We start from the raw sequence: 123,404 nt of genomic DNA on the forward strand, positions 1-123,404 counted from the left end.
AAAAAAAAAAAAGTACAATATTAATTCCATTTTAGTAAAACAGAAAGCAGGAAAAGATTGTACTGTGTGTATGTTTGCTAAGTCTAGGAGAAAGTATCAAGACAGGTGCCTGAACTCTTTTTTTTAAAGATTTTTTTTTTATCTAGCAGAGAGAGAGAGAGCACTCACACGCGCACAAGCAGGGGGAGCAGCAGAGGGAGAGGGAGAAGCAAACTCCCCGCTGAGCAGGGAGCCTGATCCCCAGACTCTGGGATCATGACCTGAGCGGATGGCAGACGTTAACTGACTGAGCCTCCCAGGCGCCCAAGAGCTGCCTGAACTCAGTGCTGATTCCCTGAGGTCGGGGTTTGTAGGGGGAGGAGGACATAATCATCTTATTTCTCTCCTCACCTCTAATGCTGATTAGTTGTGAACATTGGAAATGCCCTAACAAGGAATTTTAAAAATTCTTCTTTAGTAAGAATGGAACAGTCTCATCCAGCCCTTGACAGCGCGGGCAAGGGAAATGGAGTGAGAACCAGGGTTCAAATTTTGGGGAGGTGAGCCCATTCCTGGAGGGCCCCCCACACCAGCACATCAGCCAGTCCTGCCCCGTGCACGAGGGGGCGGGGGTGGAGGGTACACACACAGGAACAACCAGGCCCCTGCATGTCCCTGCAGATGCTCAGTTACCTCGCCCCTGCCTCCCAGTCCCAGCACACCCACCTCCTCTGCCCAGACTGGTGTCGCTCCACACCTGCCCCGGCCGGAGCAGGTGCGCCCGTGTACCTGCCAGGTCGTCCCGCACCAGCGACAGCCCTCCTACAGGATGTCCTGGGCACCTGGAGAAGGTACGGGCTGAGCCTGCTTACCTCTGTGCTCCAGTGTCCAATCACTACCCTTCCTCATCCTCAGGCCCCCCTGGCATTCAGGCTCTTTCAGAAAGATCTACAGCCCCCTCCTCATCACAGCATGTTTTTCATTCAACAAACATTTATGGAAGCTTGCTCTAGGCCAGGCGCCCAAGACACCCAGGGGCTTCGAGGCTTGTGGGGAAGACAGGCACAGGTGTGGGGGCCATAGGGCACAGAGGTGAGCACCAAGGCCATCTGGAGGTGTGGGGGGGTCATCCTAGAGGAGGCAGTATCAGACCCAAGTGAGGGCAGGGCAGCAAGTGTCCAGTGGGGGTGACATGTGGCCATAGGGAGGATGTGGTAAGAAGGGCCTCTGGGAGTGCAAGCCAGGGAGACAAGAGGAGTGTGGGGGATGAGAGGGCGTGTGCAGGGCCCCCAGGAAGGGAGGCCTCTCCGGGGAGGAGCTGAGAGGGGGGACCTACTACCACCTCACCCCTGTCTCCGGCCCCTCTGCCCAGTGAAGCAGGAATGGGGGGTGGGCACTGATGGTAATCCCCCTCCTCCCAGTTCATCGTCTCCCTTTCAGCGAGCCCTGGGGTATTGTTCTGCCTTTGTAAAGACGGAGATCGAGTGACAAAGCCGGGTGGGTGGGCAGGCGGCCCAAGAGGCCTCCTCTCCAGGCAGCATCTGCATGGGGGAGGGGCCCTTCCACACCCCCCACCTCTGGCTTCCCAGGAGCAGCCGTTGCCATGGTGACAGGCCTGGCATCCCCCAGCTCCTGGGGCACCCTCCCCACCACCACTGACAGAGGAAGGGCCCCCAGACTCCTCTCCGCCCTGCTGGGGGGCAGGGGCACAAAAACCCTGGCTCCCGGGCCCAGTGGGGGTAGTGGGAAGCCTCCATTGCCTTCAGCCTCCGCACTGGCTGCCAGCAGCAGGGGCTCCTCTGGAGGCCCCACCTCCTACGGACACCATGACGTGTGGCCCCCGCTATGGTTCATGCACCTATGTGTCCACGGGGCCAGACGCACAGAGAAATAAACCGGCCCCATGGTCCATGAAAAGGCGGGCTGGGGTGCGTGGTGCGGAGACTGTCTGCGGTCCTTCCCAGGAGCCTGAGTTTCACCCTCGGCAATGGGAAGCTGACGCTGCCATTCTGGGAACTGTTATCCCTGACCAGGTGGTCAAGGGCGGGTCCTTTTTTGCAAGACACCCAACTGCCTGGGGAAGATCAGGATCTTGCAGCCATACCCCTCGCAGCTCAGGTGGGCCGAGTGTGGACAAGTGCCCGATCTTGCAGGGCCTCTCGGAGAGCGTGAGGCTGGGTGCCTGCCCACGGCAGAGCATGCCACTTTCCTTCTCCCTTCCCTGCCTGGGGACGGAGGGTGGGGGGGGGAGTGGGGGGAGAGCTGAGCGCACCATCCTGAGTCCCCACCACGGGGCAGGTGCCCTTCCTCTGGTGGTGACGGGCAGCCTCATGCTGGGAAAGAGCCTAGAGTCCCACCCTGCCCCTGTCGAGCTGTGTAATCTGAGCAAATATCTTGAGTTTTCTGTGCCTCAGTCTCTCTTCTGGAAAATAATTACAGAATTCTTTTTGCAGAACTGTTATGAGGGTTGGAAAGGTCACGGAGGGAAGTGCCTGGCCCAGGGCCCCGTGGCTCATGGGAGGTTCTCGGTCCATCTCCTAAATCCCCTGCAGGGCTGGCCTCTCTCTCTCTCTCAGCCCCTCATGCTCTAAGCACCCTGAGCAGCTGCTAGGGCGTCTGGACCTGTGGAGTCTGGGTCTTCCAGGTGCCCCTTCCAGGGGTGAGGGCAGATGTGAGGAGGGTATGAGGTGGACTCCTAAAGTATCCGTGGGATGTCGCTGTGCACAGTGCCTGGGCTCTGCAGGCACAGGAAGGAGAACAGGGCTCTCCAGGGGCTGTTGGGGTGGTGGCTGCAGGCTCCCTGGCCAGAGAGGACTCCCCAGGGAAAGCCCTGCGCCCAGGGAGCTCAGGAGAGAGGAGGGGAGGGGCAGAGAGAGGGGGACACTGGGGTGTCAAAATGAAATCCTCCAAATATTGTATGATTTCACTTATATGTGGAATCTGAACACAAAACAAAACTCACAGATACAGAGGACAGATTGGGAGGGGCGGGCAAAATGGGTGAAGAGGGCCAAGAGATACAAACTTCCAGTGATAAGATAAATAAGTCCAGGGGACTCCGTGTACAATTGCTGGCTACAGTCAGTAATGCCGTATTGCACGCTTGAAAGTTGCTGAAAGAGTGAAACTTGAAAGTTCTCATCACAAATGAAAACAAATGTGTAGGGTGATAGACCGTGATGAGACTTACCTGGTGATTATTTCCCGGCGTAAACAAACACCGAATCACGCTGTACACCTGAAACTAATGTTAGATGTCAATGATACTTGTATTTAAAAAGCCGAGTCCTGGGGCACCTGGCTGGATCAATTGGTGGGGCCCGCAACTCTTGATCTGGGCGGTGGGAGTTCGAGACCCACCTTGAGATCACGTAAAAATAAAAAATATAAAAATCTTTAAAAATAAAGATAGATAGATAGATAGATAGATAGATAGATAGATAGATAGATAGATAGATGATAGATAAAATGGCGGTTCTACAGGAAAGGAAACCGAGGTTGAGGGAGCATACAAAATCGCATACAACTGGTGAAGTCGCAGGCTGCACTTGAACTGGCACTGAGTAGGGGGCCGAGGCTTCTCAACGCCTCAGAAATGGAGGCCTCAGAAATGGTCTGCCGCCTGGGGTGAAGAGAGGCGACCCGGGATGAAGGGCAGGAGAAACTTCCGTCTCTCTTGTCGCGGGGAGAGTGGGGCAGCAGGGGAAGGGGAAGCACCGAGCGCGCGGGCCCCGGGCGCACCTGCACCCGGCACCGCCGGATCGTACCCACGCGGGTGCCGCGGTGCAACGGTGAGACGCGGCGCCTTTAAAGCCCGGCGGGAGGGCGTGCCCGGCGCGCGGAGGGCCCGCCCCTGGGCGTATCCTCCCGGCGCCCCGCCCCGAGGTTTGTAGCGGCGGCCCCGGGAGGCGGCGCCCGCTCTGGCTCCGCGGCCGCTCGAGTGGCAGCGGTATTGGCGGCTCGGCTGGCTCGGCGTCTCCTCTCCCTCGGGCGGCTTCCCAACGCGCTGCCGGGGCGCCCGGACGCACGCGGGCGGCTCGGCGATGGCCCGCGCCCCGCGACGTGGCGGGCGGGCACGGGGGCGCCGGACGGCGCGGCCCCAGTGAGCCGGGGCCGCCCTCCCGCCCTCGGCCGGGGCCGCCCGGGATGGCCGTGCCGCCGCTCCGCCGCGCGCTGCTGCTGTGGCAGCTGCTGGCGGCGGGCGGCGCGGCGCTAGAGATCGGCCGTTTCGACCCGGAGCGAGGGCGCGGGCCGGCGCCCTGCCAGGCGGTGGAGATCCCCATGTGCCGCGGCATCGGCTACAACCTGACCCGCATGCCCAACCTGCTGGGCCACACGTCGCAGGGCGAGGCGGCCGCGGAGCTGGCCGAGTTCGCGCCGCTCGTGCAGTACGGCTGCCACAGCCACCTGCGCTTCTTCCTGTGCTCGCTGTACGCGCCCATGTGCACCGACCAGGTCTCGACGCCCATCCCTGCCTGCCGGCCCATGTGCGAACAGGCGCGCCTCCGCTGCGCGCCCATAATGGAGCAGTTCAACTTCGGCTGGCCGGACTCGCTGGACTGCGCCCGGCTGCCCACGCGCAACGACCCGCACGCGCTCTGCATGGAGGCGCCCGAGAACGCCACGGCCGGCCCCGCCGAGCCCCACAAGGGCCTGGGCATGCTGCCCGTGGCGCCCCGGCCCGCGCGGCCCCCCAGCGACCCCGCCTCGGGCCCGGGCGGCGTCGGCGGCACCTGCGAGAACCCGGAGAAGTTCCAGTACGTGGAGAAGAGCCGCTCGTGCGCGCCGCGCTGCGGGCCCGGCGTCGAGGTGTTCTGGTCGCGGCGCGACAAGGACTTCGCGCTTGTCTGGATGGCCGTGTGGTCGGCGCTGTGCTTCTTCTCCACGGCCTTCACCGTGCTCACCTTCCTGCTGGAGCCCCACCGCTTCCAGTACCCCGAGCGCCCCATCATCTTCCTGTCCATGTGCTACAACGTCTACTCACTGGCCTTCCTCATCCGCGCCGTGGCGGGCGCCCAGAGCGTGGCCTGCGACCAGGAGGCGGGCGCGCTCTACGTGATCCAGGAGGGGCTGGAGAACACGGGCTGCACCCTCGTCTTCCTGCTGCTCTACTACTTCGGCATGGCCAGCTCGCTGTGGTGGGTGGTGCTGACCCTCACCTGGTTCCTGGCAGCCGGCAAGAAGTGGGGCCACGAGGCCATCGAGGCCCATGGCAGCTACTTTCACATGGCGGCCTGGGGCCTACCCGCCCTCAAGACCATCGTCATCCTGACTTTGCGCAAGGTGGCCGGGGACGAGCTCACCGGGCTCTGCTACGTGGCCAGCATGGATGCGGCTGCGCTGACGGGCTTCGTGCTGGTGCCCCTCTCCTGCTACCTGGTGCTGGGCACCAGCTTCCTCCTGACCGGCTTCGTGGCCCTCTTCCACATCCGCAAGATCATGAAGACGGGCGGCACCAACACAGAGAAGCTGGAGAAGCTCATGGTCAAGATTGGGGTCTTCTCCATCCTCTACACGGTGCCTGCCACCTGCGTCATCGTGTGCTACGTCTATGAACGCCTCAACATGGACTTCTGGCGCCTTCGGGCAACAGAGCAGCCCTGCTCGGCAGCCACCATGCCCGGGGGCCGGAGGGACTGCTCGCTACCAGGGGGCTCGGTGCCCACCGTGGCTGTCTTTATGCTCAAAATCTTCATGTCGCTGGTGGTCGGCATCACCAGCGGAGTCTGGGTGTGGAGCTCCAAGACTTTCCAGACCTGGCAGAGCCTGTGCCACCGCAAGATGGCAGCTGGTCGGGCCCGGGCAAAGGCCTGCCGGGCTCCCGGGGGCTACGGCCGTGGCACGCACTGCCACTACAAGGCCCCCACCGTGGTCTTGCACATGACTAAGACGGACCCTTCTCTGGAGAACCCCACGCACCTCTAGGGACACAGGCCTGCGCGGGGCGGCTGTTGCCCCCTCCTGGCCCCCCCTCCGGAGGAGACAGCTGACTAGCAGCTGCCCAGCTGTCAAGGTCAGGCAAGTGAGTGCGAGGGGCCGAGGACCAGGGCGGGGAGACTCTCCTGCCACCCTAGATTGCCGGGACCCAGTGAGGCTCACTCCCCTGTGGCCTAGTGCAGGGGGTGGGCCTGGCCAGGTCCCCACGGGGACCTGGGGGAGCATGTGGCGAGGAGGAGGGGCAGAAGGGGGCGTGGTCCAGCAGGGAGTTTATTTAATGGTGTAATTTATTGTTGAGTTTCTCTGGAAGCTGTGACTGGAATAAACCCCCCGTGTGGCACCACTGAGTCCTCTGTGGGCCGGGAAGGGGAAGGTAGGAGGGTGAGGGCCCTGCGGGAGTCTCCGTGGTGGGCAGAGCTGGGTGGGTGCTGGCCTCACGCGCCAGGCCCCGTTCTGTGGCTCCCCAACCGGTCAGGAGGGCGTCCCTGTGGAGCACCTGTTTCTGCAGAAGTCCCCACGCACACGCGTGCGTGTGTGTGTGTGTGTGTGTGTGTGTTTTTCCCCTCTCGCCTGTCTTTGCTCCTTTGCCTGAATCCTGAGTTCCTGCTTCGCAAAGTGTGCCTGGGATGCCTGCCGGGCCACTCTGGGAATCCCCTGGGAGGACACCTGTGGCCTTGGGGACTCTAGCCTGCCGGGGGGGGGGGTGTTGTGGATAGGGCTGCTTTCTTCACTCTTGTGGGAAATTAGGGCATCCACCTGTCTCCAAGTTCCCCTCGGAGGCTCAGAACCTGGTCTCAGGTAGGCGTGTCCCACTGTCCCTTCCCCGGGGCCTGAGGGCTGAGGCTGCAGTGACTGTCCTCGTTGCCTGCCAGGATTGCTGGTGTGCACCTCACTCCCTGGGGTCCTAGTCAGGGCACCCCAGCCCCTCCCCTCATCTCTCTGGGTGGAGTGGAGATGGGGCCGGACTGGTATGTGGGCATCTTGGCAGTGCAGACGGGAGATGGGGAGCCCTGGAGTCTAGTGGGCACTGGGCCCCCAGCTCCGAAGGCTGCGGAAAGATTTGAGGTGCAGAGAGCTGCTGTGAGAAATGGGGCAGGTGCAGGGGAGCGCGCATGGCTGCTCCAGGGCACATTGCACACTCGTGTGTCAGGGGACAGGAAAAGGTATGTGTCTATCTGTGTGCCGGGGAAGCCCAAGGCCGCAGGACCCTGCGCCATCTCGGCCCACTGTAAGGAGTGCGTGGCCATCCCACGGGGACCCCCATCAGCTTGGGGTGGAGGGGGGTCAGACCCCAGAGTCCCATCTTGGCGTCTGCTTTGGCCGCTGTGACTTCAGCCAGGTGAGGGTCTTCGTCACTGTCCCTGGGCGCATGAGACAGAGCCAGCACTCAGTGTCACTGCCAGGAGGCCCCAAGGGTCCAGGCTCACCTGCAAGGACGACTGCTTCCTGTCAGGAGTAGGGCTGAGTTCCCAAAGCCAGGGCTCTCAGGCTGGAGCTCTTCACCCTGCACCAACCACCAGTCTCAGCGGGGCAAGACAGACACCAACTGAAGATCAAACAGGCGGTGTCAAATTCCCATCGGGAGTTGAGGAGAGTTAAGGGCTGTCCCTCCCTGCAAGGACTGGCCCTGACCCCCAGGGGAACCCTGCAGCCTCGGCACCTGTGCTTATGCATTTCCTGCACAGCCCTTCCCCCACCACCCCATACCTGAAGGCTTCCCCCTCACGGAGCACACAGGAAGGCCTCCGGCCTTTTTTAATCAGTGAAGCCAAGTGACCCTGACACCTCGGTGAGGGTCCTTGCCTGAGAGACAGATTACGCTCATTGAAGGTGACAGGGGCCCAGGTTGGAAGAGGGAGGGTGGTAATAGTGGCTGCATTGAGCTGGGCTTGCTGGCCGGGTCTGCGGGGAGCCAAGCTGAAGCTGCTGAGGACCTGCACCAGGGCAGGGGCGGCGGGAGCAAAAGGAGAGGATTCTGGAGACCAGGGAAGAGAAAGGCAGGTGACATGTGTATGGGCAGAGGGCGGAGGAGACGCTGAGCATCAGGACTGGCACCAGTCCACCGCTGTCCCTTGTCAGTCAGTGGCCAGGAGGGGCGGCACTCAGCTAGGTCCAGCCCAGCAGAAACAAGATTTGGGCTTCCAGAACAACAGGGAGGAGGGAAGGGACAGGTGGGCAGTGAGGGGCTCTGCCAGCCGCTTCTCAGCACTGGGGGACAGCAGAAAAAGTCCCAGACCCTGAAGGAGAAGGAAGAAGGACACATCTATTAGAGAACTTTTATAGCGGCTTCCGTTTGATTCTTCTCCCCATTTTACAGACAGGGGAAGTGCGGAGAGCTTGGCTGGCTGGATATCACGCGGCCAGGCAGGCCGTCTGCGGCCTCCGGAGCCTCTGTGACTCCCACCACACCACGGATTCCATCCCAATGGCAGGTGTTTAGAACCTAGGGCGGTTTTGTCCAGAGAAACCCCTCCCACAGTGGGGCCTCCCCCGCCCTCAGCCCCCAAAAGGAAATTCCAGAACCCAGGGGAAGTGCCTCAGAAACCAACACCTGCTGGCCTGTGCACGGGGTGCCCCGGGCCCCTCCCGGCCACAGCCCTGGCAGCACATCTGTGTGCACACGTCCTCAGGGCTATGCCCATCCAGCCGGCTGAGCTTGTGTGGCACGTCCTAGGTAAGGGGACTTAGCCCTGAGCTCGGTATTCGTTCCAAGGAAAACAGTTCAAAGTTCACAGGAGTCAGCAGCGGTGATCTTGAATGGGGTCAGACTGAGGAGGTCCCGGGGGGGGGGGGTCAGTAGCTGCTCTCCCCACCTCTCAGCCGCACCCCAGTGTTAGGGGTCTGGCACGGGGAGCCATGGAATGCGTACACTCTCTTCCTGCCCGGCTTGAGTTTCTCAGTGTCCTGCTTGAGGATGCCCTGGCTCCCTGGCAATCCAGACCCCACCTCACTGCCACCCCTGACAAATTTCCACAGCCTCCCCAGAGACATGGTCTAAGAAGGCAGCACAGGCAGGATGAGGGGGAGAGGTCCGTTGAATCCCAGGAGAAGAGCCTCAGACCCCTGTCCTCAGGAAAAAGTTTTTTGGTTTGTTTGGTTTTTTTTAAGGATTATTTATTTATTTGACAGAGAGACAGCCAACAAGAGAGGGAACAGAAGCAGGGGGAGTGGGAGAGAAAGAAGCAGGCTCTCAGCAGAGGAGCCTGATGCGGGGCTCGATCCCAGAACGCCGGGATCACGCCCTGAGCTGAAGGCAGACTCTTAACGACTGAGCCACCCAGGCGCCCCAGGAGTCAGCCAAAGTCAGGTAGCTCCCCGAAGGTCACGCCCTTGGCAGGGAGCAATGGGCTGATGGTTTAACAGGACCAGGATGCATGCCCTAGATGAGAAGACATGGCCCCACGGGCACCATCCTCAGGTACCCTGAGACCCACTGGGGAACGACTTCACAGAGGTGGCTGGGCCTGTGTCTGGCTGTGACTGCGTAGGAAATGCTCGAAGGTCACACAGCTCCCTTTCCCAGAGCCAGAGTGCTGGCCACCCTGGAGCTGACCTTGGGGCAGGCAGCCTCCCCCGCGCCCCAGGACTGAAACTCCCCCAGTGCTCGGGCCAGGCCTGGCTCCAGGCCCACACTCAGCAACGCCATAGAGCAGCTGGGGCAGAACCTGCACCCAGAGCTCCGGGTTCTCCTGATTTCTTCCCACTTTACTCACCGCCATCCTGGGTTCGGGTGGTCCAGGAGCTGGAGTTCCACCTCTCGGTAGATGGGACCACACAGTGGGCTCTGCAACACCTCTGAACTCGGTAAGCAGGCTGCCACCGGGCAGTGACCTACTCAGATCAACCACTCTGACTTTAAAAACTCTCAGCATAAACACCAATGACGACGTAAGTAAGATTGGCTATGTGGTAGAATTGAAGCACAGGACATGGGAATTCATTGTTTTCACTCTTTGTGTTTAGGTTTGAAATTTTCCTTGAGGTGTTGTAAAAGTCAGGAGTTGCCCCAAAATTAACTCCTCAAGCACTATACAAATTCCCACAGTGAAGCCTTTGAGAGTTATTTTCCCTGAATTCCTAGAATTCTAATGAAAGTTGCGGGGGGCTAGGGACAAGGCCAGAAGAAGCTTTGAAGGTCACGCTTCAGGGGTCCTCTCGCTCCCGCAGAACTGCCTCCAAAAGTCAGCAGGACTAGCACTCGGGACTCTGCACGATCCACCCCCATCCCCAAGAGCACAAAGAAAGATTCACCAGAACTGTTTCTTCTTTATAAACACAAGTACATAATGTTTATTTGAAATTCCAATTTATTACAAGTTTACCCTTTAATGGGGCCCTTCCTCCTTAAAGACAATTAAAAAACAACAACAACAACAACAAACAGTTCAGGTGTCACTGAAGTGGGAACACAAGATTCTCACTGTGAACAAGAACAGACTGGCTCTAGGGTAAGAGGCAGGGCACGGTGTTGGTGGCTGGGATTATGGAACTGGAGCGTCAGTGCGAAGCCCGAACCTGGGGGAGAAGGGACAGTAAACCTATCCAGCAGCCACTGGAGCAAATCCCCCCAGTCTCTGGGCCGGGCAGGCGGGGTGAGACACGGACCACACCTTGAAGTTTCGTATTAAGAGGCTTTATTCTCAAGTTCTAGGAGCTGTAATCCCCTCGGTGGACATGTTCTCCCTTAACTTAAATAGGTACAGAAGAGCTGAGGTGCTCACATTTTCTAAATTCAAAGCTGATAGAAAAGAAAATTAAACCCTGTTTTGCATTTTTATCAAAATCTGCCATAAAAGGGAAAGAAGACTACGAAGTTCTGCCTAACTAGAACTACTATTGCCAGACTCCTTGCAGAAGGGGCCGTCCGAGCCCCTCCTCCGCCCCCCGCCACCGCCCCTCACGCAACCCTACAAGACTCAGCTTCTCGGGGAGCTCCAAGGAGGGAGGAGGAGGAGGGGGCTGGAGATGGACGAGGCAGAAACGGCCACCAGGGCAGGCAGAGGGACATCCCCATCCCCGCCAGGTCCCACCGCTTGCCCTGCTGAGCCTCCAACCCCGCTTCTCTGAAGGCGAGAGGATGGGCTGGGGGAGGAGACGGGGCAAAGTAGAGCAAACACGTTATCATATAAACTGTACTGTACATGTGCCAAAGCAAGATGACAGAAATATTTTACAAGATGTTCTTTATACAATAGCACTGCTGAAACAAGCAACTTTTAATAACTAGAAAAGTCAATTTAAAAAAAATTAAACATTTAAATTCTTCCTGCTTTTCTTCTGCTCCCCTAAGAGCTTGTGTCTGGTATGTGGGTGGGCTGGGCTCCAACACCCCTCTGGCCAGATCCATCCAAGTAAAGGTTATATGCATGATTATAAGCAGGACTCCAGTCTCTAGTGAAGTGCCTTATGTTCTTTGTGGGTTTTTTAGATTTTTTTTTTTTTCAGTTTTTTTGTTTTTTATTTTGAAGGGGTGAGGTGGGACAGAAGGGGAGAGAGCTGTCACAAAGAAGGGGAGGGGTATTCAGGAATGGCTCCAGGACAAGTCCCTTTACTCTGCCAAGAGCAACTCAAAAGAGCACAAGTGTCTCATGATGCTGGTGAATACAGAATGCGGTATGGCACTCACTGCTACTGTCACCTGAGGGAGGGAGGGAGAGACAGAGGATGGGCTTCAAGAAACAAGACTGTGTGTAAATGGAGATTAAAAAATCAACACCGCCTCCCCAAATTGGCCTGATTACCCCTGATCCTTCCATGTAATACAGTAATCCCTCCCCTGGAGACCAGAGGCTTGGCACTGTCGTGGTGGCCAACACAGGAGGGGCCATAAGGAAAGAAGAAAGTTAAAGGATATGGGCCCACGAGAAAGCTGTACCCTTGGCCTCTCCCTGGAAACTCTCAGCAGGGCTAAGGCCGCCTACCGCCCACGGCATCTCTGGGCAGAGACCACCAGCCCAAGAGTAGGCTCTCCAAAGAGCTCTGCCTGCTTAGGGCCCTCTGGAGAGTTGGGCAAGGCAGCACAAGCTTGGGATGACGGGCATTTCTGGACTCCCTGTGATCTCCTCCCTTCCACATTCTTCTCCATCTCCCTCTCCTGCTCCCTCCCACCCTCCCCGGCTCTCTCCGTTCCCCCCACCTCGGCTCCCTTACCAGGGCCCTGCCTATTTCTTCTGCCTTCGTCCCCTGGACTGTCCAACGGGCTCTGACTCACTGTCCCCTTCATCTTCAGCAAGCCGATCGGAAAACTTCTTGCGTTTCCTGCGGACATATGGGTGGCCAGGAAGGTGTTTATGCAACAGAGCCACCAGACACTGTTCTGTCTTCACCATGCAGTTCAGCACATGGCTGCCTCGGCAGTTGTAAAGCTCCGCATTGGTAAACACTTGCTTCATGTCGGTAAGAAACTCCTGCACAGAGCGGTAGCTCCCACAGGAACATTTGTTCTCCATTGTCTGGAAGTCCATGGGGTGCATGATGACATCATAATAATCCTCAGCCTCATCTCTGGTCACGGGCTCCCTGTGGAGAAGACCAAATGGAAATCTTGAGCACGGCCTCGAGGAGGAGACAGAAACCTTGTTCTCGGACCACCATTCCCAGAACGCCCACCCCTGCCGACATCAGCCAGCTGACAGGCAGAGAAGAGGTGTGTTCACCTTGGACTAAGTGCTGTCTCTACTGGTCTGGGAAGGAAGTCCCCCCACCCTCAGACGTGTCCTAAAGGAAGGATCAGGGTCGTCCTAACCTCTGCTCGGCGCACCCCCCGCCAGCTGTCTGCAAGCTCTGAGCACCCACAAGGCCAGTCCTGCTCCCCTGTGCCTGAGAACACAGCCCACCTGAAGGGCCAGCTAAAGCGGTACTTCACAATCTTGTGGAGGATCTCTTCACACTTCTGCAACTCTAGGCTTTGCCTCCGGGAGCTCCGCTTGGTCTGAAGTACCTGGCACCAAAGAAAGAGACATGTTATTACAGGTCCAAGAGAAGAGTGGACAGAACAAGAAAAGGGGGGGAAAAAAAAAAGAATTCCACCATTTTCTTGGAGTAGAGACAGTCAAAGTCATCTGACATTCAAGTCAGGGAGCGTGCTCAGCCAGGGGGCAGGCATCTTCCCATCAGCCCACTGGCCTCCTCCCTGGTGGACGCTGATCAAAGCAGCAGAGGGCAGGCAGCAGTTGCCCTGTTACAGCGGTCCTGCTACAGGTCGGCGAGAGAGGCCACTGTCACCAGCACACTGGTGAGAGCCGATGGACCTGGGATTACGTGCACACCGTGGAGGGATATAAACAAGCAACCGTGTAGACCCAGACGGGTTACGGGGACCACCGGCAGCCAATTCTGTGGGGTTGGGAGCTCTGAGGTAAGAAAAGCAAGAGGTACAATTCCTCTCCCAGGCCCTCCTGCTGCAAGCATGTGGGAGCTAAGTGGCTGAAGAGGAAAGGGTGGGCGTCCCCTCCAGGGAGCCATCGCTGCTGTGACTCACAGTGGCCAGAGCCCCAGACTTGAAGGGTTAGTTACGGCTGGGCCAGCAGAAGGATCTCGCAAATGCCCTCGAGCTCCCTAATGGCTTGCTTTATGCGCCCCCAACCCCAATTTGCTCTGCCAGAATCAGTACGTTTTCAAGAGCCTCTTATTGTTCTTTTAAAGCGCAAGTGAAATCTAAAGTAAAACCACTAAAATTACATTGGTTGAGGAGCAGAGGGGAGGGTAACGCCCCTCCCACAGCAACTGTGGGCAAAAGACCCAAGAGTGACTGAGGCGCCAACATTGCTGACATTCCCACAATGGAGACCCAGCCCCTCTGAGCCACTGGGGACACATGGATACTATTTTAAAATCCTTAACAAGTAACGGGCTGCCTATTAATTTGAGGAGACGAAGTTTGCAGGCTACAGCAGGGGAATGCCGGACATAGCTGCTCCTGGGGGGCCTGCGGCCTCTGTCTGCCCACAGGCCCACCCATCTGCTCCATCAGCCTCCGAAAGGAGGGGGGAGGGGCCCCCACCTGTTGCCTGATGGATTCCTAACGCTGGAGTGGGGGCTGAGAAACGACCGGTACAGGGAGGAGGGGAAATCACTCACCAGCTCTTCAACCTCCGCATCGTCCACAGGTGGCGCCTTCGGCCGAGACTTCCTGGCGGGATGCGGCTTCTTACCTGGCCGGCGTCCGGGCCTCGCTGCAGGGGGGATGACACCCTGCTTGCCCCGGACAGTCTTTCGAGGTCTCACTGAAATAGAAAATATGGATTCAGAGCTGAACAATGGAGGATGAAGGGAGCATGCCTATGGGATGGGGAGAGCATCTGGTCGAGCAGAACAACAGCTCCCTTTGGTCATTAAGGCGCTCTTGCTCTTTCTCTCCTGCCCTACCTGACAAGACACTTTAAAGGTAGAGAAGCAGATGAATGGATACCTTTCATCAACTGCCAAAGACCTTCTAAGAATCTCTTTGGAAAGCCAGTTCCTTCAGAACGGCTACTCTCTGTCCCCACTCTGTTCACAGCTACTCCCAGGAACGAGGCCTCTGAAGGAGTCAATGGCAAGCTGACTCACTCAGGAGGAGAGGCCGTTTGCTAACAGGTCTGCCTGGAATTCTCAAACCCCAAGCTTGGCCTCTGAGTGTGTGTCCTTACATGTGAGGTGGAATATGACTGTAGGACAGTTCTCGCCTCCTGGTTCCCTGAGTAATCCTACGCTCGCCACCACAGTCTTCTGAAAGAAAAGCTGATACCCACTTGAAGTCTTCCTCAGTGAATCCACTTTAAGGCTTGCCCCAGTCCTGCTTTCTTGCATTTCTGAAAACCACAAGCAATGGCCCAGGACACTTCCATAAGAGCCCTGCCCGGGACCCCCAAAGGGAAAATAACGAATACAAAGTCCCCAAGGTGACCTGTGTCTCTGACAACAGGTGCTCGATGTCAGACAAACCAACGTTTCTCAATACGTCCTCAGGGAGCAATGCTCCGTTAGAATTAGCTCAAAGCTTCTCCACTGAAAACATTTTCCCTTCAAAGTAGAGAGGTGACACATGGACAGAGACGGGTATACACAACCAGGGACACAAAGAATCAATACACAATGTTTCATATTCTACTTCTAGACCCTGATAACCCTTCACTGGCTATTTTAAGGTCTCTAAGCTCAAGACCAGGCTTGGAAGAGAGAAGAAACTGACACTAAGGATGAAACTCAAAATGCTACAGACAGCCACCAACCCAGGGCCTTGAGTTGGGAACTAGGGAACACATCTTCGGTGGCCTAAAAGGTGGAACAAAGGGGCTCTGAGGTACCAGTACTTCCCAGACCCCTTTGGCAGATAAGACCCTAGAAACCTGGAGAGAACAAGTTTTTGGAAAGAAAACAGTAACTCACAAGTGGAAAGCATCTCCCACTCTGAAAATACACAAAATGAGTATACTGTCACATTCAGAATCTATTCCCTGACAACCCTGCGTCCCAATCACACTCTCCAGCTACCTGACGAAGTCTCTTCAGAATCTGGGGTTAAGGGACTACTTGTCTCCTGACCCTGGACAACTGGATAATCATGTTAGTGAACAAACAAAAGGAGCCCTGTAGGAATGAGAGAAATTAAGGTGTCCCAAATAAGAGCCCTTTAAGATTGGGCAGACGGGGACAGGGATGCACACCCAAACCCCTCAGGTTTTAGTGGCACCATTGCTGTGGGACTGGTCATGCCAAGCATCTTCTCAGACTCCTTATACCGAAGTCCAAACTCTCAGAGTGCTATGATCTTGGGAACTGTACCATCTCTTCAAAAGCTCATCAAAATCTGGATCTGTGGTCTCATTTCTAACCTATAAGGAAGGGTATATTTTGCAAAGGAGGAGGCTATAAAAGGCTAGACTTCAGGGCTTTAGGTTTAACCATGAAAATGACTCACGATGAACGGCCGTTAGAGAGTGAGAATCAATGAGGTTAAATGCAAAGGAAGAGCCCTCCCCCACCCCCCCACTGGCATCTAGTGAGAAACAGACCTGAACCTTCCCAACAACCACCCTAAGCCATGAAAAAAACTAGTCTTCTCTTTTAAAATTGGCAAAGCTAGATCCCTGCACACTATGACGAAGAGAAAATCACCATGACTGGAGGACAAATCATTTCTCTGAAAGCAGCACTGCAGCAGAGGCCAAAACCACTGTTAGGAGAGGACAGCGGGCCTAGGCCTTCCTCACCCGTGGTCCCCACGTCCCCACAGACTAAAGAGGCTTGAGCCAGCAGACTCTTCATAACATACTTGGGGCCCTGAATTCCACTAATTCTCAGACCAAATATTCTTAAGACCAAGCCATCCAACCTCCCACTAGGAAGGTGGTTACATGGCACCTTGAAAATCCCTTTAAAACCACGGCAGTGGAGTCACCCCACAGCCACAACATGTGCAAGAAAAAAGATGGCCTGATGGCAAGGCTGGGTGGGTGGCTCCTGCCCACCCAGTCTTCCCAAGTCACGTTGGAAAGCTGTGAGGTCAACTATGAAGGCAAACTGAATACTTACGTCGCAGACCAGCCACCTCATAATCCTCCTCTTCCTCTTCCTCTTCCTCTTCTTCCTCCTCTTCATCACTTTCATCATCTTCACTGTCCTCAGAGGCAGACTCTTCGGTATAATTCCTGTGGGGAGGGAAACATGTAGGGAACGCGGTTCTAGGCCAAAGTGGTCGTAAGAAAGGATGAAGTCCCACGGGGATCCTCTTCACAGACCGGGCAGATTTGATGAGAGGGGAGAGAACCTGAATCGAGGCCGAGACACGGGCAACAGCATGGAAGCCTAAGCTTCAGCAGCAGGCCGCCTCCACAAGGCCCCAAATGCTATGGATAAGATACCAACTGCAACAGAGATCGAGACCAAAATACAACCCATCTCTCCTCACATAAAACAATACAAAACCTATTCCTTTTGTCTCACAAAATCACCCACAGAATGTAACATTTCAGATATCGTTCCCAACTCTGGGGTGGACTGAAAGGACAAACAACCCAGACAGGTGTCACTGCACCTTGATAGCCCCGCTCCAGGAGTGAAACAGCTTGCAGATGACCGTAATAGCAAAGCAATGGTAATCCCAGCTCTGAACAGCTGGTGCAAAGCTCCGCCATTTCAGGGTAGCGTGCCTTACTTGGCTCCAAGTGCCGCTGGAGCAGAGTGAGAAATAACAACTGAGAAATGCTGTTAGATGGGGTCAGGGTCAAATAGCTCTGCCCTCTCAGAGACCAAGACAGAGCGCCTACAAGCTGCCCTCTCACAACCTCAAACTGCAATGTGGAAAACAATGGCATTAACTTGGCAGACATTGGGCATCTCCTCTTTGCAAGGCCGTATTGGGATCAGGGTGAACAAAGTACCACCCCCGCCGCCAGGGCACTAACAGTCTCACGGGAAGACGGTCACATGTAAGACTAACCATGGAGGCAAGACACACCGAAAGACTGAGACTGGACGCTCGACTGGAACAGAGAGAGGAAGAATTAATCCTAAGAATATAAAAACATTTCAAAAAACCAGTGAAATTTTACGTAGGCCGTAAGCAGTTCCCTCAGTTCTGGAGAGAGGGAATATTCCCGGCGAGGACAAAAGCCCAGCAGGCAAGGATATCCAGTGAACAGCCTGCACTGAGCACACGACATGGGAATAAAGGCTCATAAAAACATAGACTGGTATTGTAGAAGAGTCTCAAAAACCAGGCCAGGTAGTTTGGATTTTATTCTATAGGCAATAGAAAGATGGAAGTTTCAGGATAGTGACACAAGCTTGTCTTTACGCCTTACATAAACCGTTCTGGTAGCCCCACCAAAGCTGGACAAATAGGAGGGGAAAGACATGAGGTAAGGAGTTGAGAAGCCACTGAAAGAGCCCGGAAGAGAGACAGAGGAGGGCCAACTGACAGCAGGGACCATGGACAGTGGGTAGCAGGAGACTGACTTGTGAGATGTCCGGACACAGAACTGACGTAAATGAACAGAGCATGGAAGCTGAGGGAGAGGAGGATGTCCAAGGTGACCCCAGAGTTCTAATCGTGATAAAGAAGGAAAACAACAGGTATGGGTAAGGAAGGCCATGAGTTTCAGAACTTTGAGCAGGGGACAGCTGAGGAAGTAATTAAGAAGGGGGAAAGTGGAAGCACAGGGAGATAAACTGTTATCTGAGAAGAAGCTATGATCCAGAAGATACAGAACATGTCTGGTAGTGAAAACCAGGAATGTCAACATCAAGCTAAAATGAAATCAAAGCCCTGTGAGCTCCTACTGTAATAACGCCAATGATCAGGATCCATACGCAACAGATGAACTTAAAACTCCTTAGAATCCTTTCTTTTGAATAACTAAAGCTTAATTACAACAGCCATTTCATTTATTTGTTTTTGAGAGAAGAAAATTCTCACCTGCCACGGGAGTTGCGCCTGGCAGTCGCAGGCTGGCAAGCAGGGCACTGCCACTCGCCGTCTGGGACCTCGTAGAGGGCTGGCCTCAGACAGAACAGGTGGAAGGCTTTATTACATTCATCACACAAGATCAGTTTGTCATCCTCACCTGCAAGGAGATAAACTTGTTTAGCATTGTTGGGAGCACGGCAACGGTCAGCGAGCTGTAGCAAACAAGCCACTCACCCTCGATTAACACCATTGGGGAGCAAACAGTCTAGCATAGTGTTATCACGTTTTTAAAAAAATGTCATTTCTGAAAAGGAATGTAGCATAAACTAGGCTACTGTTAATATAAGAATCAGGTCTTCTGACCTATATCCCCAAATTCAGCTCAGCCTAGGACAGGACAGTTAGAACATTTACAAAGTAGCAGCAAAAACCAAGTCATAGCAGGAAAGGTCTCTGTTCATCTCCTGCTAAGAAATGAATCCCCCATGAAGTATTACATTTCCTGCCCATCCTCTTCCTCGACCCCCAACGCTTCCCAACTCCTATCTGATATGGTTCTCTTAAACCAGTGTCAAAAATGCACGGAACCGACCTGACATGGTCACTTCCCTCTCCAACCTTCATTCTGAAACAGTGTTTAGAGCAACTGATAAGATTTTTCAGAGGTCTTTCTAACCTTGGGAATTAAATCCTAATCCACTTCACAAAGTAACCTTAGCCACTGAGAAGTCAATCGCTCGAGGGCTATTAGTCAGGAAGTTCCTTTTACACGGGCTCTGAAAGCTGTGACCATTAAAAAGTCCCAAATGCCTTGCTCTGTAGGACTCAGTGGCAGTGGGCCCAACTGGAGTATTCTTCCCAGTGTGCAAATACTGCCCTCTGCTGGTAGACGTCTTATTTCACGTATGACTAAAAACTCTGAGATGATAAAAGAGATTTAAAATTTTACGTTAATTTGTTCCCTGTAGAAAATTTAGAATTGGAGATAAACTGCTCTTATACTCAAACCTGAGGAACAAAGGGCTTTCTCTGATTTACTGTCATGTTATTTCAAAGAGTAGCATTTTACAGACCTCCAGAAGAAGGTAAAATCTCTCCCACTATACTTCAAAGTCGTGTGCACAGAATTCTTCAGGGAGGAAACTATCTTTGGAATGGAAGTCCTAGTCCCTATTACATTCAGATAGGCAACACTGATCTAAATATACCTTTCTTTCGACAAACTTTGCATCGAGCATTTTCTGCTGACATATCCCACTTGATACAGGCATCGAGCATCCCAAGTAGAACATGCATTCTGGAAAAAGTCTGAGCTTCACGGATTGCTGTCTTCCATTTTTCCAGAGCAGATGCAACCTAAACAGAGACCAAACCAGGTCAGCATTGCTACGATGACCTTAAGGGCATGACATGCAGATTTTTCACATAATACTGACAGTGTGCACTGAGAGCACTAGGAACAGGAGAAGAGGCAAGAGAATGCTGAGTACATTCACCTCCTAGAGCTTCTCCACCCTCACCCATTTATTTTACAGCAGAAATCAAGGCTCTGAAGAGTGAAAAAACTTGCCAAAGGTTACACAAAGAATTGAGGCAGGGGTGGGGGGTGATCAGAGACCCGTCTCTTCCAGTGAAATCCACTTAAAGATTCAGTATCATTTAAAGGCGGGTACACCTGTGGAAATGCTAGTGTGCGAACATGTCCTGAGCTAACACCACCTTGGTTAACATGATGACGGGTCTCTGCATCATGTGCCACAAACCCAGATTACAGGGCCTGGAAATTACAGTAAACACTATCTATAAAGCATTCGACAACACTTAAAAATATTAAGTACTGATACGAAGCATTCCTCTTGATTTTATCACCAAGTTTTAACTAAGTGAAAATTTCAGAGGGCCAGGGCTTAGGCTGACTTCTTTCTGGGCAGTTACTCTCAGCATAATAGACACTGCCTCCTCCCATCAACAGAAAAAGCAAGTTAATTCAGAATCACCCAGGGAAAACACAGTTAGGATGGGGGAAAATATAATCAGGAATTTCAATGATAAAGCACAACCCTCACTCCTATAAAATAGACATTCTAAGGAAAAACAGAAATGCCACTTTAGGATAATTCATTTATTTGTATTACTGGTTCATTAGTCAAAAGGTGTTTTTTAGGGGCGCCTGGGTGGCGCAGTCGTTGGGTGTCTGCCTTCGGCTCAGGGCGTGATCCCAGCGTTCTGGGATCGAGCCCCACATCAGGCTCCTCCGCTGGGAGCCTGCTTCTTCCTCTCCCACTCCCCCTGCCTGTGTTCCCTCTCTCGCTGGCTATCTCTCTCTGTCAAATAAATAAATAAAATCTTTAAAAAAAAAAAAAAAAGGTGTTTTTTTTAGGTCTTCGAAGTATTTCTTGCCTAAATGATTAGGTAAGCATCTGCACAGACAGATGCCTCCACGGGGGTTATCACTCTCATGCAGGCAGAAAACACCACAGAAGGGGCGCCTGGGTGGCTCAGTAGGTTAGGCGTCTGCCTTCAGCTCGGGTCATGATCCCGGGGTCCTGGGATTGAGTCCTATGTCGGGCTCCTTGCTCAGTGGGGAGCCTGCTTCTCCCTCTGCCTGCCGCTTCCCCTGTTTGTGCTCTGTCTCTCTCTCTCCCTCTCTGACGAATGAATAAATAAAATCCTTTAAAAAAAAAAAAAAAGAAAACAAACCACCACAGAGATGAGCAAGGTAAAGCTCAGGCCCTCCTTACAGCAGAAGCTGCGAGCTGAGAGATGAGGTCATCCCACCATCATCTACCCTGTGGGGGCCAGATGCCTTAACCCCGTCGTGTGTGCGCTGAAGTCCAGGCAGCCGCGCGCTGCTCTTACAAGCTGGCTGGCTCCAGCTAGCTGACAGTATGGCTGCTGCATTGCCCCGCCCCGCCCCAGGCAAAGGCGTCTATTTGAGGTGATCGTCTTCCTCCCAAAGGAAGGGCTAGTTATTCTGGAAGGCCACAGGCTGCAAAACAGAGCTGCCAAGGAACAACGACAGTTGAGCTACTTCTGAAGCTGTGGCGTGAGGGTTGAGAGAGGGGAACAAAGGCTGCCCTTTCTCTTTCTTATGGAAACAGAGAACACAGAGAGCCCTGTATGCGTAAATTCATAAATAACAAGACCACGTAATATAAACACAACAAAAATGAGAGGCTGCTAAAGCCCTAGTGGAATCTGGCCCATTTCTTACTCCAACCTCCACCGCAGCTATTTCGACATCTGCCCTCGAGATGCTGCACAGCCGCCTCCCTCCGCGCGCAGAGCAACTCCGTCCACTGTGAGGGGCACAACCACGGCTTGCCTCGCTGGCCTCTCCCGCGGGGCCGTGGAGAGCTGACACCTAGAACCACACAGGTCCTCTTACTGCGCTAACAACCCACATCCCGTCAATGGAATATAAATTCAAGAATTTTAGGTTCAGTCCCTAAAGAGTGCCTACTGTGAACAGGCAGACAACGGCTAAAATGGGCTTTGCTGTCCTCTAGTGGACACTCGGACGCACACAGTAGTCAGGAAAAAGTCCGATCAGCAGACAGTACTGCCTTTTCCTCACTTCCTGTAAACTGTAAGATCTGAGCACTCAACAGGGCGTAGAGCCTCATTAAAAAACAAAAACCAAAAACAAACACCAACGTGGGGCGCCTGGCGGCTCAGTAGGTTAAGCATCCAACTCTTGGTTTCAGCTCAGGTCATGACCTCAGGGTCATGATACCGAGCTCAAGTCAGGCTCAAAGAGTCTGCTTGAGATTCTCTCCCCCCGCCCCTCCCTTTACACTCACACACTCTCTCCCTCTCACAAATAAATAAATCTTTAAAAATCCCTGAAAGATTTTAGAAATAAGCTTTCTTAACCTCATTTTAATACAGATTTATTGATATAATTTATATGTTAACAAGTTCACCTTGTAAAGAAAACGATGGTTTTACATATATTTGCAGAGCTGCACAACTCTCAACGTAATCTTAATCAGAACATTTTCATCACTCCAAAAAGAAACCTTGCACCCTAGCAGTCACTCCCCATTCCCCACCCTAACCTACCTACCACTTCCCCAGCCCTAGGCAACCACTAATCTACTCTTGGTCAAGAGATTTTCTTCTTCTGGACATTTCATGTAACGTGCGACTTTTTGTGACTGCCTTCTTGGAGCTTAATTTTTCCAGGGCCATCCACATCGTAGCATGTAATAGTACTTTATTCCATTTTAATTGCTATTTTTTCATTGTATGAATCACATTTTGTTTATCCATCGGTTGATGGACATCTGGGTTGTTTCCATTTTTTGGCTATCATAAATAAGACTGCTATATGAACATTTGTGCACATTTGTATACCCTTCATTTATTATTTTTGCCCAAAGTCTCAGAACAATTTGGGACCAGGTCTCCTTCACACCTCCAGATCCCCAATACCAATGCTCTTAACATTAGAGAAACTGGACAATCACTAGCATCCTGTTAAATCCACTGAGTTATCCACCTAGACCAGCCTAGATTCCAGCCTCTAATCTGAGGGCAAAACATCAGGCACTCAAGATTTGAAAGACCATCCTGGTTTCCTACCACTGGAAAAAAATTCCAAACAGTCCAGCACATTAAAACAAAAACCCCACACCATATTCAAAGACACTGGGTTTGATTTTTAAAGACACAGTTTTTAGGAAAAGATGAACAGTGGTAACTAAGTTTTGACATTCAACACTGGTGGTATCCGGTAAAATCCTGTGTCTTAAAATGCTACTGGGAGGATAAACACATTATTCTAATGAAAAATTCAAATTCTCTACATGGTTAGATAAAGGCGGTCCATAGGCAGAAGTAGATGTAACAGAATCAAAGGGAAGCCAGCTTATATGCAAAGTTGCCACGAACATCTTTACTAACAGTAAAAAACCAATATTCTATCTTGCAAGGATAGGACAAGGCTTCCGACCATATTCTTCCACAAAAGAACATTTAAAATGGAAAAACAGATAATCAGGTTGTCAGGACACATGCATCCAAAGTAAACAGAGAGCCTAAACAGAACCCAGGATTTTGCCAAATTATACAAGGTCTTTCCCACTTAATGCAAAAAAAATGAAATAAACATTAAATATTTGAAATCATCTGGACTATTACAAAAGGGGATTCAAGAAACAATCTACTTTTATAAGTAAGGAAACCGAAACCCATATTAAAGACTGATATTAGGTAACTCACACAACCACCTGGTGCCAGCTGAAAAACGCTGGCCTGGGCTAAGTGGAAACCTTCAAAGCAAAGGACAGTGGAAAATTTCAGAGCTGTGGCAAAGTTGACCTTTGGTCGGGAACTGCAGGCAGGGCATAATGCCATTTTAATGGAGAACATTGCTGAACTACTTAGTAGGCAACCTAATTGATTTTCCAAGAAACTCTTCCATGCTTTCCATTTGTGTACTATGTGTCTGGGCCCCAAGGTTAAATCTGCACAGTGCTCAGATTTTCCTCCCCAATCAAACTAAGAATGAAGTCTCATAGGACAAGCTAAAAAGAGGTTACTTTGCTATGGGGAGGAGTACTAAAAAAGAACTTAACGAGAATTCTACAGCCACTACTTCCCAACAAGACGAAAATGTTACTGGTAAAGAAATGTCAAGGAAAGATCACATCAAGAACGAGACTCTCTGGACAGAGTTAAAAACAAAACCCATGCAGTATTTGGCAAGGCTAAAAAACTGATGCCTAATGAGAAGAGACTTAGTAGAGAAGACTATAAACTAATGTCTTAGACTTTATCTGGAAGGTGACGTGCATGCTATGCAGCCATTACAAGGAGCACACAGGAAGTGAGAACCCAATCGCACGAAGATACATACTGACATGTGTCCAGTCTCTGGATCTTCGGCATGAACTAACAGGCCTTGATCTAACCGAATCTCAATTCTCCGCTCCACTTAACCTCCCACCCAGAAGGATTCTCCTTTCATCATGCATCACACTGGCCTCGGGAAGAAACAGGGGGAACATGACAATGCTGTACAAATACCTGAGGAGCTTTAGAGGGTAAACTCATACCGTGTAAACGCAGAGGACAAAACAAGGAGCAGCTGTCCATGAGGAGAAAGCTAATTTCAGTTCCGTCCGACCAGGCCTCTGCCCCCTTCCATGACTGCATTAACTTCTACTTACTCTTCAAACCCCTGCTGACACATCTGCTCCTCTGGGGAGTTTTCCCTACTTTGCCCTAGGTGTCCCTCACAGGTAGGCTGAGTCCTATGCTTTCTCGTCAGGACCTGGCACTCCACCACAACCCACCGTCCCACTCCCAAAGGGACTCCTGGAGGGCAAGGACTTCCGGCTTCTACTCATCACTACAACTTCCAGACTCACCACAGGACTGCCCAAGACAAGTCTTTACCAGCTGGCTGTGAAAGAAAGTAAGGAAGGGAGAGAGAGAAATCAAACACAAAGGGAAGTATTCTATGGGATAATGCCTGCGACCTCTCCCTTAATGTAGTGGTTTCAAATTCTTTTTTAAGTAATCTTAAGCAGAAAGCTAATAGACAAACAGAAAAAAAATGGAGCTAATTATTCTAATAAAGACAAACCAGAGATGACATAACATTCATCAGTAAGGAATTAAGGCGCTGAGAAAACACGGTATCATGGAGATCTGTATAGACTAAAAGCGGGGAGACAAGACAGAATATGTTGACGGATAAGAGACTGCAGAACAGGACGCAGATGATTCCGTTCTGTAAAATTTCAATAAAACTATCTTTGTGTGCATACAGAAAACACCAAACTACTGAAGAGTGATGTTCCTGGGGAGCAAAATTAGGATGAGAGTTGTTTCGTATTTTACTTACCTCTCACACTGGATTTACTTACAATAAGCATGTTACTTTTGAAACTTAAAAACCAGAAAACTGGACATCCACATGCAAAAAACTGAACTTAGACCTTTAGTCTACAAATATTAATTCAAAATGGATCAAAGATTTAAATGTAAAAGCTAAAATTCTAAGACCTGTGGAAGAAAACAGAGGGGAAGGACACTGGATTTATGCCGCTAAATTTGGCAATGATCTCCTGGATGTGACACCGAAAGCAGAAGCAACAGAAGAAAAAACAGGTAAGGTGAACTCCATCGAAGTGGAAAACTGTGCATCGAAGGATAGCATCAACAGAATGAAAAGGCAGCTCACAAGATGGGAGAATATATTTGCAAATCATACATCTGATGAAGGATTAATACCCAGAACATACAAAGAACCCACATAATTCAACGACAAAAACCAATCCAATTAAAAGACAGATAAAGGACTCCAAGACACATTTCTCCAAAGAAGACAAATGGCCAACAAGCACATTGTTCATCACTAATTATTAGGGAAATGCAAATCAAAACCATGAGCTATCACTTCACACCCACCAGGATGACTGCAATCACAGAAACAGAATATAACAGGCATTGGCAAGGAGGTGGAAAAATGAGAACCCTGTGCACCACTGGTGGGCGTCTTAAATGGTGCAGTTGCTGTGGAAAATATGGCAGTTCTTGAAGAAGTGAAACAGAATCACTAGATGATGCAGCAATTCTACTTCTAGGTATATAGTCAAAAGAACTGAAAGAACTGGAACAGACAGTTGTACACCCGTGTTTCCAGCAGCATTACTGGACACGAGGGCCATCTGGCTGCAATATCTGTCACCCCACTGTTCTCCAGGGATGACTCTGGCTGGCATGGCTGGCTAGATGGCTGTCTCCTTCCTACTGAGGTCGTGCGCCTGGCCACAAAGGACAACCTTCTCCAACAGATCACGACCGTCCTTTGGTCAAGGGTACACAGCAGGACACCCCCGATAAAGGCTCCACACAAGCTCTCAAGGTCCATAGCAGCTTGTCCACAATAGCCAAAAGGTGGAAGTGACCCAAGTGTGCATCACCGGATGAATACAGAATGTGCTATATACACAGAATGGAATATGACTCAGTCTTAAAGGGAAATTCTGGCACATAACACAACACAGATGAGCTTTGAAGACATTATGCTAAGTTAAATAAACCAGTCACAAAAGGACATATATTTTGATTCCACTTCTATGTAACAGCACTCATAGTAGTTGAATCCACAGACACAGAAAGAAAATGGGGGTTGCCAGGGGCCGAGGGGGCAGCGAAATGGGTAATGTAGTCTTTGGTGGGCATAGTTTCAGTTTGGGAAATGAGAAGGTTCTGGAGATGGATGGTGGTGACAGGTGCACAACACAGAACTTAACAACACAGAACATAAAAATGGTTAAGATTGTTCTTTATATGTATTTTACCACCATTTTTAACAATCTAAAAACCACTACCACCTTTTAAAAAGCAAGCAGCCCTGGTAAAAAGGGATGGGGGCACTCTGAGACATTACCCAGCTGTGCTCCGCAGACCAGTCTGAAAACCACATTTCGTAGAAGTGAGAAAAATGGAACACTGGCCCAGGGAACAGTGCTTTACAGGAGGTAAAAGCACCAGATTAGACTATTTTAAAATCAGATCCACTCTGTTACAGTCATGAAATGGTATCTTCATGAACAAAATACCTTTGCTTCCTCTGCCAGTTTCTTCTCTTCGTCCACCTCTTCTGTCTTCGCCGAATCTTCGCTTTGGAGTTTTCTTCTCTTTTGCTTGGGAGCCATGAAGCCTTGAAGAAACTTCTTTATGACACTGGCTTGTAGGGCAATCACACACTCACCAAAATCCTTCAATTTCTCTAACGAGATCACCTACAGGAAATGACAGAAACAACAGAATGAATGAAAGGCCAAGATGACAGACTATCCTCCCCTCCTCAGACCCCGAACTCTGGTCATCTCTGTGTACTACTCTTACTTGTTGTGGGTTATGGTGGGAAGCTAAGTTTAAGCATGTTCAGTGGCAGCTCCCCACCAGTTTCAGTGTCACTGGGGAAGTTTATCCAAAAGCAACTTCACTGGGGGCTTCCTGGGGGTAAAGGCCTTTTACTGAAGCTAACCCCTCTCCACATATAGCAGTAAAATTCTGTATTTACTCAATGCATGTTGTCTGCTTTTAAAAAAAAAGAGAGAGAGAGAGAGACACTATCCTTGACTAAATTCAAATTAATCTGGGCCCGAAATAGGTCACACAACATGAATTTACCTTGGCCCTCAGTTCAATGGGTGGTTTATACACTTAAAAGCAGCTGATTACCTCCATATCCCCAGCAAAAGCACTCACAGGACGCTGAAACTTGCTCTACTTAATTAAGGAAGTTAGGGAGCTCATTCATTCACTCAGCAACTGAGTGCCTCCTATGTGCAAACCACAGTCTCAGGGCAAAGAAAAACTGAGAAGGAAAATAAACATTTACTGACCCACTAGCTTACAAACTATAAGCCAAGTAATACACTTTTCCATACTTAGTGTCGTTTAAGCCTCACATGTATTTTATGGATAAGGACAGAAGCTAAATCACTTTGATCCAAGCCCACTCTCGAGTGAACGCTACCTTCTCAGTCATGTAAAACATGTCAATTTAAAAAAATACCATTTTATAACTACAAAGAGAAACAAAGAATGATGATAACCCAATATTAGCAAGGTGTGAGCCTAGGTCTGGCACAAAGTAGGCAACTGAGAAATATTTGCTAAATAAAAAATACTGTATTTGAAAATGGCAAAATACTTAAGTGTTGAATAATTCTTTAAAAAATCATTAGAACAATAAAGATATTTAAATCCTTTTTCCCACAAAATGTGGGGTTATGAATTTATAACCAGACCAGTTAAAAAAAGTCTGGGGGCGGCTGGCTGGCTCAGTTGGTAGAGCACGCGTCTCTGGATCTCAGGATTGTGAGTTTGGGCCCCACAGTGGGTATTGAGATTACTTTACAAAAAAATAAAAATAAAAAATAAAAAAGGAGAAAGCTGCATATGTAAGATGCATATATAATATGCTAATTCTAATAGCAAAGAAATAGAAATAAAAAAGTCTGACAGTAAAAGATTTACCCTATCAACTCCATGCGTTATTTTATGTACCCCAAAGTGATGTAAAGACTGTAGGAAATGGAATGTACTTATAAAGTGAGAAAAAAGATGCAACTGCTAAAAAAACAAAACAAAAAAACCACATGACTAATACACACGCTGTAACGCATATGAATAATTTGAAAAGACCCACAGTTACTAGTATCTTTGGAGTTACATGGACTTTATTATTTAAAATCAGTAAAAAGCATTCTAGTATTTTCTGATGGAAGTATCTAAACCTATCTCAATGGAACATGGGGTACCCTGAATTGGTTCATCTACACCATGTGAAGGTCCTCCTGAGCAGTTAAGTGACAGGAGTCTGAACAGGCCTTGAAATGTACCCAATTACCAGCATGAGTGCTACCCAACGTTAAGCATAACCCTACCGAGCTTATCAGTATAAAGGATGGACAAAAGAGGGATACACAAACAAGTTTCAGACCTTAAAGCAGAGGCATCAATCACATGAGAATGTTAAATTATAAATATGTTAAATAATGTTTCAGGACTGTGACTTCAGGACCAGTTTTCATTCAACTTAATAGAAAAGCACTTTTTGGGGCGCCTAGCTGGCTCAGTCAGTGGAGTGTACGACTCTTGTTCTCGGGATTGGGGGTCTGAGCCCTAACCTGGATATAGAGATTACTTAAAAATAAAATCTGAGGGGCACCTGGGTGGCTCAGTCGATTAAGTGTCTGACTTCAGCTCAGGTCATGATCTCAGGATCCTGGCATCAGCCCTGCATTGGGCTCCCTGATCAGCGGGAAGTCTGCTTCTCCCTCTCCCTTGCCCCTCCCCCTCCGGCTCATGCTCTCTAATAAATAAATAAAATCTTTAAAAAACTAAATAAAATAAAATCTAAAAAAACAAAAAACAAAAAACCCAAAACAGAAAAGCTCTTTTTGAACAAAGGATCTAAGCCAATGATTAGATTTTTCTGGGTATCGAAGGAAAAATATCAAATGTGCATGGAGAATTTTTGGTTCCATAGGTCTTTCAAAACAAACCCACACATGATTTCCAGGGTCATCTGGCGGACGTCAAGAACAATGATCCCAAACTGAGTTTCCATGAGTAACATATCTAAGGGTGTTTACTTATGTTCTTACCCGAGCTTCAAATTCTGATGTTTCTTCCACATAACCAAGTCCCCCCTTTTGTAACCTTGTTGCAACTTCAATGAGATCACTACGAAGAAAGTTTAACAGTTCCTGGTTGCCATCACAGGATTTTAGACCCAAATTTGGCTTCCGGGCCAGATGAATAGAATGAATGATGTCCTGGTACCTAGAAAAGTAGGGGGCAGTGGAGAGGAAATAAAGAAACTCTGAATGACAGGTCTCATTTCTAGAAGAGTTACTCAGATCTTCACCGCTTCTCGGTGCTATCTTCAGTCTGGTGTTTCTTGTACAAATTTTCAAATTTGTCTTACTCTTGATTCATATGAAAAACCACACTTCTTTTTTTTTGGTATTTGATAATCCCAGTCCAGTACTTGAAGTGTCCTGCTTTACCTAGCTTTCATTCATGGTTCCTGGTCTGCATTTTTTTTTTTTTAACCTTTTTACCACTTCTTGGGGTTTTATCTGCAGAAATTCTTTGAGGCCTGGTTTGAAGTTGTGCTCCTCCAGAGACAATGTGCACTTGCTTATGTCAGCTACCAGGAAATGCTACCAACCTGAAAAAACTTTTAATTACCTGCCTGGAATGCCTCAGAACATAGTAAAAACGTGAAACACGGCTGAAACTCTACACAGGGACCTTCGAGTTCACTCTCACACTAAAGATTAACCCACTGAAGTCCCCACAATAGACTCTGGCGAGACCATAAGCTTCACTGCTGGCTTCTTACAACAAAATGAAAACTAGAGCTCAAGATCATCTCAGGTGAAGTATACTAAGTTCCCATTTCATTCTTAATAAGCATTTTTAATAGTATTACTTTCCTCTGAATACAACTTCATTGTGTCCCACTGATTTTCTTAAAAAGGATTTCCCTTTCCTTGCTTTCTAGAATTCCTTTTCTTCTTCTTCGATGTTATCTAGGAATATATTTAATTGACTGTCAGTTAAGATCTATTTGGACATCTTAAGGAATTTGTTTCTAATTTTATCGCAATCTGATCAAAGAACGTATCCGGAAAAATCTCCATTTTTAAAATCTGTTCAGATTGCTTTTGTGGCTAAGTATATGATTAACTTTTATAAATGTTCAATGGAGAGAACAAAAAACTTTACTTCTCTGTTTCCAAATGGCCTAGGATCATTTTGTTTTTAAATTCCTTTTTTTATTGAGGGGGTACGTGGGTGGCTCAGTCAGTTAAGAGTTTGCTTGCAGGGGCACCCGGGTGGCTCAGTCGGGTAAGCGTCTGCCTTTGGTTCAGGTCATGATCCCAGTGTCCTGAGATCAAGCCCCAAGTCGGGCTCCCTGCTCAGTGGAGAGCCTGCTTCTCCCTCTCCCTCTCACTCTGCCTGCTGCTCTGCCTAATACATAAATAAATTTTTTTTAAAGATTTTATTTATTTATTTGACAGAGAGAGAGAGACAGCCAGCGAGAGAGAGAACACAAACAGGGGAGTGAGAGAGAAAGAAGCAGGCTCCCAGCAGAGGAGCCCGATGAGGGGCTCGATCCCAGGACTCTGGGATCACGCCATGAGCCGAAGGCAGACGCTTAACGACTGAACCACCCAGGCGCCTCAATAATTAAAATCTTAAAAAAAAAAAAAAAAAAAAGTCTCCCTTCAGCTCAGGTCATGATCCCGGAGTCCCAGGATCAAGCCCTGTATCAGGCTCCCTGCTCAGTGGACAGTCTGCTTCTCCCTCTCTCTGGCCCTCACCCTACTCAAGTCTGCTTCTCCCTCTGCTCCTTACCCTGCTTGTGCTCTCTCTCAAATAAATAAAATCTTTTTTAAAAAAATCCTCTTTTTATTGAGATGAATAACTGAGTGCACACCCTGTAATTTATATCCTTCATTACTTATTTTCCTGTAAAGAGCATATATGTTTGTTTTATAATGTGAACTTCAAACGGTCTGTGATACATTACCCTATCCCCTTGGCTACCCTAAAGGAAATCCAAATAACCACCACCAAGAGAACAGATAAATAAAGTAGAATTACAAAGATTACACAAATTCCCAGAATAGTATACAAAAAGGAAAATGACAGAGTTCGGTTACAAAAATCATGGATGGAACCTGAAACCATCATATCGTACATCAACTATACTTCAATTAAACACAAAACAAAACAAAACGTGGATGGCTCTTCAGTAAAATAATGTAAGGAACACAAAGTCTCAAAGATTACATATGCTTGACAGCTTTTAAAAAGTTCAAAACCAACAAAACAAGATATGTGTTTGGGTTTTTTTCAATGCTCAAAAAAAAACAAAAAAAGTTTTACGTTTTGTTTTTAACCCTAAAATCAAATATTTTAACCAAACAGAAGGAACATCATAGAACCGTATTCCTTTGTGGTTGGGTGTATTGACATTTCCCCTTGTCTTTCTTAATTTAATTTGCCTGTTCATATCAATATCAAGACACCATGATTCTGAATACAATTTTAATTAATTTATGCATTAAGTAGTAGACTAAAACTAGTATCATGTACCCTTCCGTCATCACTCACAAAAGTCTGGAAAAGTTGCGGTTGTGTACTGAATGATACATTTCTTCTTTCTTCAATCAAACCCAAATTCAACCATGAAAGCATGCAGTCAGATACTAAAGGTGGCCTTAAGCCAAAACCTTGCCCTGGCTTTGACAGGAGCAATGGCTAGAACAGGAAGGACACTAGCAAATCTAGATGTAGACAGTATTTGTTTTGGAGGCTTTTTAAGATACAATCCACATAACATTAAACTCACCATTTTAAAGCATACATTTGTAGTGGTTTTTATGTTGTGGAACCAACAAAACCATCTAATTCCAAAACTTTCATCACCCCAGGAAGAAACCCCATACCTGTGAGCAGTCACTCCCAATTCTCCCTCCCCTTCCCCCAGCCCCTGGAAATCACAAATCTACTTTCTGTCCCTGTGGATTTGCCTATTCTGAACATTTTACATAAATGGAATCATACTGGGGACGCCTGGGTGGCTCAATCAGTTAAGCGTCTGCCTTTGGCTCAGGTCATGATCCCAGGGTCCTGGGACTGAGCCCCGCATTGGGCTCCCTGCTCAGTGGGGAGCCTGCTTCTCCCTCTCCCCTTGCCCCCTGAACCACTCCCCCCACTCATGTGCTCTCTCTCTCGCGCTCTGCATTCTCTCAAATAAATAATAAAAACAAATAAATAAATAAATAGAATCATACAATATGGGCCTTTTGTCTAGCTTCTTTGATTCAGGCTATTTTTTAGTTTCAGCCCTGTTACAGCTATAGCAATAGCATGTATCAGTACTTTGTTCCTTTTTGTGGCTGAACTTATGCATATGCCACATTTTGTTTTATCCATCAGCTGACAGACATTTAGGTTGTTTTCATTTTCTGGCTATTTCAAATACTGACAATACTTCTGAATACCAACTGCTCTGGAACTGCCCTTGCAAGGCTGCCTAACTACGTACAATGAGGATCTCAGTTCAGTGCATGACACACATTAATCAATGAACAATCCTACTATGCTGTATATACGTGGTTTAAAAACATGCCTTTCCAGGGATGCCTGGGTGGCTCAGTTGGTTAATCGTCTGCCTTTGGCTCGGGTCATGGTCCCAGGGTCCTGGAATCGAGTCCCGCATCGGGCTCCCTGCTCAGTGAAGAGCCTGCTTCTCCCTCTCCCTCTGCATCTCCCCCTGCTTGTGCTCTCTGACAAAAAAATAAAATCTTAAAAACAAACAAAAACGACAACACGCTTTTCCAAATAAGCATGAGTCCAGAAAATACCAAGCAATAAGAGCATAAAAGGGTTACAGACACTTTCTTAAAATTTACTTTTATCTCTTTTATGGATAAACAAAAAAACCTCTAAGATATTTACAATATCTAATGCTGAAAAGAAGCTGTGAAGAGCAAGATGAAAATCCTTACTTCTTCTCAAGTCTCTCTTTAAGTTGACTTTCTCTTATTCCCTGAGGGTGAAGGCAGTTCAGCAACTCATCCAGTTCCTTCTGACTATCACATAAAAACCTGCAAGGAGCAACACAGAATCAGTAACTCTGAAAAATAACCAAATACTATGAAAGGAATCTAGGATTGTTGGTGGAAGTTGGGAGAACACAATTCCAAACTTGCTCTCAAGTAGAACAAATAATTTACTACTTCCACAAAGCCTAATGTTAACTTTATCCTAGAATACCGGAGCCAATGTTTCCTACTAAAATACGAGACAAATTTTATAAAGTTAATTGACACACCTGTCCATACACCCTGAAAGAGTAAACCTGTATCCAAAAATAAAAGGTCATTAAACCAAAAGCAATCATAGGCAAAACAGTTAATGCAATCACAAAATAAGAGGGACCCTCTCAAAACCTAGTTCCCTGCCTAAAAGAGAACTGATACAAAAAGCAGATCGATGGCTATCTATACAATTTATATTCTTTAATTAATAAAGATGAAAATCCTAAATCTATTCCCAGACTGGAAAGCACTTACAACACAATGTAATATCTATTCCAGAACATATACAACATTACATTATAACGGGGAAATAAAATTCCAAAGCTTAAAACAAATATATTCTTATCAAAAAAAATCAAGCCTGCTTTTAAAGCAATGAGTTTACATATCCAAGAAATCAAAGTCATACAAAATGATCGTAACGATAATCACTGGTGTCACTATATTAAATATTTTCTTAACATGAAAAAGGAAAAAGAAAGAGCAACCCGATGAATGCTCACATTACCATAGATTCTGGCCTTGTTTGGGTATGGTGGTCTCTACGGCAACTTCTGTTGCTGGTCCAGGTTGTGTGTTCACGCTTGCATTTTTGCCTAGGTTTGCTTTCTTACCTAAAAAAAATGTAAACATTAGGTTAATACAGTAAATACCCAATACCAAGTTTCAAACCTAAGCAGGACACAGTGCCAGATCCAACAACTAGTAACACAGATGCTGCCTATTAAATACATCCAGTGTACAACAGGTGCTAATTTCTCTTAAATAGCTTACACACAGCACGTTATTTGAGATACTTGCTCTCTATACTGCTGAACAGCTGCACAGTTCAAAGTTTAGAGTATCACAAATTAGAATGGAGCAGGATGACTGAATAACTCCACATCAAAGCAAATAATCCATTTACTCTTTGTACGTGAGGCTTAGCACTAAGGCATTTGTAGTGAAGTAGGGACAAGTGAAACATATAAACTACTACAAACTTTTGAAGCCTGGAGGCTTCAAAATGTCAAACACGACGAACTTTTTCCTGAGCCAGCTCCTATATACTACTAGGACATGAATATAGATAGATCTTAAGCCAATCTCTGAGGCCTCACCTAACACTATAATTGGTTCTGTCCCCAGCTCCCATTCTCTACCCTTAACCTGTCGTACTTTCCCTGCACTACAAACACATCACCCTATTAGTCTTCTGAGTCAGGTGATTTTGAAGAGACCCCCGCCATGCTGGAATGAGAGAACATGAAGCAACAATAACCACCAGGATGCACTAGGAGTGAAGGGATGGAATGCCCCTCTTCTCTTGGGAGCTAAACTATGGAGACCTGATTTCTCCATAAAGGACACCCATTAAGCTTCTGAAAAACATCATAAAATCAGTCTCTCCTCCTGCTGGAAACTCTGCCCCAGGTCTAAAGATCCTGACTGTACTTCTACTGCTCTCAAATATAACTGCCCTCACGTGGGTATTTACAAAGTCTACCAAAACTAGATTTTTCAACTAAAGTGCTACAATCTAACAGTTAATATTATTAACACAGTATGAAAAGGCCTTAACTGTGAAACTTTGAGCTATATATTAATTTCCTTATTTAAACTTTGTGGGTTTTAAGTTTGGGTTAGGCATTTCTCTAAAATGAAGGAAAACCGCCTTTAAAAAAATTTCCTAAAGAAACATATCTAATATTTGAGAAGCAATTTTCATTAGGTCACAACAAGTAGAGCTAGAAGGAGCTTACAGATCATTTAACCCAGTGGTTCTCCACAGGGAGCCAGGCTGCCTCCCAGGGGACATGTGGCAATGTCTGGAGACACATCTGGTTGTCACTACTAGCATCTAGTCCACTGAGGCCAGGGATGCTAACTATCCTATAATGCACAGGACAACCCCCAACTATAAAGAGTTATCTGAGTGGCTCCGTCACTTAAGTGTCCAACTCTTGATTTTGGCTCAAGTCATGATCCCAGGATCGTGGGATCAAGCCCTGCGTAGGGTTCCTTGCTGGGCGTGGAACCTACTTGTGATTCTCTCCCTCCCTCTACCCCTCCTCAACCCTTAAAAAAAAAAAAAAAAAAAAAAGAATGATCTGACCCAAAATGTCAATAATGCTGAGGTTGAGGAAACCTGACCTTTTTTTTTTTCATTAAAAAAATTTTTCCTTTCTTGAAATATTACATATATAAATGTTGCAAATGTTACACATAATGTATGTCCAATGTATATATCCCTCAAGAAAAAATATATATACACATTTCTAAAAGTATACTTGTGTATTTATTTTACAACTCGAACACACCCATGTAACCAGAACCCAGAACAAGAAAAAGAACATCAGTGCCCGTTTATACCCTTTCTCAGCCACTTACTTTTAGTTAGTTATCTGCTGTGTTTCCTCCTCACTAGAACTTTAATTAAATGACATTCAGGACCTTATCTGTCTCGTTTGCTATCTTGTAGCACAAGATGTGAAAAACTGGTTGGCACACATGAGATGCTCCCTACATACTGAATAAATAAATTCTGGAAGTGGAGGAAGAAGATGTGTAACTGTCTTCTTAGTCTTTTACCTCAATTCCAGCCATTAAGGTACCTACAGAGATACTTCCAAGGAACAAAGTTTGAAGACTACTCGTATAAAATCGAACACCCAGGGGCGCCTGGGTGGCTCAAATGGTTAAGCATCTGCCTTCGGCTCAGGTCACGATCTCAAGGTCCTGGGATCGAGCCCCACTCTGGGCTCCCTGCTCAGCCGGAAGCCTGTTTCTCTCTACCCACTCCTGTGCTCACTCGCTCTCTCAAATAAATAAAATCTTAAAAAAAAAAAAAGAATACCCAAATATCCTAATATTCAAGCTCTATCTTTTCACAATACACCTGGAACAAAGCTAATAATCAAATATTAGTTTCCTTCCTTCCTTCAATGATTTCACATCCTCCCACCTCACTCAAATACATCTTACCTAAGGAGACAATAAAGAAACTTTGCAAATGGAAAAAGTGACCAAGGAAAGACAGTCCTTAATAATGATCCTACTTGAGCAGGGTAAAAGAACTGACAGATATACATACTACGGGGACAGTAATCCTCATCAGAAGAGTCCACACGGTCTTTGCGGTGATTGAATCGATAGTCGATGCTGTCATGTACCCAGCCTTTTTCAATGAACAATCCTGGAACTTCATCTGAGAAGAGCCAGTACCTATAAATCACAACCATATGTTAATAAAATAATGACAGATCATGAGCACGGGATGACTACTATTGGGGGAGATGATTACAGAATATCACTGAACGTTCAGACCGATACAAATGATAAAGTAAGGCACAGAATACCAGCATTTTTGAAATCTGAGATTGCTTCATATCTGTAATTTTTATAACTTCCAATATTTCTCTACTTCAGGTTCCACATAATGTACACATGTAAAATATATTACCCTTTCTAATGACCTCTATTTGGACTACGTTTCACCTACCATAATTTAGGCTTCATATTTGTGGTATCCTCAAGAACAGGACTGTGTCTTATTTAACTTTGTAACTCTAGCATGTCACACAGAAAGCATTCAATGTGTGATGAGCAATTGTTTCCAAGATCCATAAACAGACCAGCTTGTCTATTCTAAGTACTCTAGAGAGTTTCATAACTAGGAACAATATAATAACCCTAAAAGATGACAAAAATTAAGTCTAATAACTTACCTGTTATGGTTTCGATCTGTACCAATAGGAGTCCTACGCATGACTAGCTTTGCCTTGGCAATTCCTTCCTGGAAAGCCTTCTCAGCGGCTGCTTTGTGCTTTCGTATTCGTTCTTCTTCAGCTTCGCGCTCTAGTTTCACTGGTAAAGATGAAAAGAATCAACTAGATTTTTTTTTCTAATAAATTGTATTCTTACAAGTTAAATATGATATGGAATAGAAAGTATAAAGGAGATTTCTATCAAACCTTAGTTTTCTTCTCCTAATTCTGATCTGTTATAAGAAATGACATGCCGTAAAGCAGTAATTTTTCTCTCTTTTTTTAAAGATTTGAGAGAGAGCCTGAGCTGGGGTGGGGGGAGAGAATCTGAAGCAGACTCTGCGCTGAGCAGAGCCCAATGTGGGACTCAATCTCATGGCTGTGAAATCATTACCTGAGATCACGACCTGAGACGAAACCAAGAGCCAGCTTCTCAACCAACTGAGCCACCCAGGGGCCCCTGTAAGGCAGCAACTTCTACCTGGTTCTCCTATGTCCTTTGAATTCTGGTCATGCCGCAGCCATCAACTCAATGCAAATTCTTTTCTCTCCAAAATTTGACTTATTAATTTTAATAATTAAATTAGATTCGTTTTATTAATAGTTTAAAGTGGAACATTAAAACAGTCCTTAAGGGGCACCTGGGTGACTCAGTCAGTTGAGCGTCTGCCTTTGGCTCACGTCATGATCCCGGGGTCCTGGGACTGGCCTGTGTCGGGCTCCCTGCTCAGCAAGGAGTCTGCTTCTCCCTCTCCCCCACAACTCCCCACTCATGCTCGCACTCTGCTCTCTCAAATAAAATCTTTTAAGAAAATTGAAATAAAAAAATAAAACAGTCCTTAAATGGAATCCTTAAATGGATCCTCAAAATGATCAAAATGAATAAAACCAAAAGAGCTATTTCAAAATAAAACCTATTTCAGTCCCGAGGAATCTGACTGTAATTCAGCTTATTAGCCTTGGTGACAAGAAAAAAGAATGAGCGAGCAAAGGCAGGAAAGCAGTTGTACATAAAGGCAATCACTACATACTGAATACCATTTGGGGAATTATTCAAGTTACTACTGTTAAGGATAAAAAAAAAAAAAACTTTTGGGGCGCCTGGGTGGCTCAGTCAGTTAAGCATCCGACTCTTGGTTTCAGCTCAGGTTATGATCTCAGGGCCGTGGGATCGAGCCCCATATCGAGTCTCTGTGCTTGAGAGTCTCTCTCTCCCTCTGCCCCTGCTTGTGTGATCTAAAATAAATAAAATCTTAAAAAAAAAGTTTTAATCAACTTATTTCTGATCATTCATTATATGGATTTATTTCATCCAGACAGAAATTTCTCTCAACAGAAACAGCCCAGTAATCTCGCCTTTTAAGTTTTTCTAGAACTGTAACAAATTTTGAAACATAACACTACTATTTACAAGGCAAGAATGTGTAACACTGATCTTCTACTGATGAGAACATCTGCATTATAGTGAGAATCTGTAAAATACATCAGTCTAAAAATGTTACTTTAAAAAATTAAGACAGGGGCGCCTGGGTGGCTCAGTTGTTAAGCGTCTGCCTTTGGCTCAGGGCGTGATCCTGGACTTCTGGGATCGAGCCCCACATCAGGCTCCTCCACTGGGAGCCTGCTTCTTCCTCTCCCACTTCCCCCGTTTGTGTTCCCTCTCTCACTGGCTGTCTCTCTCTGTCAAATAAATAAATAAAATCTTTAAAAAAAAAATTAAGACAAATCTCATTTATTTAAAATCAACATGATACTCGTTACCTTTAACAAAGTTTGCTCTCCTGAATGGAACTGTATGTTTGCAAGAGTGATCACAGCAGAAATCAGTACAAAGCTAAACAATACAAACGGTAATGGCCAAATCATAATCAAAGAAAAGTTCTTTCTCTTATAGCTACAAACAAACAAAAAACCACCTAGGGCATGTCATCAAAAGAAGACCAAACTTGGTTCCAGAGGTTACAGCACTGAACTAGATACTAACGACCTAAACTGAACTTGGCTAAATATTAACATTCTTTGTCCCTTATTTCTCTGTATCAGTAACACATTGCCTTTCCTTTGTCCTATGTTAAGATAAATACAACCAGAGGAACACTTCAGAAACTCAAGGAGAAGTCATTACATTTCAGGTAAAACACAGCTGAAGTGTGACATATACACAAAGCTAATCTACATGCTATTTAACTTGGAATGTAATATACGGTCTTTAACACCGAAAAGTACTTATTTACAAAGGCATAGTGTACATATATCTACGTGAAGACATTTCAGTGGCCTTGGTAGTGTAAACTAGAATCTGTATTAAAAGATATATTACATATTCATGAAAGAACTGCTGAAGTTATTTCTAGGTATCTAGGGTCCAACTTTGACAAATAAATGGTTTTTACCATCTTCACTTTGTAAGCTGGAAATGTTGATAAGGTCAGAAACTATAGCAGTGATCGAAATAGTTTAAAGACCAATAAACCTAGCAGGTTTACTGTGGGTAACAGCAACCCTGAAACTAGTTTGCATACATTGTAAGACTGATCAAATAAGTAAATATTGGTATTGATGGGTGCTAGGGTTCTCATGATGCAAGAAAGGAGATACAAATATAGAATGAGGGACAGCAAGCGGAACCCTTGAGAGGTATTCAGACATAAAAGGAAATGAGGTCCTGACACATGCTACAACATGGATGAACCGTGAAAACATGCTTAGTGAAAGCAGACAGACACAAAAGACCACGCATTTATTATGATTCCATTTATATGATATGTCAGAACAAGCAAATCTGGATGGACAGGGTAGTGATCACTAAAGAATATAGAGGGTTTGTTTTTAAGAAAATGAGTAGGTTCTAAAATTATGATGAAAGTTGCACATATCTGTGAATATATTAAAATGCAATGTTATATGTTATATGTTATAAATAGACAAGTTATATGGTATCAGTGAACTATTAAATTAACTATTTAATTGAGCTGTTTAAAAAATGTTCAGATTTGGGGCGCCTGGGTGGCACAGTCGGTCAAGTATCCAACTCTTGGTTTTGGCTCAGGTCGTGATCTCAGGGTTGTGAGATCAAGCCCCACAATGGGCTCTGCGCTCGGGACGGGAGTCTGAGTTTCTTTCTCCCTTTCTCTCTGCCCCTCCCTCTACACTCTCTCTCTTTCTCAATTAAAAAAAAAAAAAGTTCAGATTTGATGGTACTATCAAAGCCCCAAATTTCTACATTCTTACATCGTGATAAGGGAAAGATTAATATTTGAGTTGGCAACTGTGCTGAGTGTTTCAAATACCCTGTCAGTCAATCGTTACAACCTTAATGAGCACAGAAGGACACTAAGGCACAGGTAAGTAACTTGCCCAAAAGATTACAGCTAAGACAAAGGTAGGGTTTGAAACTAGGCCAGGGGGCGCCTGGGTAGCTCAGTCATTAAGCATCTGCCTTCGGCTCAGGTCATGATCCCAGCGTTCTGGCTCCCTGCTCAGCGAGAAGCCTGCTTCTCCCTCTCCCACTCCCCCTGCTTGTGTTTCCTCTCCCGCTGCCTCTCTGTCAAATAAATAAATAAAATCTTAAGAAAAAAAAAGAAAAGAAAAGAAACCAGGCCAGCAATTCCCAAGTCCTGTATTCTTTCCACTATGTCTATTTGTGATTTTGGTCCTTCACTAAATCCAGAGAAGATGCCACCATCATTAATCCAAGTCAAACCATCATTAGCTGCAGAAGGCCAGGCTGTACACTCCCACTAGAGTATTACACACCCAGTGGGGTCTGGGCAACCACACACCGAAATAACTGAAGAGTTAAGACAAACAGAGCCTCTACCATTACCTTGGCAACTTCCTTCCTTCTACTAGCTTCCCTTCTGCTCTCAACAAAAGATTTTACCTTTCATCTCTCTCTCCTGGAGTTCACGCTCTTTCTTGGCCTGGATGGCGAGCAGTCGCCTGCTCTTCACGGCACTGATCATGTCTTCAGCTCCCAAGTCTACCTGGGGCTCAAACTTCACCACCTCTTTCTTCCTATCAGGTTTGCCTAGCCCATTCTCCTCTTTTCCATTTTCCTTGTTTCTGGCTTCCATTTCTTTTCTTTTCTGTTTCTCTGCTCTCTTCTTATCATTCTCTTCCTTCAGTACAGCAAGCCGTTCTTTCCATAGCTCTGCAGACATCTGCTGTCTGGTTTCCATGTGGTCCTGCACTGAGTATGTCATGAGGATGCGGTGGCAGAGTGCTGTCAAGATCTGGAGTTTCTCTTCTGACGTTAATTCAAAAAATTCTGAGGTCTCCAGCTTCTCTAGGAACTCATCTTGTACCTCATTGTCCTCAAATGGTGCTGAATCTTTATTGTCATCTGCGTCGGAGCCCTCACTTTCCTCCTGAACGTCAGATCTGCGCAAGCAGAGCCGCACCAGCTCTGAAACAGAATGGAGAGTCAGCGGGATTTCTGACAGCTTCATTCCCAATTCACCATAGTCCTCCGCTATTTCGTCCTGTAATAAGGTCTGTAAGAGGATGACCAACACTCTATTCAGGTATAAAAAGCCGCCTTTTTCTGCACTCAAGGCTTCCATGAGGGACACAGCAGTAATAGGATACTGAGCATCTGGTAAGAGTAGCCCAGAGTAACAGCTCAAGAACTCCACCACCATGGCCACATCCCCAAAGAGTGTGTTGGGTAGCCCTTCAGGGGTATCCACCAATCTAAATGCTGGAAGGCTTTTGCCAGTTAACTCTTGGTCCTCGTACCTCTTCTGTTTTTCTAGTTTCTCAAGCATTTCTTTCTCTCTCCGCTCCTTGGCTTTCTCCTTCAACTTTTCTTTCAGCTCCTCTCGTTTCTTTTTCAAATATTCTTTGCGTTGCTCCTCAGACATAGAGGCCCACCGCTTTTTGTGCTCTAGAAGCTCAAAGCGTTTTTGAACAATACTTCGCAGCTCTTCTGGGAGACGAGCTCTATCCTCGCTGGAGAGAAGACGAGCTGTTTTGGAGATAACACAGGACAGGGCACTCTTCTTGTCCTCCCTGTCTTTGTTTTCTTTGTAGTAGGCAATAAGGTGTAGGGCAGCAGGAGGCAGATGTTTGTGGGGTTTACTAGAGGACCTGGCTGTACCCCCAGAGTTCCGTGGGGCTCGTGTCATCTTCTGAGTGCCTTTGGCCATATCCAACAAAGTCATCTGCTTCATTTTGGTTTTAGGAGTCTTCAAGCCCTTTTTGGGAGATTTGGAATTACCTGTAGATTTCTGTCCATTAAGGATGCCTTTGCTTCTGCCCTTCGCTTTCAAAGGTTTATCACTGTGCTTCCCCGATTTCTTGGCAGGTGGGCCCTTCTTAGGAATGTGAAAGTTAGCATGTAGCTTGTTGGGTGACATCATCTTCATCACTTCTTCCAAATGTTCTTCTGGAGATTTGGAATTTTTGGAGTTCTTCACTTTGAGTGGTGAGCCATTCAAGGATTTCTTTAAGTGTACATGACACCATAACTTGGGATTTAATGGGGAACTCAGAGAAGAGTTGTCTGTCTTGGATTTTTTTGAGGGCTTCCTGTCTGGGGATCCAGTATTCTTCCTCTTAGTAGAAGGGTTAAGAGTCATGTACTAGAATTTAAGAACAAGAGCAAAATTAATTTTAAAAACTAATATGAAGAAGCAATATTTAAGCATCATACAAGCCCTCTTCCCCAGCTATCCGGGTAAAGCTACATATTCATTTCTGTCCACAGACACTATGTCCCTGAAGAAACAAAGACATGAACTTTAGCTAATGTCTTGGCCACATCAATACAAAATTCTCTTGATACCCAGACTTAAAAATCTATACTCTAAAATTAGACATTTTTGCTATGTAACTAGTTTTCTATTAATATACAGTGCTAGCAATTCTTAAAACACTTTAATGAAATCTGTGAACCCTTTCCCCAGAAGCAACACACAAAAATTACGCATACAATTTCATAGTGCATCCGTGGATCCCAGACTGAGGATATCTGATCTAGGTAACGGCAACATCTAGGGCGTTAATATAATTATTCTGGATTTCTAAGCCTTTAAACCTCTGTTCCAACTGGGAGCATTATATGCTTTTAAGTAGAAAGTATACTACTTTAAGTTTTTTTTGTCTAAATGCAGAAGCGTATTTTATTAAAAATGCCACATCAACAACAAAATCCCTGCTCACAAGCAAGGAGCCCTCCTGCCCTGGCCCTGGTTCCTCAAACTCCCCTTTGTTCTCTCCCCACACATCAAGAGCTCATTCCCATGAATACGCTATTAACTGTAAGCCCTATTCTATATTCTCAATCTCATACACTTCTCTTTCATTGTCCCTCACATCTTTCAAATTCACTTCCTCTAGTAGCCCAACTTTACAATCGTTCAATCCTGCCAGGACCTTAAATCCATTAATTCAACCACAATTTCCCCACGCTCACGCCCTTGTCCTTTTTACCAGCAATAAATTCCAGTCCGTTGTTATAATTCGTCCTGCATAAACCTATGCTTCCCTTGTCTCTCCTGCTCTTTCATACCGAGCTACCCCTGGCCTGCACATGTTCAGCTTACCCATCACTGGAATAAAAGATACAAAGACAGTGCATGGTCTTGCTTTAAATTCAGAACCGGGTACCTCAAATGCATCCTGAACGCCACCCAGTAATGACATGATATCGTCCCTTAGTCCATTCATTTCCTTATTCCCTGGACACACATCTCCTGTCTCTTCAAACCTCCACCTTGTCCCCCTCAGAGAGAATTAGTTAACGGGCTAGAACCCAGTCAACTTGTCATAATACCATTGTTTCTACTGAAGCGTGTGTTTAAAAAAAACCCGAACTGCTGATTTTGGAACTTTCAAGAATGTAATTACAAAGAAAAAAGCTAAACTGCAGACTAAAATGAAATACAAACCAAGCAATGAAAAAGTAGAGCCAATTTCACAAAAATTCAAGTGAGTAGGAGGGAAACTAGATAACCTCTGGAAGATGTGATTTCTGTTACCAAAAGCAACTAAGCACAGACGGCACTTGGGAGACTTGAACCTAACTCGAGGTTTCTGAGTGGGAAGGATGAACTTCACAGAAGCGACGTGGGATCAGCAGCTCAGCATGAGAGGACACTGCAGGCAAGGAAGCAGCTACAACTACCAAAGATGAAATCGTGAGCCCCTTGAAAAAGGCGAGGGAAGTACTACAGTGAAAGTAATCCCAGAGAGGATATGGAGGTACACCTAGGCTCTAGGCTCTTGTTGGGCATAACCAAACAGGTATGGCAAAATTTTATAAGTTGTACTGCAACGTCAAATAAGATTTAAACAGTATGGATATAATCATCTGACAAACTCACAGAACCGAGGCAGCACGAGTAGGAGAATATGGTCTGCAATAAATGAGCAGGCTACACCTAACATCCTTCTCTTTGGCGAAGTCTCTAACTTCAAAGGCCAATCTGCCTTCTAAGGACTACAGGCAATTACTGATTATTGTTCCTCCAGCCAGCTGATTTTGTTCCCTAATTATCGTCCTCAGTATTGGCTGACAACGAGGTTTCACAGTTTACGGAATATAAACAGTATCTATCCATAACTTGGGGGATACTTTCCCAGGAAGCGGAATTTCCCATTTCAAAATGCTAAAATGAATAAGCAAAGATGACTTATGTGAGACTCTCTCCCAGTGGACAGTAATGGTAGCAATACTCCACAGAGAACAGTGTTTCAGAGATCTCCCTACAAATCATAAAAGGCCCAAAGCTACCCTGGCAGAAATCAAAGGCAAATATGTGCCTTCCAAAAGTTAACCATAGTCTTCAACTAGCCTTGGAAAATCTTCAGAGTATAGAGGCTGATACTTCCAACGCTCGGGATAACAGGCTATATTTAAAGTCATTCTAAAATGAAATTTATCACTAAAAAGGAGACTAGTGTGAGACTGTGTTTCATTTTTACCATTTAAATAGGTATATTTTAATAGGGTCTATTACAAGGGCCACTTCTTAATTTACTGATTCTTTTTCTATTTAAAAGTCACTCACATTATCATAAGGTTCTTTACATTTCTTCTACTTTCTAGTTTTTTCTAGCATTATATTAGGCAGAAATGATGTAAGAAAAAGCTGGGATGGCTCAGCCACGACAGAGTCCAGCAACCTATTTTTTTTTAATAAGGTGTGTGTTTTTTTGCCAGACCACACGGCGTAATTTTTTTTCTTAAAAATGAAAGAAATTAAACTCACCCAACCCCCTCCCAACAGGCCGGCTCCCCGCGTGAGCAGTCCTTCAGTAACTGGATCATCTCAGCATAGGGCATGCTGGGCAGTCACAGCCAAATGGGAGCCGGCATGGCTGGACTCAAGGGGATCTGAAAAAGTATAAAACCACTTATGTGCTAAGGGTCTCCCCTATCCCCCATTCAGCATAAGTAATCTACTAGAGTGGTGCACAGGGAGGGAGAAAAGAATGGACACCGAAATAGCAGTACTGTATGTAGGTTTTAGGCAAAGGCCCTCCCTAAATGCTAAACAGGAACGAAATATGTATGAATGACTCAGCAACATGAAAGCCTTTAAGAAAAATAAAAGAGTATACAATTCTATACCTGGTTCCCTGTTAACTGAAACAAACCACCACCACAAATAAGGAAATCTAATAAGATAAAAATGAAGAAACTTCATTTACAGCAGCTCATTCAGATTCCAAATTTAACTTAACAGTAAGCAGCAAAAACCCTGAATTGGAAAACTTTGGCAATCTATATTCTGATTCTTACTTCACTCTTCTCATTCATGCAAGGAGCCATGGTAGGAGTTTTGAGGCAACATGCGCACAGTGGGCTTGCCTCAATCTCCAGATGTCTTTATCAGCCAACATGCAAAATATGTTGCCATAAAATAGGTTTTAAGTGCTTTTAAAGTTAACATAATTTATTTTTAAAGTGCTTCTGCTCTAGTATCTAACTCATAAATAAAATTCAAGAGGCAATTTAAAGAAAAAATTTAAAACCATGAACACTTACTTGAAACATTAATTAGAAGAGATAAGAAACATCTTTAAAAATATATAACTAACATCACTAGTAATGAGACAAAATTACATCATGTGCCTTCTGATATAATTCACTAAGAAGAACACATCACTTCTGTGGTATTTCTACCCAAAATCCATAGCCTGAATATAATCATATGGAAATAACCACAAATTGAGAAGCATCACACAGAAATGATTGGCTTGTATTCTTTAAAAATGTCAAGGTTCTTAAAAAGAAAAAGAAAAGCTGAGAGATGGCTCCAGATCAGAGATCAGTCTCCTAACAAGTCACAAAACAAGGAAACATAATACATGATACTACACTGGATCCTATTAAAACTAAAACAATATTTTTTTTGGCTAAAAGGGCAGTACCGGGACTTTTCAAAATTTGTGTAAGGACTACAGATAATAGTATTTTTTCAATGCTAACTTCCTGATTTTGTTACCTGTACTACAGTTATGTTAGAAAATATCCTTGTCCTTGGGGTGCCTGGGTGGCTTAGTGAGTTAAGCATCCAACTCTTGGTTTTGGCTTAGGTCATAATCTCAAGGTCATGAGATTGAGCCCGGCAATCGGCTCTGAGCTCAACTTAGAGTCTGCTTGAGATTCTCTCCCTCTCCTTCTGTCCCTCCTGCTGGTGCTCTCACTCTCTCGCAAATAAATAAATAAAATCTTAAAAGAAAAAGAAAATATCCTTGTCTTTAGGAAGCATATATTGAAGTGAAAGGGCATTCTCAATGGCTCAGAAAAAAATAATTTGTGTGTTTGAATAGAGGAAATAATAAAACAAATGTGGTAAATGTTAACATCTGAGGAATTCACTTGAAGGTGTACAAAAGAAGTTCTTCATGGCAATTTGTCTACTTTTCTGTATGAAATTATTTCAAAATAAAGTGTTCTTAAAATGTATTAAAAAGGGGCGCCTGGGTGGCGCAGTCGTTAAGCGTCTGCCTTCGGCTCGGGGCGTGATTCCAGCGTTCTGGAATCGAGCCCCACGTCAGGCTCCTCCGCTGGGAGCCTGCTTCTTCCTCTCCCATTCCCCCTGCTTGTGTTCCCTCTCTCGCTAGCTGTCTCTCTCTGTCAAATAAGTAAATAAAATCTTTTAAAAAAAACGCATTAAAAAACACTTATTAAATCAGTCCAAATTATGCCAGGATTCCAAAGGTCTTAAAAAAGTATTTAGTAGTTACATCTCTATCCAAAAGCTTCCCTACCAGGATATACCCTGAAATAAGAGTTCAAACACTGTGTAACAAAACACTAGAGCTGCAATGTATTACCAAAGGGCAATGAGCCAAGATCGCAAATTCCTTGTAAATCATTCCAAGTCATTATCCCTAAACTCAACCGTCAGTTGCGTTTTTCCCAACAAATGATACTTCTTAAAGAGGTGAATTCACTAATCACATACCTATTACACCTAGCTAATATTACAGAATATAAAATGAGTAAGATAGTTCTTATGTTCAAGTAATTTATGTTCTAGAGTATACAAGACCACAAATACACTCTCATCATATCAGGCCCTACTCAGACAACACTACAAATTCCCAATTTCTAAATAATTTCTTCTCTCCCACCTAGGATCCCCATCAGTCCTTTCCTTAAACTACTGCTCAGAACTTGCTTCCTCTCTAGGTCTCCTCTCTCTTCACAGCAGCTGCATTTGGCTCAAAACCAAATGAAATTCTATGCAAACCAAAGAGAGGATGAAGAGAGAAAAAAATGTTTTAAACTTATTGCCTTTGGGAAAGGCAGATCATATGTAATCAACTTGAATCCTCAATGCATTACTTAAAATTTCCTTTAGATGAGAAAAGAATCCAAAACAGTTTTATGGTCTACTTATCTGTGTATTTACTATATTCTGTCCTGGCTGATACCCTAAGTTCTGTAAGAAAACTATAAACAGGGGCGCCTGGGTGGCTCAATAGGTTAAGCGTCTGCCTTTGGCTCAGTTCATGATCCTGGGGTCCTGGGATCGAGTCCCACGTCAGGCACCCTGCTCAGCGGGTATCCTGCTTCTCCCTCTGCCTCTTTCTCTGTCTCTCATGAATAAATAAATTTTAAAAATCTTAAATAAGAAAGGAATAAAGGAAGGAAGGAAGGAAGGAAGGAAGGAAGGAAGGAAGGAAGGAAGAGAAAGAAAAAGAAAGAAAAAGAAAGAAAAAGAAAGAAAAAGAAAAAAAGAAAGAAAAAGATAAGAAAGAAAAGAAAGAAAGATGGTCTGCCTTCGGCTCAGGTCATGATCCCAGGGTCCTGAGATCAAGTCCCACATCAGGCTCGCTGCTCAGTGGGCAGTCTGCTTCTCCCTCTGCCTGCCACTTCCCCTGCTTGTGCTTTCTCTCTCACTCTCTGACAAATAAATAAATGAACTCTTAAAAAAAAAAAAAAGGAAAAGGAAAATACAAACAGGAAAAACACAACTTCTATGCAAAAATCAGGAGACAAAATCGGGGACATGTCAAATAGTATTTAGGAATAAGAATTACTGTGTAGACTGGTATTTTACATGAGTCTCAAGTTCTCTGACTAAGCAGAATCACTGTCTTCTTACAGCACTTAAGTCCAAACAAGCTTATACTTCCTAGTCTCAATCTTAATTATAGCCAAATTCTATTAAGTTAGTATCTTAAGGCTTCATTAGAAAATTTGAGAGTAGCTGATTTCTTCAGAAACTGCTTTTCAAGACTTAAGTTCCTGGAATTCTAGTCTCTAGCTCCTACAAAAAAGTGTGGATCGGCTTTTTTGTTCTAGTAAGCCCCAAAGACCTTTTACCCATAAATAATTCTTAGTCTTTTCTTTTTCTTTCTTTCTTTTAGTCTTTTTTTCATGTTATTCATATAGTTGAATCACTAAACTAAAATACATAAAAGCTGTAAGATTTAAAAAGAGGAAAATATTTAAGGACTCAATGATCTAAGAGTCTAAAACTCATTCAGAGATGATTCTGTACAGGATTTTCATACAGTAATGATAATAATCTTATGTTGTAACCACTAAAAGCCATTATTACAGCTCCAAAACTATAGAGCAATAAAATGACAAAGAATTAAAACTTCCCCCCCAGTAAATAAAAAAATTTAGGCTTACCAAGGTTCCACAGAAACTTTAGTCCTAATCTAGAAAAAGCCAATTCATTTCTATCTTTGTATGCAAATAAAAATTTAAAGAGCATAAGAAGAAAATGCTTGATCATGCTGGTCTAGAGTAAGAAAACATGCTACGTGCTAAACTATGGTTGGAGAAATAAAATTATTTCCCAATATTCTTTTGTCAGCAAAACAAACCTAAAATAATTGAGGTAATTTAGTTGTATGACTCCAGATGTGCTTAGTTTTACAAAATGAAAGGGAAGGGGAAGAAACAATCATGAACTCTGACTTAGTTTTAATGGATCAGCAGCCCTGTCCCTGTCCCATTCTGTCCTAAGACCAAAATGAACTATCAGTATGCAAATCAGTAAAAACTTGCCACAAAAGACACAAAAACTCTCAAGACCTACATTAAAAAAAAATCTTATTGGAGAAACCCTGAGATGAAAAAGACAATGAGAAATCTGAGGCCAATGTCTTGGCTTTTGTCATTTTACTTTCTTTTGGTTCTAATTAGACTAGCCTCAGCTTCTGCATCTGGAAAATAAGATTATACTCACACATACACATACACACACACCACACACACACACACCCCCACGACTTCATAAGAAAGGTTTTGAAGATCAAATAAGCTGATTAACAAAAAAAAAAAAAACAACAACAACAACAACCCAACACATTCTTAAGAGGGAAATGCTCGATTTTCTACTAATCTGTCATACAAAGTAATACTCACTTCAAGTGTTTTATCAAGGCTGCTGGTGTGTTTGATCATTTTATCTGATATACAAATTCAGTTTTTTTCTATTTATACCATACCTCATTCCAAGAAGAATCAGGCAAAAAAGTATATTTGTGTGTTCTTTTTTTAAATTATGCAAGCATAGTAAAAAATAAATCGAACTAGGGGAGACACTCAATACCAACCCAACATCATCACCTACATAAAACAGACAGATGTGAAAATTTCCAAATCCATTTTCTGATTTAAAAGTTCAAAATCTAATCTAACTGGAGCTACCAGAGAAAACAAACTCATCTAACAGTATTCTATCTTGCTGTTCAAAAATTAAGTGACCTTACCTTGTATGGATCAAGTAAAAAGTCACTGAACTTGCTAGGGAGGGAATATTTCTTCACCAATTCGTCTTCTACCACCCATGGTGCATTTTCACCAGTACCAGCCCGTAATGCGTTATGCCGTATAAAGTATCGAAGTATCTCCTTATTTGGTGGGCGTTCTGTACGAATCAAGCTGTCTGCTGGCACATTACTGATGATCTAGGTTAACAAATATAAATACCTTACCACTGGGGTAAAAAGCAATTAACCACTGAGAACAAAGATTTATGTTCTCTCTAGAAAAATTATAATTCTCTCTATAAAATATGGCTATAAGCTAGATGAAACAAAAAGAATAATTTTCAGAGACAAAGTTAAAACACACTCCTAGGCAATTTACCAGTATGTATCAAAGTCCTAAAAAATGTACATACCCGTTGAACCAGCAATTCATCTTTTTTTTTTTTTTTAAAGATTTTATTTTATTTGAGAGAGGAGGCATGAGTGGGGTGGAGGGGCAGAGGGAGAGGCAGACTTCCCACTGAGCAGGCAGCCTTGTGTGGAGCCTGATCCTAGGACCATGACCTGAGCCAAAAGCAGATACTTAACCGACTGAGCCACCCAGGCACACCTGAACCAGCAATTCCTCTTGTTAAGAATTTAGAAGTAAATGGACAGTCATCATCAACTGCTTATAAAAGGGGGGAAAAAACAAAAAAAACAGAAGGGAAAACTACATAAAGGTACATCAGTAACGGAATCATTTTTAAAATTAAAATACATCCATATAATGAATGTAACCATTATATACATTATAATTATATGTAATATACTGCATGTAAGATATACAACCATACACTATATTGCCTATAATATACACAACCACAGGGGAAAAACATTTCTTAATCAGGACAAATTTATCCGAATCATCTAGGGTGCTATTAAAATGCAGATGCTTGGGCCCCAAACTTACTGAATCAGAAGTATCTCTGGCAGTACAGCCTGGGAATCTACATTTTTAATAAACTTCCCCGGTGACTATCATACACCCTACAACCTGAAAATACTGTTTTGGAAAAAATTTAATGCCATCACCGATGTTTACCACATAGTAAATGAAAAAAGCAAGTTATAAAATAGTATGTATAGAATACTCCTATTTTTAAAAGTCACTTAAAAGCTAACCACCCGGGGCACCTGGGTGGCTCAGTCAGTTAAGCATTCGATTCTTGGTTTCAGCTCAGGTCGTGATCTCAGGGTCATGAAATTGAGCCCCATGTCGGGCTCTGAGCTCAGCAAAGAGTCGGCTTGGGACTCTCTCTCCCTCTTCCTCTGTGCCCCCCAAGTCCCCCCTTTCTAAAATAAATAAATCTTAAAAAAAAAAAAAAAGCTGTATCATGACTCTGGATGTATTAAAAAAATATAAACCTTAGAATCAATAAAACAAAGAACTAAGTCATTTTTAAAGGTATTTACTGTTTTAGATTAGTAGCTTCACAGATTCCTTGTAAAAGCACTGATTAGAACTGACTCAGTTTCTGAGTTTAAGTATATTACAAATTGCTTTATTTTTAACTGTGAAGAGCTATTACCTGGGGCAAGTCCTTAACTGCTGGGAACTGATTCTTACTTTTCAAACTGAGTTTAAAGCTCAAATGCAAATTATTCTTATACCCTAATAATTCATATTAAAAGAAAAAAAGCATGCTATCTCCTAGGTAAAAAATACAATTTAAGGTCATAATTACAAAGACTAGAAAACCCCTCAGAATTTGTTGTAAAAACACATTCATCACATTTTTTTTTTTTGCACACTGTCTCCGAGAAAACTAGCCCTATATTTTCTGAAGTAACATTCACTACATGTAAAAGGTTTAATATAAGGTGCCAACTAACCTTATCTTCATTTTGTAATTTCACATCATATTTGTGAGGCAGAAATTTTGGTGGAGCCCATTTCCTTTCTCCTTTTTTTAATGAAGTAGGGAGTTTTCGTGGAGATCTACGTGCTCTGTCATCTAGTCAAATCAATAGAAAATTAGTGAAAAAAAACAAGTCTTTAATTTCATCCATTCATTCAATACTAATAATCTTAATGAACGCTGCACTAAGCACTGAGTGATGGGGGATAAAGATGAATCATAAAGTCCTTACCTTAGGCGGATACAGTCTATTGAGTCTACAAAAATTACAATACCCTGTGATAAACTACTGTAACAGAGATTGGCACAGAAAAATACTGTGAGAAGAGAGAGAAGTAATGTCTAACTTGGTCTGGAAGACAGGCAAAGGAAAGGGCCTAGAAAGAGTAAGACTTGTTGAGAGACTGTAAGCAATGAAATGAGGGACTATGATCTATAGTAAAAACTTCAAACCAAAGAGGTAAATAGGGGCCAAATTATAAATAACATTGTATTCCATTTATTACTATTATCTTTTAAAGTAGGCTCCATGTCCAATGTGGGGCTTGAACTCACAACCCTAAGATCAAGAGTCACTTGCTCTACCGACTAAGGCAGCCAGGTGTCCCAACACTGAATGCCATTTAAAGAGACTGGAATGTGTCTCATGGGCACCAAGGAAACAAAGGATTTCCCGTCCAGCTAACTAGATATATGCTGTGAAAGAGCCCTAGTATGAAAAAATTAAAAGAAAGAAACACTTTCAGCAGTTAAAAAACGAATGAAAAGGGCAACTGAGACTGAAGATCAGGAATCACAAGATACAGCACTGAACATCTGAATTAATGTAACTGGAAGGGAGGTTGAAAGAGCCAAGCAGCGTTTAGAAGACAGACTTGGTAACCAACTAGATGTGGAAATGCTAACAGTTTCCAAGTTTTCCACCTTAGGGACCAAGATGAGGGGGTCATTCACTGAGTAAGAGAATGCTGAAAGAAGAGCAGGACAAATTCTTATTGACGTGCCTTGGGAAGATAAGATAAAGAGTAAGATGATCAATTTAGCCTTACAGGCGTTCAATTTGAACTGCCTAGGACATGCACGTGAAGACTGGGTCTAGAGTTAAGGAGTTAAGCCGACGTGGGTCTGGGAATCATCAGCATTTATACAGATGAAGAATTTAAACTGTGGTCAGAAATGAAATGTAACAATACCCTTGTATAGAAAAATAAAAAGGAGGCAGAAAAAAAATCCTATGAAAAATAATTTAATGAATGGCAGATGAAAAAGAAGGTTAAAAAAAAAAAGTAGGGGTGCCTGGTTGGCTCAGTCGGTAAAGCATGCAACTGTTGATCTCAGGGTCATGAGCTGAGTACCGTGTTAGGTACAGGAATTATTTAAAAAATAAAAAACAAACAACCCCTCACCCCAGAAAAGTAGTTGGGAAACCAAGGGAGACTATAGTATCAAATAAGCTGAAAGATAAAAGCGTGACCAACAGTGTTAAATGGAACAGAAAAATAAAACACAAAGGAGAAATCAGTGAATTTTGCAATTAGGGGCGTCACCTACAAGCTTATTAGGAACAGTTTCAGGAATAAAGAGGCAGAAGTTATACTGTAACAGCATAAGGAATAAACTGATGGTCAGAAAGTGGAGACAACATTCTCAAGAATCTTACCTTAAATAAGTAAGACAGATATAGAATAGGATCAAGGGAAGATACGTTTAACGAATTCTTGAGCCCACCTACTACTCTTACCAACATACTAGCAGTAACATTACATCCAGTAATAACATACAGTAATTAAAATATGAACTAAGGCACACACTCTAAAAAATAAGCCAAAGCCTAAAACCAGCAGTTCCTGGTACACAACACTTAAGGTATAAAACTAACAGCTGTAACACATCACTGGTATTCCAACGATCCTCATTCTAGAAGAAAAGAAGTGTTAGAAGACAGATGAGCCAACACCTAACCAAAACATTCATCAACCTCAAATCTTATGAACTGTGAATCACACACATATTATAAAACTTCAGTGTCAAAAAGAAGAGAGAAACTGAAAAACAGACATTAGCATTCATAATACAGAGTAGAAAACAAAACTGATGTATCAACAATGGGGGGGTGGGTAGCAGCTACACAACCATCTCAGAAGCTTCTTTAGGACTAGATCAGGACGTCCCTCTAAAACCATCTGCCCCTATCCCAAACATCTGGAGACACAAAATAGAACGGAAGGCAGATAGAAGAACATTTTAATGTAACATTCTAACTCAAACTGACACTTAAATAATGAGGTAAAACTGTTTAATCCTCAAACAGTCACGAGGAAGGGAATCGATATACACAAACCCTTTGAGTGCTATTTTTGGAGAAAGAAGGGATCCAGTCAAATTCCTTATTTACACACACACACACACACACACACACACACACACACACAGGTGAAGGCCTCAGAGCCTGAAAAGTCTCCCCAGTGAGCAAGGTCTCAGTTTCTCATCTTCCAAAACATCACTGTTAGGTCTCCAGGTCCCTAAAAATTACTTTTAGTGTCTCACAATTCCGGCAGCTCCCATTTGAGAGGGATCTGAATTATAGAACATAGATAAAAGGAAATATCTTAAAAGCACCACATTGGCTTATAATATGAAAAGAAACAGAAATTAGAATTAGCTGCTCCTACTCCAATAACCCCCCTTCCACACTTATTTCCATTATTTCCAACTTAGAGAAAAGGAAAGCAAACTTTCTTTCCCATCTCGGGTAGACAGGTATGTGCACACAGATTTCTAAGCAGCCAGAGGTAATGACTTCTCACTGGTCTTAATTGTGTAGGGAGATTTAAAACTTTTTTGGGGGGGCGGGGTGGATTTAAATCTTGATTTACTTGGTTAATATTTTGTTTTCTGAATCATAAATGAACAAAAACATGTCTAGCTATCTACAAAACTCAATTACAAATCTAATTGCTAAAGAATTGTGTATAAAATAAACAGAGTAGCATAACTCACTAAGAAAAGCTAGCATCATACATACTAATACTCTCTCTCCTTCCTTCATCCTCTTTTACAATTGTCTCCTTCTTCTGATGATCCTGAGCAATCTGGCTAGAATTCTCTTTGTCACTTGAGGGAGAATCACAGGCACCATCTGATTTCTTCTCAGTGGCCTCTTCATCTACTTTCTCCAAAGGATGAATCTTCACAATCCTCACCTTGAGCATTTTTTCCTTCCCAACCTATAAAGGAGACAGGACAGAATCAAAGATAATAAAGAACCAGAAACTGAAAGATGTTTAGAATATATTATCCAATATCCATCCCACTTCACCTGACAAAAATTCACTGAAACTCTGGAGTAGCCAAGTACAGTGATTTTTTTCCAACTTTACTGGACTTCTAAATTGAAACAGGATACCTTAAAAAACAAAATGATCACCATCTAGTTCATAATTCACGCACCAATATACTAAGGCCAAAAGGCAATCACAACACTAATGTGACATATATATAAAATATGGTTCAAGAATTTCCATTTTTAAGAAAATCAACTATACAGGAGCATCTGTATACCTTCCTACCTCAGTAGGAAGAGCACACGACTCTCGATCTCAGGGTTTTAAGTCTGAGCCCCACATTGGGTGTAGATTACTTGAAAATAAAATCTCTGGAAAATAAATAAATAAATAAATATCAACTGTACATATGGATATCCAATTATTCTAGAATCATCTGTTGTAAAGACGATCTTTTCTTCACTTAATTATCTTTCCACCTCTATCAAAAATCAGTAGTGGGAGGCGCCTGGGTGGCTCAGTTGGTTAAGCATCGGACTCTTGAGCTCAGCTCAGGTCTTTATCTCAGGATTTTGAGTATCAGCCCCATGTTGGGTTCCACAATGGGTGTGGAGCCTACTTAAAAAAAAAAAAATCAGTATTGTGTGTATGGATATATGTACATGAGTCTATTTCTGGATGCTGTTCTGTTCCGCTGATCTAGTAGTCTTTATCTTTATACCAATTGCACATAATCATAATCAAAACTCAAAATTAGGTAGCATTATACCTCTAACTTTGTTGTTCTTTGTCAAAGTTCTTTTGGCTAGACATAAACCATGTCTCCATTCTTTTTATCCAATCTGGCAATTTCTACCTTTTAATTTAAATGTTTAGTTCATTTATATTAAATGTAATTACAGATACAATTAGATGTAGTTGCTTTCTTTTTTCTTTTTTTTTAAGATTTCTTTATTTGAGAGAGTGTGCAGGTGGGGGGCGGGGCAGAGGGGGAAGAGAGAGAATCTCAAGCTGACTCCACACTGAGCCCAATGTGGGGCTTGATTCCAGGACCGAGATCATGACCTGAGCAGAAACCAAGAGTCGGATGCTTAACCGACTGAGCCACCCAAGTGCCCTGTTGTAGTTGCTTTCTATTCAGTTTCACGAAAACTAAAAAATTCTGCTCTTCAAAAGACACTGTTAAGAAAATGAAAACACAAACCCTAGTTGGGAGCAAAAGCAAAGCATATACCCAATAAAGAAATTGTATCCAGAATAAAAAACTCTCAAAACTCAAAAACAAGAAAACAATCCAATTTAAAAATGGACAAAGATTTGAACACTTCATCAAAAGAAATATAAATAAAAGGACAGCAACAAATACATGAGATCTTCAACATTAGTTATTAAAAGGATATTTAAGAAAAAAAATCCTTTGTCAAAAGGTATGTGCATATTCAATTGTATTCAGTAATGCTGAAGTGTTTACCAAAATAGTAGTAAACCAGTAGCTCCACATTCTTGTCAAACTTGCCATTATTTTGACTTTTTCTTATTTACTAATCTGATGTGCATAAAATGTTCTTGCTGGCCTTTAATATGCTTTCCTGGATTACTAATTAGTTTGAACACTTTGTCGTATGTTTATGGGCATACTTATCTCCCTAATTTTTCTCTTCCCCTTGGTCAAACTTTTCCTTTTTCACCTTGCAGATGTGTACAGCACATTTTCCTTTTGCCACTCCAAATCGCTCTTCATTCTTCTCTACCTTACTCTGTGCTTATACAGGCTGATCTTGGTGGCATACACCAAACGGCTCCGTTGACTTTTAGATTTTAGTGAGTTCAGCCCATAGGAAGCAAGAGCAAAAAATCAGATGGTGGAAGAAAAGTTATGTTGCGATATTTATTCCCCTGACTATCTCCCTAGGAAACTGGTTACTTCTTACTATCGAAGTACCCTTCTACAACTACATTACTCTCTTCTAGGCCCCATACCCACTCCTTCCCTTGTTTCTTTGGGGTTTAGAAGTGGTAGTCTCTCTACTGTTGATAGCAATTGGGTACTTAGCCTTTCCTTGTTAGTTTTCCATAACCTAAGTCACACTGTTGTCTGTTGTCTATAGTCCCTGTATTAAATTCAATTCAACTACACCATTTGAATATGGCATCTCCTTCCTGCCAGGACTCTAATGTAAAGTATGTGATTAAAACCCACAGACAGGGGCGCCTGGGTGGCTCAGTCGTTAAGCGTCTGCCTTCAGCTCAGGGAGTGATCCTGGCATTCTGGGATCGAGCCCCACATCAGGCTCCTCTGCTGGGAGCCTCCTTCTTCCTCTCCCACTCCCCCTACTTGTGTTCCCTCTCTCGCTGGCTGTCTCTCTCTCTCTCTCTGTCAAATAAATAAATAAAATCTTTTAAAAATAAATAAATAAAATAAAATAAAACCCACAGACATTACAAATATAAAAAGAACTAGCTAGAAGCTCCAGGGAGTCAAAGTAAATTAGGGAAAAGAACAAGAACTTTAGAACCACATAAAGAGCCAACAGTTTGAATCCCTGTCCCATCATTTACTAGCTACCGTTGGACTACCTGAGCCATTCCCCTCCCTCTTTTCTCTTGCCAGGCTGCCTTTTCTGAGGCTTTAAAATAAGGGGGTGGGGGCGCGTGCTGGGTGGCTCAGTTGGTTAAGTGTCTGCCTTCAGCTCAGGTCATGATCTCAGGGTCCTGGGATTGAGCCCCACATCTGACTCCCTGCTCAGCAGGGAGCCTGCTTTTCCCTCTCCCTCTGCCCCTCCCCACAGCTTATGCTCTCTCTTGCGCTCTCTCAAATAAATAAATAAAATCTTAAAAAAAAAAAAAAGGCAATACTCATTTTCTCATACTGAAGGATGGTTATATAGACATATTCCAGCCAATAACATGTAAAGATAAGGGTGGGGGGCGAGTATACACTTCTGGTAAAGATTTTCTTACAATGCTTAGGTAAGCGTTTTCTTACTCTGAATACAGTCACAAGTTCACAACCAAGAGGCAACAAAGCTAAGGACAAAACCCACACCCTGAGGAGAGCAGAGCAGAATGATACGAAGTATAGGTCCTTGACAGTATAATCCAGCCTCTATGCCACACTTGGTACTACCTACATCTAAGACTTCCATGTGAGATAATCAAATGTCTTCATTGCTTAAGCCAATCCTACTCAAACTGTTGTCCCCAGAGTGTTATCATCACACCCTGGAGATGCTCAGAACTGTATATTTTAGGCCCTACCGTTGACCTTCTGAAGCAAACTGTCAGGGAATGGTACCCGAGAATGTATATTCAGAAGTCCTCCAAGTGATTTTATTTAGGCTAAAGTTTGAGAAGTACTGGACACTGCTAGTCAGCTATTTCATTACATACAGCTGAAACCACTCTTTAACTAAAACATTTCAATCCGGGGATGCCTGGGTGGCTCGGTCGGTTAAGTGGCTGCCTTTGGCTCAGGTCATGATCCCAGGGTCCTGGGATGGAGTCCCGCATGGGGGTCCCTACTTAGAGGGAAGTCTGCTTCTCCCTCTGCCTGCTGCTTTCCCTGCTTGTGCTCTCTCTCTCTGACAAATAAATATATAAAATATTTTTTAAAATATCAATCTGAACAAGATACATTTTTCAAGATTTTTTTTTTGAGTGATCTCTACACCTGATGTGGGGCTTGAACTCATAGCCCCAAGATCAAGAGTCACATGCTCCACCAACTGAGCCAGCCAGAAGCCCCTAACAAGCTATTTAAATATTTGAGCCTGGAATGCACCCAGTGTTTATAGTAGCAATGTCCACAACAGCCAAACTATGGAAAAAGCCCAGATGTCCACTGACAGATGAATGGATAAAGATGTTGTGTGTACACACACACACACACACACACACACACACACACACGCTGGAGTATTACTCGGCCATCAAAAAGAATGGAATCTTGCCATTTGCAACAACAGGGATCTAAGTAGAGGATATCATGCTAAGTGAAATGAGTTGTCAAAGACAAATATCATATATTTCACTCATATGTGGAATTTAAGAAACAAAACAGATGAACATAGGGGAAGGGAAGGAAAAATAAGACAAAATCAGAGAGGTAGACAAACCATAGGAGACTCTTAACTATAGGAAACAAACTGAAGGTTGATAGAGGGAAGATGAGTGGGGAGGATGGGGTAATTGGATGATGGGCATTGAGGAGGGCACATGATGTAATGAGCACTGGGTGTTATAAGCAACTGATGAATCACTAAACTACCTCTGAAACTAATAATACAACATAGGTTAATTGAATTTAAATAAAAAAGAAAAATAATAAATTAAAAAATACATATTTGGGCCTGTTTACCACATCTTCTGTACAGATTCTGCGAGACATTATGGCAAAGCAATCAGCCCAGTGTCCAGTACATACAGATATTTAACAAATATTAGTTCCCTTCCTCCTGAATCTTACCTTAAGCTTTCAAAGGATTATATAGGGATTGCTTTAGTGTCAGGTTTTCACTTTAATCATAGTTACTCTTAAGCTATCTGGGCTAGAAAATTAAAAAAGCAAATCTTTTTTTTTTTTTTTTTTTAAACTAAAAAAAAAGTCAACTCATTATTGTAGTGAAATGACATTCTTTGCTTGTTGGTACCACATATGTGGATTAAACATTACCTGAAAGTCTTTGTAACAAAGTATGAAAAATTACACAACCAAAAAAAGCCAAGATAGCACAGTTACCAAAAAGAGATAGAACAGGGCAAACAAGGATGCAATGGTACACAGTATAACAATTATCATAATACTTTTCTAAAGATTTTATTTATTTGTGAGAGAGAGCATGCAAGCGACACAGAGTGCACACGCAGGGGGGAATGGCAGAGGGCCAAAGGGAGAGGGACAAGCAGACTCCCCACTGAACAGGGAGCTGGACGCGGGGCTCCATCCCAGAACCCTGGGATCATGACCTGAGCCAAAGGCAGATGCTTAACCGACTGAGCCACCCAGGTGCCCCAATAATTACCATAATACTAACATAATATATAACATTCCCAACAATGAATATAGTTCTAAAATTTGGTCCTTACAATATCTGATCCTAAGTAAAGCAGACTTCAAATATAACACAATTTTAGACATGGAACTACACTCTGTAATCTATGCTGGAAGTTCTAATCTCGATGTATGGTTAGTGAGTCAAATTGTACCAAAAAAAACAAAAACAAATAGGGGCTTACCTCAAAATCACACTCTTCTCCCACAGCATATTTGGTCATGATCTCCAACCAAGCAGTATCTACTAATTTCTCTAAAGAGGCTGTGTTATGGTGAACCATCTCCAGAACAAGTTTCTCGTACCAGGCAGGGAACTCCTCCTTCAAACTAAACAAACATGTTATTAGTTACCAAGAAAATGCAGAAAAAACCTATCTAGAGAATTAATTCAGGTTAGTGCAAACATTTCTTTAGCAAATACAAGAAGGCACTGGGGAATACAAAACTTAAAAACCATGTGGCACACAGGACAAAGAAGGAACTGTTAAAAAGCTCTGTCAGATGGGCCTATCCAGGTTAATTTTCTCAACTGGAAAATAAAATTAATGGGCACATCAACAGTAAGGCTGAACATTTTTCCATTTGTTTGTACAGCAGACTTCCCTTTTTAGGTGTGAATAATTTACTCATATCCTTTATTATCCTTTTTTTTTTTTTGTTAGAAGCCCATAATTTGACTCTATTTGTGTTAGATCTCAGTCAATAAAATTCTTTCCTATGCATTCATTCATTTAGGTCTCACAATACCTTGTGAGGTATCTAGAATTTTCACTTTGTGAATAAGGGAAATAAATCAGAAAGGGTTAACATGTTGGAACCATAACTTGAACCCCAAGCCCTTGCAAAAGTAAAACAAAAGTACTACTTTTCACTTATTAAACTAACAAAGAATTTTAATTAACATACCCAACATGAACAAATGAAGAGTGCAACGTGGCATTCATGCACTGCTGACAGCCTATTAGGTTTACTACCATAATATTCCCAGTCACTCTGTACTGTTTATAACTAAAAATGTTCCTCCAACTGACCGCTAGCCTTAAAATCTCTTATCATACAGCCTTACAATTTACCTACGGAGTTATCTGCTATTCCCCAGTCCAATCAATAAGCTTCCAGTCTCTCTGCCTTTGTTAAGGCTGTTACCTTTGTCCTCTCCCTACCATCCTCCCTCCCAGCTTAATCCGTCCCAAGATGTCCTCAGACTTCTTAACTTCATGAGGCCTTCTCCTAGGCCCTATAAATGCACATTCTCCATCACTCCCAGTCACTAGACTTAAAACTTCATTGCCCATGGTTACTTCTGGGGAGTGAGGTTGGCCAGTGATGTTCAGAGCCTTATATTAACTCTGTATTGCTTAGATTCTTGTAACAAGTATGCATTACTTCTATAAATGGAAAGAAAGTGACTTCTACTTTGAATAAAAATTGTAAAACCATACTTTTTTAGCAATCCCTCCCATCACACCCTATATTCTATTCGTTATCAAATCACATAAAACATGCCCCAACTGTGTTCTTCAGAACTTCCCTCTGCTGTAACGTCTTCTAAGGTCAAATAAGTTTGAAACCCACAAGGTTAAACCAAACCAGTTTCTCTACTGGAGGTCTTCTAAAAATCTTTAATATGCTAATGTGTATTATGACTTCTCAAGAAGAAAGTTTGTAGAGCTCTTCTAAAATAGGGCCAAAAACCCTCTTTTCAGGAAGGATTAGAGAATCCATCTCATTATTTCTAGTCCCAATAATGCCATGACTCTCTACCTGAATTCTAGCCTAGCAAGCCTACATCAACTTCCCATCTGCTCTTCCATCTCTAACTCATCCTACACACTGTTTCCAGACTAATCACAAAGCCTAACTCCAATCCTGTTTCTCTCCTGTTCAAAAATTATTGCTGTCCTCCTACTCTTCACTGAATAAATGCAAATGTCTCATCCTGTCTTCTATAATTTGATACAAACTATCTTTTCAAGTGTCACCTCCCAGCTTTGCGCAGTGGCAGTATCTTAGCCAATGAGGTTTATCCGAGGCGCGATTATTGCTAATTGAAAACTTTTCTCAAGTGTCACCTTCCTCATGAAGCCCCATGAAGTTTTCCCTAACAACTCCAGGTTAGTCTCTCGCCTCTAAATTCCCACTGTCTCTTTGTATGTAGGAAAGCGATTTTATCTACCCTTTGAAACGGAATTCTCTTATTTATTCCTAACGGTTTTTCACTTGATTCTCTTTGGGTTTTTCTGGTACATAATCATATTACAAGTAACAATAACTGACTTCCTCCTTAGTACTCTTCATACTCTTTGTGGTGGGTTAATGATTACCATCTTTTTATTTACAATGAATTTTCACACATACATCTTTTTGTCTCAAGAAGACACCCAGAAAAGGTAGTATTATCTCTATTTGCAAAGAGCAAACAGTAAGTGCTTATATAGTGCAGAGGATCTAGCCACTATAACCAATTCCAGAATAAGTCAAATATCAGACCTGCCCTCAAGAAGTCTACAAGCTACTACTGAGGGTTGGCAACAGCCCATAGGCCAAACTCAGCCTACCACTAGTTTTTGTAAATAAAATCTTTTATTTACAGCCATTCACATTCATTTACTTTTACCTATGGCTGTTTTCACTGTACAATGTCAGAGATGAATAGCTGAGACAGAAATCATGTGGCCCACAAACCCTAAATATTTACTAACTGGCACTTTACAGAAAAAGGCTAGCTAACCCCTAGTCTAGTACACTAAACAAAACATATACATAAAGTACGCTAATCCAAAATGGAACAATGTAAGCAACCAAGCAAAGAAGAAAACAGGCACCAGGTTAACAGACTCAACTAATTATTAGTCAGTGATGGAGCCATTACTAGAACCAGGTCTCAACTGAACCTAGTGCGATCACACCAGCAAAAGAGAACAGTATCAGATTACTCAATTGTATGTACTCTGCTCATCTGCTTTCAAGAGAAGTCAATGAAAAATCCACAGAAAAAGCTTCTATTCCCAATTCCTAAAAGAGTTCTGTTTTGTTATTACCCCTGGTGTCCAGGTACCTTTTGCATGCTCCTACTGCCCAAATTCTGAGTGTTTTCTTTGAGAAAATACCCAGATGAGTAGGTACTTTGAACACAGATTTTTAAAGACACCTCATTCAACCACCCCACTTAGATAAACTGTCTTCGAACTGTGTATTTATTTTTGATAGCTACTGTAAAGACTGTCCTAATTTCAAATGACCACAAAATTACAAAAAAACTTTCTAATTTGCTGCCTCCATACCCCTTCTAGATTATTATCAACTTCCTTGCTCAGAACCACAAGTCCAGGGACCCCTGGGTGGCTCAGCTGGTTAAGTGTCTGACTCCTGATTTCGGCTCAGGTCATAACCTCAGGCTCTGCGCTGAGCATGGAGCCTGCTTAAGATTCTCTCCTTCTCCCTCTGTCCCTCCACACCTCTCATATGTGTGCTCACACTCTCTCTAAAAAACAAAACAACAAAAAATCACATTTCCAGAGTATTTTCAAGGTAAAAGTATAGAGCAAGAATACTCAAAAGCCTCGTAAATACCTAAATAAGTGTACACAACTATATAATCCACATACTTTGTTACCAGCAAAATGCCACTAGGCAAACGCACTAACACACCAACACATTATACTAATGTAATGTATTCCAATGTATGCCCATAAATTTAAATATAAATACTGTTTTACTGTTAATATTCCCCCTTTCCTAATAATATGAAGATGGTGCTAGAAGGGCAATGCTTCCATTACTTACAGTTCAGCAACTTCCTGTTCCTCCTCCCAGGCCTCCTTGTGTGTTAGTTGACTGCTTCCAGTACTCTTACATGTCCAAATGCGCTCACTGTATCTTTCCAGGCGGGCCTCATACTCTCTGTTAGCAGCGGCTCAGGAAAACAATATTCAAGCAACAGAGACAACTTACCCATATCCATAAAATACTTTATAACACACACACCAAAAAACTACAGCATCTTTTCTATAATGTACAGCAGAAAAAGCTAAAATTGAATCAGTTTTCAAGTGGCAAATCCAAACAAAATGATTAAAGCTAAAGAATGACTAAAATGGTTTGTCATGTTTTTGTTTTACAAATAAAATATTAATATTTCAGGGGCACCTGGATGGCTCAGCTGGTGGAGCATGAGACTCCTGACCTTGGGGTTGTTGGCTCAAGCCCCACACTGGGTGCAGAAATTACTTAAAAATAAAGTTTTTTATAAAATTAATATTTTGTTATAAATATGATTTCTTCAATTCACCTGTTTCAGGAAGACTCCCACGACGCTGAAAATTTCTAAGGAAAAATAAAGGTAAATTAAACACAAGTCATAAGGAATAAGAATTTAAGGTATGTGAAATTGTTACACAACTCAGATGGTAAGCAAGCTTAAGAATCTACTCCATGGAAAGATGAGAGGACTACCCCAGTCTCATAGGCAGTCTGTAATAACCCTGTTTACTAGAAGACTTTCAATCTACCTCAGAAACACCTACTGATCCTTAGAGTTTAAAAAATAAATTCCATAAAGCCCTAAAAATTATTTTGATACCATATTTACCCAGTCTTTATGTTGTCTCCAATAATACCAACTCACAAGTTATTTACCAGACAATGGTCTTTGTAAGGCAGATGGAGGAAGAGAACGTCCCATTAGATAGTGCCATATAAATGGTAACTTTCCACACCCCATCCCAACTAGAATTCACTACCAGCCAGCCACATTCAAATTCAAACGACAAGTAACTAATTTGCTTTATGCACAGCAACAGATGCTACCCAAGAAAATAAACTGACACCACAACTAGAGAATTAGCTGCCAATCTCTGTACTTTCCAAGTGACACTTTTTATAGTAGTTGAAATAAAAGTATTTAAACAGCTCGTCTGTAATATTACCTTACAACTAAACAAGTAATTCATTTTTAACATATGGATATTCTTTGTTTTCCAGGATTAATAATCAGTGAAAAGACAGGGACAAATCCATAGGTAATCCAAAAACAGTAGTTTTAGCCAATAGTGTAAGCAGCTTCCCTTACTGTATCTTTCTCTGGATCTGCTGAAAACAAAACAGTAAGTCTATTTTCCTCATGGGGGGATGGTGCTAATATTTAAATGACTAAACAAAAAAGGAGTACCAGGGGCGCCTGGGTGGCGCAGTTGTTAAGCGTCTGCCTTCGGCTCAGGGCGTGATCCCAGCGTTCTGGGATCGAGCCCCACATCAGGCTCCTCCGCTATGAGCCTGCTTCTTCCTCTCCCACTCCCCCTGCTTGTGTTCCCTCTCTCGCTGGCTGTCTCTCTCTGTCAAGTAAATAAATAAAATCTTTAAAAAAAAAAAAAAAAAAGGAGTACCAGCAAAAACCAGAGGCAAGCTTCCATATAAAATTATGTAAATTCAATCTCACTGAAAATTTATAAAAACTTACAGAGAGAAAAGGAAACAGCATGGTTTCCAAAGCGACATTATCATAACTAACCAACAAGATAAATTTGTTTTCTGGTTTTGTCTGTTTGCACTGGGGAAGGGGAGGTAAAATAATGACAGAAAGAATCAATAAGTAGATTTAAACATTCAAAAAGCCTGATAACAGTCTAACACAGTATAACTTATATTGAAGAAATTCACTGTGTAATCAGAGAGAATGTGAGATAAACAAACATGTCCTAAAGAAAGAATTTTCGTTTTTGTTATTAGCTGTTATTTTTTAAAGTAGGAATAATGTGCCCAGTCATCCTCCTTTGATCTACGTGTTATCACCCAGATGCCTCAATGATACCTCCAATCCAACTTTTTCTAAACTAAACTCTTATTACCCCTTCCCTCCCTCCTAAGCTTGCTCCTTAACAGTTACTCCCAATGCCACTGAAAGGCCCTAATGTCCAAGTCAGAAACCAGGGGAATCATCCTCAGTTCTTCAGTCCCTAATTGCAACCACATATCTCTTGCTCAGTTCAGTCCGTCCCCTTCCAAACAAAGCCATTATTCAAATTCAGCCTCTGATCCTCACTTCTCAGCTAGCCAAAACATTTTTAAACATTCTAATTGGCCTCACTGGTAATCCTTCTCTGGTCCTTTATGCTTCTCACCCAAACATCCTTCTTCTCAATCTTATTTGTTTTTAAACCCAATTCTTCTTCTTACTTTAAAATCTCATTTGCCCTCAGGCCCCTGAAATGCAAATATGCTCACACTGGGAAGCAATCCTCTGGCTCCCACAGTACTGAAAATCACTCCACCAATCAAGATTTTGTTGAGCAAGTTCCATGATTTTTATTCTTTTAAGAAGAAAAAGGGGAGAAACTTTTTTCCTCCAACAATACATATTTAAATATCAATTTTTTTTTACTGATTATGCTTTTGCAAACAATAAAAGTTCCCTCTACCCTGATACATATCTTTCTCACCCTCCTTTGAAAAATCACTATCAGTAGAGCATTCTCATTCTGGGTGACCGCATCCATTTCCATAAGCTCAATCACTATCTATATGCTAGTAATTTCTATCACCAGCTCAAGTCTCCTCTCTGAACTTCAGGCCCCTATAATACACTAGCAATACAGACACTTCCATTTGGATATCCCCAGCAATGCAACAGAAGAACATCCAAACTAAATACGTCCTACCCTCCCCACCCATTCCCAGTCAAAACAAAAACAAAAAAGAAAAAAAAAACAAAAAAACAAAAAAAACTAGACCCTCTTCCAGCGTTCTGTTATCTGAGAATGACCCACTAACCAAATGACGACCAAAACATTATCCCTGATTCCTCCCCAATCACTAAATCCTGCCAAATCTACCTATTTCTGAAATCTACTGTACTTCTCTCCTCAAGGGCTAGTAAATTTGTTCAGACCCCCATACTTGTTGCCTAGTTTACTTAACAACGGCTTCACTAGTTTAGCTGCCACTAGTCTCTAGGCTGCAGATCCATTCTCAACACTGCAGCCACAGTGAACTTCCTAGGAGCCTGCTTCCATCCTCCTTGAATTTGTGAACAGCCTCCCATAAACTTAAGGAAAAGTCTAAACTCTTCAGCCTATCTCCCAAGGACCTATGTGGTCCAGCCCCACTAAGCAGCTCTGTCTCCATTCCCACTCCTTCACTCCAGCTATAAAAAACTTCTTCCCATTTTAAAAATTCAAGAACCTTCAAATTCACAAACTCTTCAAAAAGCATAGCCCTCCACTCTTCATCTAACTACATTCTGATCATACTTTAGGTCTCAACTTAGAAGCAACCTTCCCCAGAAAACAGTCCCTGAAACCTGAAATATGGTAGATTGTATTCTCGTTTCCATACAGTCACCTCCATTCCATAAAAGGACTCTACTTCTCCACCCTCTGCCCTGTGGCTCGCAATGTCTCAGAGTAATGCCTATCCCCTCCCGACTGCTGTTAGGCTAGCCACGTGACTTGCTTTGACCAACAGATGGGAACGGATAGGACAGATGCCACCACCCAAAAGCTTAAAAAGCCATCATGGTAGCCTCCAGGTCTTTTGGCCACTAGGAAAGCACATTAGAGACAGGGACTGCTCCTTTAGACTGGGTCCTGGAATAAGAAAAATGTGTCTGTCCTTTTTTTCACCTGTCTTCCTTTTTTTCAAATGTGACCACTAGAAAAACCAATCACACGTGGTTCACATTATATTTTTTTTTAAAAGATTTTATTTATTTTTCAGAGAGGGAGAACGTGCATGCACAAACAGGGGAAGAAGCAGGCTCTCCACTGGACAAGGAGCCCAATGCGGCACTCGATCCCAGGACCCTGGGATCATGACCTGAGCTGAAGGCAGACACTTAACCGACCAAGCCACCCAGGCATCCCTTTTTTTTTTTTAAAGATTTCATTTATTTATTTGGCACATTATATTTCTATTGGACAGCACTATTTACCTAATAAGATTTACATCTAGGAATGAATGAATGCCCTCTAACAATACATGAAAATTTTAATTGACTAGTCATCTAAGATTAATCTCAAAAGTTCAAAACTAAAATTCCTACAACCCCAACATTGAGTATTTTTAAGTTTCTGTAACTCTGTTCTGATTATTACTTTGACTTACGTTAAGAGAAAGAGCGAAAAAAGTCAAAATCAAGAGAAAAAAAGCCCATTACAAGGATATTCAGTCAGCTGTCTCTAAATCCTATTTCAGATTTTAGGTTACCAAAATAAGTCACTTACTCTCAAGTAACTACTCAGAGCAAATGCCAATTGAGGTTTTTATGTTCCAGCCACTGTTGCACATATAATTGCAGACAAAATGTCAAAGCAATTCTCCAAAGGTTGTGTAAGTTATAAATGACAAGATATTCTCAAATCCTATATATCTCCTTATGCATCTACTTTTTGCTGAGTTCAAGAGCTACCTCCTTACCACAATATGCTGTTTCTTTGTTCTCTTTAGCCTTGTAAGGATTGTTTCTTTCAATAAAGTACTTGATAGCCTGAAAGGAAGTGGCCCAGAAAAGTATGGAGGTTAAATAAGCATAACTATAACCCTAAGAGTTCTATGGGAAATGACAAAGCACCAACTCAAGATTTGTGGGTTTTTTTTGTTTTTTTGTTTTTTTTTTTTTTAAAGATTTTTTATTTATTTATTCGACAGAGATAGAGACAGCCAGCGAGAGAGGGAACACAAGCAGGGGGAGTGGGAGAGGAAGAAGCAGGCTCATAGTGGAGGAGCCTGATGTGGGGCTCGATCCCATAACACTGAGATCACGCCCTGAGCCGAAGGCAGACGCTTAACCGCTGTGCCACCCAGGCGCCCCTCAAGATTTGTTTTTTATCCTCTTTTCTGTCTTTGCAACAGTCTATCATCAAGTTAAAAGCAATTCTCATTTAGTGTAACTTCTTTAAAGAAATTAAATTATAAAAATCAACAGAAGAACTCACTATTCCAACATCCAATAAAATCCTGGCTTGCAACTACAATTTAACTCCAACTCTTAAAACATGCTCTTGTCACTCCTCGCACTGCCAGATTAACTGCGTCCTAACAGCCCCTCCTCATCACATCATTTAAAAGCTCTCTTATATTGAGACTACAAAGGTTATGAAGTAGTTGCTTCTAAGCTTTACGGAGGAGAATAAAGCACTACAACAAAAACATTAACCTACAGCAGGCTGCTTATAGCTTCTGTTCCTCCTCAAAACCCATCTTGACTTAGCCACTATGATTATCCTATCGCTGGATAATCACATCAAGAATTGATTCTGATAAAGTTAATCATTCCAAGGAAGATCTAGTGTATTGCCTTAGTACTAACCTAGGAAGTAATGTACCATAGATTCAAAGCTATAATACAATAAACATAATCGTCAATATATAAAATCCAGGCATTAAATGTGTGCATCATTCCCAACTACCACTGTAAGTTTAATGAGGAGGTACAATAATGCCTTCAAGAACATACCAACACTCAAAGCTTTAAGTTAATAAAATATTTCACTATATGCTACTGCATATACATGCAATCAAAAGGTAGATGTTAGGACAAGATTAAAGTATCAAATTCTATTAAAAACAGAATTGTAAATATAAATTAAGAAGAGGAAATAACATACTTCAAATGCAGTTAACCAACCACATACCTGTTCTCTATGAAGTCGTTAAGAGCCTAATAAATATGCCAACCTGTCAACCACACAGTACAACTGTTTAAACCATCCTCAAAGTGCTTCCACTTGTAGAAATTCCCAAGGAAGCAATTTCTCCCTCAATATGCAACGCAATTTAAGAACTCCTTTGTTTAAAAGGGTTCTAAATACCGGTATGGGAAATTTTTTAAATGAAGACTTTTTTTAAAATACCTAACACTTAAAAAGTTTCAGGTTTCAATTTTCAACTGTCATCGTTAACAGAATCTCCTCAAATATATCATTATATTTCAATGATTTCAGTAAATGATACAAAAAGGCCTGGGCTGCCAGTTCTAAATTAACTATCTATAGCCATTTTTTTCCTGGCTCAATACCTATCACAGACTTGGAACTTGTCTCTGTTGGGTGTTTCTTCTACTACACTAGAACCAGACATGAAAAATAAACATCTGACAATATTAGTGAGTACCCATCGAGTGCTCAAAAAATGGTATTTAAATAACATTTGAAAAGGATATGGCAGATTCCCACAGTAATTTTTTTTACCCCACTGACATTTTTAAATATCTCAAAAAACAAAAGTAAAAAAGTAGGACACTGTTACAATAATGCTGTATTCAGTGGAATTGGAGTACTTCTCCAAAGCTTTCCAAAAGTCCTAACAGGACAAGAAAAAGAACCAGATTACCACCTGAACCCCTCCCTGAAATGCACCTTACCTCACACCACAAACTGACACAGAAGTTGCCTTCTTTTCCGGATTTACTTACGTGATAGGGTAGAAAAGCACTGCATTCTACCCCTGACTTTCATCATTTCAGTGTTTGACCTTTAACAAGTCAACCTCAACCCTGTGGGCCCACTTGGCAAACAACGCAGGAGAACCTGACCATCCCCAAGATCCATTTCAACTACAAGATGCTGTAGCTCTCTCTCCAAGAGCCTTCCTACAGCACAGGCTCACTTTCCAGGTCCCTTTGTATGTAAACACCCAAATCCACAAACTGCATCGAACAAGATGAAAATGAGGTTATCTTGTAAAAGATTATATTAAAGATCAAAGAGAAATGAAATCAAATGACATCGCTCACATAGGCACTTCCTTCCATACGGAAGCAAGCAAGCAAACAGAAACTAAGAAATCCAGTTCTTCCAAAGGAAAAGGGCTGATGAAACTCAATAATATAATGGCCTTCAGTCTTGAAGCTTTCCATACACTAAAGAAGGCATGATTCAGAAATCTACTTCTTTTTTACACTTAAGCTTCAAAAAGGACTCATCTGGCATCCATATAAGAAAAAAGTAAATAAAGTCATACAACTAAAAGACTCTGAGCTTGTGCAAGGAAACTTAAACGATGATTAGAAAAGAGGATGCGTCTTCTTTAAAAGTCTCCTAGTCCTAAAACACAACATAAAAACTTTAAGTATGCCTTCGTATTTTTTAAATGTTCACTGAAAAACAAATACCGATCTCCTCCTAAATCGTCAGCATTTCAAACCTGCGCGTGCCGGGAAAGGCAGGCATCAGCTCCTCCAAGATAACTTTTTCTTCCCCTTCCCCTAAGTCTGGAAATTCGTTCTTGGTTACGTGCCTCACGATCTTGTCAGTTCATCACCAGCCTCAAGTCTCCTCTCGGGAGGAGAAAAACACAAGAGCCCCCGCGGAGATCCGGGTAAAACGCACAAAAAAATCTTGCACAAGCCGGATCACGAGGCCGCGTGGGTACAATTTCAAAAACTTAAGTTGAAGGTTTTAATTTAAAAAGAAAGAAAAAGCAGCAAAGGGAAAGCCCTCTCCCGTTCGTACTTCGGGCCTAAAGCCACCCGGGGGCAGGGGGCCGCTCCTCGAAAGCGAGGCCCGGGGACAAAGTGCGGAGCCGGGGAAAGGATGGTGGGCGCGGGGCTCCGGGCCGGCCCGCGCCCCCACCCCGCGGAACGGCGGGCTCGAGCTCCGGCTCGGGATGCAGGCCCGCCGGCGTCCGGCGCGCTGACAGCTGCCACAGGCGCGGGCTGCGCGGCCCGCCCGGCCCCGGCGAGCCCCCGGCCCACCCCGCCCCACCCCGCGGGCGGCCGGGCGGCCAGGCTGGAAAGGATACTCCCGGGTGCGGAAGGCCTCCTGAGTGTGCGCGATGGTGAAGAGAGGCTCCTCGCCGGGAAGCGGCTTCACTAGCGGGAAGGGCTTGCGGCCCAGAAGCGGCGCCATCGCGGCGGTGGCAGCGGCGGAGGCGGCGGCCCGGAAGGTGGCGGCTCCTCGGAGAGCCCGCGGCGCAACACTAGGCCCCCGCGGCCCGGAGCGAGCGCCTGGCTCCCGGGGGTGGGGTGGGGGAGGGGAGGGGTGAGAGGGCGGCGCGAACTCGGCTCCCTCAGTGCTGGCGCGGACGCGCGAGGGCCATGCAACGGGACGCAAGGACACGGAACTCCCACGCACACCGCTGCGCCGCCCCGCAGCCTCCGGCCCAACCTTCGCTACGGGTCCCTGCGTTCGGCGGTCACGACTCCTCCTCAGCTGCACCGGAGGAAATTATTGAAAAATGGCGGGAGATTCCCCTCCTCCCCCCGCCCGGCCAGCGCACACACTAACTTGCTCCCCTGTGGCGCCGGTGGCGAATGCTCCAATAGGCGGAGAGCTGATCAGCGCTCACAGTCTATTGGCTCAGGGGAGCCGCCGCTCTACGCTTGGGTCCCGCCCCCTTTCCCGGCCGCGTAGTTGGGTTGCAGCGCACTAGAGGGCAGTATGAAGAGGTGAAAGGTCACGTTATGTAAGCGCTGGTGACAGGCCTGCGGGCCTCCAGCGGCGGAGTTGAAAATGGGGGACTGCGGGGGACCGAAAGGCTTGGAATTCAAAGAGGTCAGGCCAGAGAAGCCCCTTAACATATACAGACACTGCGCCATCTGTCACCGACGGCGACACCGACATCCGGGCACCACTGTCCGTGTGGTGCGCCGGAGGGGGAGGGGGAGCGCGCGGCCAGGGGCTTTGTCTTTCCACTTGTGCTCCGCCCCCTCCTTAAAGGCGCCGCGCTCGGCCACGCCCGGGGATGCGCGGGTGGGGCGGAAGGGAGGAGGGGTTGGCGGGAAGAAACCCAAGACCTAATCCACGCGAAGGTTCGACTGAAGGACAGCTGGAACCTCAGCATTGCTCACCCCAAAGTTAACTTCTTCTGGAAGAGAAAGTGGTTGAGACCTGGATGTTAGTATGATGTTTGTTTTTAGCGGCTTGGTGGAAAAGATAATAGAGAAGCTTCTTTGGAAAAATGTATTAAATGGCGTACGTATTAAAGATACATCCATTAATTCAAGTAGCCTTTGCTGGCACCTCCAGTGTTCAGGGCTCGTACTGGGAGCTTCAGAGGGAAAAAAGTAAGAGCCTGCCCTGAAAAAATAAGAGGCCCAAGTAAGGATAGTCCTGTGATGAGTGCTGTACAAAGGGCACTGGTAGGAAGACAGCACTAATGGCCTGGAGAGTGAGGACAGTCCAGCTGCTTCTCCAAGCCGACTACACCCACATGGTCCACAGTGTGTTTGGCTATCCAGTACACCCAAAACACACTCATTCATAATTCTCTCCCTGTTAAATCGTCCCCCTTGGTCCAAAGATCTTCACGGACCTCAGAATGTACCTTCCCAGCCTGTTCTTGAACAGGGCTAGACTGCGAGGTGTCCCTGAAAGCCGTGGTGTGTGCCAGTGCCAGGCCCTTTTCTCCCATTTCTTCTCATCTTGAGGTAAGAAGTATCCCCCCAAGTAAAACCTAAGTTCCAGGTCAGATGCCATAGTTACGGAGCCTCCTCTGATCACCTAGCAGAGAAGGGAGGGCATCCTCCTGTGGTAGCCATTTCTTCTCGGAGGATTAGGAGCACCCTCAGAGGACAGGGCATTTGAGTTGATTGTGAAAAGATAAGTAGCACTTCACTAGGCAGAGAAATGAGAGACGAACGTTCTAGGCAGAAGGAGCAGCCGGGGGGCGCCTGGGTGGCACAGCAGTTGAGCGTCTGCCTTCGGCTCAGGGCGTGATCCCAGCATTATGGAATCGAGCCCCACATCAGGCTCCTCTGCTATGAGCCTGCTTCTTCCTCTCCCACTCCCCCTGCTTGTGTTCCCTCTCCCGCTGGCTGTCTCTATCTCTGTCGGATAAATAAATAAAATCTTTAAAAAAAAAAAAAAAAGAAGGAGCAGCAGGGTCAACTCGGTAAATTCGGGACAACATACCCAAATCTTCGGGGGTGTTGAGGTGGAAAATATCAAGAGATGAGAGTGGCAAAGGAAGGGAGCGTCCCGGTCACAGCCTGTGATGCTTGGAGTGACCCATTAGAAGGAACCGTAGTAGTTTGTGGCAGGGATACCAAGGGACCCAAAAGTAATAAAGTCAAGGGAGAAAGATGGACAGATTTGAGAGGCACAGACTAGGTGACTGACTAATGGGATGGACATTTGCAGGACCAGATACCTAACAGCTGACTACACACAGAGTAAGGACTCCAAAAACAGAAAAAAACACATTTTGGGAAAATTCGGTATTTCAAAAAAAGCTCCTCATTTCACATGAGAATAGGGGCCATAATCATTTCAGCACTTGGGGCCACAAGAACCACCTGGGTTCTTAGGCTAGAACCCAGTCCTGGTGTTGGTAAAGCAGAGATCTAAAATGGGAGAATTGGGGGTACCTAGCTGGCTCAGTTGGTAGAGCATGCAACTCTTGATCTCAGAGTCACGAGTTCAAGCCCCACATTGGGCGTAGAGCTTACTTAAAAAAATAATAAATAAAAATTTTTCAAAAAGAAAGAAAAGAAGTGGAACAAAGTTATTGTAACTATCGGTTTCCTGCTCTAATATTTTCGTTGACTCCTGTTGCAGACAAAACTCTTCCGAGTTTACTCTTCCTGTTCAGTCTTCAAGCTCTTGACCCAGCAAGCCCCCAAGTGGACTACTTCCTTCTCATTCCCAGAATTCATTAGCTCTATTCCTACCCATTGCCGGAAATGTACTTTTTTCTCCTCTGGGCATCTAAATCCCACACTTCCTAATGCCTTTTCCCAACTGTTGCAGCCCACATCTGCTTTCACTAAACTCTCAAGGTTTTTTTAAAATCATAATTGTAGCAAAATTCGTTGTTCAATGTGTTTTCTTTCCCAATGTTTGAATAAACGAGTTAATAAAAAAGGGCAGAGATTAAAATGTGTAGTTTCCAGGTATCTGCACCAAAGCTTCTACTGCTCCAGGTCAGCTATGGGTACTTAGCTGCAGGAATAAGACTATCTAGAGAAGTATAGCACATTTCCCTACGCGGATCTCCACTGGGTAGTTTTAGGACATGAGCTCAGTCAGCAGGATATTTCTGTGGTCTGTGTCATGTGGACCTGTGCCCTGCCACACACCCCGCCTTCATTGATGCAGACACAAACCCTTGCTCAGACGGTTCCAGCTGGTCTTTTCCTCCCTGTCCTGTTGGATCCTCAAACTCAAAACATCCCAAACCCACAGTCTCACCATCTTCCTTCCCTCCATCACCTGCTTTATCTGGATGGTTTTCATTTCTATTAGTGCCCCACTCACAACCTCACAGGTTCAGGCTTGACCTCTCTTAAGCTCCAAAGCCACAGGGTCAACCAGATAATGTCAATTCTACCTGCCTAAAATCTTGAACCATCCCTTTCCTGCCATCCCCACAACATCCTACTTCAGGCCTTTATTATTTCTGGCCAAAACTATAATGACTTTCTTCTTTTAAAATGTTTTGATTTTTTTTTAAGTAGGATCTACGCACAACATTGGGCTTGAACTCACCACCCTGAGATCAAGAATCACATGCTCCACTGACTGAGCCAGCCAGGTGCCCCTCTTTTTAAAATGTTTTAAACTACATTGAAGTTATATCTTTATAATGGTAAAATGAACGTAGTTCCCAAAAGGAAACATATAAATGTACTTTGAACAACAACAACAAATAGTTTTACAAAAAGCAGCCGTGGGGCACTCTCCCCCATGCACTTCCTGCTCCCTCAAGCATCCATTTTCAAATTGTTAAGCTGCGTTAAAATTGGTAAAAGGTAACTTCATTTAAAATGGAATCAGGAGGCCAGAAGGGGGAGCTCTCACAACTTACGACTGGTAAATTGCGCACCCAACAGGAAGAAGCCCATACGTTACTACTACCCCAGCAAGAGGAAGAAAGCTTTCCTCCTCCCCCAGCAACAGCCCAGCCAATGAGAGAGTCAGCACTCAGCCAATGAGAAGCCACTACACTTCCAACTCCCAGTTTCCACCAATGGACTTGTTTATAACAGCCTTCCCAACTTCTCCCTTTCGTCTATAAAGGAGGTTTCCTCTGCTTTGTTCTGTAGACCTGCCTATGGTTTTGCTATGAGCTGTGTATTCTGAATTGCAATTTTCTATTCCTGAATAAACCCATTTTTGCTGGTAAAATAAAGAGCAGTTTTATTTTTAAGGTTAACAGCTATTTCCGCTAATATTTACCTTCAAATTTCTAAACATATATGTTGCTATTTTTTGGCTTCTCAGTTTTAGTATTAGCTGCTGACTTTTCTTGAATGGAAGATGAGGACATAACCTTCTTACATCCCCCACAAACACCACGCACACGATCATATTCCCAAAATAATTATTGCAATCGGTTCAATCACTATTCACTGTATAACTTATGATTATGTATTATTCCGGTGATGCATGTGGTGGGCTGCTCACATTTCCTTCCTTCTTTTGTTTTCACTGGTTTGCTTCAGCCTGTTTTTCAATTCATTTTTTATGTACCTGTCACCAGTCCATCCCTAAACTGACAGAACTCTAGTCTCCTCTCAATACATGGAAACCTACGTGTTCCAACTTGTGCCCCACCTGCTCTTTCCCCTCCATGGCATTTTGCACACTGCAATCACTCCCCTGCTCTTGGCTTTCAATGGTTGTCTCCCTAAAGCCAACAGAGTAAAACCAAACTCTTTGGCCGGGACTTTAAAGCCCACCAGGATCTGTCCTCCGTCTTTCTACTACTTCCCTTGAACCCTCTACTCCAGTAAACTAGGTTTATCAAGGTTTCTAACCAACTGAGCCACCCAGGCACACAGGTTTGTCTAGGTTTCTAAATACATTCCCCACTAAAAGGATCCAGAGCTCCTGGGAAAAAGGACTGGGGCTGGCAAAGTTCAAAGTGAGTTAGGAACATTGTGCCTGAAAGTAAGGAAGTGCTCAAATAGTGATGGGGACATGTCAAAAGGCCACAAGAGCCAGCAGGAAGGGATTCTAACTGGCTGAATCTGGGACAATTTGAACATTTGAAAAAAATGACAGCAACAGATTGTTAACACGTTGAATGTAAGGGGAAACCATGAGCCTGTAGTAATATTCAGAAAGAAAGGGAGGGAGGGAGGAAGAGAGAGAGAGAAGTGGAGAGAAGGGAAATCTGTTATCTACAGAAGGCTGCCAATGAATGAATGTAGAAAGATTTAGAAAACTCACCATTTTGCAAACTCCAGTGAAGTAACTGATTCAGAAATAGATCATCAATGGATACTAAAATCACTGGTCTAAGTGAATGGTCTAAGATTATCACCCCCCCAACAGATTATTTATGTAAAAGCGCCCTGAAGGTGGGAAGGTCTGGCAGACACCTTAGCCAAATGATCAATCTCGGCATTACCAAAAATGAGACAAGAGGACAACCTTTCTCTTGATACAGGCAATGAAATATATGTATCGCCTCTGTAGTATTCTAACCAAAAAACATTTCACCTGAAATCCTTAGAAAATAGATAAATCCAGTTTGTGGGACATTCTACAAACAACTGCCTGGACCCTTCGAAAATATTAATGACACGAGAGACACTTATCCATCCACCTCCAAAAGAAGGTTCTAAAAGGAGACTAGGGGCGTCTGGGTGGCTCAGTTAAGCGTCCGACTCTTGGTTTTGGCTCAGGTTATGATCTCAGGGTCTTGGGATGGAGACCAGCATCTGGCTCCACACTCAACAGGGAGTCTGCTTGTCCCTCTCCCTCTGACCCTCCCCCTGCTCATGCTCTCTAAAATAAAATCTTTAAAAATGTATAAATAGGGGCACCTGGTTGGCTCAGTTTGTTAAGCATATGCCTTTGGCTCAGGTCATGATCTCAGGGTCCTGGGATCGAGCCCCATATTGGGCTCCCTGCTCAGCAGGGAGTCTGCTTCTCCCTCTCACTCTGCTGCTCCTCCTGCTTGTGCACTCACTCTATCAAATAAATAAATAAAATCTTATAAATGAATGAATGAATTTGAGAACTAGATGCAATGAATGGATTGGATCCTGGGTCTGGGGATGGGGGCTAAAAGGAACTACTACTATTATTGGGACAGTTGGGGCAATTTAAATATGTTCATATTAAATACTATTATTGTAACATTGTTAAATTTCTTGGGTATGATGGTGATACTCTGGTCATGTTGAGGAATGTCCTTGTTCTTAGGATACACACACTCAAGTATTCAAGGCTAAAGTGTCAGAAAAACAGCCATCTACTTTCAAATAATTCACCCATCCACTCACCCACCCCCCAAAAAGAAAGAAAAAAACGTGTATTGAGATCCAAATGTTAATAATCGGTGAATCTAGATGAAGGGTAGACATAGTTTATTGAACTATCTTTTTCAGCTCTCTGTAGTTTTGAAGTGTCTCAAAAAGTTGGGAGAAAATAGTAACCCAATTCCCTGGTTACTCCCTACACTTGACACCGTGCTTCGCTGTCTCCATTTGTTTGCCCGTGCTATACCTGCCCCAAGTGGTCTCTCCTTATAACCAGAGAACATTTTCAAGGCCCAGCCTCGATTGCTACCTCATCTGTAAGCCTTCTGTGATCTCAAAGCCTCCAGGTTTTTCTCTGGACCCTCCCAGTCCTCTACCTTCTCTGCCCACTGTGGCACCTACTCCTGTCTATCTTCTCTACCTCACCAGACCGTAAGATCCTGAAAGGCAGACACCTGTCTACCAGTTGTACTTTACATAGAGAAGCCAGAATACACTTGAAACAAATATTTGTAAAATCAATGCCGTTTTCCAAGATGACCAAGAACCGAGGCATGGAAATCTGCTCCCATGCCTTCAACTTTTCCATACTCCAAAGTTCTCCTGTGCAAAATCTATCGAGCTCTGTTGATCTTCTTTTGTGCTTATCCATATTCAATGAATTTAGTTGGCGGGCTCATATCTATTTTTCTTAACAATTCAAATGTGCATATGCATTGGGCCTACTGATACCCAGAGGCAGTTTTCTTAATTATTTGTAACTAGTGGTCATTGCTCTATGCTTCCTCTTCTCTTTTTCTTCTCTAACCCTTACCCTATCAAGATTCTAGGATGCTTTTGGAGATTACTAGCCTGGTTTCTTAGAATATTAACCAGAAGTGGTGCTAAAGTGGCAGTCAACAAGAGAAGAGGATGGTTTCTGTTACATCTTTTTCATCATCCCACATGCTCCTTCATGGGCTCCACTCCAGCACCTACTACACTATGCTTTAGGACATTCTACGTAGAGGTCTACTCCCTCGCCAGACTGACTGTCTCCTGAGGGACAGGATTCCTGGTCTCTGTGTGATGACTGCACAATATTGTGAATGTACTTAGTGCCACTGAGCTGTATTACTTTTAAGTGGTTAAGATGGTAAATTTTAGCTTATATGCATTTTACCACAATATAAAAAAGTAAAAAAGAAAAAACATTCACGAATGCCTCCTAAGGACCTGGAGCCACAGCAAACACACATTGGCTGAATTCACTGTACACAGGAACAGAAATATAAATCAGACTACATGACAACTTCAAAGGGGGTCTCCAAATCATTTATATCAGAAAATCCCTTTGTGGGAGTAAGACAATTGGCAGGCACTCAGCCACCACACCCCACTAGCCCCTGCCCCCACGACCTTCAAGAATGAAGCACTCAAATACCAACAAGACGTATTTCAAATAGTTTAATTTTAAAAATATTCTGATATTCAGTGCTAAAATATGTCTTCACTCACTGTTGCCCATTTCCATTTTCTTAAACTTTTTTGAACAAAAAATAAAATCACAAAGTTCAATTAAACATGCAGATTTCAAAGAAGAGGGAACTTTCTAGAAAGTCTGAGCTGAAGGAGTACTGTGGGGGATGGGTACTGTTGTCAGAACCTCAAATCCTTGCTGGGGCAGTCTGTGGCAGGAGGCAGGGGACCGTAGCAGGAGCAGGGGATGCTGGAATGAAATGTACAGGTGAGAACAGGGAAAGCTCTGGTGTGTGTGTGTGTGTGTGTGTGCGTGTGTGTGTTGGGGGAAGAGGATGGTTGCAGCAGGGGACAAAGGACTGTCAGCAGCTGGAGAGCCCATGAGAGGCAGGATAACCTCAGGAATGGGCAGAAGTGCCAGGACAGCAGGAAACCTATACAGACCTTTCTGCCCTTGTGTAGAGAAGAGCCCTTCCCTTCCCTCCAAAGTCTTTACCAGGCCTTCTCCACCAGCAGCTTACAGGCCCCTAGCCGGATGGGAAAATTCATGAATCTACAGTCTCCATTCAAGTTCAAGTAAGCTAGGCACTCTCTTCTCCAGAGGGTGCCTTCCACATCTCTTTCCTCCTGTAGAAGTGCCAGCAGCTCAGTCCAGAGGTTCTGGAGCAGAGACTGCTTGCTACCTGGAGGTGACAGATGAACCTTGCCATGGCTGATACTCCAGCCTACTTGGGGTGCAATAAAGACATGGCTGCTCTTCTTCTCAGGAGCAACCAGACACAGGTTCCAGGGACGGGAAGATGATGCTACAGCCCCAAGTCCTATGTCCAACCTTCCAGCCCAGAAGGCTCCTATGTGCAGGCTCTGGACCCCAATGCTTGCCCTTACCCCAGCAACAAAGCACGGCCAGAACCAGAATGCAATAAATAGAGGCAGGGGGCCAGGAGGCGAAGGGCGCCAGGACGGTGCTAGCTCTCTGATGCTGTCTGCGGCACTGTGGGCTGGTCCACACAGAAGCGTTTCAGGGGTGGGGCACCGGAGTCTTCCTCTTCCTCAGCAACCTAGGAGCAGTCAGACTACGAAATTATAATAGGGCCCCCCCTCCCCCATCTCTACCAGAACCTCCCATCCACCCTAATTACAACCCAGAAGCCCACCTGCAACCTTCTTGAAGATAAACAAACTTCTTCCCCTACCTTATAACCTGGAGACACCAGTTTCCCTTACTGACTTCCCACCCTATGTTCAAGGCTATAAGGTCCAATTCACAGCAAGAGTCCCCCCTCCCCCATTTTTTTTTTTTTAGAAACTGGGAAACCCAAAGTGGTTCCTTACCTGTGTCTCTAGTGGAACAGGTTCTTCCTTCGTGAGGGTGGGAGGTTCATCAGCAACTTCTGAGGCAGGCAGGGAGGGCTCTGAAAAAGCAGCAAGGTCAGGGACGCCTAGGGGGCTCAGTGGGTTAAGCATCCAACTCTTGATTTCAGCTCAGGTCGTGACCTCAAGGTCGTGAGATCGAGCTTTATGTCAAGCTCCATGTGGAGCCTGCTTAAGACTCTCTGTCTCCCTCTACCCGCCCCTCTTAAAATATATTTTTTTTTTAAAAAGGCAGCAAGATCAGTATAACTGCACGGCCTCCTGAGGCAGGCGACTCCTGTGGAATCGGACTCAAGCTGGGGGAACTTCTCTAGGAGCTCTGTGGAGGCACACTGGTGAGGGGCAACACTGGCTGGAGAATCAATATATGTTATCAGAAGAAATGTGCAGGATACAATGCAAAGAACATAATTTCTGAAGTCAGAGGCATGAAACTGGAGACATCCGGTTCCACCAGTAACTAGCTATTCGATCTTGGACAAGCAATTTAACTTTTCTAAGACTCCACTTCCTCATCTGTACAATGGAGAGAACATCTGCTATTTCACAGGGTTTTGGAGAGAATTATACCAGGCACCGAAGATGAAAAGTGCCTTCCACAGAGCCTGGCGCTGGATTATGTTGCTTGCTTTCTCCTTTCATTCTGTGAGAGGGGAAAACACAACCCTTCCCCAAAAAAGCCCAAACTGTTAACAAATGGCTCCAGGTTGTCAGGCCAGAGCCACCTTCTCTAACCTCTTCCTCTAAAGAAAACAAACTTCAAGAGTACAGGCCCCTCCAAGATGCTCGTCCTGGGTCAACTGCGACTCACCCTCGAGGATCTCCTGGCCCAGAGTGGGGGGCTGGGAGTCATCTGTGCGGAAGTCAGAGGTGTGTGCTGGGCTCAGGGACTCACTCTGCTGGGGGCTGGGGCTTGAGTTGGTGCTGCTGTCCACCTTGAGTTGATAGACATCAGATACAGAACTCTGGTTGCTGTTTTCATCTGAAAACCAAACATGACAAAGGCAACAGCTGAGAGTAGTAATGTTTCTTGAGAGTAACTCGGTACAGAGCCAAGCGCCTGGTGTCTCCTTAGGCAGCCATGGGCACAACCAAATCAATGATCGCTGCTCGGATGTCCCCTGAGCCAAAGGCAAACAAACAAAGGTAGGGCAAATGATCAGCAGTCTAAGTTGATTAATTTAAACGTTTTCCATTTCACAACATATACTCTAAGGACCAGATGCAGCCAGAAATCTTTAAGTTTATGTAACATTTATATTTCAGGAAGGTCAGGATAGGCTTTTTTCCCACCGACCATAGTTTGGACCTGTTATTTTCTGACTGTCCAGTGGAAGGGAGTGAGGTAGCTGCGCCTCTCAACCTTTCTCACAACACAGGACGTGGAGAAAATGCTAAAATCTGCCCGGCCTTCTTGGCGATCTCAAGGAGGGTGGTGGTATCTGGAGGTGCTCACACATGTCCTTCAGCGGCCCAGGCTCCACCTAACTGCCTCAAGGACCCAGAAATTCGCACCTGGGAAAGTGTGTCTGAAGGCTGCAAGTCGCCACCTAAGTTAAACCTAAGTTTGGACTCTCAGGAGTCCAAACTCCTTCCTCTCCCTCACCCAAAGCAGCTGGTCACCAAACCTGACCCATCCTACTGCTCTGACATCCCTTTTGTTCACTCCTTCCTCTCCTGCCACCTCAGGGCAGGCCTCCTCCTCTCTGGCCTCCTGCAACAGCCCTCCGACTGTCCTCCCACCTGTACTTCACACCATCGCCGGAGCGATCACTCTAAATCCTTCCGTGGTTCTCTGCTGCCCTAAGGAGACAATTCAAACTCCAGGGCTTCCCTGGGGCAGACACAGATGGCCCTACCACAACCTACAAAATCTTTCCTGGTCTCCGGGCTCACTGCCCACTGATCTTCCACACGCAAGCCTTGGCTCCAGTCGCGCAGACTCACGCACAGGTGTCTGGTAGGACTCGTTCTTTCCAGTCTTCCTGGAAAGCCCCGATACAGACCACTATTCAGCTCCAGCATCACCTCCTCCGTGCAGCCCTGTGTCCCAGGCTCCCCTGGGTGGAAATGACCACCTTCTCTATTACACTCCTGTTGTATCCTACGCACACCTACACTCATTATTTTATACACCAATTTCCTTCCATTACACTCTGTGCAAGCAGGTTTTGTGGCTTACTTGTCCTGGGATCTCCAGTGCGGTACACAGTAGGAGTTCATTAAATGTTCACTGAATGAAAGAGAGGGGGTGATGGCCAGACTGAGGAAATGGAACCTCATGTCTCCCAGAGCTTTGCGATTATCAGACAACCCACACATAGCTAGAAAACTGTTCCCTTGTATTCCCCTTCCTCTATCATACTCACTGACCTTGGGGGGCTGGGGGAGAGGTGGGGAGGGGATACATGCACGCTCCCAGTCTTGTTCCAAAGGGATAATCATAAGCCCTTTCTAGTCTTCAGTACTCCAAAGACCGGGACCTTCTACACTAAAAGGGAAGCAGCATTCTACTATAAAAAGAATAAAGCTCTGTCACTTTTGAGCTTAGGCAAATACTTCTTCTCTGAGCATCGGCTTCCTTCGACAGGGCTGATGATTACTGCCTGCTTTACATCACAGGCTGAGGTAAGGATAAAAACAAGAAGCTCAAGTTCAAGTCCTTCTGAGCAGCAGCCACCAACGCAGGTATGAAGGTAGTACTGGGACTGCAGTGCCGACACAGGCAGGACACTTACTAAAGACTGATTCAGGGAGGTGGAACTTTGCTAAAAGTGGGCAGAAGAGGCCCCAGCCTTGGGAGGCCTACTCTAAGGCTCTATCATCAGAAAACATACCATCTAAAGAAAAGAGCTTCTGATCCAGAAAGCCAGGACCTAACATGGGGTCTGTCACTTCCTGGTTATGCACCTTGAGATACAGAGCTTCAGCTCTCTGAGCCTCAGTTTCCCTAAATGGAAAATGAAGCTCCGATCATCTATCTTGCAGGGCTGTTGTGAGGTTTAAATGAAAAGACTTGATGTAAAGTGCCAGCAAGACACCAGCAGAACAGCAGGCACTGAAGTGACACGTGAAACTATTCTTCTCGTTATTAACAGGTCCATCTAAGTGCTGCTTTTCCTGCAAGGAAGACATATGGATGCAACTCACCCTGGAATTCAAGAAGGAGAGAGGAATTGGCTGAGGCATCAGAGGGAAAGCCATTAGGTTCCCGGGCTGCTGAACTGTTCGATTTTGACTTTTCTTTCTAGAAAAGGAAAAAAAGAGGAATATGACAGAGCCAAGCAGGAGACCCACAGAGAGGGAGAAGGGTGTTATGTGAGACACCACAGAGGTCTGGATTAGGACCGAACAGGAACAACGACAACAGTGTGAGAATCCAGGACCCAAGAAACAACAGAATTCTGGACAAGGTGTCCCCAAGCCTCAGTGTCTCTTCTCTATCTTGTAAAATGGACCCTGACGGCTAATATCATGACTCAGAAGTGAGAGGCAGATACACAGGCTTCCACTAGAGCTCCCTGTGGTTCTCTTCTGCTTTCCGTCCTGAGCAGAATGCTCTATCCCACCCTCCCCTACATGGATGGAAGAGAAATACAGAGTACTCATTTAAGAAGGATTCCTGTTTTGGTAGCACAGCAGGAAAAAGGGGAAAAATGGGCCTCTGATTGGAGCCAGGAAGGAGTCGCTTTATATGTAACGTGAGCAGTGACAGGACAAAGGGGCCCTGCTAGCTTGATACTGACCATCCATTCAGAATGGTCACCCCATGTCTACCTCTGCCTATAACATCATTTCCTTCAAGCAGGATGTAGGTCAAACGCGTGAGGAAACACAGTGCGAAGGTTAGCACTAGCTTGCAAGAAATGAGCCCAAAGGAAGGAAAATAAATCCATCCAAACATTTCCAGATGACAGCATCCCAACAGCCAAACGTTTAAATCTGGGTAATCTCAAGTTTACTAATTTATAGTTTTTATACACGTCTACTTATTATACATGCATTTAATTTTCATTAATAACTCTCAATCCTCTCTCTTCAATGAATCAACTGCACACATTCATGTACTGATTTCTCTTCATTTTTTTCATATGCAGACATGATTTAATGCAATTACACTTCACATTTAACCACAGAAGCTACATAAACACGGTTTTTAAAAATTTATTTATTTAGAGAGAGAGAGCATGCGCTTGAGCAGGGGGAGGAGCAGGGTGAGAGGGAGAGAGAATCCCAAGCAGACACCGCACTGAGCAGCAGAGCCCAGGGTAGGGTTCCAACCCACGACGCTGCGATCATGACCTGAGTGGAAATCGAGTTGGACACCCAACCAACTAGGCCACCCAGGCGCCCCCACAGAAAACTTTCAAATGTACACTGCATGGACTTTGTGCCGATCTACTCTCATCAGTGACGTCCCACTCTCTTGGATCCTTCCCACTTCTTCTTCAGCAATTTGATCATTTCCCATTTTCCTAATCTAGCAGGTCTATACTAATACCTTAGTAGATGGCACTCTACCATGGACCACTGGAGGGCAGATAACTGAGGGGCCTCAGCAAACACTGTGAGAAGCCCTTGGGAGACAAAGGAAGCTGGGACCCGGGCGGGGAGAATCTGAATTAGGAAAGGGTCAGAGGCTTACATGTGAGAAATGGGTTGGGGTGGGGAGGCGCTTTCTACCAGTGCCCCCCAACTCCTCATTCACATGCCCAAGAGATTTACCTGCCTGACCTTTGGCCCTTGTGGGTAATGGCACCACTAGAGCCAGGACTGGATAAAAAAATCAAGGGTGGCTCCAGAGCTGCCCTAACCTTCACCCACCAGCTCCCTGGGGCTGGCAGTGACAAGGAAGTATGGCGGCTCCCAGACAGAAGTAGCACCTGCAAGACTGGGACTAGGGATTTCCCCGGGAGGGAGGAGAAGAGGGAGGGGGGCAAGGGAAAGGCTGAATCCTGAAGCTCACCCAATGACCTAAATCCACAGAGAGGAAGGAAAACCACAGCCTGGGCTTACGTCCTCCCTCAGTTACATCCTGCTAGCCAAGGCAGCTCAGAGTCCCCAGGGAATAAAAAATGAGTGCACAGAAAAAACTAGCCAGACACTGGAAGAAACAAGCACCATTAAAGACAATAAATTGAATAAGCTATACCAGAAGAAGGAGACTAAGAGGACACAGAATTTAGATGAAACAGTAAGTCTCAGGGTGCCTGGGTGGCTCAGTTGGTTGAGTGTCCGAGTCTTGATTTTGGCTCAGGTCACGACCTCCCGGTGATGAGACTGAGCCCCCCTTTGGGCTCAGGGCTGAGCACGGAGCCTGCTTAGGATTCTTTCTCTCCCTCTCCCTCTGTCCTTCTCTCCCCCACCCCTGCCCCTCTTGTGTGTGGTGTTCTCTCTCCCTAAAAAGAAAAAAGAAAAAGAAAAAGAAGAAGAGAAGGAAAAAAGAAAAAGAAAATGATTTAAAAAAAAAAAAGGCAGAGGTAAGTCTCCTCAGAAAGATAAGGATACTGGACAGTTGTTTTGAAGACCCACCAATTGAAGAAATTTGGTATGAACAATGTAATTGTTGAAAATAAAAATTAAGTGAATGAGTCGAGTAGCAGAAATAGATACAGCTGAAAACGAGCAAAAACTGGGTTGAAAAATCAGAATACGTGAGAAAAGAATGAAGAGATGAAACAAATAAGAAAAGGAAAAATAAAGAAGCTAGATAGGAACATCACAGGATATTAGTACAGAAGTCCTAGGAGAGCAAAGACAGGGAAGACATTCTAGAAGTTTCCCGGAATACAAGAGGACCACCTAGAAAGAATCAAGAAGAATTAGGCTGACACTAGATTGTTCAATAGCAACACCAGAAGCACAACAATTGAGTAATAATTTCCAAATGCTGAAAGAAAACCTAGAATTTCGGATGGAGGTAAAATCATCAGTTAAACATAAAAATGAAACAAAAGTATTTTCAAGAGTAAAAAGATACTTTCAGAAGTTTTCTCCACAAAAGCTCTCTTTGACAAAACACTCTTAAAGGATATATTGCAACAAGAAAAGAAATGAATCTAGGAGAAGGCACTAATAAATAAGTGAAAAGAGCATGTAATCGGTAACATTCACGCTAACTAAGCAATGACTAAAACAAGGAACATCTGTAAAAACTGAAATATCTGAACTGAATATCTGATCTGAAATTCCAGTCAAAACTAAGGACAGGGTAGGGATGGAAGTGTCAGAGGGGTGAAGGAGAAGTGGTTAAAATGTGTTATGGGTGTTACCAAGTTCCAAGGGTAAATGCAGATTTTGATAAAACTTTATGCATTGACAGGGAAGAATAGTTAAGTATGTCTTATTAAGCTAGAGATAGGCAATAGAAAAATGAAAACAGAATGCAGAACTTGCAAATCAACGAGAAAAACTGGCCTAGCCATCATGAGGCAAAGGGAGAAAAAAAGAGCACATTATGGCAAAAATCCTTGTCCATATTAATAGAATTTTTAGATGGTCACACGTCCCTAGCCTTCCTGACCACTAGATGTCATAAAGCTATTACAAACACACATAGTAAGTACATATGTCCTGAGGCAATTTCTAGGAGATTCTTATGAAAATTCTATCTGCCCATCCTTCTACTCCTCTGCTACTTAGAGCCTAAATGTGTAGAATGAATGGCTGGATCTTGACTTTAGAATACAAGGTCAAAACTGGAGCAGAGGAATGGGGAGTTACTTAACAGGTACAGAGTTTAGTTTTGCAAGATGAAGAAGCCTAGAGATTGACTGCACAAGGTGAATGTACTTAATACCACTAAACTGTACACTGAAACATAAAAATAAAAAAAATACACTGTACACTTAAAAAATGGTTAAGATGGTAAACTTTATGGTATGTTAAACTAAAATTAATAGTCATTACTCTCTAACAAAGTTAAAAAAAAAAAAGGGGGGGGGGAGTAGAAAGGTTGGAAGAAACCTGGGCCCCTGGGGACTTATGCAGCAGAACCACACCAGTCCTGGACTACATGCTTTTAAGGACTAAGAGTAAAATAAACTTCTTAAAACCATTGCTATTTTGAGTTTTCTGTCACCCACAGCGAAACCTAATGCTAATACATCCAATAACAGCAACAAAAAAAAAAATGAAACGGGTGACAAAAAAGAATTTCAAGACACACTAATTAAAAGTAAATCAAAAGGAGACAGGGTAGAAATTGTAATATCAAACAAAATTGAATGTGAGAAGTTTGGGCTATAAGTGACAAAGGAGGACATTATATACTGGTAGAACGAATGACAGGCCAAGATGACATAATAATAATGGCATAATCATATAAACACATCATAAATACATACTTCGTAACAAGGGACTCATCCGCTATGAAGACGCAAACATCAACAACCTCACACACCCTTCTCAGAAACGTAACAGGACATACAAAAAATGAGCAAAGTTACAGAAGATTTGGATAACATAATAAACGCTTCATTGTTTAATTTCATGCCTAGAGAGCACGTTTGGTTTAATCACAAGTGAATGGCCCAAAAATCAATCACGCACCAGACCAGATCACAAAAAAAGCCCCAATAATCCCAAAGAACTAATATCCTACCAATTCAATAAAATCAGTACAATTTTAAAAGACAGTTAAAAAATAATCTCATGTACCGAGAAATTAAAAATCATTCTATTAGTGCTCACTTTGGCAGCACATATACTGAAAAAAAAATCATTCTATTAAATAAACTTTGGATTAAAGAAGAAACCAAAGAGGAACTTACGAAAAACTTAAAACTGAGTTACACCATACATGACATTCTGACATTCGTATATGTCAAAATTTGGGAGAAGACTAAAGTGAAATGTATTTTAAACTAATCTCTACACCCAATGTGGGCCTCCAACTCACGACCCTGAGATCAAGAGTCACATGCTCTACAGAGTGAGCTAACTGGGTGCCCCAAAAGCAAAATGTATTTTTTAAAAAAGAAGGGGTGCCCATCTGGCTCAGTCGGAGGAGCGAGTGAGTCTTGATCCTGGGGTTGTGAGTTCAAGCCCTACGTTGGGCGTAGAGATTACTTAAATAAATAAAACTTTAAAAAAATACAAAAAAGGGCTCAGTTGGTTAAGCGTGTGCCTTCAGCTCAGGTCATGATCCCAGGGTCCTGGGATTGTGCCCCGCATCGGGCTCCTTGCTCAGCAGGGAGCCTGCTTCTTCCTCTCCCTACTTGTGCTCTTTCTCTCTGTCAAATAAATAAGTAAAATCTTTTAAAAAGGAAGGAAGGAAGGAAGGAAGGAAGGGAGGGAGGGAGGGAGGGAGGGAGGAAGGGAGGGAGGGAGGGAGGAAGGAAGGAGTAAAAAAAAAAAAAAAAAAAAACCCAAAACACGAAAAAAAACAAAAAAACCCTAGAAAAAAAGAGCTAACTTCAATACAAGGAGCTAGTAAAAGAACAACAGAGTAAACCCAACAAAAAAGTAAATTATAAAAGCAAAAACTAATGAAATAGAGAACAAACCAAACAAAAAAAAGATCAACAGAAATTACAACATTTTTATTTATTTATTTTTAAGATTCTATTTATTTATTTGACAGACAGAGAGAGAGAGATGACGCACGCACACACAAGCAGAGGGAGAATCAGGCAGAGGGAGAGTCGGAGAAGCAAGGAGCCCAATGCTGGGCTTGATTCCAGGACCCTGGGATCATGACCTGAGCTGAAGGCAGACACATAACTGACTGAGCCACCCAGGTGCCCATAACATTTTTAAAATAAACACTTCATTGATTTTTTTTTTTAAAGATTTTATTTATTTATTTGACAGAAAGAGAGACAGCCAGCGAGAGAGGGAACAGAAGCAGGGGGAGTGGGAGAGGAAGAAGCAGGCTCCCCGCGGAGCGGGGAGCCTGATATGGGGCTCAATCCCAGGACGCTGGGATCACGCCCTAGGCCGAAGGCAGATGCTTAAGGACTGAGCCACCAAGGTGCCCCTAAACAAACACTTAAGGAGAGACAATAAACCAGATCATATTATGGAAAAAACACAAATAACATGTGGGAAAGGTAAAATAATTACCAATATACAGAGACTTTAAAGTACCTAAGAATATCACGAATAACTACATACCAACACGTGAAAACTCTGATCAGTGTTCAGGGTATTGCTGGCATCTGAACAGGCCAATTAATTCCTCATTATACAGGACTGAGTCATGCACTGCCAAAAGTTTAGCATTACTGGCCAACCAAAAAGTGCCCTGCCTCATTTCTAAACACAACTGGGAAAATGAAGAAAGGGGAGGACCTAGCACTGAACCCTATTAAAGAACCAATGGCCTATCTGTAATGGATAAATTTCTAGGAAATATATAAAATGCAACATAAGTACCAAAAAAAGAGAAAACCTAAATGCATCAATCACCATTAAAGCTACGATGATGATAATCAACATCTCTCCACCAAAGGTCCAGAAAGTACTAAAGGTGACTTCTACCAAACCTTCTCATTTTATACCAGTTGTTCTAGAAATCAAAAGAGGGGAAATTGCCTAAACTGTTTTAGGAGGCGAATGTAATCTTAATACCATAACAAGGTAAAGGTAGAATAAAAAAAATTATAGACCAATTTCACTCATGAACCAGATGCAAATACCTTAAATGAAATATCTGTGAATTAAACACTAGATTCTATGGGGGGAAAAAGAAACCATACCCAAGTAGAATTTCTCTTAGGCATGAAAGAATGTAAAAGTTTCAATATCAGAAACTTTATTAATATAATTCACCATATTAACACACTACAGATTAGAAAGGAAAATCGCATGAACATTTCAGTACATGCAGGAAAGGCAGCTGGATAAAGTCCAACATCTACTCATAAATTTTAATGAATCTTAGAAAACTAAAAAGAGAAGGGACTTTTTATTTTGATAAAGGCTATCTTTCCAAAAACTTACAGCAAGAGAGAAAATTCATCCTACTTAATATTAAATCTATAATTTAGTATAAATTATATATAAATTAATATAATTTAATATACTATTATAAATAAAAGCCACTCTGGCCCAGGAGGAAATAAACAACAAAACAGAATGGAGAACTCAAAAACGGATCTAGATACGAATACGGCACACGGCAGAGATGACATCACAAATCAGAAGAGAGAGGACAGGTTATTTAGTAAATAGTAATACAGCAAACAGCTCTCTGTATGACAGAAAACTAAAATTAGATTCCTTACTCCAAATACAAAACATAACAGGAGATGGAGATGTTCTTTAGGACCATGCAGTGGAGAATAATTTTGAAACAAGACTCAAAAAGCAAAACCCTTAAGAAAAAACTGATTAATTTGACACACAAAAAAATTAAAGGCTTATTACTGACAAAGTTATCAGACAGGTGACATGTCAAAGGTATCTGCAAGGTACAAATCTGACCAGAGTTTTCTGTATCTAGGATATCAACGAATCCATGCAAGTCAGAAAGGTAAAGACAGGAAACCCAATACAAAAATATGCAAAAGAAATCAGAGAAGAGGATATTTAAATGGATAAAAAGGAGATCTGAATAGGGGCGCCTGGGTGGCAGAGCCAAGCGTCTGCCTTTGGCTCAGGGCGTGATCCCAAGGTCCTGGGATCGAGCCCCACGTCGGACTCCCTGCTCTGCTGGGAGCCTGCTTCTTCCTCTCCCACTCCCCCTGCTTGTGTTCCCTTTCTCGCTGGCTGTCTCTGTCAAATAAATAAATAAAATCTTAAAAAAAAAAAAAAAAAGGCAGATCCGAATGGAAACCTGAAGAAATGAAATCACCCACCTCACAAGCAATCAGGGAAATGTAAAATAAACAGAGATCTAGCAGACTGGCAGGACTGATAGGATCAAATGCTGGTGAAGTTGTAGAAATGGGAAGCCCCTGGCACTCCTGGGGAAGTGTACTAACTACACTGGTGCAGCTCTTCTGGGGAGAGATCGGGCAGCAGCTGTTTTTTTATTTTGATTTTTTAAGATTTTACTTATTTATTTGAGAGAGAGAGCGCGCACAACTGGTATGTACACCCTTAATAGCAATCCCACTCCTGGGGATCTGCCCCACAAGTCATCCAGAAAAATAGTTTACGGGATGTCCACTGCAGTCATCTGTGCTCCCAAAAAACTGGAGGCAACACACGGAAACAGACCCATATTCAGACACTTGAAATATGACAAAGGTGGCTCTACAGAGCGGGAGGAAAAGAACAGTCTTTTCAATAAGTGGTGCTAGGACAAATGCACATCCAGGTGGAAAAAAATGAAACGGGGCCCCTACTTCACAATACACAAAAATCAATGCCAGGTGTGTTTGTTATGAACGGGAACTGAATATTGTAGAAGACTATACGGAAGATTACCTTTGTGGCCTCAAAGAAGGAAAAGATTTTAAGATATTTAAAAGTACTACTATCAGGAAAAAGATTAATTATTTTGTCTACATTAAAATTAACAACTTCTGTGACTCAAGGCAGCCTAAAGGAAGTACAAAGGCAAGCCGTGGACTGGAAAAAGGTTTGGACAGTATATAATCAATAAAGGATTTGTAACAATACCAACTGCAGATGAGGATTCAGAGCTATGAGAACTCTCCTCTTTCTGGTGGGAATACGGACTGGTATAGTCACTTTGAGAAACAGTTTAGCATTAGCTACTATAGGTCAACATATGCATACTCTAAGACCCAGCGATTCCACTCCTAGGAACACATCCTAGGAAAAACCACGCATTTGCTGGCCCATATACTAAATAAGAACATTCACATGAGCGTTGTTCCTATTACCCCAAACTGGGAATAACCCAAGTATCCATCTACAGGACGATTAGAGAGGTAAATCATGGTACAGGCCTATAATAAAATTCCATACAGCAAGGAAAAGGGACAAATGGCTCCAAAGACAGCATGGATGAATTTTACAAACATAATACTGAGCAAAAAAAGCAAGACACACAAAAATTGATACTTTATGATGCTGTTTATATAAACAGTTAAAAGTGTTAACAAGTTAAAAGTTAAAAGTTTTTACAAGTGAGTAGAGAAGTGATAAGAGAAGAAAAGTAGGAGAGAGACTTCCTTTGGCAAGGGAGGGAAAGCTGGGAAGAGTCAAACAGAGGTCGCTAGGGAAGCTGGGAATGATCTGTTTTTTGACCCGGGTGGTTTTTACAAGGGTACTAGCTTTATGTTTCCTCATTATGCCATACATTTATGTTTTATATACTTTTCTGTATGTGTTTTATATGTGAGCTTTTTGAAAACAATTATGGAAAAAAGGTGGAGAATCTGGGTGTTCATCACTCAGGGAAGGTGTAGATAAATGTGGTCACTGCATATAAGAGAATACAATGCAAGAATCAAAGGTAGTAACTCTATTGACAATTACAGAAACGTGGGCAGTTTTCAAAAACAAGGCTGAACAAAAGAAAAGAAACAAGTTTTTAGCACAATGTTCTATAAATTTTAAAATACAAACATGATACAATGCTATGTATTTTTCTTTCCTTCTCTTTTTTAAATATTTATTTATTCATTTTAGAGAGAGAGAGAAAGAGAGGGAGAGTGACAGCGCATGAGCAGGAGGGGCAGAAGGAAAGGGAGACAAAATCTGAAGCAGATTCCACACTGAGTGCAGAGCCCAACGTGGGGCTCAATCTCACAACCCTGAGATCAGGACCAGAACCGAAACCAAGAGTTGTACGCTCAACTGACTGCACCACCCATGTGCCCCAATGCTATGTATTTTTCAAGAATACACAGCTATCCACATAAACCCATGGAAGAGGAATTAGAAAAGTATATATACATATAAAATACATATAATACACTATAGTAGATAGCTACTCAGATAAGAGCAGGAGTTAGCAAACTTTTTCTTACAGGGCCAAATAAGAAATATTTTAGGCTTTGCAGGTATTTAGGTCTTATGGCAACTACTCAACTCTGCCACTGTAACTCAAAAGCAGACATAGACAATAAGGAATCCAATGGGCATGGCTGTGTTCCAATAAAACCATATCGACAACCACAAGGAGCAGGCCTGAGCTGTGGTTCACCAAGCCTTAGAAAAAAGGAATGGGTTAAGAAAAGGGAATAAAGGGGGGAAATAATAAAGTAAGAGAGGCTTTGCATGGATCAACCACACAGAGCGCCTTAACGTACTTTCAACTCAATTTTGGGAAATAAATTCCTTTATAATTAAGAGACAATCAAGGAAAGAACAAAAGGAAGTAAACAGTACCTTTTTGTTGTTTTGATTTTCTTCCACACTTACCTCCTTGCTGTCTGTCACAGGAACCCATTTAAATATCCTAAGGGAAGTGTCACCCACAGTCACCCACTTTTTCTCCCTGAAAGAAAAGTAAACCGATAAATAATGAAACAGATTTTTTTGTTCATAATGTGATTTTCTACTTCCCAGCAGACCATTCCTTCAATCTTCTAAAAAATTTTTAAATTTAAATTTATTATTTCAGTCATGTCTATACTCAAAGTGGGGCTCAAATGCACAACCCCGACATCAAGAGTCACATGCTCTCCGAACTGAGCCAGCCAGGTGCCCCAAGCTCCTTCAATCTTAAACGCCTTCTATACTTCCTTTCCATCAAATTATACCCATACCTTACCTTGCAAAATCATCTCTTCCAGAAACACTTCACTACCAAATTCCTTTGGTTCTGAACCTTCTACTTGCCTTCTCTCAGTGTACCAAAGCCCTTTTTACCTCACAGACTACACCCATATTGAGTACCAGCACACTTTCACACTGAGGTATCTACCTGGCATTACTTCTTATTTTTCAAAAATTAATTCAAGTGCACTGATATTTATAAAACCCTACTATACAAAGCCTTACAGGAGATAAAGAATGTATAAGATATGGTCCTATATAGGAGCACAAAGCAATAAAAAACTAAGGACATCACTGTGACACATTGAAGTGATGAAGTTGAGAAGGCTGAAAGACAGTAAGACTGGGCTATAGCATAGAAAGAGAATTCTTAGGACTCCTGTGTAACTCTATGTTGAAACATGATTCCATTTAGAAATAATCGCAGGTGCAGGACAGGATGCTTCCAAGTCTTACACTAGTTTTTGAAAGAGGTTATGACTGAGCCACGCAAAGACTGCTTTAAGGTTTTATCTTACAGAGAAACTTACTTTTGAGATAAGCCTTAAAAAAAATTAAGCCTAAAAAAAATTGCCCCCATTTGGGGAAATGCAAGTGACATTCTTGAATGAGGACCAGATTATGGACAAGCAGAGTTGGGGAGCCGGAAGTATGACTTTTGAATGTCTAAATGTGAGGTTACAAAAAAGCAAAAAAAGTAACTGTTGTGACTGCTGATATTGATGATGCTGTTCAGCAAACAGAAAGAATCAACTACAAACTTAGGAAACTGAAATTAATTCCTGGACAGACCACCCCACGTCCTCATATATTCAACAAATACTATACATGACCCTATGCTAGACCCTGGGCACACAGGCAGCAAGATGTACAGTCCCTAGCTTCACAGAGCCTCGCTCCAATTGGAAACAGACATCAAACAACTCATTTCATAGTCACCTAATCATTAGGTTTAACCAGATCAAACTGCCACTTCTGTTAAGTTAAAAAGTCAAATGTAGTAAATGTCTTATGATTCAATCTAATACAATTGTGGAAAGTTCTATGAAGGGGAACTGATTTAAATTAGGGATCCTGAAAGGTGTCCCTCAAGAAAGCAATTTTTATGCAGAGCTAGGAGTTAACTAGGCAAGAAGGAAGAGAGGGTAGAGGATGTCAGGCAGCATGTGGCTCCAGCTGAAAAACGACCAGCAACCCCCAGAAAGAGGGCAGTTTGAGACAGTCTGGTGAGGCAGCAAGGACCATCTTTGGTCTCTAACCTAAGAGCAAGAAGAGGTCACTGAATCATTGTTTCTATAGCAGGGGAGTGCTATGATAAGATTCACACTTGAGAAAAATGAAATCACACTGAGTGCAATGTGATGAATGGACTGCGAAATGGAGCAAGAGTTGAAGCAAGCTAGGAGTTCCAGGTGAGAGACGATGGTCATCTGGCCTAGGCTGCTGGGGGGGGGGGGGGAGGGGGGCGGTGGGCAGAGATGGTCAGAAGAGAAAGGCATGGTGATTCTTAGGTTTCACAACAAAACCCTAGAGGATTAGATTTGGAGGGGGCAAAAAATCATTATTTAACTAATATTTAGGAGTCCCAACTACATATAAAACTCTTATATACAACGAGATAAGGAACTTGTTGGGAGCTAACCCCTACGTGGGCTTTAAAACTATTACTAGTAGTCAGCCAGAGAAAAGGATTCAAGAAGTTGAAGCAAACAGTTGGCTGTTAAACTTTAATGTGATCATGATTGGAGTTCCTGATACAAAATAGGCAGTCAACCGGCCCTGCAATGAACATTACACAAGCCGTTTCCAAATAAGGGTAGGTCTGGACTCTTTCACCAAAAACTCGCAGCACCAAAAGAAAAAAAAAAAAAAAAAAAAAGCCTACCCAGTTGGTTCCGTGTGGGCCAGTACTGCGGGAAAGAGAGGGGTTTTCATTCCGATGACCACGCCTGCTCTCGTGACAAGTAGGTTTAGCGAGAAGCTCTCCCCGAGCTTAAAACGAGTTAACACGTAGAGCGCTCTGTCTGGCCAGCGGGAAACCCCCAGAGATTGTTGGCTATTACACCGGGCAGTTCAGAACGCGAAAGTCTCCTGAAGCCCGCCGCGGGGTCCGGCGTGCCAGGCAGGGCCTGCAGCCCCAGCGCTGCCGGAAGCCAGCAGCCCCTTCGGGAGACGCGCGGCTCTCGGGCAGGTGGGCGGGCCCGCGAGCCGGGCGACCCCCTGATTGGTGGCAGCCGGCGCGCCCTCTGACCTCACGCCGACGCGAGCTACACCCTCCTCCCGCCGTCTCCCGCTCCCCCCTCCCCCCAAGCGCCTGCCGGTCGGCTCCCACCCAGCCAGCCAGTCCCGCGCTCCTCTGGGCCCTGGGCCGGCAACCCCGCCGGCACCCTCGGGCCCGGCCCCTCACCATTTCCGCACTTTCTCGATGGCCGCCATCACCTTCTTGATGTCGTCCTTCGCCCGGCTGCGGGTCTCGGCCCGGACCGACCGGCCCGACATGGCGGCAGCGGGAGCGGCGGGGGCCGGGGCACTGCTCCCAAGACACGGGGAATCGCGCGCCTCACGCGCCGCCGCCCGCCCACCGCAGCAGCGTCACCGCGGCCGTCGCCCCCTCCGTGCGCGCGTGCGCGAGGAAGCGCGCGCACCCGCCCGCCTCTTGGGGCTCGAGGCCTCAGCGCGCCTGCGCGCCCCGCCCCGGGCGGCCCTCCCTGGGCGCCCCGGGACTCCCCTCGGCCGCAAGCTGGCCGGGGTGCGCGGCGGGCGGGCGGCACGTGCTGCGGACAAGGCGAGGTGCGAGGCGCTCCCAGTGGGGTCTCTGGTTCTCGGGGTTTGAAGGTTGGCACCTTTGTCCTCTGGCAGTGGTTGCGGCCTTTACCTATGTTTTATGCACTTGACCCTAACGGTTGCGGGGTTCTGCTGCCTCTCGTCTCCAGCGCCCTCGCTTTCCAGGTAATACTGCCGTGCTGTAACCACAGAATTTCACACCTTTCTCCAGTATGCCTTCCGAACTTTGCACACACCTGTTCCCTAGCTGGAATTCTCCGATCGCTTTACCTGGTGAACTGACCACTTACTCTTCTGACATCCAGATCCAACTCAGAGAAGCGTTCCCCTGATATCCTCGGGTTCCACTGAGCACTCTACAGCACTGTGTGATTTAATTCCGCAATCGTTAACTGGGTGGTGCCTGTGTTGTACAAGGCTATGGGGTCAACGCTGAGGACACAATCTGGGTTTTTGCCTTCAAAGAGCTTCCAGTTTAGAAGAACACGCAGACCAGAAAACAGGCCTTTAAAATGCCATTTTATAAATGATAGGCTAAAGTAAGTTCCGGGTGCTGTGACAGCCCTAATCCAAATGAGGGGTGTCCAGAGGCTTCTGGGAAAATATAACCTTGAAGCTGACCTCTGAAAATAGGGTACATGTAAGGCCTGTGTCCACACATCGTAGAACGTGCTCAATAAATGTTTGGGTGAATGTTTAATTTTGAGCGCAGCTCACTTGCTCTCCCCCTCCCCACAGGCATTTATTGATGCCTGAAGTATTTAGTGAGGATCATATAGTAACTGCCTCAGGAGATATAAAGGAGGCAGGTGACAGTTTGCAATGATTAATTGGTTACTAGTGGTTACTTCTCTCGCCTCTAGAGAAACTTCCTTCTGTGTGCCCCAGAGAAATGCCTAGCTAACTCTGAACTTGACACAGCCTCTATGTTCAGGCTTTCATGACTTGCTAACATGACGATTTGACAAGCATATGCTGTCTTGCTAATGAGAGGCCCGGGAATAGCATCTGCCTGACTGAGGACTGGAAGAGCTGAACCAGCATGTGGAGGGAAGGGATGATTCTAGAACGAATGGGATCAAAGGTGGCACGTCTGTTTCTCAGGCCCAACTGATCCAAAATAACTCAGTGTAAGTACTGCCTGAGCACCTGTTATATGCCCTACAGCATATAGGACAGTGTGTGATGCCAAGATGAGTAAGACACACTCCTTGCCCTTGCGGTGAGGGTAAGAAAAGCAGGAGGAAAAGAAAACACAAGGCAGAACATAGTAAGTGTCATGAAAGAGGCCAGCTCTCTAGGATTCTCCCAGTTCTGTTCACAGATCTCCCTGGTGTAAGCACACAGCTCAACAACACCTGACAGTTATATCTAGCTTCTCTCTCACTCTTGTCTAAGTGCTGGCCAGCCTCCCCACTGAGGTTTCTTGCCTACAGCTTCTCTTTACTTCACTGCTCCTTCCAGCAGTGCTCCTTCCAGCAGGTCGCTAGCATCCTACACCCATCTCTCCTCCAGCCCACCCTGCTAGTCAGCCACCATCCTCAGGCCATTTCCTGCCCTGAACACCCAATGAGCTCCCTGTTCTCCGCCACATTTGTCCTAGCCATATTCCCCACCTCACCTCTAATGGAGCTCTCTGCATAAGAGAGAATTATCAAAGTGGGCACCTACCAACAACTCCCCACAGGCCACACAAATGCCCTCTGCTGACATCCTTTTCTTTTAAAGAACTCAACCCTTTGCTGTCTCTGAAAACATCCAGTAAAGATCCTGCCTCAGGGCCTTTGTACTGCAGTCCCCTTTACCTGAAACACCCATCCCATATATAGTTCATGGCTCCCTCTCTCACATCTTTCAGATCTTTAGTCAAATGTTATCTTCTCAATGCAGCCTTTCCTAACCGCCTACCAAAGAGTGTAGTATCCATCCCTCTGCTCACTATTCCCCTTCCACAATTTATTTGTCTCCAGAGCATTCATCACCCCCTGAAATAATATTTTTCTTATCTCTCTTGTTTATTATCTATCCTCTTTTCAGTAGTTCTGAGAAGGTACAACATGGTCTGTTTCATTTTGTTCAATGATTGTCCCTATGCGACTCTTGATCTCAGGGTTGTGAGTTTGAGCCCTATGTTGGGTACAGAGAGTACTTAAAAATAGAATCTTAAAAAAATAATAATAAAATAAAACAGAAGCTGGTATTCAGTAGGTGCTCATTACATATTTGTTGAATGAATGCCCAACCTCAATGCATCTTCTTCCATGAAGCCTTCCTCAGATCACTCTGAGCAGGAAGAAGGATGCCTCCCTTCCCTGAACCCCCACAGGACCCCGAACACAGTCTGCATTACACTCAGGGGCAGGGATTGCCAGGGCAGTCAAGAGAAGCCACCCTGAGGACCACATGACACTGGGTATATGTCCTCATGTTTCTGTAGATCCTATGTTAAACCACAACTGGAAGTTCTTGTACTTGTTCATTTGTTCCTTATGATCTGCTAGCCCCTGAAGTGCTGTGAGGGCTGGGACCCTGTGGTCAAGTTCACCATTACATCCCCAATGCCTAGCATGACACTTAGCACAGGGAAGGTACTTACTAAAGACAGATTGGAAGAATGAATGAATGAATGAATGAATGAACGCCATTCTTCCCTGCAGGGCCCACATCAGCTGTGCTCTCCCTCCCTGCCCTGTCCGCATGACCTGTAGAGCACCCCGCTTTCTCTTTCAGAGCGACATAGCCCCACTGCAGTGCTCAGCCTCCCTCAACCAGCACATGTGCCCAAGGCCCAGCACACCTGTGATAACCACAGCTCTTATTTATTTTTTAAAGATTTATTTATTTATTTTAGAGAGTGAATGAGAGAGAGAGAGAGAGCAGGGGAAGGGGAAGGGGCAGAGGGAGAGGGAGAGAATCCCAAGCAGACTCTCTGCTAAGCATAGAGCCCAACGCGGGGCTCAATCCCATGACCCTGAGACCATGACCCGAGTGAAACCAAGAGTCGGACACTCAACCACCACCCAGGTGCCCCGACCACAGCTCTTCTAAAATCCTTTCTGTGGCTCCCCATTGCTTCAGTTCAAACTCACACTGTAGTATTGCCCAGGTCCCCCAGTATGACCCTGGTCAGGGAAAAGAAGGCCAGGAGACAGAAACCAGGGTCAGAATGCCAGCTTGGCCACATATTTGTGGCATAGCATAGGTCACCTAACCACTCTGAATCCCAGTTTCGTTTTGCTTTTTGTTTTATTTTTCTATGAAATGAGTTCACCATCAATGGCCCTGTACCTCACAGGGTTGTACTGAGGATCTGATGAGGTGGGGAGTGGGTGAGATTTGTAAACTACAAAGTGCCTTGCAGGCAGAAATTCTTTTTTGGTTTCCGGTGCCACTGCTCCTGCCTGTACTCAGTTCCAGCCAAACAAGACCCGCTCCCTGTTCCCCACTCACCACCCTCCTTTTGAAATACCCATCTTTCTTTTAATATTTTTCAAAGATTTTATTTATTTATTTGACACAGAGAGAGAACACAAGCAGGAGGAGAAGCAGAGGGAGAGGGAGAAGCAGACTCCCCGCTGAGCAGGGAGCCCGATGTGGGGGACTCGATCCCAGGACCCTGGGATCATGACCTGAGCCAAAGGCAGACACTTAACTGACTGAGTCACCCAGATGCCCCAAACTACCCATCTTTCAAGACTCCACCTCCTCCACAGTTGTTCCCAAAGCATGTAACCCCACCCTTAATCAGACCCCCAGAGCACCGAATTCGCACCTGTCAGCCCTCTCTTTTTATTTTACCTCCTGAAAAGCTGAGATCCTCACCGGGCTGCCTCAGTGGACGACAGGGCCCAAGGAACCTGGTGATGCTTGTTGGTTCCAGCCTAGAACCCTGGGTGTTCCTCTCCCACACTGGTATCTGCGAAAACCCGTTTGAAGACAAGCCTCGAGGAGAAAGAGCCTGAACTATGCTGGAGTTCCTCTCTCTTCCCTCCTTCTTGGTTGTGTCAGAAGCCCTGTTGAGAGAGAAGACAGAGGACCAGGATCAGGGTCGTCTTTCTGTGAAAGGCACTTTGGAGCTGTGCTCCTTTATAAGGCCGCAGAGGCCCAAGAACCAGTCCTAAGGAGTAAGGGAAACCTATAGGGGGTTGTGAAGGACTCTCTGTGTCTTTGCAAGCAGGGACAGGAAACTTTTTGGAATTCTTTGAGAGCTCGTATGGGCTAAAAATGGAAGGTTGAATGAGGACTTCAAAACATTCACAGGCGGTGGGTCCCTCATGCATTGCTAATGAGCAGTGACAGGAAGTGACAAACAAGGAAACAGCCAGCAGTGAAGAGCTGTGCATTGTAGGAGCTCTCTCCTTTCTTGCTCCTGGCCATCTTGGTGGCTGCTCTTGGTGGCGGCCCTCCCTGACCTAAGGAAGGCAGCCAAAAAGAAGATGAAAAAGTCGCTGGAGTCAATCCACTCTAGGCTCCAACTCGTTATGGAAAGTGGAACATACACGCTGGGGTTACGAGCAGACTCTGAAAACGATTGGACATGGCAAAACAGAGCTAGTCATCCTTGCCAAAAACTGCCCAGCCTTGAGGAGATCTGAACTAGAATGTTACGCCATGTTGGCCAAAACGTGGTCCGTCACTACTACAGTGACAATAATATTGAATTGGGCACAGCTTGTGGGAAATACTACAGAGAATGCACACTGGCCATCACTGACCCAGGTGATTCTGCTATCATTAGAATCATGCCAGAACAGACTGGTGAAAAGTAAATCACACAAAATTTCGCTTTAGTGAAACTGACCAGAGCTTCTTGGGGAAAAAAAAGAATACAGCTAGTGAGGGCTCCTCAGAGGCAGAGAGAGCCCAGTGCTGCCCCAACTATGAGGACCCACCCGGCCACCAAGAAGCTTGTTAAAAAGGCAGATCCCTGAGCCCCGTCCCCAAGGTGCTGTCTTTGGTTTTGGGGTTTTGTTTTTTTTATGTCCCTAAGGTTTTATCTCCATAGTTCAGTGGTCCAGCTTGGGCACATGTATTTTATTTTCATTATATTTATCTTAATATACAATACTTCCACGTATACAATACACAATACTTAATATACGATACTTCCACGCTGGAAGATTAAAAGGGTACGATGATGTTAGTACTTCTGAAGCTGGGTAATGGGCACACAGGGGCTCATGATACTGTTCTCCCTACTTTCATTATATTCTGAAACTTTCTATAATAAAACCCTTCTCAAGGTATGCAGTGAAGTTCAAAGGTTAAACCAATAAAACAAACCCTTCCCTTTTTCCCTCCCCAGTCCTGCAGTCACCATGTGCCTCCACTGTCTCACCTTCCAGAATAAGTGTAACGTTAGGTGGTTTATTTGAGATGTTTCTTGCTTCTTGTGATAGGCCTATATTGCTATAAACTTCCCTCTTAGAACCACTTTTGTTGCATCCCAAAGATTTTGGACTGTTGCGTTTTCATTTTCATTTGTCTCCATGTATTTTTTTATTTCCTCTTTGATTTCTTGGTTGACCCATTCACTGTTTTGTAGCATATTATTTAACCTCCATGAACTTATGTTCTTTCCAGATTTTTTCTTCTGATTGATTTCTGGTTTCCTAGCATTGTGGTCAGAAAAGATTCATGGAAATGGGATAGACCGGTGATGGGTAGTAAGGAGGGCACGTATTGCATGGTGCACTGGGTGTTATACGCAACTAATGAATCATCGAACTTTACATCAGAAACCGGGGATGTACTGTATGGTGACTAACATAATATAATAAAAAACCATTAAAAAAAAAAAAGAAAAGATTCATGGAATGACTGTTGATCTTCTAGAATTTGTTGAGACTTGTTTTGTGGCCTCCTATGTGATCTCTTCTGGAGAATATTTCATGTGCACTAGAAATGTATATTCTGCTGTTCTAAAGTGGAATTTTCTGAATATATCTGTTAAATCCAACTGGTTCAATGTGTCAGTCAAAGCTACTGTTTCCTCGATTTTCTGTTTGAATGATCTGTCCATTGGGGTAAGTGGGGTGTTAAAGTCCCATAAGTGTACTGTCTTGTAGAGCAGAAGTCTGACACTGGGCGAAGATCAAAGTACATTCCTTCCTAGAGACTCTAAAGGAGATCTGTTTCCTCTCTTTTTCCAGCTTCTAGAAGCTGCCCACTTTCCTTGGTTTATGGCTCCTTCCTCCATCTTCAAACCCAGCAACATCGGATTGAGTCATTTTCAAGCTGCTGTCTCTCTGATTCCCTCTTCTGCCTCATTCTTCCACTTTTAGGGATGTTATATCCCTGTGATTACAGTGAGCCCACCAAGATAATCCAGGATAATCTCCCTATTTTAAAGTCAGTTGATTAGAGACTTTAATGCCATCTGCTACTTTAATTCCCCTTGGCATGTGTCCCTACAAAATTCTTATGTTGAAATCCTTCACCTCTTCACCATCCCCATCATGGTGTTGGGAGGACGGGTCTTGGGGAGGTGCTTAGGTCATGAAGGTGGAGCCCTCCTGAATGGTATTTGTGCCCTTAATTTAATTTAATTAATTTACTTATTTGAGAGAGAGAGAGAGAGCCGACTAAGAGAGCACAAGCAGAGGGAGCAGGCACCCCCCCTCCTGAGCCAGGAGCCTGACGCGGGGCTCTATCCCAGGACGCTGAGATCAAGATGCTTAACTGACTGAGCCACCCAGGCACCCCCTTTTTTTTTGCTGGGGGGGGCATGTCTTTTTTAAAAGATAATCTTATGAGTAGCCCAGTTTGGAAGTCAGGTTGGGCCCCGGCTCAGAAAGAATACTCAAGTTTGAGTAGGGAGCTCTGACCCAGTTTCATTATTTATTTATATATTCTCCTTACATAAAAAAAAAACAAGCAAACAAAAATATCCTTTGAGATTTGTAACCTAAGCACGTACAGCTGGGCCTGCCTTCTCCCCACAGCCACAGAAAGGAAACATCTCCTATACGCCACACACAGTTCACAGAAGGCTCAGCAACTATGTGTGGAAAAAATGAGAGAAGAAGAAAAAGGGAAGGAGGGAGAGAGGGAGGGAGGGAGCTCTCCTTACCATCCTCCTGACACTGGGTCTGCCCAGTTTTCCATCTGCCTCCCCGAGTGACCTGTTCTCTTTTCTCCAGCTTCTGTTGTTACTTCCACTCACCTGTAGAAATAGGACACACCCTCAGGCAGGGCATTGGCGTAAGGAATAATGGAGCTATTTCTGGAGCCGCTAACAAACCCCAAATATCATAACAAAAGTTGCCCCTTTTGTTCTAAACACTTAGAAAATGACAAGGGCTATGGGAGCTGGGTGTCAAAGCCACGATAGAAGACCAAAGTATATTACGCCTTATTATAAATCACAACAGAGGAATAACTGAAGAGAGATGCTGGCTGTTGTCTTTATAATAAAGCAATGTGAAAATAAATAAAGACAATGTCATTAAAAATGGTGTCGGGAAGCCCTGAAGGGACAGCTCTCAATGCACTGCCATTCAGCCCCAAATAGCAGGAAGCTTACTTTGCATAGCCCAGCAGGAAGTCTCCTTGCCCAGCCCAGCGAATGTACTCAACCAATGAAAACCCGTCACTACCCTAAGCTCTTGTCAACAGCCCCTCCCAACTTCTTTCCTTCCTCCATAAAAGTAAGACCCTTTTCATTCTATCCTAAGTAATCAGGACAGGCTAGCTGAAATAACAAACAACCCCACTCGTTCTATGCCTTTTAACACAATATGAATTTATTTCTTGCTCATGGTCACAATACAATGCTAGGGTCAGAGAGGACCCACCCCACAGAGTTGTTCAGGGGCCCAGATTCCCTCCATCTACAGCCTCAGCGGTCTCCGGTGAATCCTCTGCTCCCTGCTAGCAGGGAAGAGAAGACAGCACACGGAGAACCCCAGGAGGGTTTCTAGAGGTAGTCCCAGACTCAACAGATCGCTTCTGCACACATTCCAGGACTCATCACATGGTGTCACCTAGTTGCAAGAGAGGCTGGAAATTGTCTCACCTTGTAGGAGAAAGAGGAGAAGCATGATGTTGTGAGCAACAGCAATCTCTCCCACAGCGGACAAATTCGGGGTGTGGCACATCGAGAAATTCGCGTTTGCCCTGGGCTGTAGCCATATGTAGGGCAGAGGCCACCTCATTAAGGCACTCGGAGATCAGAAACCAGTCATCATCACAATAACATCATCGGCATTTCTTTCACTTTGGGTTTGTTGTGATGGTCGCTGTTTCTCCCCCCTCGGGGCTCTGCAAACCACTGAAACCTGCCGGACTGTCAAACCCACCAGCTCTATGGGGATGGTTTGTGTACATGTCTGTGTCCCAGCCTGACCATCATTTTACATCCTGTAAATGCCAAGGCTGAGAACTTAGCACTCATTTAAGATCTGATCAAGTAGCTGGATCTGAAAGACACGATAGCAAATGAGAAGGGAGACCTTTTAGTGGACAGAGGGAAAAGTGATGGTGCAGTCCAGCAGGCACCAGGGGGTGGGTTGCTGAATCTTGCCACATCACACATCACCCTGGCCTCTGGTGTTTTGTTGCTGATGAGGAACGGGTCCCCCACCCTTGCTCCCATCAGCTGATTCAGAATCAATACAGGAGGAGACAGTGGTGGTGGGTTCCAGGGATCCCAGAAAGTCTTAGAGAGACCAGTGGAGCAAGCAGGTATTCGGGGTCTGGTGGATTGCAGCTACCCCCACCCCACACTTCCTGCATGGCCATGAAGTCTCCTTGGTAGCCAGTGCCTTGAGTTCAAGTTGTCTGGACGTGAAGGAGGTGAACTGAAATCCTGGGAGGTGCCCAGGGTGGCTACAGCCTCCAAACTCCAGGGTTTGGCCTTCCAGTGCTGGAGCTTTAATGATCTCCTCACTAGGAGCAATTAGCCCCTGGGAGAATCACACTCCGGTGTGAACTCACAAGACATTGTCATCCCAGAAAGTAAGGGAATGATTTCTACTGGCAGCACAGTTGCACGGTGGAGGGGGTAAGTGGAGGCCATGGTGGGCTCATTAACTGTTGAGCACTAAGCGTATGTGTTCATTATCATGTTGGCCAACAGACGTGAAGTGCCAACTACTGCTCTTGCACGGGTGCGCTAAGAGTGGAAGGTGCAAGATAGACTCCGAAGACTACAGAGTCCCTGCCCTCAAGGGACTTGCCTCGGGATTGCAAGGTCAGAGGCATGGGGGTGGGGTGGGGAGGAGTGACACCAAGAACAAGCTCGAACTCTAGATTCTGTCTCAGGGATGAATTCTTATCACTTAACCTCAACAAACCCGTTTGTCCATCTGCAACATGGGAATCACTGCTACCTCACGAGAGCTGCTGTGAAATGAATGAGGAAATGGATGTAATGAGAGATTATTGTGAATACTTGCAATGTATCATGTGATGGTCTTACTGGTTTTATAAAAGCACACATTCGTTGTAGGAAACAGACAACACAGGACTAAAACTTTATGCACCTTTCTGCCAGATATTAGCCTCTGAAACATGCATTTACCAGAGTAGCTAAAATTAGGAAAACATCCATACACAAGACACAGTCCTGGGCTTCAAGTATCACAGAAAGATCAGCAGACGAAGGAGCTGGTTTTCTGGATGCTGAGTGGCTGGGCGCAGGCAGTGGGAAGACCCCAGGGCCCCTGGGAAAGTGGTCAGAAGGAGTGTGGGGCTGAGGTGAAGAGGAGGAAAGGAGGAGTCCCTGGGATGTAACAGCAAGCCATGAGGATGAGAACTCCATCTGAATCTCTCCGTGTATTGTGTGGCTTAAAAACCTACAAGCCAAGCTCTATTCCTGACCTCCTCTTACAGCAGCCTCAGGCTCTGGGAGTTTGAAGGATGTGCCCCCAACCCGAGGCTGGTTCAAGGCTTCTGTACCCCTGGGTCAAGTATGGAAAAGGCCCCTTCTGAAGGGAGGTATCCAGAACAAGCACCCAAGTGGGTGCTCAGGGATCCTGAGGCCCTGGAGGCAACTGGGGAAGGTTCCAGGGAGGTGGAAGTTCTTTAATTCAGCTGACTGGCCCTCTGTTAGGCTGTGAGAATGCCGAGATCAATCAGACATGTCTTCCTGCCCTCCAGACAATCCGAACACAATGTAGGGCATAGACAGAGGAAAGTTAAGGCTTGTGAAAACAATGAGGGGCCATTAAGTTAGTCTGAGGTAATGGGAGGAGAGCAGTCTCCAAAGACAACTCCTGAGGGAGTTGAGGTCATGGCCCATGCGGCCTGGGACAAGAGCTGGAGGATTTCCTGGGCCAAGCCAGGAATGGGATAGCCCGAGAGGGCCCCTGGCTGGTTCACTGCAGCTTTTCCTCTGCTGAGCACAAGCAAGAAAACACTCACCTGCAGAACGGGCCGCGCGCTCAGGCAAGGCAGCGCTGTACGAAGCATATTCCAAACCAAGGCAGAAGAGCACAGCCAGTGCCTCCCACGCTCTGGTAGCGGAATTACCTGAGAGCTGGTAAAGAACACAGAGGCCCAGGCCTGCCCAAGCAGGACGGGACCTGGGACTCTGTATTCGTACCCAGGTCACCTGCCACAGCTTGAGAACCAAGAACATGAGCTCTGGACACGGACTCTGTGGATTTGAATCACAGCTCAGCCACGCACCTCCTCCGCGACTCCGGCAATTCATTGCTGGTGATATGGAAATTCTAAGAGTATGTAAGTCAGAGCTGCCGGGAGGGTGGAGTGAGTTGTTACCGGCACAGCACTGAGAACGGTGTCTGGACTAGGAGTTGCACTCTGGGAATGGTACCCATTTTTCTCTGGCCTTTTTCAGCTGTGGCAGAAAGGTGCCACCAGAGAAGCCAAAAAAATTAAAGGAAGGGATTAGAGGGTAAAACAGGATATTTGATACATTTAACTGAGATTTTTACCAAAACAAACAGAAAATCCTACTTGATTAGCTAGCCTATGCTACCAGCCAGTGAGCAGTTTGAGAAGCTGAGTGCCCATGTTGCAAAGACAGCATCCACAAGAGGAAAAGCTCAGCCCCCCATGACTTCCAGTCAGCTTGATCCTGGGGCGTGATGGAGGAATGATGGTGTGAATGGCTTCCATACAGGTGTTCTGGCTGCAGCTGCTCTGTGGGATACTTGGAAGAACTTAAAAGTTCTGGAGAGGCAGTAATCAGGCTACAGATACAGGTTAATATGCAGGGCTGTTTCCACATATCCCGAACTTCTAGAAGAACTCTGAGACATACTTGGCTGAACCCTTCGAACTCACAATACTCACTGTATTTCATTTCTGATGGGTTAAGAAGAGCTTGGCTTAGGTTAGTGAACTTGAAACTGCAGGCAAAAACCAGGTGTGGTTAAAAAGGTAATGTGTTAGATGTGGGCCAAGAGGACTCCTTCTGGGGGACTTGTCCTGGCCTCCTCCGGCTATGTCCCTCTGCACGAGGCACAGGATTTGCAGGACCAGGGAAATGGGGACACCCAGAGCTTGTGTCCCCATCTCACCCACCAGACAAGTTCAGGTACCCATCTTAGACCTTGGAATCTCTGTCCAAAATGACCCAAGCCTGCTTCCAAGGCCTACAGGAGGAGCCTCTGCCCCGGGGCCATTTTCACAAAGATGGTGCACACCCTAAGGCCCAAGTGCCGGGTGGCCAAGGGATGGTGGTTTGCAGCAATATGAGGCTACTTGGGAGGTGTGTGCCGGGGTTGCCCTTGCAACACGGGAAAGAACCAGATGGGAAGAGAAGGGAAGAGGCCTAGACCACGGGATGGCCATCTGTGACACCACACTGTAGCACAGACCAGACTCTGAGAATTCTAAATTCAAACTTGGCCTTCCAGAATGTTATGTCATGGTTACAGGATGGAACGAATCTGGGCTCACCTTGATTTTTTAACTTTGAAATATTAAGACATGGCATGTGGATCTCCATTTGTATTTTTGCCTCTGGCTTTTACAAATGTTGGGGATGTGCCTGATGTGGCTAAAGATATGTACCAGATGGGCCTCAACTGAAATATTGGAGTGTGCCATTTATCATGTGCCTCAGGCAACTTACTTGCATTCTCTAATAATACTGATGTTAAGGCCTTTCCATGGCAAGTAAGAATATCCCAATTCAAACAGACTTAATCATCAATCAGAATTTATTGGTTCTTGTGACTGACAAGTCCAATGGCAGACACCTCAGGTGTGTCTGGGTCCGCCAGCCTCACCAGCATCCTCAGCACGTGGTCTGGGCTTTCCGGCATTAGCTTCTTTCTTGGGCAGGACTACCTGCCGTAATAAGCCTACATCCGACTTACTAAGCAATCCAGGCAGAAAATTAAAGATATCACTTTTCTAAAGATCTGGCAAAGTGCAGGGACCTGACGATTGGTTATGTGCCCACCATGGAGGTTGTCTCAGTCTCTCTCCTCTAAGCCATATGGATTAACAGTCAGGGAAGTGTCGTTCACCAAATAAAAATTAAGATGAGGTTGCTGGGAGAATGGCTGAGGCAAAAACAACTGTGGGTTGGAGGGGATTACATGCTTAGTACTCAAGTTAGCTGCTACTAATGTGATCGAGAGAACACGGATGGACTCACACCCGGAGAGCATGAGGACTGGAAAGTGGAAACCACGCTCATTTTCCAGCCACCCTGGACTCTGGAATCGGAGAAATGGAGTCTTGGAAATGCGCTGACAAGCTTAGAAGACACACTGGAATCGCGGGTAAGAACGCCTTCGGTTGCTGCAGCCAATCCTGCAATGCCAACCCGTGCCCACCAGTGCGCCTCTGCCTCAAGAGCTGGGTGTGAAACCAAGCCATGCTCGCCAAGAAGACTCCTCTGCAATTGTGTCGAGAAGTACATGAACCCCCAAATTATTAAGTTTCTAGATCTGTGGCCAATTTGGGGCAATGTTCGGTCTAACACTGAGATAAGCTACTACCACTGATGACTCATCAGGACAGTATGTGCTTCCTGCTCACCTCCTGTCATCTCCAATTACAGGACAATCTTGAATAGGAGGATCCTTCTCACCCTGATGGAAATTGACCTAGACTATCAATAGGCCTTTAAACGTGCACTTTTGTGGTTTAAATACTGCGTTCTATTTTTGATGACTGATAAAAACAGGCTATATACCACCATTTAAAATATATCCCCAGCTTTTTATTTTGAAAAATTGCAAACCCACAGAAGTTGAGATAGTAATACTAAAATATTAATGCTGCCTTCACACACACAGAGTTTTAATCAAAAACACACGGCGGCCTCTGCTCTATGTTAATATCTAGATACCTTCTCCATGCTGACAAGAGAAGCAGTCTCGACACCAGTGAGAGGAGCAGTGTCCTCAGGAAGTCTCTGACTTTTTTTGTAGGGCTTCACTCGTCTCATGAGACACAGCCCTGCAAGGCCCTCAGAACAGGATTTATTCCCATTTTACAGATGAGGAAACAAACTCAGAGAGAGGCCCAGTGATCTATCTGCTCAAGGTCTCAAGTCAGTAAGTGACCTGGCCAAACCTGGAGCCAAAGACTTCTTTTTTTGTTTTCTTTTTCTTTTTTCTTTTTTTTTTAAGATTTTATTTATTTATTTGACAGAGAGAGAGACAGCCAGTGAGAGAGGGAACACAAGCAGGGGGAGTGGGAGAGGAAGAAGCAGGCTCCCAGCAGAGGAGCCTGATGCGGGGCTCAATCCCAGAACACCGGGATCACGCCCTGAGCCGAAGGCAAACGCCCAAAGACTGAGCCACCCAGGCGCCCCTGGAGCCAAAGACTTCTGACTTCAGTAACTCAACATGCTATGGTCACCTGCCTCCTGGATACACAGTGAGAGTAAAGACAAAGCTAAGCCAACATGCGAAGAATGGTTTTCCTCATTCTTCTGACAACCTGAAAGCAAATATTCACCGGGACCCATGTGCATAGTGTTATTAACCAGAAGTCTGTTATCAGGAGCATAAAACCACAATGGAAACTGAGTGCGACAAAGCGCACAGAGGGTATTGAAATGTCTGCGAACTGCCCCCGATTTGACTTCAATATTTATTGAGTGCTTACTCTGCGCCCCTGGTATTGCGCTTGGGAAACAGACCAAATAAGACAAAGATTCTGCCCTTGTGAAGCTCACATTTCTGTAGCTTGACGAACAACCCAGAAGCTGCCATTGAGAGATTGGTGGGCTGCATCTGGCCCATGTTAAGTGTTTTGTTTGGTCCACACAGGGCTTAAGTTTTGTCTTTTTATAATAAATCGCCAACTTCTAGCTTCTCTCAAACAAGCAACTTCTGCTGGATTCCTGAATAAGAAGTAGTGGCCACCCCTAGCCCTCACCCCAGACACCTGCCCTCTGGAGATCACTTCTGTTTCCCCCATTTCCCACCATCTGGCACCCAGGCCATTGTGGGCCCATGCGTGCATTTGCATTTTCCACTTGACATCCCTAAGCATTTCAGCGGAAACCCCTGGAGCAAGCAAATATCCAAACAAGATAATTTCACATAGCAGTAGGTAAATACAAAATAAATAAAGTAAGCTAATGTGACAGGTGTGATATGATTGGTGGAAAGGGCTACTTCAGACTGGGTGGTCAGGGAGGGTCTCTCTGAAGGGTAATTGAAACGGAGAACTAAATTATGACAAGCACAAGTCGGCCAAGAGAACAGAAAAAGGCTTCCAAGCACAGGGAAGGGCACGGGCACAGCTTCTGCCTGAGGCGGGACAGAACCTGGCTTGGTCAAATCGTAACAGCAAATTTGGGGTGGTTGGGAGGGTGGTAACAAGATCACAGAGGAAGGAAGAAGCCAGATTACATAGGACCTTGTAGGCCATGATGAGAATTTTGGATTTTATTCCAAGTGCGATGGGAAGCCTTTGGAAGGTTTTTGTTTGGGAACAATGTGATCTGGTTTGCATTTTTGAAAATCACTCTATGGAGAGTGTGACTTAATGAGGCAAGAGAAGAAGCAGGGGGACCAGTGAAGAAGCTACCTTATCACAGTGCAGTAGGTGACAGTGGCTAGGACCAGGATGGTAACAGAAAAGGTGGAGAGAAGCAGACTCAGGATATAATCTGGAGTCTAACTGAAAGAATTTTCTGATGGAGTAGATGGTAGGAGTGGGAGTAGGCCGGAGGGATTAATGAAAAAGGGAGTCATTAGGGATAACTCCAAGGTTGTGCCTTGTTCAAACCTTTGTGAGTTGGGGATGTCTAGGGGAGGCCCCGGTTTTAGGGAGAGAGACAGCAAGAACGTGATTTCAGATGAATACATTTTGCCAAGATTCAAGTCTTTAAGATCCTCATTTCCCTTCTCCCACATCCAAGGAGTCTCAAATCCAAAACATTTGAACTTTGAAATGCCTAATCTCTTACCAACTCTATCCCTTCAACTTCAAATCCATCGCCTACGTCCTGATTTGATCCTCTCTCTTGCCTTGACTTTTACAGCAGCCATCTATAGCTATGAATTAACTAGCAAAAAGCCCTTAATAGCCACGTGTGCCTCTCTCCCACTAGCCATCATTGATGGCAGCGATCATGTCTTGTTCATATTTATCTCCAGTGCCTAGTGCTGTGCCGGGCACAGAGCAGGCACTGAAATATCTGACAAACTGAAAGGAGGTCTCCCCAAATAGGATATAACCTGGAAGAGAGGAGTCCTATCTTGGAATCCTATGATTCCTCTACCCAACTTAAAGCAGAACCAGATATAACATGTATGAGCAAGTTCCAGAAACTTCACCTTCCCAAGGGATGTGTTTCTTTCCTTTTAATTAGTTTCAAACTACACGGAGTCCCACTTTTACCCGGTAGTTAATAAGTGAGATTGGCCGACAGACCACATAGATTACTACTCTTTTCCACTTTTCTTCCAAATCTAGAGACTTCATGTGTGCATTCCTTCACAAAACCTTTGCAATAAGCAGCTCAAGAAAAAATCATTCTCCATTTTACAAATAAAAAAACTGAGGCACAGAATGGAATCTCTTAATTCCTTTTCGATGGAGTTAGGAGCTTTGCCTGGGTCAAGACTAGCCCTTCCCTGACACCATGCCACAGTTCTGTCACTGGAAGGTCCTCCAGGCTCCTACCCCTGCCAAGACTGCTGGTTAGTACGCAGGTGTCCCCTAGGTTTTGCCTCCACAATTACAAACTCCGTTGGGTACCAGGATGTGTTGCCACAAGGTCAAGGCCATGTCTTCTCTCTCTCCAATTTACTAATTCCCTGGAAGACAGATTCCATCCCTTGGGCCCAGGAGAAAGAGAAGCACCTTGGTCATTAGATTGGGAGGTCAAGTAAGGCCAGGAGTCACAACCAGCAAGAAGAGAGAGAGAGATCAAAGTAGGCAAGAATAGTTTCAATGGGGAAAACGAGAGAGGAGCCACCACTGAGAAAATCAGAATACTCCTTTCAAAAGGTTTCCAGCTGGGGAGTACCTGGGAAGAAAAGTGGCAGCCATGGTGGCAGTAGCATGCCAGATCCTTCCTGCCAGACCCTCCCAGAGTCATTTCTTCAGGGCGCCCAGGCTTCTCAGAGCCTCCTGGGCCTGGGTCAGCTGCTGCTGCAGCCTCTGGCGGGTGCTCTCATTGGAGGCCCGCTTCAGGAGGCCCTGCATTTCCTCTACCACTGCCCGGTGGCCGGGGGTGTTGTGGAAAAGCCGCACTGCCCGGTCCCCACAGGAGGCCAGAAGCCGGCCAGTGATGTCAAAGGACAAGTCAGCGATACACTCCCCATGGACCTGCTCAAAGCACTCTTCCTTCTCACCCCGCCGGGTGTTGTAGAGATGAATACTGCTGCCACTGGCCAAGGCCAAGACCTGGGCGTCAGGGGAGAGTGCCAGGCGGCACGGCATGGTGCTCGCCTCTTCAAAGCAGCCTGTCCTCAGCAAGTAGGGATCCTGCTGCTTCTTGTATTCCACATCTGTGTCCCACAGTTTCCACGTACCGTCCTTGGAGACCGAGGCCATCCTGCAGCATGGAAAATCACGGCTCTAGCCCCAACACACCCTGGAGGGGGAGGCACTGGGACGGCGTGAGGGGCTCTAGCTAGGAAGCCAACTGCACTGCCCGGCCTACTTCCTGCTGGGGGCCAGCCAGGCGTTCTACATGCTTCAGAGCTGCTGCAGAGATAGGCAAAAGGGCCCTGGTTGCCAAGAGGAGCCGAGAGCCACCGGTAAGACGTAAGAGAGGAGGCACTAACCTGCGGGAGTCATTGGAGAAAGCGAAGAAGTGGACGGCTGCAGAGTGCCCCTTCAGTTCAAAGGCTCGCACGACCTCCTGGAAGTCATTTTTTTTCCCAAAGCAGACTTCCCAAACTTTGACATCTGGGGTGAAGCCACACGAGGCCACAAACCTGCCACACAACCAGGTTCCTTTACAACTTAATTTTAAGGGCATCTCATTTCTGCCAACCCACTAAACCTCATTCCTGAGAAAGTGAATAATCTTATATGTAAACAATGCAATCTTTTAAAACCACTTTTATACACATGACTTTAGTTCATCCTCATGACCACGCTGTAATATATATAGTCCCCCCACCTAGCCTTTTAAAAACTATAGATGGAGAGAGACTAAGGACTTGGGTCTAGGCGTCCTGATTCCACACTGTATGCTCTTTCCACTATTTGAAGCTGGCTCTCTGGTCTGTACCTGGCCACAACTTCTGCCCATCCCAGATGCCAAGTCCCTCCCTCCTCACCTGCTACAGGGGGATATAGCAGCATGGGTATTGTTCATCTGGTTGGTGTTGATGGTAGACAGCACGTGACCTTTCAGATTCCAGATGAGGACAGTCGTGTCACTGGAAGCCGTCATGATGAACTTCCCTGAGAGGGGAGGAGGGTGACATGAACTGAGGTCAATGACCTGACCAAGTGTCATTGTCTAAGGAGACACTTATAAAGGCTTCTGCTGCCTCAAATATCCATGCTCCCCTCCTGGGCCAAGGGTCCCCACAGATAAGGACTTTGCTCAAGACTATGGGTCTTACCTGCTTCCCTTGGGGACCTGCTATGGCTCCAGGACTCCAGGGGGGCCAACGGCTGGAGCCCCTTTGTCACACTAGGGCTGAGCATAATTCTCAGGCAGTGTTAACTCATTCCACAAATAATTGGGGCTATTCCTTCTAGTCTTAGGTAAGCTCCACCCTCTGAATGCCTCTTACCTGTGTCCGCAATGCCAATGTTGATGATGGGTGCCTTGTGCTTTTTAGGAAAGTCCTCTGGGTTGGCTGTGAAGGTATAGCCCCCATCCTCTCGCTTGGTCATCTTGAAGACACGAAGGGTGTCTCCATTGGCCAGCCAGACGATGAAGGCTCTAGAGACAGGTAGCAGACAAGACACTCATTTGTTTGGACACAGAGACCTATGTGTGCCAGTCCCTATGCTAGGCTCTGAGGAAAATCATGCCCCAGTCCAGCCCTGCAACTTAACTAACCCCTTGGTTCAAAACCTCTTAATACTCCTCAGAAGATATGACTCTCATAGCTTTGGCTCCTGCAGTGTCTCTCTAGAGTTTAGAAAACCATTATGATAGCTTCCAAGATGAATTTGGAGCCAGGCTTTGTTTGGTACTTCCCAAGTAGGAACACATCTTCCCCTCTCTGCTTCCTTGCTATGTAAAATGCAGAGAACTCCAGGGAGCCCCAGGCAGTGCTCAACCTATCCGGATACTCTTTCTGCCACCCCCAAGGAGATCCAAGGTCCCCCCTTGCTATCCTCATCGGGTATGGGAAAGACATAAGCCTGGGGCTGGGCACCTGCAGGCAAAGCTGAGTCCGCTGAGTCCCACCTGCAGTCGGGGCTGAAGCGCACCAGGGTGGCATGGTCCAGCTCCACATTGGCTCTCATGCTGCGATGCTCCCGCTGCAGGAAGTCCTTGGTGCTCCAGATGCGGATGGTGCGATCATCTGCACAGGTGGCCAGGTACTTGCCATTGCTGCTAAAGTCCATGCAAGATATGTTCCCACTGTGGCTCTAAGGGAAGGGTTGCAGGAAGTATGAACAGGGACCCCTTGGGCAGATGGGGTCTGTCGCCTGGATTAACGGCAAGCTGCTGATGGCCTGTGATTAGGAGGGACAGGATGGGGTATCCCCACTGATTTTGGTCAGAAGCAGAAGAGTCTGTCGTGTGCACAGAATACTAACGAGGAAAAGTCTGGGGGGGAGGGTGAGTCTCTGTATATGTGTGCTGAGCATGGGGACCCATGTACCTTCAGTGCCCCAGCCAGCAGGCGGTGAGTGAAGTTGTGCTGTTGAGGTTTCTCCTTGCGAATTCGTTGATGCTGTTTCTGCTTCTTGGATCTCGAGGACTTGTCAAGTGGCAATCCATTTGCTTTTTGGCCTGTGAGGAGGGGCCGTGTCATCTAACCATTCACTCACTCACTAAGCATTTCTGACCATCTATGACTGGGCCAGGCATGGAGTGGAGCAGCAAGAAATGACCAGATAGGGTCCCAAGCTCGAGAAGAGACAGTGATGTCGGCAAAAACAGGGGTCTGGAATCAGACTGGGTTTGGATTGTGTGATCTGAGTGATCTTGAGGAGACTGCTTGCTGTTAGTGCATACAGCACCTCAGTGCAAATTAGAAAAGGCACCCTCTCTGGGCAGGCGCAGCTCAGTGGGTACATAGCACAGCCAGCCAAGTGCAGATGGTTGGCCAGACATCCGTAGGTAGGCAAGAAGGTGCACAACCAAATCTGGTGGCCCTGGCCTTGGTTACAAGTTACTTAATTGCTCTGGGCCTTGGCTGCCTTAAAGAGAAGTTATGATTACCCAACACAAGCATTAAAGGTTCACAGAACTACCAGAGAGAACGCAGGGATGAGAGGTAGGTAGTCAACACCTGTTGAGCACCAACCCTGTGCCGGGAATGGTGCCAGTCACTTTTGCATAAAATAGCTATTTTCATTGAGAATCAGGACAGGTGCAAAGCTGGCATGTGTTAAGATTACTGCAGATGCCCCTCAATTACTACAGGAAATAAATTCCTGAAGCCCATGTACACAGACCACCACAATCTGCCCTCTCCAGCCTTGTCCCCGCAGTGCTCTCCTCTCCCCTCACATTAGAGTCCCATCAAATGCCGTTTGAGAACTGCCCGCCTCTATGCACATTGCCTTTGCCGGTGATGTTTTTCCTCCCTCCTTTGCCAAACTGACACATCTAGCCTTGAAGACCCCACACCACGTGTTTCCTACTCAGTGAAGATTTCCTTGACCCGCCCCCCCCAAGAAAGCAGGGCTGACCACTCCCACCCGTGGGTTTCCGGTTGCTGGTACCGACCTCCTCCCTGAAACCTATCACACTCTATTTTTCACTTACATTTTCGGATGTTCTTCTTCCTTACGCGACAGCGTGCTCCCTAAAGGAAAAATCCCCCCCCCCTATTGAGAACTAGTCGGAGCGCTTCCAAATGCGTGTCCGTCTCCCCTCACTCCTCCCCGCTTTCCTAAAATAACGAGCAAGTAGGGCGCTCGAGAGTTTGCAAGCGCTCTCGCAGCAACCCCGGGAAGACGCGGAGGCTGAACGGGACAGCTCCTTGGTCTCGGCCACCGAGAAAGCGGCAGCGCGGGACCCAACCTGTAACTACGGGCGCGACCACCCCTGCGAGCCGGTACCTCGTCTCGGGAAGCGAAGCTCATTTCACCAAAGGAGAAACTGAGGCCCCGGTGGTCCGCGGCACCCCTGCCGGCCCAAGCCGCACGTCGGACCACGGGGAGGTCGTCCCCACCCGTTCCGCCCCTCTCCCGCTCCACTAACCGGCTGACCGGCTGGACGTCTCCTCCTCCGCGCGCAGCCACCCCCGCGCTACCGCCGCCGTCGCCATCAGGGCCAGCAGCCCGAGCAACAGCGACAGGCCCACCAGCTCCGGCATCTGCAGCAGCTCCATGTTGGCAGGGCCGCTGCCACCTCAGCCTCCGACTACGCGGGCGCCGGCACGCCTCCGCGAGGCCGCGCACGCACGCGGGGCGGGGCCTGGCCGTTGGCACATCCCGAGGGCGGGGTCTGGCCGTTGGGCACCTGGGGGCGGGGCCTGATCGTAGGAGCGTCCCGAGGGGCGGGGCTTGGCCGTTGGCCCGTCTCGCGGGGCGGGGCCTGATCTTTGGAGCGGTCGGAGGGGCGGGGCCCCTTCCAGGTTTTGGCTTTGTCTCGGAAGCTGGAGGGCAAGATCTGCAGGCTCTGCTGAGTTCTCCTCTTGAGCAATTTACTGATAATCGTTTATTAAAGGCGCTGTTCCAGCCATCACCACAGTGGATCCTTCGGAGGAGGCAAGGCGGGGATGAGATCGTCTGGATGGACCAGTGTGCGCCAAGACCAAAGACTGAAGGAAAATCAGGAGGAGGTTGCAAGGATCCAAGAGAGAGGTGGTAAGGGCCTATAGACAGGTGTGGCCTGGGGAGTGGAAAGGAACTTGAAAAGATTTTTAACGAGATATTTTTGTTTTGAAATTATAGATTCACAAGGAGTTTGGGAAAACCAACAAGAAGGTTCCCTGTACCTTCACCGGTGTACCCAGTAGTAACATCTCCTGTAGCAGCGGTATCAAAACTGGGAAATTGGCATTGATAGGGTCTACGGAGCTCTTTCAGACTTAACCAACAGGGAGATATTCTGAAAGACTGATTGATAGGGTGTGAATTCTACCTGCTTGGCTGGAAGGGGAATGTTCCCAGTACGGGGAGCAGTGCCCCGTGGGCCTCCCAGCCCTGCAACCCAGAGTGAGTTGAAACACCAGGGTCAGGGATTCCAGATTCAAAGGTTTCCATGCCCACCAGGGAACCTCTGCTGACAGTGCAGGCTCTCCGGCCTTTAGAAGGACCCTCTAAGGAGACGGGCTGCTGCAGAGACCGGGTGACAGACAGATATACCCATAAGCTCGGTGAGGACATAGATCCAGTCAGAGAGCAAATGGAGTGTGGCCTCATTTCCTTCCCTTTTGTCCTTGGGCTGGTGGGGTGGGGGTGGCATTGACTCAGCTGTGGGCAGTGTGTGGGGACAGCTGTGGGAGGGGGTGTCCAGAATATCTTGGGGATATCCTTAATTTGCTATTTAGAACTGTAGGACCAGCCATGAACCACTATATCACCTAGAGACAAAGCTGTATTTTTTACACCCTACGTGGGGTTCAAACTCACGACCCCAAGATTAAGAGTTGAATGCTCCTCCGACTGAGCCAAGCAGGTGCCTGGACAAAGCTGTACTTTTAAGAACTTCATTCCCCAAGCATTTTGCATGTGACCTTTATCGATCTGGGAGCTTTGCATTTCATTTAATCTCATACTCCCATCCCCCTGATAAGGAAACAGATGCTGTAGGAGGTGCTCATTAAGTGATTTTTCCAGAGATCACACAGGTGAAGAGTGAATGTGGGGACACATGCAGGTCTGTGACTCCAATCTGTTGATGTGGGGGACAAGGAAAAGAAAGACTAGTGCTCAGTGGACAGCTCAGTCAAGGCTACAGGATTCTTCCACATCAGGAGTTTAGTTGATTTTTCTAGCGGCCTTTAAGGCCAGTGATGCTATGAAATTAAACAAATGAAAAAAAATTAGGCTCAGGTCAAGTGACTTACCCAAGGCCACCAAGGAAGCAAGAGATACAACTCTTGGGGTGAGTGGTAAACTGGGGTCTGCTACACTCCTAAGACCCATCCCTCCTCCTACCTCGCCACTTGGTGATGAGAAGGCACGGCTCTCACCCTCGAGCGTCACAGCTGGACGGCAAGGTTAGCTTGCGGAAGGACAACCAATGACACAAAGCAGGAGTTGGGAAGGCTGGGCAGACCAGGGACGGAGCTCTGCCAATGGATCTGCGGGGGCAGTGAGACTTGGCTGTATGGGCCGTGGACCAGCATCATTGGAAATGTAAATTCTTAGACTCCATCCCAGACCTGCTGATTCAGAAACTCTGGAGTTGGGGGCCCCTGGCAATCTGTAGTTTAAAAAGTCGCATTAGCTAAGTGATTCTGACACACAGTACAGTTTAAGATCCACTGATTTAACTAACTTGAGTTCCAGACACGTGTTATTTGCAGCTCCAAGTGTCTTCTTACGGTGGTTCTTAACCTTGGTTGCATATTGGAACCGCTTAAAAAATGCTGGTGGTCAAACCTACCACACTGAGGGCTTCTAATTCAATTGGTCTAGACTAGACCTGGTCGTGAAGATTTTTTAAAGCCCATCGAAGTTATTCAAACGCACATTAAAGTTTGAGAGACAGCTGTCAGGGATACAGCCGACTAATTCAAGACTATATGTAGAAGGGGATGTTCTGTTGGATCCTACGAGGCCACCTGGCCAGGCCTTGGTAACAGGTACCACAGGGCAGTGGGACGTTGGCAGGAGCTGAACATGACTGTTTCCAGCTTGTGCAGGTGTCTGGTTGGTGGCACCCTTCCTGGGGATGGGGAACACAAAGAGGACCAGGTTTGAGGAGGAAGACCGTGGGCCATGGTCTCAGAAATGATGAGTTCTGGGGCACCTGGGTGGCTCAGTCGTTAAGCGTCTGCCTTTAGTCTGGGTCATGATCCTGTGGTCCTGGGATCGAGCCCCGCATCAGGCTCCGTGCTTGGCAGGGAGCCTGTTTCTCCTTTTGCCTGCTGCTCCCCCTGCTTGTGCTCTCTCTCTCACTGTCAAATACATAAAATCTTAAAAAAGAAAAAAAAATGAAACGATGAGTTCTGTTTTGGTTCGTTCGAGGTAAAGGGAGCTGTGAAACATCCAGAAGGGAGGGATCAGGGTGGCTGTTGGGTATGTGCTTTTGTAGCTCCGGGGACAGAGCAGGGCAGATACGGAAGAGTGGGTACTACTCAGCAGAGCGGCCAAAGGGAATGCTATTACACGAAGCTTGCCACAAAATGAGAAGGAAATGGGCCAGGAAGGGACAGGCGGAAGAAGAGGCTCCCACAGCAGGCACTGGGAAGGCACTGTCAGGGAGGAGGGAGAGCCTGGAGAGAACTCGATTCATGAGGAAAGGGTGGTTCTAGAATGAGGTCCAAGCCGGGGCGCATTGGTGGCTCAGTTGGTTAGGCGTCTGCCTTCAGCTCAGGTCATGATCTCAGGGTCCTGGGATTGAGCCCTGCGTCAGGCTTCCTGCTCAGTGGTGTGTGTGTGTGTGTGTGTGTGTGTGTGTGTGTGTGTGTGTGTGTATATCTGTCTGTCTGTCTGTCTGTCTGCTGCTCCCTCTCCCTCTGCCCTTCCACTCATGCTATCTCTTTCTCTCTCTCTGATTAAATCTTAAAAAAAAAAAAAAAAAAAGAGATCCAAGGGCCCGGGGAAGGCAGGAAGAGCACTGCAAAGTGGTCATTGGATTTGGCAATGAGGGAATCAAGTGACCTTAGTAACAAGAAGTCAGTGTAGGGGTGAGGCTGGGGTGGAAGTGGAGGAGGAGACCAAAGACGGGGTGAGTGGGAGGGGAAGAGAGAGGGAGAGCAAGTGTAGATAGTTCTCTTGAGGGAGAGGGGCATCTAAAGGGAGGACACAGAGTCAAGGGGATGTCTTGTGGGGAACTTCCAGGGAATTTTACCTCTCGGAGAGCCACTTCAAACCTTTGTCTGCAGCGACAGATAGCACTTCACACCTGGGTGCACCTGTTCCCTGCACCGTAGAGAGAGCTGGCTAAAAGCAGAGACTAGAGTCAGACAGTAACCATGCAGCCCTGGGCTAGTTAACCTCTCTGTGCCTCAACTTTTCATCTGTGAAGTGGGGATTATAAATAATTACGATAACTCTTATATAGTGCTATATGCCAGTTACTGTTGTAAGTGCTTTATATATATTGACCCTGAAATCCTCACAACTGACTTATAGAGGTAGATGTTAATATATGTAATAAGTGAGTTAATATACACACATAAAGTGCTTAAAATATTGCTTGGCACTGAGTAAACATCAGATGAGTGTGCAGTATTGTTATCCCTGTTGTGATTCCACACAAATGAGGGGAAGTCAATGGCCACACAACGTGGGGAAGACTGACTGTCTGCTAGTTATGTCCTGCAGTCATCCGTGGAAGTCCTGAGATGTGGGAGGCTTGAATCAACTCCATGAGAAGAGGGATCCAGCGGTGAACAGAATCCCCAGCACCAAGGCCATCGCCTGGTCCACTGCGGGCCCTCAGAAAAGATTTGTTCAATGGCTCAATAAAAGAATCAATGAAAT

The 123,404-nt window shown here is 45.1% G+C and overlaps 4 protein-coding genes and 1 pseudogene across 6 annotated transcripts; 2 read left to right on the plus strand and 3 right to left on the minus strand.

Annotated features, from left to right (window-relative positions):
* The first annotated feature begins 3,899 nt into the window (after positions 1-3,899).
* FZD9 (frizzled class receptor 9) lies at positions 3,900-11,356 on the plus strand. Its single transcript, XM_045786212.2, has one exon. It carries the CDS (start codon positions 4,126-4,128, stop codon positions 5,902-5,904), a length of 1,779 nt encoding a protein of 592 aa, XP_045642168.1. The 5' UTR covers positions 3,900-4,125; the 3' UTR covers positions 5,905-11,356.
* Positions 11,346-73,022, minus strand: BAZ1B (bromodomain adjacent to zinc finger domain 1B). 2 transcript variants are annotated; one of them, XM_045786211.2, is made up of 20 exons: positions 72,596-73,022; positions 64,646-64,762; positions 61,042-61,186; positions 55,548-55,749; positions 52,497-52,618; positions 50,622-50,819; positions 41,314-43,015; positions 37,392-37,530; positions 36,758-36,888; positions 34,193-34,298; positions 33,373-33,471; positions 29,449-29,626; positions 26,887-27,069; positions 19,516-19,663; positions 18,317-18,464; positions 16,432-16,547; positions 13,996-14,141; positions 12,753-12,856; positions 12,067-12,435; positions 11,346-11,554 (listed from the first exon to the last, which is right to left on the minus strand). In XM_045786211.2, the coding sequence occupies exons 1-19, from the start codon at positions 72,700-72,702 to the stop codon at positions 12,078-12,080; spliced, it is 4,449 nt and encodes a 1,482-aa protein (XP_045642167.2). In that variant the 5' UTR covers positions 72,703-73,022; the 3' UTR covers positions 11,346-11,554; positions 12,067-12,077. The 2 variants fall into 2 exon arrangements, with proteins under 2 accessions (XP_045642167.2, XP_045642166.2); XM_045786210.2 differs by having other exon boundaries at positions 11,346-12,435.
* LOC123784789 (U4 spliceosomal RNA) lies at positions 62,847-62,929 on the plus strand (annotated as a pseudogene).
* A 7,412-nt stretch (positions 73,023-80,434) lies between the features above and the next one.
* On the minus strand, positions 80,435-98,106 carry BCL7B (BAF chromatin remodeling complex subunit BCL7B). Of its 2 annotated transcripts, none has more exons than XM_045786208.2 (6): positions 97,885-98,106; positions 95,121-95,196; positions 84,987-85,083; positions 82,648-82,818; positions 81,798-81,877; positions 80,435-81,523 (listed from the first exon to the last, which is right to left on the minus strand). In XM_045786208.2, the coding sequence occupies exons 1-6, from the start codon at positions 97,974-97,976 to the stop codon at positions 81,431-81,433; spliced, it is 609 nt and encodes a 202-aa protein (XP_045642164.1). In that variant the 5' UTR covers positions 97,977-98,106; the 3' UTR covers positions 80,435-81,430. The 2 variants fall into 2 exon arrangements, with proteins under 2 accessions (XP_045642164.1, XP_045642165.1); XM_045786209.2 differs by lacking the exon at positions 97,885-98,106 and adding an exon at positions 97,363-97,649.
* Positions 98,107-111,386: 13,280 nt separating this feature from the next.
* Positions 111,387-119,191, minus strand: TBL2 (transducin beta like 2). The gene is made up of 7 exons (XM_045786207.2): positions 119,005-119,191; positions 117,455-117,585; positions 117,034-117,218; positions 116,408-116,559; positions 115,943-116,069; positions 115,442-115,594; positions 111,387-115,209 (listed from the first exon to the last, which is right to left on the minus strand). The coding sequence occupies exons 1-7, from the start codon at positions 119,132-119,134 to the stop codon at positions 114,747-114,749; spliced, it is 1,341 nt and encodes a 446-aa protein (XP_045642163.1). The 5' UTR covers positions 119,135-119,191; the 3' UTR covers positions 111,387-114,746.
* Positions 119,192-123,404: the final 4,213 nt, after the last annotated feature.

Source organism: Ursus americanus, chromosome 2, assembly GCF_024610735.1.
Source record: "Ursus americanus isolate L20-20 chromosome 2, mUrsAme1.1.p, whole genome shotgun sequence".
Classification (NCBI taxonomy): Eukaryota; Metazoa; Chordata; class Mammalia; order Carnivora; family Ursidae; genus Ursus; species Ursus americanus.

Coding starts and splice junctions, on each gene's coding strand:
- BCL7B (XM_045786208.2), bottom strand. CDS start 97,976: ATGTCGGGCCGGTCGGTCCGGGCCGAGACCCGCAGCCGGGCGAAGGAC. Junction 95,197..97,884: donor ATCGAGAAAGTGCGGAAATG/GTGAGGGGCCGG, acceptor CTTTTCTTTCAG/GGAGAAAAAGTGGGTGACTG. Junction 81,524..81,797: donor CTGTTCCACTAGAGACACAG/GTAAGGAACCAC, acceptor GACTGCTCCTAG/GTTGCTGAGGAAGAGGAAGA.
- TBL2 (XM_045786207.2), bottom strand. CDS start 119,134: ATGGAGCTGCTGCAGATGCCGGAGCTGGTGGGCCTGTCGCTGTTGCTC. Junction 116,070..116,407: donor CATTGGCATTGCGGACACAG/GTAAGAGGCATT, acceptor CTCCCCTCTCAG/GGAAGTTCATCATGACGGCT. Junction 115,595..115,942: donor GCTATATCCCCCTGTAGCAG/GTGAGGAGGGAG, acceptor GTTGTGTGGCAG/GTTTGTGGCCTCGTGTGGCT.
- BAZ1B (XM_045786211.2), bottom strand. CDS start 72,702: ATGGCGCCGCTTCTGGGCCGCAAGCCCTTCCCGCTAGTGAAGCCGCTT. Junction 37,531..41,313: donor CCAGGAGAGAGAGATGAAAG/GTAAAATCTTTT, acceptor CATCTTTACCAG/TGAAACTAGAGCGCGAAGCT. Junction 19,664..26,886: donor AACTGGCAGAGGAAGCAAAG/GTATTTTGTTCA, acceptor GTCTCTGTTTAG/GTTGCATCTGCTCTGGAAAA.
- FZD9 (XM_045786212.2), top strand. CDS start 4,126: ATGGCCGTGCCGCCGCTCCGCCGCGCGCTGCTGCTGTGGCAGCTGCTG.